At 43.4% G+C, this 143142-nt stretch overlaps 5 protein-coding genes across 8 annotated transcripts; 3 read left to right on the forward strand and 2 right to left on the reverse strand.

The window, feature by feature from the left end:
- Positions 1–6114: 6114 nt before the first annotated feature.
- Positions 6115–26319, forward strand: SCYL3 (SCY1 like pseudokinase 3). Of its 4 annotated transcripts, none has more exons than XM_033151336.1 (14): positions 6121–6158; positions 9352–9640; positions 11207–11392; positions 13056–13169; positions 15612–15668; positions 16326–16428; positions 18048–18159; positions 19358–19435; positions 20725–20864; positions 21962–22149; positions 22853–23024; positions 24305–24463; positions 24813–25516; positions 25833–26319. In XM_033151336.1, exons 2-14 carry the CDS (start codon positions 9476–9478, stop codon positions 25887–25889), a joined length of 2235 nt encoding a protein of 744 aa, XP_033007227.1. In that variant the 5' UTR covers positions 6121–6158; positions 9352–9475; the 3' UTR covers positions 25890–26319. The 4 variants fall into 4 exon arrangements, with proteins under 4 accessions (XP_033007229.1, XP_033007227.1, XP_033007228.1 ...); XM_033151337.1 differs by lacking the exon at positions 6121–6158 and adding an exon at positions 8855–8876; XM_033151338.1 differs by lacking the exon at positions 24305–24463 and having other exon boundaries at positions 6115–6158.
- C6H1orf112 (chromosome 6 C1orf112 homolog) lies at positions 26105–54076 on the reverse strand. The gene is made up of 24 exons (XM_033151340.1): positions 53948–54076; positions 52260–52299; positions 51354–51442; positions 50117–50221; positions 47973–48113; positions 45818–45980; positions 45432–45516; positions 44124–44262; positions 42819–42899; positions 40968–41032; positions 40255–40403; positions 38762–38891; positions 38131–38317; positions 37122–37204; positions 36743–36794; positions 35675–35764; positions 34362–34547; positions 33401–33523; positions 32370–32465; positions 31119–31232; positions 30202–30306; positions 29044–29124; positions 28456–28575; positions 26105–26830 (listed from the first exon to the last, which is right to left on the reverse strand). Exons 1-24 carry the CDS (start codon positions 54059–54061, stop codon positions 26645–26647), a joined length of 2724 nt encoding a protein of 907 aa, XP_033007231.1. The 5' UTR covers positions 54062–54076; the 3' UTR covers positions 26105–26644.
- A 1056-nt stretch (positions 54077–55132) lies between these two features.
- Positions 55133–58528, forward strand: METTL18 (methyltransferase like 18). The gene is made up of 2 exons (XM_033151341.1): positions 55133–55257; positions 57124–58528. Exon 2 carries the CDS (start codon positions 57292–57294, stop codon positions 58384–58386), a length of 1095 nt encoding a protein of 364 aa, XP_033007232.1. The 5' UTR covers positions 55133–55257; positions 57124–57291; the 3' UTR covers positions 58387–58528.
- Positions 58529–62618: 4090 nt separating this feature from the next.
- LOC117048026 (14 kDa phosphohistidine phosphatase-like) lies at positions 62619–66781 on the reverse strand. Its single transcript, XM_033151342.1, has 3 exons — positions 66450–66781; positions 63957–64081; positions 62619–62836 (listed from the first exon to the last, which is right to left on the reverse strand). Exons 1-3 carry the CDS (start codon positions 66715–66717, stop codon positions 62750–62752), a joined length of 480 nt encoding a protein of 159 aa, XP_033007233.1. The 5' UTR covers positions 66718–66781; the 3' UTR covers positions 62619–62749.
- Positions 66782–79476: 12695 nt separating this feature from the next.
- On the forward strand, positions 79477–92392 carry SELE (selectin E). Its single transcript, XM_033151077.1, has 11 exons — positions 79477–79577; positions 81080–81466; positions 82943–83050; positions 83177–83362; positions 84363–84548; positions 84679–84864; positions 86510–86695; positions 86810–86995; positions 87752–87937; positions 88336–88437; positions 92319–92392. Exons 1-11 carry the CDS (start codon positions 79541–79543, stop codon positions 92390–92392), a joined length of 1824 nt encoding a protein of 607 aa, XP_033006968.1. The 5' UTR covers positions 79477–79540.
- The last annotated feature ends 50750 nt before the right edge of the window (positions 92393–143142 follow it).

Here is a 143142-nt window from a genome sequence, read left to right on the forward strand (position 1 = left end):
AGGGAGTGGTGTCAAAATGGTGAAAACCAATACGGAAAAGGTACATACATCTGAATGCCAAATGTTGACTTCACTCTTCTTTGGGGCAACTGCGCTTAATTTACAGTACCTCTACGTACAAGGTGTGTTCCCTGAGGAACTTGTACTTACGTGTGTACAAGCATAGGTGGGGATCCAGACCATGGTGACATTCTTAATTAACTGCGATGTAAAGGTACAGTTCCACATTTCCCATATTCATATTCTAGAGCAGGCATGTCCAACAGGTAGATCGTGATCTACTGGTAGATCACTGGACGTCTGTGGTAGATCACTGGTAGATCATTGGCTCCCCCCAAAGAAGCTGAACAACTGTGGCTCCCCTAAAAAAAGCTCAACATTTCACCTCCTCCCTGAAAAAACTCCACAACTTTGACCCGAAACCCCCCAAAATGGAGTAGATCACTGCCAGTTTTTAACTCTGTGAGTAGATCGCAGTCTCTTGGGAGTTGGCCACCCCTGTTCTAGAGGAAAGCCGTTGCTGTAGACCAGAGCTTTCCAAACTTTTCAAGTTGGTGACACACTTTTTGGACATGCATCATTTTGCGACACGGTTATTCAGTTTTGCATCGTTTCACGACACAGTAATGCAGTTTTACTAGCAAACTGGAGGTTAAACTAACGCCTTCCAGCCCCAGGAGAGAGTTCGTGCGACACACCTACTCACTACAGCCGATACACTAACATGTCGCAACACACGGTTTGGAAAGCTCTGCTCTAGACAGAATGTGCCTTTCAAAGCACAAGTGTATCTTTCTGCTTAATTATATAGCAGTGTCACCCCAGGAGAACACTGTGTTGCAAGGAGCTGCTTTGCCAAGAAGCCCAGCCTATGGTGCATGGAATAATGGTGTGCGAATCAGGACTGACTACATACTGTAGTAGACATTAATGGAAAGATTCATCTTTGAAACACAGACCCTCCACCTTCATTTGTGCCAGGTCTCTCCTAACTATGCTGCACTTTGTATATCATTAATACTAATGCTGAACTATATTTTATAAACTGCAATGGACGTTTTGACTTCTCCTGTATTTAAGCTTCAAAATGACTTGGCAAACCACATCCTAATGTCTCCATATCGTATGGAGCAAGGATTTTACTTGGTGAAATGAAAAATGTGTGCTTAAAAAATACCCCAGACCTCCCACTCTGGTAATTTCTTTCCATGTTCATTTTGCTATCCAAAATACTCCCAGGAAATACCTCCCCAGAGTCTTTTTACTACATTTAATGGAGAACTATTTGTTTTAATGACTGTAGAAGCTGTCTGTTTGTGTTGCTTTTTTGTTAAAATGCCGAAGCAATTGAGTTGGGGGGCCTTAGACATACGCAGACCACCTGCCTTGAGTGTTTGGTTCTCACCTCAGTGGCTCACACTTCAGACCCCTTGAGCGGTTACTAGCAGGCTTCCCAGTGTGCATCGGGACTGAACACACAAATCCCACAGAAAGGAACTGTGGAAATAAATTTTAATAGCAGCTAGACTGGTTTAATCTGATCCTGGATTCAGTCCCATAATATATGAAGCAGGAGGGTTTATTAATTTCTGCAGTATTTTGACACTATATTAAAATACCCCGGCTCATGCTAGCTTTCTCCAGCCGCTGGTGGCGTTATTCATGTTACTGACCCTTACATGTTGCCCCACTACACAGAATACGTCCTTCACCTGGGCTTGTGTCTGATACTAAAAGGAAAGATTGTCCATAAATTTACTAAAATGCAATGCGACAAGCACACAGAATTTATGTGTGCAGAGTTAGGCCAGCATCTCCTAGAAACTAGGGGCTGGATTATGACTTTCAAATACTGGCTAGAAATTCATTTTAATACAGACATGGAAAGCTTACTAACTTCTTTATTGAGAGATGCACATAATTCTACGTGGTTTTCTGATATTACCCTCAAACTCAGCCAAATAGGGATTGCAATAGGTTCCCTTCTGTTGAATGACTCACAAATCTCTCTCATCAAGCAGAGGCTGCTAGGTCATGAAACCCAAAAACTATATGCCTCCCAGCCTTTTTATGTTCACCTGCTTATTTAGGATTGCAGCTCCACCATGGTGTAATGCCTAATTACTTTTATAATTTAGAAATCGCAGAGCTTTTAGGCTAGCTCGTCTAAATGCATTCCCCTCACCTGTATTTTTGGGAAGGTTTCAAAAAATCCCCTTCCAGAACAGATTATTTCCCTGTACTATAATAAGAAAACACCAGATACAATACATCACATAATTTTGGATTGCCCTCTTCTCTACATCCATCACAGAGATCTCCTAGTGCAGGCATCCCCAAGCTGCAGCCCTCCAGATGTCTTGGCCTACAACTCCCACGATCCCTAGCTAACAGGACCAGTGGTCAGGGATGATGGGAATTGTAGTTCAAAACATCTGAAGGGCCGAAGGTTGGGGATACCTGTCCTAGTGACTCCCTTACAGCTCAAAATTTTGTTTTGCAAAGAGTCTGTAATCCAATATTTCCTGAGAGATGATACTCCCGAAAGCAATATTGTTTCTGGGTACTTGGCCAATATCTTTAAAGCTAAATCTAAAGTTGCCTGATTTATTATCTGGTCTTCAATGGCTTCAAGTTGCAAGAAAGGAGATTCCGACTAAACATCAAGAAGAACTTTCTGACAGTAAGAGGTGTTTGGCAGTGGAACAGACTCCCACGAGAGGTGGTGGACTCTCCCTCCTTGGAGGTTTTTAAGCAGAGGTTGGGTGGCCATCTGCCATGGATGCTTTAGTTGAGATTCCTGCATTGCAGGGGGTTGGACTAGATGACCCTTGGGTCCCTTCCAACTCTAAGATTCTATGATTGTCCCTTTGGGAAAGAGAACTTGCAAGTCAGTACTTCCAAATATGTCTGGTAAGTTTACATTCTTCATAATACATTCCGTCTCCATTTTTCTTGACATAATTCAAATCCTACAGGTGACCTGCCATGAAGAGCTTTCTTGATCCCTGAAGGCATTCAGGAAATATATTGAATTCCTCTTACCTCTGTAAAGATGACAATATTTAAATCTTGCTCCCTTTAAAATTTGAATAACCCCTGAACGGATGCCATCAAGTTATTTGAAAATTGTTGTTACAGATAATTGTCAGAGAGGCAGGAGTTGTTCTTTTTATCTATTTATTAGTTATTTTCCTCTGTTCTTTTTTTTCTTTCTCTTTTTTATATAATTGCGTTTTGCAAGGATCATGAGGATTCCATTGTATATTTTCTTTCTCTTTATTCTGTTTGATAACATAGCTTTCTATTATCTTTTTAGAAATGAGTTTGGATTTCAGTGCTAAGTATCTTTAAAACCTTAAATAAAATTGTCAACAACAACAACAAAAACCCGCTGCAAAACAACTGCAAAATTTTGGCACTGGTATCCAGGGGATCCCAAATGTTGGGGGGTTCATAGTTGTTAAGTAGAAACCCCGTGTTTGATATATCAATTATCCCGTTTGTGGGGTGCTGCAAAACCTGGGATTTTCCGCTGTAAAAAAATGCAAAACTTTGGCAAAGGTTTCCACCCTTCTTCCTAAGAACCGTTGCTCCGAGCACCTGTTTCCCTCCCCTAAAGGGCACATTTTGCTTGTAGGACGGCATGCCTCATGTGACCTCCCTTTCCGAAGAAGAAGAAGAAGAAGAAGAAGAAGAAGAAGAAGAAGAAGAAGAAGAAGAAGAAGAGTTTGGATTTGATATCCCGCTTTTCACAATTCTTCTGCTAACATGCATCTGGGGAAGGAAAGGACAGCACCTGCATAGCCAATTGTTCTTTAATGGCCCTGCACTGAAGTTCTTTTCCTTGTGTCTTTAACTACATCACTATCAGCCACCTTCTGAACAGGAGAACTTGTCCAGCCTGGCACCTTCCCTTCAATACTCCAAATTGAACCGTTTATTCATTTGCAACATCCCCTTACTCTAGCAGTTATGGGTGCGCCCTTGCAACCCCTACCCCCCCCCAAAAAAAAACTTACTGCAGATCTGTAACAATCTAAATAATGGTAATAAAAATATAAACGGCCGTGGGGACAGAGATGCCCTCTTTGAGAACTGCAGAACATTCACGGAGAGTCATTTGGGGGCTGTCAGTAGATTGAGGACAGGCTACTTATATATTCATTTATAAGAATATTAATTCTTATATTCCTGCACCCACCCACCCCCGGACTGATGGGACTCGTGCTCACGGCAGGATTACAGATGGAAAACAAGGTGTATGTTGGAAGTGTAATGAAATGAGGCATTTTTATTCACGTGGCAGTCCTGTAAAATAATTAAGGAATATTGGGAAACTGTATATAATGAATTTAAAAAGATACTTTAAAAAATCATCCCAAAACACGTGAAATTTTCTTCTTGGGGATGGTAACAACAGAGGTCCCCCCCCCCCAAACAAAAGTGTTTACTACTGTACGCCACCGCTGCAGCTAGAACAGGCATCCCCAAACTGCAGCCCTCCAGATGTTTTGGCCTACAACACCCATGATCCCTAGCTAACGGGACCAGTGGTCAGGGATGATGGGAATTGTAGTCCAAAACATCTGGAGGAGGGCTGAAGGTTGGGGATGCCTGAGCTAGAATCTTATAGGCACAAAGGTGGAGAACAAGTCTAGTACCCACTAAGGAAGAATGGCAGTGTAAAATGTTCGAATATGCTGAACTGGCTGGTCTGAGGAACAGGATAAGAGAAAACGAAGATGAGGAACGTAAGGAGGAATGGATAATGTTCATTGAATATTTCAAGAACCAGCATAGAGAAAGACATAGCTTAGCAGGTCTCGAGTACATCCCGCAGAGTTGAAATAGATGAAGAGTATTTAATAGATAACAAATTGGATGATTAAAAAGATGTGGATTACGTGGAACAGTTGAAAAGCAAAAGGAACCAGGAAAAGGGTGGAAGGGAAGTCATATGGTATGGTATATGTATACATGCTGTATTTGGTATGAAATTGTAAGTGGGACAGTGGGAGGGGAGGGCGGTTCAAGATGCTCTCTGTTCCTGTTTTTGAAAATGCAAATAAAAATTAAAAGAAAACAAGAATCACGGAAAACACCCATGAAAAATCAAACATGAGTAGAATCAAAACCATCCACATATTAAACCTGTTTGAAACGGGGGTGTTATTGGGTTGTTGCTTTTATTGTTTATATATATAATATCAATATATATATATTGTGGTTTTTATGTTGATCTTGTTCTGCAGGACATGGGGGGCGCTGTGGGTTAAACCACAGAGCCTAGGGCTTGTCGATCAGAAGGTTGGTGGTTCGAATCCCGCGACGGGGTGAGCTCCCATTGCTCGGTCCCAGTTCCTGCCAACCTAACAGTTCGAAAGCACATCAAAGTGCAATTAGATAAATAGGTACCACTCCGGCGGGAAGGTAAACGGTGTTTCCATGCGCTGGCGCTGCTCTGGTTTGCCAGAAGCGGCTTAGTCATGCCAGCTCCCTCGGCCAATAAAGCGAGATGAGTGCCACAACCCCAGAGTCAGACACGACTGGACCTAATGGTCAGGGGTCCCTTTACCCTTTACTGTTCTGCAAACCGCCCTGAGACCTCTGGGTATAGGGCGATATAGAAACCCAATACTGTAAATAAGATAAAATAAAATAAAATAAAAAACAATAATAAAATAAAAATTAATAATAAAAACATGAAGATTATTGCAATGAAAAGAACACGGCACCAGTCTGTTCATTTACAGCCAGCCCAGTTCCTAAAAGCCCGCTCTCCTTTTTCTTTTAGGACAACGGGCAGACGGGTGAGGGGAAGGAAATAATAATTTAGTTATTTTTAAAGCAACGACCCGAAATTGTCCCGGGAAGGGGGTTGGGCGGAACCAATCAACCCGGGTCATGTGCCGCCGTGCCCTGTTGCTACCGTATCCCAAGACAGGAAGTACGTCACCTCCGCAACATGGCGGCCCCCTCCCTGGCCGCCAAGTGGGCGGACGCGGAAGCGCTTCTGCGCGGCTGCTGTGGTGTAGACTCTATGGCGCTCCTCGGGCCGGAAGTCCGCCTCCGAAGTTCGCCTTTGACGTGAGAAGCGGCGGTGCGGGAGCGGAGAAGGGAAGGGCGGCACGGGGGTCGCCCCCCGCCCTCGGCAGGTGAGCGGGGCGCATAGGGGGCGGGAAGGGGGCCGTCGCCCCTCCGGGCCTAGTCCGCCTTGGGCCCCGCTCCTTCCAGCTCCGCTCTGAGGGGGGAGGGGGGCTGGAATTGGGGACCCCCCCCAAAAAAACCCTTTCGGGGGATCTAGATCTGAGTCCATTGGAGGAGCTTGTGTTGCCTTTTATATTGCGCCCGTGTTTGCGCGCGAGAGAGAGTGGTGGGTTTTTTTCGGTAATTGCAAGGTTATAACAACAACAACAACAATTTATTATTTATACCCCGCCCATCTGGCTGGGCTTCCCCAGCCACTCTTGGCGTCTTCCAACAAAATATTAAAATACAATAATCCATCAAATATTAAAAGCTTCCCTAAACAGGGCTGCCTTCAGATGTCTTCTTGTTGTTTTTGTTTTGGTTATGTATTTTGTGGTTTTGGTTTTATTCAGTGGACCGCCGTGAGACCTCCGGGTAGAGGGCGGTATAGAAATTCAATAGATGATGATGATGATAAAAAGGTAAAGAAAAGGTAATAATGATGGATAGTGATAAAAAGGTAAAGAAAGGGTAATAAAAAGAAAAGGAAAATAAAAGTAGTAGTAATAATGGTAAAGAAAAGATGATGATGATGATGATGATGATGATGATACATGTCAGTTGATGGTGCTGCTTGTCAGTGACCTGTCAGGGCTCTCCTTAAGGCCTGGTGGAATGCAAATTAGATTTTCCCTTCAAACACATAGGTTCACATTCGTTTGCTCCAGGGAAGAGCTGTGACTGGACATTGCAGCAAAACACCAAAGTCTTGCAAGACGCCTTAAACACGGGGCAGCTTCATTATGGGAGAATCCCTTGCAGAACGGAGCCCAGTCAGACGCATAGTGCACCCTGAACTATATGTGCAAAAAAGGTGTGCGTACCACGTTGCTGTTGGTGGTGGGAGTTAAGAGTGGGACCCACAAGGCTGCAAAACGCAATAGGCAGCGGTAGGTCTGTTAACACAAAGATGCATCTCTTGTGTCCAAGAGCTGCTGTTGTCTTCATAGCAGCTGTGCACTTGCTGGCTTAGAACAGCCCTTCCTTCCTGCATCTGACAAATGTAGTTCTTGCCCTTTGAAACTTTTATTACAGAAGGCCTGTTGGTTTCTAAAGTGTCACAAGACTTGGGTGTGTGTGTGTGTGTGTGTTTGTGTGTTTGTATTTGTATGTGTGCCTGATAACTGAAGACTTTCCCTGATGACACAGTTTGGCCAGAGAACAAACGCCCTCGCATCAGATGCCAAGGAAATAAACAACTATCTGACTTTTAGAAGACATCTGAAGGCAGCCCTGTTAGGGAAGTTTTTAATGTTTGATTCTATTTTTAATATTCCGTTGGGAGCCGCCCAGAGTGGCTAGTGAAACCCAGCCAGATGGGCAGGGTATAACTAAATTATTATTACTACTACTACTACTACTACAAAGCAAAGAGTTGGGAAAATCAAGGTTTTTTTGTTGGGTAGGGTAAGCAAAATCACGCAAATGATGGTATAACCTTTGCTGTGTGTCGGCATGAGTGGCAGATTATCTTAGCTGGGTTTGACATAAAGCAACACGTAATTACTGGCGCTAAATTCCAGGTTCTCATCAAACTTTGTTTAAATAACACACACGAAAATATTAATGGTTTAACGTAATACTCTTCTGTCTGATTTTGTCCACACAAAAAACAGGTGGGGGTGGTGTTGTGTAACAAACACATTTTTCCGGAGTATTAAAAAAAGTCTCAGTTTTACCAGCTTAAGGCTGCAGAGGAAAACCAGAAAATACAGCCATGTTCCGCATCTGAAACCTGGTGCTGTAAAGGCAGTACTGTACAGAAGTAGTAAGCCACCAGCGGGACGTATGCAGTCTGGTCATTGATGTTGCCAGGACTTGAGAGCAGACAGAAAAGAAAGACTGCTTCATACCTAAAATACACAAAAGTGCTTAGAAGGCACGAGAAGTAGGCTGTTTCTGTATTCTTCAGAGCCAACGACCAAAGAAAAACTTGTGCAGCCTATAGGGATGGTTAGAGGTTTCAACATTAGACTCAAGGGGCAAATCCACAAGTGATTACATAGCCTGTTGCAGATGAACACAACTTAGTTCTTTATTTCTTAATACAGCGTGTAAACCGCTTTCTTATTGATTAACTTTTCTGGTTCTCTCCCTCTCTCATTGGCATAGGTTTTTGAAAGGATCCAATTCCAAAATTTAAAATTTTTTCAAGGTGTCTGGATAGCTCAGTCAGTAGAGCATGAGACTCTTAATTTCAGGGTCATGGATTCGAGTTCCACGTTGGGCAAAGGTTTCCAACGCTACAGTCTTATGCTCCTGTGAAATTCTTTGGATTGGTTTATAAACCCCAAATACACCATGTTCATGGAGAAGTTTAAAGTGGACTTCTCGCCTTTGCCGCTTTTGACTGAACAAAATGTGGGCTGGGAAGTGAGCACAGCTAATCCGCTGCTTCCAGAGAATGCAGATTCTGGTGCTTTCCTGTGTACATTCCTACTTCTGGCTTTATGTTTTAGCATTAACTGATAGAAATAGTGTGGCTGTTTCCTTAACACGAAGAACTGTTAAAAATTGATGATGTCTTTTGAACCTTGGAATCTCTATGCTTAACACACTGATTGGAATTCGAACCCTTTGCCCCAAGACTGATTCAAGGCAATCCTATGCATGTTTACTTGAAAGTAAGAGGGACCCAGGTGGCGCTGTGGGTTAAACCACAGAGTCTAGGACTTGCTGATCAGAAGGTCGGTGGTTCGAATCCCTGCCACGGGGTGAGCTCCCGTTGCTCAGTCCCAGCTCCTGCCCACCTAGCAGTTTGAAAGCACATCAAAGTGCAAGTAGATAAATAGGTACCGCTCCGGCAGGAAGGTAAACGGCGTTTCCGTGCGCTGCTCCGGTTCGCCAGAAGTAGCTTAGTCATGCTGGCCACATGACCCAGAAAAAACTGTCTGTGGACAAACGCCGGCTCCCTCGGCCTATGGAGTGAGATGAACACCGCAACCCCAGAGTCGGACATGACTGGACCTGATGGTCAGGCGTCCCTTTACCTTTACCTAAGTCTCATTTAGAATTGCAGCATTAAGCTAAAAAAAAAATTGTGAGGAAAAACCCAAACAATATCTAAAATTATTTATTGTGTCTTTCATCTTTGTGCAGAGAATGCTATGAGGAATTTACAGTAACATCTCTTGGGACTAATTTGTCTGGGATCGCTTCTCTTTAAAGTTGCTTTGACACTAGGAAAAACCCCCGCTGCAAAACGGCTTGAATTTACAAGGTAATGGGCTCAGAGAGCAGCGCTTTAAAGCGTGATGCGTTGCAAGAGCCTCCGTTTACTTTACCCTCTGGAGTCAATATTTACCCAGCGGTACTGCAGCGTGGCAAACTTGCGTCCGTCTTTGTGTACAAGAGAGAAAATGAAGACAACGTTAACAAAGCTGCCAAGGTATCGTATTGCATTTTGCATATTATTTATTTTTTAAAATTTTAAACTTGCTTCACCAGCAGTGCGTGGTTCATATTAAAAGACCTACCGACCTCAGAGACAATGATAACTCTTGGGTTGGGAATAGTACAATATCCTCCTTTTGTAGCAGGCTTTCTCTCTTCCCTACTCACCCAACTTAGAGCAGGAGCCAAACCAAACTAACAGGAATTCTAGCTATTGTACTTTTTGCTCCATAAGATGCACTTTTTTCCTCCTCAAAAGTAAGGGGAAATGTCTGTGTGTCTTATGGAGCGAATGCATGGTCCCTGGAGCTGAATTGCCTAGAGGCCAAAAGCAGATCGTGCTCCTTTTTTTACAAAGAGAGAAAGGGGTGTTGAAAGGAAGCCACTGAACAGCCATTCAGCAAGTGATCAGGAGAGAGATAAGGCTCCCTTTCCAGCCCCGCCCCCTTGCCCAGGCCTCCATTGTTGAATGCAGAGAGAGGCTGTTTGTTTCCCCAGCGACATGTGACTGGCTGATTAGATTATCTGTCTGGAAACTGTAAAAATGGCTGTAGGACTAGAAGCTGCAGAACTGTGAGTTGAACCCCATAAAAATGGGGCTTTTCCTCTTTGAAAAAGAAGCTGCACCACTTTCAACTGATCCTCAAAAAAAGCAGGGCTTTGCCCTTTGCAAAAAAAAGCTGCACCACTTTCAGCTGATCCTTAAAAAAGCAGGGCTTTCCCCCTTTCCTCTAAAAACTAGGTGCGTCTTGTGTTCAGGTGCGTCTTATGGGGCAAAAAAATACGGTAATTCACAGCACCTTGAGCTTATATGACTCAGCTTCTTTCTGATTTGGCTAACCAACACAGCTCAAACTCACCAGTGCAAAACATGAGCAGAAACTGGTGAAAACTAGAAATATGTTATAGAGCTGTCAGCACTGAACAAGGGTATACAGAGCAAGAAAAGAAAATGGCAAATGAAGGAAGAGCTGAGAGTTGAGAAACACCCTTTCCCCATCTTCTGGATCCCTGGGAAAACTCAGCCAACGTGCTGCACCTGGAACTGGGTGTGGAGAATGGGGCACAGCTGTAGGCAGCCTGAGCACCACCCACCTTGGGCCTTCATGAAAAGCAAATCTAGAGTGATAGACCTATGGTGATGCCTGCTGTTTCAAGAAATAATTCTCATTGTGAGGCGTTTGTGGGTGGGGAGTTTGTTTGAACCCGGGGTGAGAACCTGGAGGCCGAGAGGGAGGGTATGTCGAGGAAAATGAATTGATACCGATTTACATAAGTAACTTTGTATTAATGCAACTTTTTAATATGTAACTGTATTTTTGTAATGTTTTATTTAAGTTGACTACTGTTGCTTCCGTGTTTTGTTTTGTTTTTTGTACAGTGCTTGGATATATTTTAAATATATTAAGCAGCGTAGAAATTAAATAATCAAATTGTTAGCATGTGAAAATCATAGCTGTGCCAAAAAAGCAATGTAGGCTACTGTTCCTTTCCCCTGTTTGAATGTGTGACGTATAAGCTGATGCCCCATACTGAGTTGCTTTATCTTGCGTTTTGGAAGCACCTGAAAACTTTGCGCCACCCTTGCCTCCTGCGCTTCCTTTCTTGTACTGTGGAAACAGATGGAATCCACCTGGTTACAGAGCGTGTTCAGCCACTGGAGAAAGTACTGGAGGCCCTCTCTTCTCCAGAGATATGCGCTGGTATCTATGATGTTTTGCAGGCTCTCGTCTTCCTCCATGATAGGGTGAGTTTTTGGTTTGGTTTTCTCTCTTACTTCTAGGAATGGAGGTGAATGTTTAAGATATGAAAGCCTTGGTGCCCTCTAGGTAGCTTGACCACAGTTCTCATCAGCCCATGGTTAGGCATTATGAGAGTTGGAGTCCACAACATCTGGAGAGCACCACATTGATTGGCATGGCCTAAACCAGGGGTGTCCAACAGGTCGATCACGATCTACTGGTAGATCCTGTGCAGTTTTGATAGATCATGGTCAATCTCTGGCTCCCTTTCCTTAGCGTCGGTAAAACTGACTCCTGGCCTGCCCTCCATTGTTGTTTGACCTCTGGAAGGGAAGATGGAGCTTCCTCTGTGCTGCTGTTTTCATCCATAGTGATATTTTTGTGAGTTACTTTACCTCTTTCTCCCTTGCCTTCATCCCCCCCCCCCCAAAGTGGAAGTTTCCCCCCAAAAAACTTTTTTAAAACCCCCAAAACCCGGTGTTTTTTTGCTCCCTAAAAAAGCTCAACAACTTTGAGCTGAACCCCCCAAAAACTGGGGTAGTTTTTAATTCTGAAAGTAGATCTCAGTTTCTTGAGAGCCGGTCACCCCTGCCCTAAACCAGTTGTAGTGTGTGGAGGGAGCTTTGCTTGAGGAAGTGGACTTGGTCATTGCTACTTTGAATGCAAGATATTGGACATGTAAAATCATATGTCTTCAGTCTTGTCCCCCCCCCCCAAATGAGCAGTTTCAAAGCTAAATTAATTAACTTAATGCTAACTGAAAGCAAAGCTACTGGGCTGCTTTTAGATGGCAAGAAGGAGGCCTCATTCAGTCTTCCAGGTTAATATATTGATGATTGTCACTGTCTGGTTTTGAAACGGCATATATTAGGAAGACCCCTTGGATATGCATGTTGCGTAATATGTTCCAGAAGTAAAACAAATTCTTTATTGCAAGACCTCCTTTGAGCAAACTTTTTTTTTTTGCAGATATATTAAACTTATACTTTTGCATAATCTCGTTATTTATATGCTATGTTTTGAACTAGAAATCTGATTTTTAAAATAATGCATTGAATTTTGGCTGGTGTGGGAGAACAGCAAGAAGAGGAGGTTTATATGTATGTGACATGTGAAACTATGCTAGGTGAAATTAGTAGCATAAAGAATTGTGACCTTCCTATGCTCCTGGAGTTGGGAGTTGTGGGTTTTGCAGTTAAAGGAAATTCATTTCTGCTAGGCAGTTGGCAATATTACCATCATAGGGGTCGGAATAAAGGAAAATGCCTTTTGAAATGCACAACAGACCACGTGCCTTCTGCGGCTGGCTTTGTATTTTTCCAGTGTTTTACATGATTCATTGCAATGTCTCCCATCTGGTTTGTTCAGCGGTTGTTTTGTGCTTCTCCTGCAGATTTGAAGGGAGCACACCCTGAGGCAGTGAAAAATTCTCTCCTTGCCCAGATATGGTGTGTTGGGAGTAAACTGAGTTATGCTAGTTAAATTTGGCCTGGCATACAGCTCCTCTGCTTGCAAGAGCTCTCTGGTGGCATATAAACCTCCTCTGTGGTTTTGACCAGCTCTCCTCTGGAGTCTCGTGACACCCAATTAGTACTAACGAGCGTTTTATGCCTACAATTATTCCCAGTCTTATTGTATGTTTTCCCTTCCTTTCAAAATGTATTCTAGGGACACCTGACACACAACAACGTTTGCTTATCTTCTGTATTTGTGAGTGAAGATGGGCACTGGAAACTAGGAGGCATGGAAACTGTCTGCAAGCAGAATGAAGCAACAGCAGAGGTAGAGCCACATAGTCCACTCCTTTGCCATGCCCAAGGAGGGCACATCCTGGCTTCTGGGTGGTCTTTGCTATTGAACTCCCTGCGTCGGGTAATGTAAAGTTTGTTAGGCTGAAATGTGTGTGGGCTCATTAGCAAGCCTTGTTGCCTTGAAATAAAGGGTGAAGCAAGCTGGCAGATTCCCTAAACCAGGAGTAGCAAACATCGATCCCAAAGATGTCGTTGGATTGCATCTTCCAGCATCCCTGACTAGCTGGACTAGAACATTGTCTGGAGGGCCTTAAACGATGGCGTTTCAACAAGACTGGCAGCTAATTATCTTTTAGCCAAAAGTTCACTAGCTCCTGTAGGCTGCAATGAACAAGCAAGTTATTTACTTATTTGGGCAATTTATATCCTGCTTATATTTGAACAAAGCAAGTGGTTAACAACGTAGGTTGTACCAGGCATAGGCAAACTCAGCCCTCCAGATGTTTTGGGACTACAACTCCCATCATCCCTAGCTAAACAGGACCAGAGGTCAGGGATGGTGGGAATTGTACAGGTGAAACTCAAAAAATTAGAATATCGTGGAAAGGTTCATTTCTTTCAGTAATTCAGCTTAAAAGATGAAACTAATATATGAGATAGACTCATGACATGCAGAGCAAGATATGCCAAGCCTTAATTTGATATAATTGTGATGATTATGGCGTACAGCTGATGAGAACCCCAAATTAACATTTTCAACTTTGGGGTTCTCATCAGCTGTACGCCACAATCATCACAATTATAACAAAGGCTTGACATATCTCGCTTTGCATGTCATGAGTCTATCTCATATATTAAACTCCAGTAGCTAATGAAAATAATTGCTTACATAAAATGGACTTTTCCATGATATTCTAATTTTTCGAGTTTCACCTGTAGTCTCAAAACATCTGGGAGGCCAAGTTTGCCCACGCCTGGGTTATGCAAACAATACCAGGGAATTTATACATTCTGTAAAAGCACGACTAAATAGAGCATCTGCTTTAGTATCTACATCAACATTACACATAAAAACCAAGGACCAAAATACAGTGGTGCCCCGCTAGACGAAAATAATTCGTTCTGCAAAAATTTTCGTCTAGCGGGTTTTTTGTCTAGCGAAGCGGCAATGACAGCCGCACTTTCGCTAGACTGAAAAAAAAAGACGAAAAATTTTCGTCTTGCGAGGCAGCCCCATAGACTTTTTCGTCTAGCGAGTTTTTCGTCTTGCGAGGCATTCGTCTAGCGGGGCACCACTGTACAAGAAGTTGACAATAAACATAGTAAAGAAGTATACAAAATATTTCCTAAACGTGAAGTAAAATATCACAAATGAAATCAACTCAACCTTTTTTTTTAATAGCATGGCAGACCTGAGAATAATGCTATTGCCACTTGGGTTTTCTGGGTTTATTCTTGGCTGCAGCTCATGGTTATTGTTGGCAGAGCTTAATCAGTAATCCTAGTTCGGTCCACCCAATAACGCAAATGTTGGTTTAGCTCAGCACGGCACGAGAGCACAGAGAACTGTAGAGCAAAGCAGCTGTGAGCCGTAGTTTGGTTTACTGTGCCAGCTGATTCAGGCTATTCTTAGGTGCATTTTTCAAATAAGAATTTTAGAAGTGCCTATCATCAGCACCTCCTGTTCCTTTTGGCTGGCACAGTGCTATGCTTTTGTGTGGAGCAATTTTCCTCTATGATGGAGCCATAAAAGGAAACTTAGCTCCACGAAATACAGGTGAAACTCAAAAAATTAGAATATCGTGGAAAAGTCCATTTATGTAAGCAATTGTTTTCATTAGCTACTGGAGTTTACTGGTAATATATGATATAGACTCATGACATGCAAAGCGAGATATGTCAAGCCTTTGTTTGTTATAATTGTGATGGTTATGGCGTACAGCTGATGAAAACCCCAAATTTGGGGTTCTCATCAGCTGTATGCCATGATCATCACAATTATAACAAATAAAGGCTTGGCATATCTCGTTTTGCATGTCATGAGTCTATCTCATATATTAGTTTCACCTTTTTAAGTTGAATTACTGAAAGAAATGAACCTTTCCACGATATTCTGATTTTTTGAGTTTCACCTGTAGAGGCAGCCTGAGTGGTTTTACTCCCACTTTCATATATCCTGTTGAGGAGCCCATGCTTCTACAGAGCACAGATTGAAAAGCACTGTGTTGGGCAAGGCATTCTGGTTAGCCGCTACTTCGGGGGTGAAACAGAGAGGAAAGACACAGCTTCTTGAATATTTGATCAATGTATGGCCAAGATTATAAGGATGACAGCTAACATTTTCATAGCTTGTCGTGTCTCAGTCCCCCCGAGATCTACCGATGAAGGGTGGTTTGCAAATTTAATAAGTCATAGTGTTGCACAGTGCTAAAATCACCATTCATTGGCTCAAAGGCTTCTTCTCTCTTTATAGTTCCTGCATAGTATCAAGTCAATACGGGAGAAGACTGGCATTCCACCTGAAGAACTGGCAAGTTTTCTCCATTGTTTATGTGGGAGATCTGAAAAATAAGCTCAGAAAACTATCCACTTTTAATTTGATGGGTGGAGCCAATAAGCAGTTAATTTACCGTTATCTTCTGTGGGGAAGTTACTTTCTATTTTGGAATTGCGTGGGGGAAACCCTCAAGAACGTTGTCTCTGGATTTTCTGCCTGTAAACATTTTTAACCAGAGTCCAACTTTGGCACCACAAGAATCCCAAAAGAACCAAGGTCACGACTAACGTTATACCAAACACACAAAGATCGTAACCGGCTGCCGGTTACGATCTTTGTGTGTTTGGTACCACAAAAATCCCTGCTTGCCTTTTCAAGTCATATTTTAACATGTAAAGTGTATTTAAATTTCCGTACAGTATCCTGTTTTTCTTTTTCAATTTGTGACTAGACTTTTGAAGCTTTTGCGTTTTTTAGACTCCTTGCTACTATATGGTCTGTTGTTTTCCATTGTTTTTGTATTTTATTATGGTACTGTTCTTAATTTTTTGTAATTTGCGTTGAACACTTTAATGGAAAGGCAGGGATATCAAATAAATTTTGTACAAACTGTCTGGAGTCAGAGGTGGGAATTATTTTCAAAGGGACTAAGCCAGTTTCTGCTGTGTGATCCTCTTTCTATGACTCTAGTCTGAAGACTTCCAACTTCTTCCTGACGGCCGAGGGCATTCCCGCGATGCCTATTCATTTGGTGTAATGGTTGAAAACCTGCTGACTTTTTTAAATGAAGAGGGTAAGAGTTCTTGGAATTGAAATGGCATCATTGCAAATAAGTAATCCCAAGTTTCCTTTGTGACTAAATCTTCTAAGGAGCTGCTTTTGGTATGGAAAATACTTCCTTGCAGTTAAAATTGTTGCCTTAGCAGAACGTTCACTCCGGAGGAACCGAGTTGTTCCCCGATAGTTCAGGATTTGGTGGTGTTGTTGAACAAATGTTCTGGTTCCAGATATTCCCCATGTAGGAAATGACTTAAGTGTCGTGATGGTTTTGTTTGCAATTTCATGGACAACATGCTGTCTCTTAAAGATGGTAATGAATAATATCGAGGGATTTTAATATACAAGGTTCCTCCATGGGAGATTCTACTGTAATGAGTCTGAGCAACAGCTGTCCTAAATGCAAGCGCTGTGCAGCAGCTAACAGCGGTTTGCTATTTAAAATGGTTTCTCAGTTGCGCTCTAGAGCACATGCAGAGTGCAGACATAGCAGTGGCTTAATTGTCTCACCTGCATATATTAGCCCAGGGGCATAGCAAGGTAAATTGGCACCCGGGGGCAAAAAATTTTTTTGTCGCATGTGAAGGTCAGGTGGTACCCGGGAAAATTCTTGTCAACCCCCCCATTGATTTCCCCCCCCCCCCCCGGCAAAAATGGTTGTACGTTATTTCATATTTTCTTACAAAGGAATAATAACAACTAATAATAATAAAAAACTTTTATTTATATCCCGCCCTCCCCAACCGAAGTCGGGCTCAGGGTGGCTAACATCAGATACATAACATGGGTATAAAATCAACCAATAATTAAATTATCTCCTAAAAAAAAATCAAAATCAAATTAAAGTCTAATTAGATGGCTTTCCACAGGGTTAGGGTTGGGAACAGTAAGTGTTCTCTGAACTGAAATTTCAGCCTTCATGACATAGGAAAAAAGCCAAGGGTCAAGATATTAACCGATATGCATGAAATTTCATATATAGCTATATAATTCCTAGTATAGTAAGAAAAGACCTTCGGAGCAGGCATTTTTTAAAAAAATTCAGAAACTTTTTTCAAAAAAAATTGTTCCCTGATAATTTGGCACCCCCTCCATTATGGAACCTGGGTCAGCCCACCCACCCCCTTGCTACGCCCCTGTATTAGCCAAGGGATTAGATAAATAGCATGGTAATCTGTATTGAGGTCATTATGGCATATTCCTTTTATTTTATATTATTGGCCCACTTGGTGGAAGAGAATCTGCCCTAAATATTCCCAGGCATTGGTGCCACATACCTGCGGAAGCTCCACCAGCTAAATGGCAAGAGGAATGACTTCCTTAAGAGTACTTTCCCGTAATTTATGAAGTAGGACTAAGTCCTAAAGTGGAAGCTAATGTTATTTTTAAGGGTGTTCTCTCCTTGTGTTGGTGTGGAAGGATATTTCTTAGTACTTAGTGCTTGCATTGCCATCTGGCCCAACCTTGTTTTCTGCATTCTTAAACAACTGCAGGGGAAGTCATTCCTGTTGTTGAACGTGTTGCTGTTAAGCTTATGGTGCAGAAGAGCAAACCTTAACTACCCCTACTATCGCTTGAGTCTGTCTTTTTGTTCTGAGTTTCTAACATAGATTTGACTGCTAAACTGTCTTTTAGTTTCAGAGGATGTTATATCCAGCTTTCACCACACCTTACGGTCTACTTTGTTAAACCCAGATTTTATGGGCCGCTCTCCACTGTCCAGTTTATTGTTGCACGAATTCTTCAGGTGAGCATCCTCCTAGAATGTGTACTGATGCCTTAAAATCTTACCTGAGTATGAAATCCAGAGGTCATTATCAGAGGTTTCTTGAGTGTGGGCGAAAGGAGCCGTACAACTGGGGAATTGTAACAAGCATACTCCTTAAAATAATTTCATGACGGATTAGGAGCGGGGGGTTAAAGTGACCATCATATGCTACAAGGGCAAGCACTCCAATTTTAGTGGTGTGATAGGAAATGACGCTCTTCTAAGCGGCCTCGGTCCTGTATACCTGAAGGAGTGTCTCCACCCCCATCGTTCAGCCCAGACACTGAGGTCCATCACCGAGGGCCTTCTGGCGGTTCCCTCATTGCGAAAAGCGATGTTACAGGGAACCAGGCAGAGGGCCTTTTCGGTAGTGGCGCCCACCCTGTGGAACACCCTTCCATCAGATGTCAAGGAAATAAGCAGCTATCCTATTTTTAAGAGACATCTGAAGGCAGCCCTGTTTAGGGATGTTTTTAATATTTAATGCTGTATTGTTTTAACATTCGTTTGGGAGCTGCCCAGAGTGGCTGGGGAAGCTCAGCCAGATGGGTGGGGTACAAATAAATTATTATTATTATTATTATTATTATTATTATTATTATTATTATTAATCCAGATTTTCCAGGTTACATTTGCCGACATTTCTCATACCCAGTAGTCAAAATTTCCTAAATACTGGCCTCTGATAAACAAAATATACTTTCCAACCATAATTGCAAGAAGTTATGATTAAGAGAAATGTCACAGTATCTTATTATTAGAATTGTTGCGTAATTCAGTTCTGTCAGTTAATATACATTCTAAAGTTTTAAGTATTCATCTGAAGACTTAAGTAGGCTAAGGCCAGGTCCTCTAATTTCCTTCTAAAGATAAAAGAGTTGTATCCACTGTTGGTTGTACTTTCACTAGACCCAATTGAAGTTAATGGGCATGACCATAACCAGTGATCTCATACCACCGTGTAAAGAAGTACTTTTGTCTGTCCTGATTCTTCCAGCATTCAGCTTCATTAGATGGTCCCTTGATTTCCAGCAGCATGAAATGAGAGAAAAAAGCTCACCCTTCTTTCACTATCTCTACTTTACTTAAGCATTTCTGTTCCTTTGTGGATACTGAATTCCTTTTGCTTCTGCTTCTCAATTCTTGACGCATAGTGACTTTTTTTTTTAATTATCAGAAATGATTTCCTGGAAGTTGTGAGCTTTCTGAACAGTCTAACACTGAAAACGGAAGAGGAGAAAACTGAATTTTTCAAGTAAGTGAAAAATGTCAGTAGCTAATTGATTATTGGGTTAGCTTGCCAATATTTTAAAAAAGTCTTTCCCATAGTATTTTGATTAGTATTTTCTCTGGTAACTGTGGCGTCAACTGTGTGATTTGGTTTTAACTCCAAAAAAGCTGTGGTAACATTCTTGAAGAACGTTCTGTTTTGTGTCTGTCAGAGCAGTAGCACGTTGCAGAAAAATAACTTCCTTTTTGTAATGACTGCAAGGGACGTCTTGTCTAATTTCTAGTTCTCATGTACCTATAGGAGGGTGCAAATGAGAATCGCTGTCTCAGCTAGTTCATTTTAGGACCGTAACTTAGTGGCAACAGAGCCCCCACTTTAGACAGGTATTAGTACAGTTGTGAAGCATGCAGTGAACATTTCTCTCCTCCATGCCCATTCCATATTTCCAACATAAACAATAAGCACCATTTTGATGCAAAAAAGAGGATACTACATTTTAAAAGTAAAAATAACCAAAGCCGTGTACATAGGGTCGGGGAAGTTAGCTGGTTGAGCGCTGCTGGTCTGAATGGTGGTCTGATCCTGCAAATAATCGTGTAGTACTGAGCTACGATATGTAGGGCCGGATGAATTGCACTCTGTAGATGTTTAGAGACACTTGACGTTCCTCACTTCAAGCACGCCAGTACTCTTAATGAATAGGCTTACACTGCAGGGGCATAGAAATCTTTTGCTTTTGAGGGCTGCATTCCTTCTGGAGAAATCACTCGGGGCCAGCATGGGTGAGACTTAAGCAATCTTCAAGAATGCAGATAAATCAGAACATCTAGCAGCTTATATGTGTGGCCAAATAACGCTGTGATACAAGCTTCAGTGTAACAAAAAATGAAAATTATCTCTTCAAATGCCTTTATGGTGCAATCGAATGCATGTTTATTCATGAATAAATCTTTACTGCATTCAGTGGGACTTACTCCCAGGTAGTGTCTTGGATTGCATCCTTACTCCCTAGAAAATGTGATCAGGACTGAGAATAAATAAATGGCAAGTACAGGGTAACGGAAGGAAATTCCCCGAGATGGCAGAGGGCTGGAAATACCAGCAATAGATTTGCCGTTCCCAAATGGATCGTGTCCACTGCTCTGTTGCCATAGCCCTGGGCTCCCAAATCACTGGGCATTTATACAACTGATACACTCCCAGTGTTTGGGTTGTAAATGGGCGAGCAAGAAAGGAGAGGGAAGGAAATGGGTACGGCAATTGCATTGCGAGGCAATAATGGTGAAGGCTGAGCAATTTCTCTCTCAACACAGATTCCTGCTGGACAGAGTGGCTGGCTTGTCGGAAAAGTTGATCGCTTTGCGGTTGGTACCTCTGTTGCTCAATCAGCTTGTGTTTGCTGAGCCAGTAGCTGTCAAGAGTTTCCTTCCCCATCTCCTTGGTCCAAGAAAAGGTGAAGTTTTCATTATCTCTTCAGATTAAGCGCAACACATTTGAAGTGTGAGTGGATGCAGAATTTCAAGCTGTCCTGAAGGGGACAGCTGTACTGTTATACAGGTGAAACTCGAAAAATTAGAATATCGTGGGAAGGTTCATTTCTTTCAGTAATCCAACTTAAAAGGTGAAACTAATATATGAGATAGACCCATGACATGCAAAGCGAGATATGTCAAGCCTTTGTTTGTTATAATTGTGATGATTATGGCGTACAGCTGATGAGAACCCCAAATTAACAATTTCAGCTTTGGGGTTTTCATCAGCTGTACGCCATAACCATCACAATTATAGCAAACAAAGGCTTGACATATCTTGCTTTGCATGTCATGAGTCTATCTCATATATTAAACTCCAGTAGCTAATGAAAACAATTGCTTACATAAATGGACTTTTCCACGATAGTCTAATTTTTCGAGTTTCACCTGTATGACTACCCACAACACGGCCATTCTTTCCCGTTGCTGCCTCTCCTCCTTGCTTGATGCTCTTAACTCCCTTGTAGAGATTAGCTTGTCCTCTGGCCTAAATATACCAGGCAGAAGAAAGGTACTCTGTGTCTTACCCACTGATGCCGTTCCTTTTCCTGTAAGACTCCAGACTGCTTTTCCTATAGTGTCTGCCCACCTACAACCACGAGAAGAGCCATTAGGTCAATGCAGAAGACTTGCCGCTGCTTCGTCATTTATTTGTGTCCCATCTTTAGACAATTCTCAAGGTGGCTTGCTGTAACTCTCGCAGAGCCACACAACCCAGCAGCCCTTGGTGCCCTGGGCAGAATATGAGACCCGAGCATGCTTTCCTTCAGTTTTACAATCCCAGGCCAACTGGGAGTTTGGGGGCAGAGAAGCAGTCCCTGCAGCTGCTGCTTCTCTGGTTGACGGAAGCGCCAAGCTTCTGCTCCCAGCTGCAGCATCGCTAGAGAAAAGCTGCCACTCGTTACTGTAAGATTGAAGGTTTTGTGGTAGTAGAGGCATTTTCCTGTCTCTGCTGGCCGTTTCAAATCGCTAACTTCAGCAGGCACCCTGTTGACCCTTCCAACCCTTTTTGCTTTAGATAAAGTGGGCGAGAGCCAAATCAATGGCCTGCTGTCTCCAGCCGTGTTCCAGGCGCACGTCAGCCCCGTGCTGCTGAAATTGTTTGAGGTGCATGAAGAGCACGTTCGGATGGTGTTGCTGTCTCACCTGGATGCCTATGCGGAGCTGTTCACTCAGAAGGAGCTGAAAAATGTAATATTGCCACAGGTGAATATGACAAGGCAGGAATCTGGGACTAACGTATCAAGAAAGCACTTGTTTCTGCAGTGGGGTTCCCAACAAAATGAAGGCTGTCCAGCACTGGCACAAGTCAATCTTCTTGCCCATATCTGTAAATTATATCCACATGTCCTATCTCCCCCCCCCCCCCCCTTCCTCAGCTTTGCTACTGTGTCCGTGTGTGTGTAACCGCAGAAACAAATGTGCCCTTCTCCTGAAGCAGGGCCAGGAAACGTAGGCCTCTATCCCTGTTTATTGGCCATGCTGGGAACTGGATTCAAATCACACCTGAAGGGCTACAGATTTCCCACCCCTGTCGTATTGCCCATGCTGTGCAATCATAGCCCTATTTCCCGTTTAGATGACACATCCTGCTTACTGGCATGTTGACTCGCACTGAACCTCCTCCTCCAAACCCTTATGTCTGTGTTAAGGGTTAGAATCCACCATAAGCAGATGCTATCTAGTGTCTCGTTATTACTGGTTTTGTGAAGAAGCTGGGGTGTTGCAAGGGAAGTGGGGCTTGCTCACTTGCCCACATTGGTTTCATAAGGAAGTTGGCTAGAGGAATGAGGCATGCCACAGGGACTTTTCCCCAGATGGTTGGGCTGCCAAGAGAGGATTAAGAACCTGCAGCAAACGGTTCCCCAGTTTGAGTGGGCATGTGCTTGATAGCATGTCCTTATTCTAGGTTTTACTGGGGCTGCGAGATACCAGCGACTCTCTGGTGGCTGCAACGCTGCAAAGCTTAGGGGTGCTGGTTTCACTGCTCGGACCCGAAGTTGTTGTGGGAGGCGACAGGACAAAGATCTTCAAAAGCTCAGCACCAAGCTTCACTAAAACCACAGACCTTTCCCCAGAAGGTAAGTAAATAGCAGCAGGTTTCAAGCTCTCCTACAAACCAGTTGAGCTGCACATAGGCCTGCTCTTCTCCTCAAACCGGAGTAGAGATTGTAACTGGAGTAACAGATTAATTAGCGAACTATTTTCTAAAAGACATGGCATTGTTGCTCTAATGAGGAAAGCACCAGGGCTGATGGTTAGCTCTTAGCTGGGAATAGGTGCTGAACCCAGTGATTTTCTCCTCAGGGTTGGGATGTTTAGGCAACCAGTTCTAAACAGAAAATTTACTTATGGCATGCGAGTCAAAAGTGCACTGCGTGACTTAGTGGTTAGTAGAGGTCATTGTTCCCATTGATGGAACAAGCCTAATAAAAAATACAATGCGCTAATTGTAATAGGCTCAGCTGTTCATATTTTGTGTACATGCTGAGCAGCTGATCATTCTCTCATCCCCCCCAAAGCTCCTGAATCTGTCTATTTTGAATGGAACCTTTACTTAAAATTTAAGTATGTATGGGTAGAAACTCTCTTGGGTTGGGGAGAACAAACTCATTTAAAGTCTTCCAGAATCTTGAAATTGTCCCTGCAGATGATCCTCCTTTCTGGTGTTCAGTGAATAGTTTATGGAAAACGTTTGATGCCTACCTTCCTAAATGTATGTTTGTGTTGTCACAGTTTTTAATGGGTTTATGACAACACCACCGTGCCTAAAAGCCCAGCCTAGGTATCTTTCATTCCACCGAGGGCACGTGAACCTTTGGCAACAATGATGAACAGCTTTCATCCCTTTCCAGCTCTCACTTCTGTTGGTTTGGAGAATGTAAGCGACAGCAGGAGTCTCCCATGTTGTTATATATCTTCCCCCAAACTACAACACAAAGGAAATAAATCTGCTTTGCTCCTGCTCCCCCATGGGGCTAGGCTTGCAGTATTTGAAGTTCCTTAAAACACACACACACACCAAACTGCTGTTTCTTACTGTCTTCATAGCCTAACAAGTGAGAGAAATCCATGTCTTTCCCCAAAACCTGTTTGTAGGAAATCAGGGCAGAATGATCAAATGTGCTTGGTATGCTAAAAAGTGCAACTGACAAAAATAAATTCCAGTTAAGTGTGCAAATACTAAATGTATTCGGCTTGGTTGGCTTCATTAAAGCATGCCAGAATTCAAAATAAATTTAGCTGTACTTTAAACTGCTTAGAATTATATCTTTGCGTATGAATAAGTAGAAGTTTTGAAAAGCGAATATTGTTGATAGATGATTTTTTCCGTATTTTTTTGGTTTGTGTATCCTTGTAGACTCTCCTAATCATGTAGTAAGTTGCCAGAGAAGGCTGATTTATCAGCCCCTACAGAAGAATAACTCTATGTTTCTCAAGTGCCCCGGCTCTGGGAATCTTCCCTTCAGCAGCAGGAACCATGTGCCAAGGCAAGATTCTAATGTCGCCTTAAGGGAAGGTAATCCCGGCCTTTCTTTTTCATTGCCACAGTCCTTGCTTCTAAAAAGGTTCTCAAGATTCTGCAATGCCTTCTGCCTTATGGAAAAAATCTAGCATTTATAACTCTTAGCCACTTTAAACTGCAGACCTCTCATATCGTTGAACTTACTATTTTTAACAGGTTAGCTCAGGTTAATAGCTGCAAGGGATGTCAGGCTAGATTAATATGTTCTGATCTGACGGACTGTTCTTCAGCTTGGATTACCTTTTTATGTCTCTTCAGTGCAAGCAGTCATGTATGTTGGTGTGTTTAATTTTTTATAATGCATCCCTCCTCAAAACAGACATATGCTCTGTGTCTTTCACAGGAGAACAAGACTCTCTGCACTTAAGCAATGTTCCTGGTGGATTAAATATATTGAGGAATGGTGGAAATTATCAGCATGCAGTTGAGAAGATAGGAGAGGAATGGCCAGACTGGAGCGAGTGTGAAAAGCCAGAGGCTGAAAAATGCGTAGAGAGCCAAAGGAAAGAGTTTTGTGTCAACAGCAGTCCCTGTCTTTCTGGTCATGATGTAGATGGCAAATCTTGGGACGGTGCAGCTGATAGCCCTAACTTTAAACTCTCCTCAGGAAACAGCCTCACTGCTGTAGGGTTAAATGACATCGCAGAGCTGCAGCTGCCTTCAACTATGTTTGAGCTCAGAAAAGAATTCAGAACTCTCAAATGTAATCCACCTCCGGGACCCAGCATCAATAGTGGCAGCTACAGCCACGGGGACCACCAGCAAGACGAAATCGGTTTGCCCAAAGCGGCACTTTTAGAGAAGCCTCCCAAGTCGGAATGTGGTTTAGGGGAGGAATATATGATCCAGGTGAAGAGGAAAGAGTTGCATGACACAGAGCTGGACTGGTTTGCTGACATGGTCCCGGACATCAAACCTCCGTCAGCACTACTGATTCTGCCAGAGCTGGGGCCCCATCCTGTCATTCAGAACAACTTCAACACAGTCTCCGGCAGTGAATGCGACGCACAGTTCTCTTCTAAATTTGCAGCAGCTGAAATTACAGAGGTGAGAATTTGGAACTTGGATACCTCTGTTCAACATGTTGTGTCAGTTTAAAATAGGATACAGCCCTAAGTCTTTCTCAATGTAATGCTAGAAAAAAGGAATCATGAGGTTTGTGAGCAGCACTGCATTGGCCACCAGGACTGCCTGGCTTGGAGGAGAGGGATGGAGTCTCTGCCTTCAGCATCCCTTTTGTACTACTCTTCTGTGTAAAGTGTATAAACACTGATAGCCAGTAAAAAGCAATAGCAGCTTAGCTGTGCAACATTTGTTTATTAGAGCTTGTTGGTATAATTAATGCATTTTACCTTTATTCTAGGTGGATGTTGGCTGGGAGCAAGATGAGCTGAACTGGGAAGATGATGCCAACTGGTGACAGATAAAAGACCTTGAGCTATGTTTTGTTAGCTGCTTCTGCAGTGCCCTGGACAAGTTTTGCCCCTCCACAGGCACCAAGGCCTCACAGGTATCTTCAGTCCGTTCAGGTGCTTGCCTTTTTCACCTGCAGCATTTAGGCCACAATGACAACTCATGCATCCAGCCCTGTGTGCTTGGAAAGAGGGATAGGCTGTGTGGTCTGGTTTTTTCCCCCCACCAACCGTTACTGTTTATGGAAAACTAGGAAAAATAAATGGACAATTCACTGGTTAAATGTTTGCGTAATCTGTTTCTTATGAGAAATCTAGACTTTAAAAGTGCTTACATTGATTCAACAGGTAGAGGTGCAAGAGTTTCTAGGCTGTCTTTTTACAAAGCTATGTTTTTGTACAGTGTGAGAAGCTGTGAACTTAAATTAGGGGAGACTAGCATCACAGCAAAAATATTAGTTCTCACAGTTTAGTTTCCATTACATGTTTGTAATGCTCTTGGTAATCAAGAGGCAGGCTGAAGTCAAAGGAAATGGCATAGAAAAAATGTATTTTAATTCTGCGTTCAGTAACTTAAAGCTTCGCTCAGTATCTTCACTCTTCGAGCCAATAAGACCCTGTAAACCTTTACAAACAGACTATACAACATGCTTGCTCTAAAATTACCACCGGGCTGCACTTTGTTTCTTTGGCTTTGGGCTGTGAATCTCTGGTGGGACTGCAGAGCAGTACCGAAGTCACTCAAAAGGCTGCATTAAATCTATCAACTTATGCTGTTCTTCAAACTGTTCAGCGTCATCTGTAAAGTTTCCAGTTTCTTTGCGAACCAAATAGGGGGCGGGCCCTTTTGTAGTAGCGCTTTCAAAACCTCCAGTGTCCTTCCGGCAGCGTCCATTGCTGACTTATATTGCTCTTCACTGGCTGAGTAGCAAGTTCTTTTCGGGAAGGGCTGTAAATGGAAAACAGTAGTCTTATAATCCGACACTTCTGAACCCAGTCACTGCTCAACACACAAGATGGAATCTGATTTTCAAGATTTTGATTCCTAGCCATTAAGCATGCTAAGTAGTGCTGCTTAGTCAAAAATCAAAATGATCCAATTTCAAATTGTATGGAGACTATCGGGCATTATCTTCTCAGCCTGTAATTGCAAACTCCAAAGAAAAAGGTTGCAACACTAAGTCACTTCTCATGACAGTGCTTATTTTTAAAAGCAACTCTCAGACTGTTGTTACTTGTCACTCCAACAAACAAAAAGCCCCAGCATGGACTATTATATACATGCAGGTTGTGTTTACTGAATATAATGCATTCCTGGAAATCAATAATTACACAAGCTTTTGCATAACGTGTCAATGATTCCTATGAGGAAATTTATTATGCGTTCTCGAGCATGGAGGTTTGACCCCAAAATGACAGGAAAACCCTCTAAAAAAAACATTGCAAAAGGCAAGCAAGGAAACAAATCTCTCCCCCTCCCTCTCATCATGGTTTCCGGCAAAACGGCTATTGCAAACCAGCAAAATGCAACGTGTAAGGCTTGTTTAAGCCTGCTTATTTGTTTACTGTACCACACACAGGTCCAGATGTTTGACTGTCTGAATCTGTGGCATAGACAGCACGGTTTGGGCACTAATTCCTCATATTCAGATAAGTGAAGTTTTGTATAACAAGCATCTGTCTAGCAAGACTGTAAAAGCAGCTGTGGCCCCATCACTTACAAACTCAATCACAATAATATGATTGAAGTTCAATAGTCAAAAGAATGGGTCTTAAAACCTCTTGCCCTGCCTAAAAAAAGGCGCTGCCTAACATGGCCCTTTAAAGTCTGCAATCCAAGCTACACTGAACTCAGTGGCACTTATGTCAGAGTAGACCTGGCACAGTTAGGCATCTATTGTTAAGAGAAAAATTCTGAAGTTAATTATTTTATCCCTTCCCTGTTCTGGGAGGTAGGACAGACTGAGAGACCCTTTCTCCCCATGAATTGCAAGGCTTAGAAATGTTTAGTGTTGGTATCGAATAATAAAAAGTAGGGCTTGAAGGTAAGAATGTACTGCAATGCAGAACTATCCTCACTTCCTAATATCAGGATAAAGTGTCACTGCCTGAACTGGGAGCCCACATGTTCCAGACTGCCTTTCCTCAACAGATGAGAATGATTAGCAGGCGCTATCTTCCCTCCTTCAGCCAGGAGTCCCTTTCTTCCTTATAGCAAAAGCTACATACCGGGTTATAAAATGAGGAGTAATAGACCCCAAACTAGTATTTTTGTTTACCTGACTAGTGACTGCCTCTGAGTCAACATTCACGTGCAAACTGTATGAACTGGGAAAATACAGATAGGAAGCAGCAATTCCTATAAACTGCTGTGATCATGTGACATGACTATTGCCTCTATATAGTTCACACAATAAATATATTCTCATGAGCGCACAGACTTGCTCAGGTTAACAACAATTCTTTTTGTCCTAGCCCTAAATTTGCTGGCAGAAATTTAGCACCATCTTTGGAACTGTGTGAAAATGATAGCAGGAATCACTTAAGACACACATTCCCAATTCCGGAACATACCTCCAAGGTCAGGCACCTTTCTCTGTCTGTTGTGCTTTCTCGCGAGTGGCACTTAAGATGAACATTTTCCTCTTTCATTCGTTCTGCTCTTGCTTCCGCTGTCTCCTCTACAAGGCGGGTCTGAGAGAAAAGCCAGAGCAGAAATAACTTAACTATGCAGTTAAATTCATAGCTGCTGCTGCTACTACTGTCAAGAGTTTGGAAGAAAACTGTTTCTAACATTACAAGTTCAGTTTTCCCTTAGAGGTTATTGGCTGCCTTAAAGAAGGCCCGTTAGGCTGAAAGGTGTGATCTAAATATTTCAAATAAATAAGCACAGGTATGACTGCAGAGACTACAAACAAGTGATTTAGTGTCCTTACCTGTGTAAATAAACAAAAGTCCATCTTTTGGCACACACACAAGGTATGTGGTCTACATATCTTTGTTTCAGGTTATGCCTTTTGGTTCAATAAAGGCTCAGTTTAGTTGTAAACTCAATATAACTCTGTATTATCAATGTGCATGATTTGTTCAGGAAACATTAAATTTCAAAATGGAAAATCTGGCACCAGCGGTATACCATCCATTTTATATTTTAAGAAATACCTTTGATAGGAAGCCAACAACTTTGCTTTTAATTTCTTCAGAATTAAGGCACTGGGAAAGTATGGCTTCATGGCTCGTCTCCTTAATACAAAACAAAAACAAATGGGAAGAAGAGGGTTCATGCCCACCACAACCAGGTTATGCTAACACAAGAATCAAGCTGATTTGTGGAATTTCTGCTAAACAACTGGAAATGTTCAGCGCTATTGGAACTAACAACAAAAGAGCATGCAGTGTCTTATTCAAAGTTGGGTGCTCCTAAATCTTTCTGCCCTGTTTGTCATCCCTTATATCTTATTTAATGTTAATGTTATTTTAACAATTCTAAGCCCTGGTCTATCACTGTACCCAAGTATTTTATGAAAGCAGAGCTAAAATTACAACTAAAATACCAATCAGTAGAATTTACGCAATTCCATCAGCAATTCAGTTGCTTTTCTCTTCTCTTTAATAACACAAACATCTACAGATCCAGAAAAAAATAATCTGTAATATGTCATTGTGACTTAACACTACTTATATTATCCAGCCCAAGAGAAGCATCTTATCTAATCTAGCTAAGTACCACTGAATGTGATGGGAGTCAAGCAGTGGTCTGCAAACCCTAGCTTTGCTTACTTGGGGTGTTTTTCATTTGCCCTGGAACATGGAGAAAGCAAAGGGATAGATAGTGGAAGAGACTTGAGTTTCTTTTGGGGTGTTTTTTAAAACAACTTCACCAAACCTCAGGGGAACAAAATAAATCGCTGCATTTTCAAGTTGTCCTACTGTTTCTCATTTTCTCCAAACTCCAGAAGACACTGCATCTTCCTGAAACCATGTGGCAAGGTTTTGGAAGAGTGGTGGACTCTTCTCTCGCTACACTGCAGTTTGGACATGGTAGGAAAGAGTCAAGAGAGAGTTTTGCTGCTTCTCATTTCTCAAAACTGCAGTGCAAATGAGGACTTGGGAGGGAATGTGCTGCTGGCAGTTCTTTCCACCAGGGGGCTAGCACGCTTTCCTCTGGAATTTCTGGATGCCAGGAGCTCAGTTACTTGTAACCAAACTTAGCTGGATCAACACCAAGAGTGTTAAGAGTGAGCTGAAAACTGATTAATTTTAGCGGGATCATGTGCATTTCTCCCCCAAACTGGAAAGCACAGCTGGACTTCATCTTACCTGTGCAAATTGTGTGAATGCCTCTATGGCGTGCTGATGAATCAACCAGCTACTGTTGGCCAGCAAAGAAGAAAACAGGTAGGACAGCTTGGACAAAACCTGCTCCTAACAAGTGAATAATGCAGTTATCATTTGTATTTTAGGCATCCTCTCATAATTTCCTGGGAATCATAATTAAAGACAGCCCAGATACCTCACCAAGAGTGACAATAATGAAAAGCTCATGGCAGCCTTTACTGACAAAACATATCAAAGAATCTTGCAGCAATTTACAGACTGACAATTTTATTACAGCATATGTATCAGAAAGAAGACAGGCACTTAAGCCATAATACATGTGTCAGTCTCTTAAGATGCCAAAATGTTTTTTGTTAGTTTTGCTGCAACAAATATGACTATTCCTCTGGACTCTGCTGACAAATAGGCATGTCCAACCCTCCAATCAAACCAGCAAAAAGTCCCACAACATGCCAAGTCCAGTTGTCACACTGACCCACTGCCATTCAACAGAAAGAGTCAAGAAAGTGTCTTAAAAATGGAAACATTCTTGCCCCTGAGTTTATTTTAGCCTGGAAATGTATTTTTACTTGGAATTTTTCCTTTTTTAAGACACTTTCTTGACTCTTTCTGTTGAATGGCAGTGGGTCAGTGTGACAACTGGACTTGTAATAGTGATATATTTCTACCCCTAGGGGACTATCAAGGAGTCCCTGTACCTTTCATTACCCATGTAGGCTTTCTAAAAAGTAGTAAGAACTTGACATCCTCATGATTAATGTACTTTGGGCCTTAGCTACTCAGTGGCCACCACTGAAAAACAGTGACTCATTTTCTCGTACTACAGCCACTATTTTCACCCGTAAATGACACCTGCAGAAGGTTAATGAAAGAACAGAACCTTGTTCTAGTGAATTTACCTGGAAATCTGGTGGAATAATGGGAACCCCCACCGAAGAGAGAAAATCTAAGATTGCAGTGAGAACATGATCTGGGGGATTAAGTTGAAGGAGGGAAGTTTGCAGTGTAAGTATCTGCAGGAAGAGAAAACAACATTTGAAGATTATGATAAAAGCTCTTTTGGTTCGTTTCATCCAGTGCATGCAGATGCGGCTATATATACACATTGGTGGAGTAAGGTTTAGAGGGGTTTAAAACGCAAGACACGAAGTGACAATTCACATAACCTGGCCTGCATTCAAAAGAAGCAGAGCAACCTTTTATAACAGAAATAATAGATTAAACAATCAACATAGTAGTGGGACAGGAAAGCTTGTGATTTTGAGTATGATCAGGAAATTCTAGTTACAGGTAGGTAGCCGTGTTGGTCTGCCATAGTCAAAACAAAATTAAAAAAAAATCCTTCCAGTAACACCTTAGAGACCAACTAAGTTTGTTCTTGGTATGAGCTTTCGTGTGCATGCACACTTCTTCAGATACACTGAAACATCTGAAGAAGTGTGCATGCACACGAAAGCTCATACCAAGAACAAACTTAGTTGGTCTCTAAGGTGCTACTGGAAGGATTTAAAAAAAAAAAATTCCAGGAAATTCTATTCCACTGACCAACCCTGAAGGCTCCTGGCACTGTTTGCGTCTCCCGAATCCATCAACCCTCACCAGAGTAGCATTGCGTATGCAGTATGCAAATACACTTCAAATTCTGGTTGCTAGCAGTCATGACTAGCCTTGACAATGGACAGGCCAATAAAGGATGGAAGTGGGGGAAATTCGGGCCAGGGGTGTTGTGGCTGCATTGGGCCTGGGCAAGAGCTGTGCGCCTCCAAATATAATACACTGTTTGAAGGCCCTTAAAATCATGTAGGGGGCAAAACACACTTCCTCCCTCTCACCATACTGTGAACACCTGTGAGTGAAGATGCAGGTGGTTGTTTTGTGAATATGTTGCAAACCAGCTGTAACTTAATAATTACACCCTATGAAGCAAACTGTAGCTCTGCTTCTTGAGGGCTAGGGTTTCTAAATAGCCAGGAACTAGGATCATGACATTCATGTACTACTGTGGCTTATGCTTACCAGGATCATTCTCTGGTAGAAAAATGATGTGTGGGTACACCTGTCATAACTTGCAGCAATCAGCTTTGAAAAGTACCTTGCTAGACATCCATCTGTGTATGCAAGGCAAGGCTGCTCATCACACTATTTCTTACCTGAATTAGCAGTTGAGGGTCTAATATTTGGATGAAGAACTGCATGAGTCGAAGCACCAAGCTAAAGGTCTGCTGCAGACAAGGCAGACTGGAGACCTTCATTGGACAAAAAGAGCATATTATAGCCTCACAGTGTCCTCCATTTCTGGCTAGCTAAACTAGGCAAAGATTCACTGCAAAGTGAATGTTTAATGATTCTGCTATGCCCTGCCTCTGTCATGGTAGCATGAAAGGCTGTGTGGCTAAGGAAGTCAGTGTTGTTGATCTACTCAAACTCAAACTGACAGAATGTGCACTCCTCTCACAGATTGAAAGTGTGAAGTCAGCTTCACCTAAATATGAGCACTAATACAAACTACCACAAACTGCTGCCTCTTAGCCCAGTTCCCTTTTGGGGTCTTTGCCAGATGAGAGTAAAGCACAATGTTTGGTGATTGTAGGTATTAAAAGTCTCACACGATTAGCAAGTGTTAACTGAAGTATTATTAAATTCACCCTGTATATCAAAGCAGAAACACTTCTCTGCCTGTTTCTATGGCTATATGGTACAAGGCAAAAATAGAGCACCCCTCCCTCTTTTGGCACATAATGGAACTACCGTATTTTCCGGCGTATAAGACGACTGGGCGTATAAGACGACCCCCAACTTTTCCAGTTAAAATATAGTTTGAGATATACTCGACCGCAGATTCTCCACCCGACGTAGAAGACGACCCCCAACTTTTGAGAAGATTTTCCTGGATTAAAAAATAGTCTTATACGCCAGAATATACAGTTAGTACTATCACCCCCTTAAATACTGTCATTTGTATGGCAAGAAAGATGCAAATTGGGATGCAACTGCATGCTCCTGTAACAAAATAAGGTCGTCTTCTTTTCTCTCCCTCCTGGAATTCTGCTTTCTCCTCCTATAGCCCTCCCACAAGAGCAGGAAAACAGCAGCTATCTCTGTTCTGTTATATTACTGGACTTGCGGAGAAGGGAGAACTAGATGGAGCAGCAGGAAATGGGAAATGAGAGAATTTCCTCACCTGTGTGGCAGGTAGAACTACCAAGAACTGGCCAACAATTCCAACAAGTGCTGTTTGCTGTCCTACCTCTAGTGACTTCCCAGAAGTTTGGCACAAGGACAACAAGGCAGAGAGAGCAGTGTTCTAACGGAGAAGAAAGAGCTGTGAGGAGCTAGGAACACTTCTTGTTTTATCTCTGATCACTAGAAACTCCACCCAGATCTGCAAGCATTTAGGCTCAGGGATGACTAGCCTGTGTCTCTCCAGAAGTGGGACTCCGGCCAACCTCAGCTAACCAGTAGTTTGCGGTGGTGGGAGCTTCAGTCCAGCAACATCCAGAGGGCCACAGGTTAACCACCTTTGTTTTAACAGGAAAAAGTGTGTGCACTTTCAGGCTTCCGTCTGCAACTACAAAGGCAAGGGGGGAAATGCATTCTCTTTTTAAAGTGCAAGTCCTGAATCTCAGGAATCTGAAGCCCTGCATCCTTTGCACCAACACTTGATCCCAATCATGCAAACTATTGATAGACCCGGCACAAAAAGTTATATCCCTCTAAAAATCATACTATTAGCACAAAGATGCAAAAAGCTGGGCTTACTTGTGGGTATCCCCATAACCAGGGGTCAGCAAACTTTTTCAGCAGGGAGCCAGTCCATTATCCCTCAGACCTGGTGGGGGACCGGACTATAAGCCATCCCCCCCCCACACCGACTCTCCCATAGGCAGGGCAGGGAGAAGCCAGGAGGGAGGGAGGGAGGAGGCGCCACTGCCGTGTGAGGGAAAGAATGCACATGCTGGCGATCCACACGACGAATCCCGGACCGTGCGCGGGCCAGATCCAGAAGGCAATTGGGCCTGATCCAGCCCGCAGGCCTTAGTTTGCTGACCCATGCCCATAACAGAACAATAGAACCAAAGAGGACAATAAAATCCTCACCAGAGTTTTTCATCCACAAGTAATTCATTCAAGCCTTTCCTTACCACCTGTGGAAGTTCCTCCAGAGACCTTTTGCTGCTCAGCCACTCTTGACATTGGGCAAATCCTGCCACAAAGAGCTCATGAGCAACTTGCTGCCTGAGGAGAGGTATCAGGGCCTGGAGAGAAAGATGCTGCCACAATATCAGGTTCTCTGTTTCTCTGGAAGGAAATTGTTGGGTGAACCTCACCTGCAAGGAGGTGAAGGCAACATTAGAAAGAGCACAGGAGAGTTCAATAAACTGTTTCACAAATATAGGCAAGTAATAAACTAAACAGAATATCCTTTCTGTCTAATGACAGAGTAAGAGGGCAGGCTAGAGGAAAGTATTTCTCCCTCTCAAAGGCAAGGCTTAGACTCTGAAACCATCCCAGAAGCTTCTCCAGTCGCCAACCCAGAATGTGACTTCAGCCACTCTCTTTCCAAGACAGACAATTAATTATTATTATTATCATTATTATTATTTATTGAATTTTTATACCACCCTATACCCAAAGGTCTCTGGGCGGTTCACAGAAAACCTTACCAATACCCATAAAACATGTCTACACTTTAATAACAGAACAGACAGACAGTTAGTACTGAGGGAGATTCCTGAGAGATTTTATTGCAAAAAGCCTCCACACAATTCCTTTGGGCTAAATTCAGATAGTACGACTCTCACCTAGATGCAGCCAAAATGTTTTCACAGAACACCAGTGTCATACTCTGGCTGTTAAAGCCTGTAAGTCAGGGGTCAGCAAACTTCTTCAGCAGGGGGCTAGTCCACTGTCCTTCAGAACTTGGGGATGGATGGACGGATGGACTATATTTTGAAGGGGGAAAAATTAGCGAGTTCCTATGCCCCACAAATAACCCAGAGATGCATTTTAAATTAAAGGGCACGTTCTACTAGTGAAAAAACATGCTGATTCCTGGACCGTCTATGGGCCAGATCTAGAAGGCAATTGGGCCACATCCAGCCCCCAGGCCTTAGTTTGCCTACCCATGCTGTAAGCCTTTTACCATGAGGGAAAACTCTCAGTGCCTGGGCTTCACATTCAGTGCAGCAGTTGAAAGGGAGACTTTCTGGATGGTAAGACTAATCTAATCGCACGAAATGAGTGGAGGCCACTAGAAAGAAACATCTTTGACCACCTTCCTATGGTGAGTGTAATATTTGAATGAGTCCTAAAAAAATTGTTCTGGTTGTAACAAAGCAGGTTGAAACTTATGACTCTTCTCTCACCAAACAAAAAGTGCTTACCACCTTGAGTTGCTTGAAGGAAAGATGGGATACAGATGGAATCAATAAATAACATTTTTGGCAGTACTTGCCTGGTGATCAGCAGTCATCAGGAAGAGCAGGCGCCTTAGCAGGACTCCAAGCAGAGAAACTTGAAAATGCTCCGCAGGACAAGCTTTTATCTGAATAGGGTAAGAAATTATTAGCTCACAAAATTCTAACAATCTAGCAACATCTAAGCATGTTTGTTTGGTGTTTTTTTTTTTAAAGAAAACAGTTTTGATGCAGAACCTATAGCTACACATACACTGGGTTCTATTTTAGGTAACAGCAAGTCCAACGTTACTTACATATTCCTTTTTGACATTAATGATTCTCCACTTGACCACAGCCAGATGTCTGTATTAACCATATACCATTTGCACCCATCTGTGCGTCCCTCCTAAACTACTTCACAGAGTAGCCTGAACCACACAAATTATTCTGTTACAACAAGCCTAAAATTAGGAATTAATCAAAGCAGCTCCATGTTAGAGTGGCCTATCAAGGCCAGCATTTGTTTGTTAAAACTATTCAGATAGCTCAAACAAATGAGCCAAACCACATACTAAAGAGGAAGGTAAAAATAAATAACAAATTAATCCCCCGTCACTTGGTAATCAGACCTAGAGAAAAATGCTTATCAAAATGAAGCAAAGCTGAACAAACAAGCATCTCCAGAAAAAAGCAGGCTTGTTTACAATGACTGAATATGACATGATTCCCAGATTTTATTGTGCTATTGTTTATTTGTGCTATTGTTTATTTTAATAGTGTTGATTTTTGTATGCACATTTCCTTGGAATCCATGTTTGGCTGAAGACATGGGGTGGACATTTTTCAAAATATATAATGAGAGAATCAAGCTGGCGAAAGAAAGAAAGAAATTCAAACTAAATTTGACTAAATACGGCTATATTTTAAAACTAATATTGAGCCCTTATTATACAAACACATGAGGAAATCAAGGGGGGACTGAGCATTTCCCCTGTTTTGTACAACAGATTTTCCCAGTGTCTTCAAGAGGCCTGGGGTAATAATCTGCAGCTATGTAAACTTCATGTTACATTTTCTGCTCTGCTCAAATACCTCTGCTTATAAACAAACCACATTCTGCTTACCAAATGTGCTATTATAAATGCATGATGAGCACACAGGTCCGCTCTTCCATACCTGGGAGAAGAAAAAAGAGCAAGATGAACAAGTGAGGCAGCAGATCTCCCCTTGGGGTGCTAGTCTGTGTTGATCTTGAACTGGGAAGGCCTGGATTCAAATCCCTGTTTAGCCATGGCACCTATTAACACAGCTCTTGCAAGTCATACTCTCTCATCTTAAAAAGTTTACTGTGGGGAGAAAAAAATGCCCTGTATGACACTCTACCTTTCTTGAAGAAAAAGTGGTATCTGTATGTAACAAATTTATTTCTTGCCCTCCAGCAGAAGGAAAAACTTAGCAGTTTAGGTAACACCTGCCTGTGTTTCAGGATTTCTTTTTTCTTACCGGGCAAGGAAGCACCAAACATCCATAGCCAGGAGATCAGTGATTGTGTTAGAACCAAGTACAGCCTCCAGAAGGCAACATTCCTGAAAGAAAACAGATACATGTATACACAGGCAAAAAGTTGCTTAGAAAGAAGTTACAACTGCTGTTTATTGTCATCCCAACAACTAACAAGAAAAAAACAAAGCTGTCCATGGAGGCACTGGTCAGTTCTGTGTCCAGGGCAGCTGTCTACCAGCTCCATCTGGTATGCCTGTGCATTATCTTCTGTCACCAAGGCAACTATCTGTAAATAAACAATAAACATCCATAAAAATGGCAAAAAGTAGTTTCTTTCCAAAATAGGTTTTATCTTAAACAATTGCAAACGCAGTAAAAAAGAGTCCACTTGTGATATACCTGTGGTTCAGTGCTCGGATATCGTTCTAGTAAACAAGATGTTTTGTTGCTAAAGAGCTTAGTCATCGAGCTGTCAAAATCAATCGTAACGTTACTGTGCTTACAATTGTTTAAGATAAAACGTATTTTAGAAAGAAGGTACATTCGCCATTTTTATGCATGATTATTGATTGTTTACAGATAGTTGCCTTACAGATAGTTGCCTTTGCCTCTCGCCAACTCTCCTCCCCACTTCCTTTGCCCCTCAACAAACACCCTTCCCACTCCCTGTACAACCACCAACACACCCCTTTCCCACAGCTCGAAATTCCAGAAGTGGATAGGACAAACCCCTCACCCTCTTGTGGTGTGGAAGAACGAATGGACAAAGGGAGACTTTCTCCCTCACTCCATGGCAGTGGCAGCAAAGATGGAAAGGCAGGAGAGGACCACCCTGGATTGATCCTCTGTAGCTAGCCTGTGGCAGCTACACAAACCAAGGTCATCTTAAGATTTTATTATATGGTAAGATATGCAGTGGAGAATGACTTATATCGGAAAGCTTGGTTTTTAAATCCACCAGCTGCTCCAAGTCAGCGGATTGGGCTTGTCTTACAATACTTCTCCTTACCAGTAGATGGAAATGTGAAACCGAGAGGGATGTGATAAAGGCACACAAATGGACATAGACATAGTGGTAAAAGGTGACAAGATCCTCAGCTTGCCCTGTCCCCATTGCTGCTGGCAAACAAACAGGAAGAAAAAGCTCTCCAGGACACTGTTGAAGACTGAGGAAGAGGGCTGCAAACAAGGAGACTCTGCAGAGAAATGGAGAACATCAGGATTACTTCCTCCTACCTAAGGTTAACTCTTTGCAGCAATCCAACATGCATCACTAAAATGAATAATATAGAGACAGTGCAGCCCTAAATTGTGCTGGGTGGATTTTATGCTACTGACTGCTAGATTTCCTGATGCTGCAAAAGTCTACAATCAGTGATGTATGCCTAACAGAAATAAGCATCTTAAATCTAGCAAGAGCTATCCAGAATCTTTGTACAGTCAATTGACATTACTGAGGAAATTACGGTATATTTAGAATCAATCATGCTAACCTTCACTAAACCCTTCATTCAATACAACATATCTTTTTATAAAACATGTTCAAAACAACCTGGGGGTGCAGCTTGGCAACATCAAGTATGCTAATCACAAAAACGCTTACCTATTAATATAAATCTACTACAGCAGCAATGAATTACCTGGGAATCTCCTCTGGTAACTGACTTCCAGTGTTCCAAAGAGCCTGCACATCTTGGGGCTGGGATGGCAACTTGTCCATTACAAAAAGCAGAAGACGACACTGTGGAAAATGCAGCTCAGGAGAGAGATCTGTAGTCATTTTTTAAAAAAGAAAAAACTTTTTTTAGGTTAAAACTTTTAAAGCAAGCTTACATGTATATGGAGCTCTCAAGTCTGAATAAATTTAGAAATCTACAACCATGTACTTAAAACTCATTTGTCTTTGTATTTTTTATCTATTTTATTTAACGTTTATATATTGCTTATATACTGCTTGATTGTAACAAAACCTCAAAGCACTTTGCTAAAAGCATTAAACAATAACATCATCAGTAAAAATAGTTAAAAACAACTACAGTGGTACCTCGACTTACGAGCGACTCAACTTCCGACGTTTTTGACTTCCGAATCAGTTCCGGAAGTGAAAAAATGGCCGCCACTTCCGAAATTTTCGAGTTACGAAGGGGAAGCGGCGGCACGATACCTCGACTTACGAGGTTTTCAATGCGGTTTTTTCGACTTGCGAAGTTTTTTTTCCGTTCCAAGATGGCGCCTTCGGCTTACAAAGATTTCAGCTTACGAGGGCGCCTTCGGAACGGATTATCTTCCGAAGTCGAGGTACCGCTGTATTTAAAATGAATGAAAACCAACAATAAGCTAAAATGAATTATAACACATCGAACACTGCACATGTTGGAAAGGTTTGCCTAAACAAAAATGTCTTCAGAAGGTGCCAAAGAAGAATACAGTGGTACCTCGTGTTGCGTAAACTCCAGGTTATGGTATCTTCGGGTTACGGCCACGGCAAATCCGGAAGTGGGTTTGCCGCTCGCACGTGCACAGAAGCGGTACTCCAGTTACAAAATTTTTGGGATACGGCCGGGCCTCCGGAACGGATCCCGTTCGTAACCGGAGGTACCACTGTACAGTGAAGGCAGCTGCCTGGTGTTAATAGGCAGGGAGTTCCAAAGTGAGTGCTGCCACACTAAAAGATCAATCTCTTACAAGTGCCAAACAAGTATTATGGGTCACCTGCAAAAGGTTTATGGCTTGTAACTAAACAAATAAAAATGTTACTAAGAGAAATTAAGTCTTTAATAAGAATATAAAATGTTACACATTAAAAAGAAAGATTAGCTTTAAAAATTGGAATGGAAAGAATACTCTAAAGCTATGAAATGAATATAATAATAATAATAATAATAATAATAATAATAATAATAATAATGATGTTTATGACCTGAACAAAGCTGAGTTATTAGTAAGTAACTTTGGTCTGATTGTGCATTTTCAAAACAAATTGGCATATAGTATTGCTACTGTGTAATTTTATTATTCTTGCAGCCGACTAGTGGGAAGAAATGCCTGGCTTGCAGGGCCCATCAGAATTCTCCACCCAGTTCTCTGCTGCAAGAGAATGCAGTACTAACACCGTCAGGGCCTTTAAGCTTACCTGAAGTTTTACTTAACACCACTTCTAGGAAAGGCCTAAAAGAGAGCAGGTGGGGTAGGAAAGAGTCCAGAGTCACGAGGAATTCCCTCCCTATTTCATCCTGGTGAGACTTAGAAATCGCTGGAGCATAAAGACTTGGAGGAAATTTGCTGTCAAGAAAGAATACAGAATGCCTCATGTATCACTTATACTCTGAAGAGCACTAAACATGGATTCCTAACGTTCAAAAGAATACAGAAACTCTGTGGAGCTAAGACAAGACACACTTTAATTATGTTCATATAGTATTGGAGTGACATTCATTTAAGAGCTGTTCAACAGTGGGAACAGCATCCCTCTTAGGAGGTTGTGGACTCTCCTTCCTTGGAGGTTTTAAAGCAGAGGTTGGATTGCCATCTGTCATGGATGCTTTAGCTTAGATTCCTGAATTGCAGGGGGTTGGACTAGATGACCCTTGTGGTCCCTTCCAACACTATGATTCTATGACACTGTGTGGCACACACCCTGATACAGAAGGAAATGGGGCTACTGCAGGTACATGCTAGGACATCAGTCTTCAGTCATCATGATTCTGGAACCCACTATTTGCAAACTGCCATACCAGGAAGGCAGCTTTCAAATTACTTCCAAGCTCAGGCACAGGAAACACTAATGACATGCTGGTAATAATTATGCAAGAAAAAAAATCTAATTAATTATCGGGTACCACTTACCTGTATATTTGAAGGTATGTCTGATGTAGCTGACAGCAGGATTCCGCCAGGAAAGGAGCGAACTCCTGTAAAGCCAACAATTTAAAATACTTTTAAAATTTAAAATTCATTAATATATAATTATATCTCTACTGCCTTTTATTCCCTTGTATAAGCTGAAACTTCACATCATTCTGGATAAATGAGATAATAAATTATTACATTTAAGTAATTTTATCTGTACTGTATCTTTATTGTAGATTCAGACCTTTTGTGGAATTAATGTTGCAATTTTTTAAATATACTTTTTAGCCGCAATTTACATACAATTCTTGCAAGTAAGTAGAGCCTTTAAACAATCTAGAAGCATAATTCAATTTTTTTACCCCTGCAGCTTGTGCATATTTTATACTACTGTATAATGTTTTTTTTTGGGGGGGGGGGCTCTGTATGCACATGCAAGGATACTAAGCAAGACAACTTACTTGAAATAAAAGGCTACTATCTGAGACACACATTACTTTTGAGTATAGGAATGTGCTGTAATGCTACAATCCTGTCTATACACATCTGGAAGTCCCTCTAAGCAGAGTGGAACTTTGTTCAAAAGATAATACACAATAGTACAAGACTTACTGTACCATATAGGCTACAATTCTGTACTCACTTCTGGAGTGTAAACACTTTTGAATTCAATTGGATTTACTTCTGAATGGTCATTTATAGGATGCACTGTTGTGCTTAACCCCAGAAGTGATATACAGTGCCACTCATTTAGTTGTTTTTTTACCTGGAAAAGCAGCCTTTAATTCAGTCTCATAGATACCCATTGCTCAGCTTTAAGATACTAGTGTGGACTAATGCGTTTGTATGAAATTCAGATCTCCTTTTAAGTCAATACATTTTTAAAAGAGATGTTTGCTTTAATTAAAAAATCAAAATAAATTAAGAATTAAAAATCTGTTTTACATATTTTAAAATCAAATTTTATCCACTCTTCTAAGTAGGGTGGAACAGGTTAAACTTACTAAACAGGGCAAAACAGATAACCTTAAACAAAACAAAACATTTATTCAGGAAAAAAGGAAGCATAACATAGGATATAACACAAAAATACTATGCTGACTTAACTAAACTCTTCACAACTACAGATGGATAATGCAATCACAGCAAATACTTATGATTTAAGAACCAAATAAATTCCTAAAGCATTTCAGACTAATGTTAGAACTTTCTGCAAAACACCAAAAACAAACTGTTCTTCCAGCAGATGCCAGTAAGAAAGAAACACATCCTAAGGAAATTTGGTTCAGATATCATTAGTGAACCATTTTATTTGACTGTGGTACAAGGGCTGTTACAAAACATTGGAATAGTACAAGTACCTACAATAAAAAATGGGTAGCAAATCTAAATTCCCTCTGGGACAAACACCATTTGTGATTCTGTACGTCAAGTGATGTTCTTCTCAAAGCATTTGCAAATTGACACAAAGGATGTAGGGGTGAAAAAGGAAGATGATGTTCACTGACTTATTAGAAAGTGACTTCTATAACTGTAGACTTTTAGAGTTGTGCAATTTGTACAATACAAAGAGGACAGATATGACAAACTGGAAAGGTATCCTTATTTAGACACAGCTTCATGGCTAAGCAGAGTCTGTAGTTAACAATATCAAATGTAATATATAGACAGCACAATTTAAGCCCTACATGACAAGTAATGATTCTGATGAATACAGATGGAATATTGCCAATTGCTTTTTACATATGCTACCACATTTTCCAAGTTAGACAGAATATTTTATAGCAAAGCAATTAAGGCATATTCAAGTCAAACATATATTTTGCAAACCCAGTTTCTATCTCTCACCTTGGTGTAGTGCACCAGGGAATTGGCCAAGAATCTACACAGCTTGACTGTCCTTTGGAACAACTTGCGATCAATGCTTTCCTATTCGAAAAGGAAGAAATCAAAGCTCAAATGGACAGCATTCAACAGTGCTTTAGAAAACTTATACCAGAAATGCCTCACCCTCCTCCCCAGCACTGAAAGGCCAGACCAGTGAGGTAACGTTTTGCCTATTTTATTCCCTGGCCTGTGCACATAATGGAAGTTCAACATACTCAAGAGGGGGGCGGGGAACCAGTTTATACATAGAAGCGATGGTACAATTGCCAATAAATTTATTGTAAGGTAAAGGGTAAAGGGACCCCTGACAATTAAGTCCAGTCGCGAACGACTGTGGGGTTGCGGCGCTCATCTCGCTTTAAAGGCTGAGGGAGCCGATGTTTGTCCACTTCCACAGACAGTTTTTCCAGGTCATGTGGCCAGCATGACTAAGCCGCTTCTGGTGAAACCAGAGCAGCACATGGAAATGCCGTTTACCTTCCCGCCGGGTCGGTACCTATTTATCTACTTGCACTGTGTGCTTTTGAACTGCTAGGTTGGTAGGAGCTGGGACCGAACAACGGGAGCTCACCCCGTCGCGGGGATTCGAACCGCCGACCTTTCAATCGGCAAGCCCAAGTGGCACAGTGGTTTAACCCACAGCGCCACCCACGTCCCTTTTAAATTTATTGTAGCTGCATGCAAAATTTGAGACGTGTGCTTGGGAATTCTGAAGAACAGTTAATTTTGCTTTTTGATGTTTTACTCATCTTCCATCAACTACCATATTTTCAGGCATCTTACGGCCTGCACAACAGATCCTATACCAGTGCTTACTCAACATGATTGGCTTCCATCCACGAATCCGCCAGCTATTGTTGCATTGGGCTCTTTCATTGTGGCCCCTTTGGGCCACTGCTACACTATGACTTTATTAAATTTTCTCATCAAGCTCTAGATAAATTAGTGCACTGGAGAACAGCAACAAGCTGTGTGTAGCCCATTAAAGTGACAGTCTACATGATGCTCACCATTAGGGGAGCAAGTGTTCCTTAGCTCCTGAGATAGAGATGTCTGAAGGTTTTTGTCCATCCCTGCCATTCACTAAAAAGTGGTCAAAAGGAAACCTAGGATTCTATGGTTCTAAATAGTTTGTGTGCTGCCCAAACATAAACTACGCTTGTGGCCTGTCTAAAGCTCTCAGAAGTCATGTCTTTGCAACTTTAACCACAATACTATGGAAGTCAACTTCATCCCAAGGTCAATATGCCTAAAATTCATATTCACCTCTGTTCCAGACCGCTTCATTTGCTCAGCCAGCTGCAAACAAGACTGGAAAGAAAACAGGATATCCTCACAAAGGCCACTGAGTATATCGGAATGCTTCAAGCTGTTCTTTATCAGAGATTTGTGCTTGAGACTTTGCCTAAAAGGGACAAACTTGTGACAATTCTCAAACTGTCAACAGGCTATTAGAACCATCACACACACACCCAATCACTCTCATTAACTTAGATGGTGAGTACCAACTGAAACAGAGTCAACACAGGACCTCTGAGAAGCAAACGGGAGCACTCCCACCCCTATACCAGTAGCCAAGAATGTTGAGAATCTGTTGGGGAAAATTGGAGATTGAATATAAACTGGTCCCAAATTGGTAAAGGCTTTATATACTCAGCCCAGCAGCAAATCAGCAACCAGCGCATTAACCAGCGATTAAATTAAATTTAATTTCATTGTACACAGGTTGTACAATGACAATAAAGGTATTATTATTAATAATAATAATAATAATACCTCCGAGCCCAGGTGTTACATACTGACAGGTCTCATTCCTCTCAGCAATCATGCTGCAGTATTCCGTACTAACTGCAGCTTCCAGCTCAAGTGCAAGGGAAGCCCCACACCAGTACATTTTTGTAATCCAGCCTTGAAGCAACCAACACATGAACTACCATGGCAAGGCTTTACCAGTCCAAGAATGGCTGTAGCTGTCAAACCAATTGCAGTTGTTAAGAGGCACTTCTAGTGACTGAGGCTACCTGAGCCACCAGTGACAGAGCTAGATCCAGAAACACCCTGGCTGCAAACCTGCTCCATTGCAGGGGGAGTGCAACCCCATCCAGGGTAGGCAATTCACTAATTTCTCAGACATGAGAACTACTCGCCCACGGTGATTCCGCCTTGCCAAGATTCAAGCTTAGCTTGTTTTCCCTCACCCATCTCACTACTGCAGTCAAGCAATGCAATGGCTCAGTACTCTGTCATATTTTTTAATTAAGCATTTAAATATAAATGATTCATTCCTTCTCAGATTTTAGAGCCATGATCTCAGTGTAGACTGTAAAGGACTGTACCTTTTAACTAATTTGAAACTAAAAATTCATTTATTATAATATTGATCCATTCTGATCTATTGGTTCTATTTCCACAGAGCATTCTGCACAATGGAGGAGCTGGTGACAGTTCAAATCTGAGTCCATATTATGCGTAACAAGCTGAATTAGATAAAGAATTTTCAATATTACAGTTTGATGCAGAGCTCATATAATCTGTTTAGATTATCTAACAGATAACAATAGAATAAAAACATACCTGATTATGAATTTCCATGTGTTTGCATGAAGTGCATGATCTATGCTGGAAATAGCAGAACAGATCTCCAGCAAAGTATGAACAGCTGAAGAGCAAAGGACAAACCGTAAATGCAAGTTAAGTTCAGCATATAACATAGCGAACCATTCATACAATGAAGATCATTCAATACAACAAAGACCACCATTTTCCTATGTTCACAATAGTAGTTAAGTGATAGCTGCACATTTAATTTCTTTCATCTCACATTTAGCCCTGAATTTGAGAAGCAGATCATCCTGGACTGATGAGGAACACCAACTTTAACAGAAGGGAATAGGTATGTGGTAGGAGTTTATACATTTGGGAGAGTGGTCTTCTTTAAAGTGCATGGTTTGCGTACACACCTGATGCGATAATTGCTATACTGTCTTCAGCAGCACAGGAGTTCACAGACACCATCTCAAGCAGTTCCATAAACTGTTTTTGCAAAGCATAGGCCTCCTTAAACAGAGACTGGAGTAAATCCGAAAACAAGTGGAGACACTCACTGTACAACGACTCACTATTCTGTAGCAAAAAAAACAAAACAAAACAGAAAGAAAGTGAACACATTGCATAGATCAGTGGTTGAAGTAACTAATTCATGACCCAGATCATTTCTCTATTCATATTATCTGTAGCTGCTAAGCACTAAATACAAGATCTCACTACATGCTATGCAAGATGTACTCCAGAATTTATCCCAGATAAAACAACAAAGTTTCTTGTGACACCTTACAGACAAATAAATGTATTACTATGGCATAATATACATTTTAGGGGTTATTTTGCTGCAGCATACTAACACCTGAGGTCCTCACCTCTAGAAATTATCCTTAAAAAGTATTGGTGCATATTAGGATACTGTTTATTGAACAAAGCTGCATTCAGGCTTTCTCAGTATCAATTTCAATGGAAACAAACACTGGAAAATTGTTTGCACCAAGTTACTAATTCTCTAATAACCTTGTGATACCCTGTGAGAATACAGTTGGCAATTATCTAATTCTAAAGGGTTGTCTTCTATTGGCAGCACAAGGCTATCAGGTTGGGTTATGGCTCCTCCACCTGGTGGCAGAAGGCAGGGCAAACATTTTCGGAAGCAGGAAGCTCCCCAAATCTAGTTCAGACTTGCCAGGCTCAAACAGGTGACAGGAGTCAACTTCATACTTACAAAACAAGCAAAAGAGAAAAAGTAAGCATTGGAAAGGCCTATTTAAGAAGGTTCAGGTTTGCAGATACCGGTACGTACTAGAAACGGGAGTAAGGTAAAGGTAAAGGGACCTCTGACCATTAGGTCCAGTCACAGACGACTCTGGGGTTGCGGCGCTCATCTCACTTTATTGGCTGAGGGAGCCAGCGTACAGCTTCTGGGTCATGTGGCCGGCATGACTAAGCTGCTTCTGGCAAACCAGAGCAGCACATGGAAACACCATTTACCTTCCCACCGGAGCGGTACCTATTTATCTACTTGCACTTTGACGTGCTTTCGAACTGCTAGGTTGGCAGGAACAGGGACCAAGGAATGGGAGCTCACTCCATCGTGGGGATTTGAACCGCCGACCTTCTGACCGCCAAGCCCTAGGCTCTGTGGTTTAACCCACAGCGCCACCCGCATCCCTAGAAACAGGAGTATCAAGCTCTAATTTAGGCTTCACTTGTTCAGTCCCAATCTTGAAAGGACTCCAATTTATCTTTCCAAAACTGAAAATTACCTAGTTGTCCTTTCAAATTAAATCTTAGAGGCCAATTGTCAGGTTTTATGTGATAAAATCTGTTTGTATTGGTCTCATGTTTCCAAGCAAATATCTATTAACACAGTTGGTTATAGTGTGGTGCTGACAATGTCAAGGTTGCAGGTTCGATCCCCATATAGGACAGCTGCATATTCCTGCATTGCAGGGGGTTAAACTACATGATCCTCAGGGTCGTTTTCAACTCTACAATGCTATGATTCTATTATGTGAGACACTCCTTCATACACAATATTTCTGTCTCTTCCACTTACTGATAGTAGGCTTCTAATATCGGTTTTGACAAAATATCCCTGTGTTAGCCTGTTATAGCTCTCCTTTGGCTTGTCCCATTGCATTAACTATACTAATTGTGCTGCATCATCAAAATATTGACTTACGGTATTTAAGGAAAACCCAACCCCCTTCCTTTTTATCTACTTTCCCAACTTTTCTGGCTACTTTGGGTTTTTAGTCTTTCCATATAAACTTACCTTTTGCCACAATTTTTATAACTGAATTCAATCTAGAGGCAAGCAGGTTTTGCAATAGAAATAGGGTGCTGGGAAGGTATATTCATTTTTATGTTAATTCTTCCTAATAATGAATGAATTGCCTTTTCCCAATTTTTCAGATCTTTCTGAACCAAGTTTCGGCAGAGTGTGATAGTTAAATTACGCGTATTACAGACTTATTGAACTATTTACATTGTAAACCACCCTGTGATCTTCAGATGAAGGGCGGTATAGAAATTTAATTAATAGTAGTAACTAGGAAGTTCACCAACCTTGCAGTGTACAAATGTGTTCTTGATTACATGAAGAATGGAAGAGGGAAGACTGTAGACGTGTTCTAAGGGCACAACATCCTGTACAGTACAGATGTGGCGCACAGACCCTGTTAATGCTTCCAACACATGTACTAAAGTCTGTACGACAAAAATATTATTACTGTAAGCATCAATAGAGGTTATATAAACAATTCAACACAAATTAGAAGTGTTAGAGAAGCCAAAACTGGCTTCTCTCCCGCCATTGCAACCAACTTTTTAAACTGTTTGAAAAACTGGCCTGGCTTAAGCTCAGCAATGAAGTGGCTATGGCATTGCAGCCTGCCTTAATACTACTGCTGCCACAGGTCCAAAGAGAGGGAGGGGAGAGGAGGCGAGTTGCACTGTGTCCACCCCTGCTGGTTGGTTTAATTTCTCCATGGACACTCCTCTTCCTCTACATGGCAACAGTGACAACAGTAGAATGCTTTTAAATTTCTTCTGAAAGTCAATAATGAGGCAGAGGGGCAACAGTGAGGGCAATCCACAAACAGAACCACAACAAAGAAGGCTCTGCCAACGCCGGAGGCAGCCCCCTGCTATGGCACCACCAACAAGGTCTTACCTGCTGGTTGTAAGGTCCAAGATGGTTGATAATGGGGGAGGTATTCAGATCCCAAGCTACTCAGGGCTTTGTGTCTTAATACCCTGAAATGGGCCTAATAGCTCACAGGCAGCCTGCGCAGTACTTTTAGGAACTGTGGCACATGTTTCTATTAGGCTTGTTCCATTTAAAAGTCTAGCAGCCACATTCTGCACTAGCTGCAGCCTCCAGATCATCTTTAAGGGCAGCTCCATTACAGTAGTCGAGATGGGAGGTCATCAGGGCATGGATAACTGAAGTCAAGCTATCCTGGTTGAGACACAGTCATTGCTGACAAATCTGCCTAAGCTGGGCATAAGCACTTCCAGCCATAGAAGTCACTTGGAACCATACTATTTTATTCTAACAAGTTGGAATCCAAGGATATTCCAAAACTACAAACATATTCTTTCAGTGGAGTGCAACCCTTTCCAGAGCAGGTCTTACACCTAATTCCTGGACATGGGTACCACCACCCAAAGTACCTCTGTCTTATCAGAATTCAACCTCAGTATATTGCCCCCATCCAGTCCATCACTGCTTCCAGACACCAGTCCAACATCTTCACAGCTTCTCCCGATTCCGATGGAATGGGGAGAGAGAGCTATCTACCATCAGTATACTGATGGCATCAAGTTGCAAATCCCCAGATGACAGCTGCTAATAGTTTCATATAAACGTTAAATAGCATAGGAGGCAAAGCAGACGCTTAAGGGACCCCGCAGCCCCAAAGACATGGACCTCGCAACAGTCTCCTAGTACTGCTTTCTGATAGTGACTCTGCAGGTAGCAGCCGAATCAATGAAATACAGTACCTCCAACTCCTACCCTCTTGAATCACTCCAGGACATCATAGTCAATGGGGGCAAAAGTTATTGAGAGGTCAAGGAGAACCAACAGTGTTGCACTCCCCGTCTCTCTCCTGATAAAAGGTCAACAATCAGAGCAAGCAAGGATATTTCAGTGCCAAAATCAGGTCTGAAACCAGATTGCAATGGATCTAGATAATCTGCTTCCTCCAAGCATACTTGCAGGTGGCTGGCCACCACCCTCTCAATCCCAGGAAGGGAATATTGGGGACTGAAGGGTAGTTTTCTAAAGCCTCTGGATTCAGGAAGGATCCGCACTGCTAACTCCCTCTCATAGTGAGACATTAATCGCTCCCTGGACCCATCCAGCCAATCCCCTCCTATTGGATTTTACCAGACATGATGGGCAGGGATCAAGAGGGTTGGGAGTCTCACTGTTGCAGGTGCTGCTGACATCCTTGGGCCACAACAACTGGAACTGATCCCATAAACTGTAATTTGACCATGCTCTAGGGATCTCTGACAAAGCTGAACCAGTTGTAGCATCAAGTTCAACCTTTGTACAATAGAATCAAACATATGCTCACAAATCCTCAAATGATTTACCATGCATATGCTGATATACTCCCTCCCAAAATATTGCCAGCAATGTGGAAAATATATATAATAGGTATCATTCCTGTTGTTAGTTCTAATTCCAGTAGATTTACCTGCAGATGGTTTCTTAATGTCTCACGTAACTCTACATTCTGGCTTGTTACTCTTGTGGCTTGGTGGGATAATTCATATAGCAAAAGATCAAATAATTGTACTGTCTATTAGAAAAAAAAGCAGATTTCAATTAAAATTATATCAACAGAAAACCCAATATTGGTGTTCTATATATTAAATGCAACCAAACTGCACAGTATTGTCATATGTTGGGATGGTTATTATTAACTTTGATGGCTTTTATGAAGTACAAGAGAAAATCTGGGAATACAGTGTGATTAGCCATGGCAGTCAAATACAGAACCTCCATTTAAAGAGATAACAGACACCCCTGGAGAAATCCAAATTCACAATGCCTTGCAAATATTCTGAGATAATTGAGCATCTTTTCAATCTTCCTTAATTCTTTTTCTTCCATTATCTAACCACACAGAGAAGCATTCAAAAATCCATTATGTTTATAATGACACCATCCTATGAGTAGTGACTGAAGAAATCACCATAGAATGGAGGTTTTGTAATTATTTTGACATTTCGTTCAAACCAGAAGGGTAACAATTTCTGGATCTGGCAATCATACTCTTTTTCTTCATTGGTTAACAAAAACCCCAGATTCAGAAGTTTATTTTTATAGATAGCTAAGGTAATCTCAGAAGGCAGATTGAGGCCTTTTTGTTAACTTAAACAAGCCAATGCTAAACTGTTACCGAAGTGCCAAATCATTTATCAACCATTTTATATACCCATTTTCCCAACTAAAATGGGGGAAACAGTGGTAAAATCTAGTACAGTGGTACCTCTAGTTATGAACTTAATTCATTCTGGAGGTCCGTTCTTAACCTGAAACTGTTCTTAACTAGAGGCGTGCTTTCGCTAATGGGCCCTCTTGCTGCCACTGCGCTGTCAGCACACGATTCACGATTTCCGTTCTCATCCTGGGGCAAAGTTCTCAACTTGAGGTAACACTTCCAGGTTAGTGGAGCTTGTATCCTGAAGCGTTTGTAACCTGAGGCGTTTCTAACTCGAGGTACCACTGTATCTGTTAGCTCCGCTATTCAAAGCAAGCTGCTCACTAACACAAGCCAAGCTCCCATTTTAAAAAAATAAATAAAAATTGTATCTAAAAAAAAATGACATGCTTCTGGAAGACCAGCTCAAGCATATAAATAACAGTAGGCAAGTGTGACTACTTAGCAGTTCTTAACACACACTTGTTGCTTCAAAATAGTGTCATACCTTTGGTAGTATTTTAGAGAAAAATGCTTGCTCCAGCTCAGAAAGATTGATGTGGGGTAGAAATTGCTCTGTCAAGATCCTTAAAACACCTGGGAATGAAAAAATTTAAGAAAGTAAACCCATAATACTAACAGGGGGAAGTCATTATCTTTTCTTTCTTTTTTTTAAAAAGACACATTAAAAACACATTTATTTAATATTAAAACAGATCATTACATTTCCCACAAAATCAAGAGTTACACTACAGTTTTGTCAACTGCCATAATACCACAGAACAATCACTCCATTCTCATTATTCTGCGGCAACTGTTTGCACAAAGCCTTGTCTGTACATACTCAACATAGTGAGAACGGAAACTATAGCCATAGGTCTTTATAGCTTGTAAAAGGAGAGTAAGGTATCAAAGATGGACCCAAGGATCAAGCAGTTTCCGAACACCTACAAGCAATAACTGCTGGTTCCTGGTGCAGGATTGTGGTGGGAAACTAGGGAAAAAAGCTGTAGGTGTCACAGCATGACGTAACAAAACTGTGCCATGCAACATTAGTGGGGCTTCTTCCTTGGGGCAAAACTCCTAACTAGCCAAGAGGCACAATTTCAGTGCATTTGGCCAACCAAGGTGGGTGTGACTAGGTTGCATCCCATGTTCATGTCTGCAGGAGCCATTTCCTGTACAATCACCACCAAACAGGGAAGTAAATCCAATGTTTTTTTTCTAAAACAAATGTTTGGGGGTACTCTCATTTTGACTCAAGAAAATCACCATTTTATAGTGCAAATTCGGAAGAATAAATACAGTAAATGGACAAAAGTACAAAGATTCACAAAATGTTTAGGGGTATGTGTACCCCCAGAAAAAAAAGCACTGAGTAAATCTAACTGAAGTTTGCACGGCATTTACTTACCGATACGCTGGGTCCAGCTATCAGATGTCTGATACATAGAGTACAAATACTAAGGAAAAACCACATATTTATGCTGGCAGATAAAAGGCTGGCTCAAAACTATAGTCTTTTATCAACTTTCCCTCTGCTATGAACAAAGGTATGTGTTGAATTCGCACGGCACGCCAATAGCTTTGTTTCCTATTGCGTTTCAAATGTTTACAGAATGGTGCCATACTCTAAAGTTGTTGCTGTCATTAACTAAATTTATAGCTAGATTAGATATAGATATATAGTAGTGGTGGTAGTAGTAGTAGTAGTAGTAGTAGTAATTTATTATTTATACCCCACCCATCTGGCTATATAGATATGGTGAGAGAGATACTGCCCTTCATCCCGAAAAACACAGGGGGGGGGGGTTGTAGTATATTAAAAAAACATAAGGTAACAAAACACAGCTGCCCCAGGATGAGGTTGGGTCTGAAATGGCGTAGTAGTGACCTTGAGCATTTTACTTGGGGTCAGATTTTGGATTTTTTAAAATTATTATTTTTAAGCGATTGCCTTCCCCCCTCCCCCTTGACGTTTCCAAGCTGTTCTTATTTGTAACCTAAGTCTTAAAAGGGCGCAGTAGTGACCTTGAGCATTTTCCTTGGGGGTCATATTTTGGATATTTTTTTTAAGTGATTGCCTTCCAACCCCCCCCCCCCCTTTTATGTTTTCAAGCCATTTAGGGAAGCTTTTAATGTTTAACAGAATATTGTATATTAATATTTTGTTGGAAGCCGCCCAGATTGGCTGGGAAAACCCAGCCAGGTGGGCGGGGTATAAATAAATTATTATTATTATTATTTCTAAAATGAGTCGTGGGGAGGGGCCTGCGGGGTAGAAATACATTTTAAAAGGATGAGGAGGGTGCCCATGGGAGTCCTGGACCACGAGGAAGAATGGAAGGACAACACAGATTATGGTGGGTGGGATAAGGGGCGTTTATGGTCTTCATACTGTATGAACACAGGCCCTCACACCACAACTACCCATCCTTTTCTGCCAAGATCCTGTTCACACTGTATTTCCCATTTTCAGCTATTTTCCTGAACACCACATACACAGCCGCCACTCCCGAGGTGCAATACTCGGTTGCTAATACGGCAGTGTATTGTGGCTAGCACTGATCCCAGAGTTATGAGCATTTAAAACCCCAGCTCATATATAGGGACTTTTCAAAGGCAAATGAGTAACACAAGAGTACTCCACATACCCCCACTACTCCTTGAAGTAAGGATAGGAATAAATGGCCTTGGAGAGTATAGCAAAAATAACAGACTGCAGTGATGCATAGATATCCAGTATGACCATGGCAATGAGGCATGTATAGTACTGGATAGCACCCAAACATCACTGAATACAAAATAATAAAAAAATTCCTTCCAGCAGCACCTTAGAGACCAACTAAGTTTGTTATTGGTATGAGCTTCCGTGTGCATTCACACGAAAGCTCATACCAATAACAAACTTAGTTGGTCTCTAAGGTGCTACTGGAAGGAATTTGTTTGTTTGTTTCGACTATGGCAGACCAACACGGCTACCTACCTGTCACTGAATACAGTACATTTAAACAACACACAAGCCTGCCATGAGAGGCGTTTATGGTGGGGGGGGGGGGGTTTCTTTCATAAGCTCCCCGCTTCTTCCCCAAGAAAGGATATGATGAGTCGGGGCAAGGCCGTGGGGAGTTGGCCGAGGCCCAGCTCCTCGGCCCGGCCCTCCACCTCCGACAGCGGCGGCGGCAGCGGCAGCGTCTCGGGCTCCACCTGCGACATGATGGCGGCGGCAGCGGCGGCCTGGGATTCCCCTCAGGCGGCTGCGGCGGCGGCGGCTTCGAAGATTCCCCTCAGGCGGCGGCGGCGGCGGCGCCACTCGAATCCGGCGCCCTGGAAGCTGGAGGCCGCGCCCTCTCTCGGCATCCCGTCAGGCCTCGCGAGGAAAGAAAGAAGGAAGGAAGGAAGGAGGAGACGACCGAGAGGGCAGCGCGCGCGCGGACCTGAGGCGGCAGCGGAGCCAGGCAAGGCCGGGGAAAGAGGCGCCTGGCAGTGAAATTCCGGCGGGGCAGGCCTCGCCCCAAACCCCGCTTTCCCGGCGCTGCGAGTCTTCCTCTTCCAACCAGGGGGCTTTGCTGGGCCCAGGCTGTGAACAACGACTGGCAAGCCCACCAATTGCCAAAATTGTAAGGGTTTGGAAATGAACAAGCGCAAAACCTTGAAACGCCTCTGTTGCCTTTCGGTTGCTTTCTGTGCCCGCCCCAGAAAAAAAGGTTATTTCGGGAAGGTAACCCTCTCTTGTTTCTCTGCTCGCCCCCTCGCTTAGAGCTTTCCCTAGAAAAAAGCTCTCTAGGAAGAGGAATCTGCACTTTCTAAATAAGGTGCAGCTGTGGCTGTAACATCTATCTATATATAGATAGAATTTTTTATTTATGATTTTCAGTTATATGCATTTGCGCAATTTTACAGTCCTAACATTTCGACCCTCGACTTCCTTCTCTCTGCGGTTCCTTAAATTTATTTATTTTTACATTTCCGGTGTGTTCCAAATTATTCCTCTGCTTTAAATATACAGCATGCTCTTTGGAAACTGCAGGTCATTACGACGTGTGAGATATAAATGTTATATACATTTCAATAATGTTACAATCCTAACATTTTGACCATCAACTTCCTCTTTCTGCGGTTCATTAAATTTATTTATTTTTACATTTCCGCTGTGTTCCAAATTATTCCTCTGCTTTAAATCTATGCTCTTTGGAAACTGCAGGTCATTACGACGTGTGAGATATAAATGTTATACACATTTCAGTAATGTTACAATCCTAACATTTTGACCATCGACTTCCTCTTTCTGCGGTTCCTTAAATTTATTTATTTTTACATTTCCGGCGTATTCCAAATTAACTTGTTCATTGATTCCTCTGCTTTATTCCTCTTAGGAAACTGCAGGTCATTTCGACGTGTGAGATATAAATGTAAGTGTTTTCACATGCATGGCGTGTATCTACAGTCTATTTCATATTCACGAAATAATAATTATTCTAACATACAGATTTGCTTCAAAAATGGAAGCTCTTCAAAATATAGAAGATTGTGGATCCACCTTGCGTATTACTCTATATCTGAACTTTGGCAGCGGCTTTCCTGGATTTCAGACAGGGGCCTTTAACAGTCTTTGTCTGAGATTTGAACTTGAGACCTGTGCTAAAACCCCAGAGCTACACTCATCCCTCTAACCCCCCCCCCTCAAGTTCAAAGTCAAGAGGTGCTGTTTTAGCTGGCCCAAGTTTCGAACTCGCACTCCTCAGTTGGCAAGAAATAATAGCTTCATTAACTCCGAATCTCGAAATTTGGAAAAAGGATTTCCAGATAGGGATTCTAGGTTGACTCAGGCCCTGAAATGCAGGGTGGGGGCGTGCCTGGGAATTAAGAAGGTGGTACCTTGCAGATAAAGGATTTAGGAGCAGAGCCCTGCAGGAGAAGGCTTTGGTGACATGGTTTGAAGCTCCCTGGAGAGGGTGCAAAGAATTTGGCAGAACCTTGAAAGGTTTGGACAAAGTCTCGGTCAAAAAGTGAGTGAAGTTCTGTCACACAGACACATTCCTTCTCAGACTTGGAGTGTTAGGGGAACCAAGAGCTGCTCACAGTTCTTTTCCACCTCGCTGATGAAACAAACAAGTAGGACAAACAGGAGCCAGAAACGTTTGTGGGGTTTTGGGTTTTTTTTTTGCAATTGGGGTACAGTGGTGCCTCGCTAGACGAAAATAATTCGTTCTGCGAGTATTTTCGTCTAGCGATTTTTTCGTCTAGCGAAGCACCAATGTAAATCGTGGTTTTCGCTAGACGGGGGGAAAAAATTCGTCTTGCGATGCAGCCCCATTGACGAATTCATCTTGCGGGGCAGCCTTCCGCTAGACGAATGTCTTCGTCTAGCGAGTTTTTCGTCTAGCGAGGCATTCGTCTAGCGGGGCACCACTGTATATGTAGGAGTATTTTCACATAGTTTTAAAGATGCTGGTGAAGAATGTGGTCACAAACTGATGCCAAATGGGTTAACAGCATACTTACTATTGCTCTTTGCTGTCCCCATAAGCTGAAACGTAATACTTCTGAAAGCAAAGGCGGAAAATTGAAGTTGGTTTGGACCAGGGGTAGGCAACCTAAGGCCCATGGGCCGGATGCGGCCCAATCGCCTTCTCAATCCGGCCCACAGATGGTCTGGGAATCAGAATGTTTTTACATGAGTAGAGTGTGTCCTTTTATTTAAAATGCATTTCTGGGCTATTTGTGGGGCCTGCCTGGTGTTTTTACATGAGTAGAATGTGTGCTTTTATTTAAAATGCATCTCTGGGTTATTTGTGGGTCATAGGAATTCGTTCTTTTTTTCAAAATATAGTCCAGCCCACCACATGGTCTGACCGGCCCACGGCTGAAAAAGGTTGCTGACCCCTGGTTTGGACAAACCTGACCTCACAAAATAAAAGGACACATTCTGTCTATAATAGTTTGTTTACTTTGAACAGTGCTTCATAAAATTCCTCCCAGCTGGAGGGAGAGCAGCAAAGAGCAGTGTTGGGTACTTTGGGATACATTTTAACCATCCTCAGCTATCCCATCTCAACATTGTGAAAAACAGTACTGTAGTAGTATTTTTATATATATAGCAATTATTTATTAATTTAATTTAGACCTTGCCTTTTCGAAGGAGCCCAGTGCACCAAACAGGATACACAATATAAAAACAAAGCAAAAACATTCTAAAACTCTTACAATGTTTTTTTTTTAAAAAAATGCTATTATTTCTTTACTCTGTCAAATACATTTATTTTTTCTTTTTAAAGGAGGCTTTTATTCAAAGAAGTAGTGGAGTCTTCATAGAAGAGCTCACAGTGAAGACTAGACTGGATCGGAAAACTTCCTATAAGCACAGCACAGTCTACTTCCTTTGGAGTGTCTTTGCGCTTCATGCTTTGCATATAAACCATTAATTTTACCTGCTTTATAGGAAAATGGAATTTCAGTTCAACTTCTTTATTGACAGTGCGGCGGAAAACGGAATAGAGGCAGTTGGGAATGGAATGCAGGAATTGGCACAGGAGTCTTTAGTCTTTTTGGACAAGCAAGAGAACGCTATAGGAAAGAGTAAAGAGGTTTCCTCCGAAGAAACAATATTAAACCAGGAGCATTTATCAGAAATCCCTACTAATGTGGCAGGCAACAGAATTTTGAGCAAAAGCAACATTATGTCTAAAGAAGGCTTGTGCCTTAAATGTGCCAAAGAACATAATCTCCCTGAAGATTTCCAGAAATTGTTTAAAAACAAAGTCGTGGGGACCCTCCTTCCAGGTACACATTATGCAGATATTTCTGTGGTGGAGACAGCACCCCCTGAAAACACTGTTGGGGGAGACATCGTGTCACAAAGTGTTTCTTCTCATTCTGACCTAATCACAGGTGTCTACGAAGGAGGTCTGAAGATCTGGGAGTGCACCTTTGATCTCATGGATTATTTGTCAGAAGCTGAAATTCAGTTTGCACACAAGTTAGTTTTGGACCTCGGCTGTGGGGCCGGGTTGCTGGGAATAGTTGCATTAAAAAGAAATGCTGAACAGGTCCATTTTCAGGACTATAACAGCACTGTGATTGAAGAACTAACCATGCCTAATGTATTGGTCAACTGTGCTAATCAGGGGGATGATGCTGAAGAAAATACTGCGCTTTCTCTAAAACAATGCCTAAAGAAGGTCTTTACCCTAGACTTGTTTTCTAAATGCAAATTCTTTTCAGGGGAATGGTCAGAGTTTAGTAATCTTCTATTAAATGGCAGTAAGCCTTTAGCAAAATATGATCTCATACTCACCTCTGAGACTATTTATAATCCAGATTACTATGAGGCTTTGCATGAAACACTTTTAAAATTGCTGAGAATAAATGGGTGTGTTTATTTAGCTAGCAAAGCACATTACTTTGGATGTGGAGGTGGAGTCCACCTTTTTACAAAATTTATTGAGAAGAAAAATGTATTTAAGTCTAGAATTGTTAAAGTTATTGACAAAGGGCTAAAGCGTTTCATTATTGAGCTGGTCTTTAAGAAATCCTGTTAATGTGCTCAGTGTGTTAGTAAATACTTTTTTATTGTTTTGCTTTCATGCAGCTCTTTTTCTTGATTTATGGTTGTGAATTTGTTCCCTGATCCTATTGCTTCTGCATCTACAGAGTCTTTGCTAGAAATTCATGTTCTTTTTTTAAAAAAAAACCCACAACAAAACAGTTTTGAGATCATTTGTTCTGAATACACAATGCTATATTGATGTCTGCAAGATCTCTTGTTGATTGAACTTGGTCCAATATTTTGTTTGTTTGTTTGTTGATATCTCAATACATATACAAAATGTTTACATAACATTATATATTTGGTGGTACCTCTGGTTACGTACTTAATTCGTTCCAGAGGTTGGTTCTTAACCTGAAGAACCACTTTAGCAAATGGGACCTCTTGCTGCCACTGTGCCGCCAGAGCATGATTTCTGTTCTTATCCTGAAGCAAAGTTCTTAACCTGAAGTGTTATTTCTGGGTTAGCGGAGAATGTAACTTGAATCGTATGTAACCTGAAGCGTATGTAACCCGAGGTACCACTGTACAGTATACATGTAAATTCACATTTTTTATTTCATTATGTATCAACATTTAGTCATTTCTTACTTCTTGTCTTACCATATGTCTTCCCTCCACCCGTGCGTGAGTGACTTCCTAATTTCTATTTTATAACTTTATTATTGTGATTGTATTCTTGTATCTTAATAATTAAGCATACATTCTTGTATATCTATTTAAATTCACTTTGTGAGATCAGTCTATACATATCAATACATTTTTGTTGGAGCATCTTTTAATCATGTATTCGTCTACACACTTCCATTCCTGTTTGAGATTTTGGTTAGATTGCATTCTAATTGTTGCCGTCATTTTTAGTTATTGCTGCTAAATCTGGTTCTGCAACCTATTGAATCAAAGCATACAGTTTTTCATACATGGCGTCTCCATGTTGGCACATGGCATTTTGTCACAGTGTGACTGTGATTGCTATTATGTCCTCATATGTAAAACCACAGAATTCACGAGAGTGTGCTTTCTGTTTCCCTTGACTGTGGTTTTTACTTTGTACTGTGTGAAGAAGTACTTTGTTTGGTCTGTTCCAAATACAGTCAGTTTGCACTCTACATCTGGCTCAGAGATGCACATTTCTTGGAAGAAAGCCAGCCTGGTTTCATTTTATTTCCAGTAACCAAACAGGACACTAAAGAGGTATAAGCCTTGTTGGAAATTAGTACAGGAAGGAAGAGGGGCATAGTTCAAATTGGACAAGCATTTGCCCAGTTTAGTCACCTGGGCTGGGGAGTGTTAAGTGTTGATTTGCTGATGGCAGGAACTGAATCTAAATTTAGATTGAAGCAACCACTGAGGCAGTTTAACAGCTACTGTATATTCTGGTGTATAAGACTATTTTTTAATCCAGGAAAATCTTCTCAAAAGGAAGGGGTCGTCTTATACGCCGGGTGGAGAATCTGCGGTTGAGTATATCTCAAACTCTGTATTTTAACTGGAAAAGTTGGGGGTCGTCTTATATGCCCAGTCGTCTTATACGCCGGAAAATACGGTACTTTTACAGTTGTCCCTCATAAAGTACTGGAGCAAGACAATAGGTAGTTGGAAATGCTATTAGTGCTATTATCTTAACAAAAACTTTTTAGAATCCAGTTAATTATCAAATGAAGAATATATCCAGAATTCAGACGGTTGAAGGATTTTGCATTTACTGGTATATTTGTTTAAAATATTTGGATGCCAGTTTCTTGTTCCGTTGTTGATGTTTCTTTGAACTGCGCTTCAGATGTTGTGGGCCTTCTGGGCACTCTCAATTTGGCAATTGGGCAGAACAGTCCACAGTTTGCCAAACAGATATCAAGATATAACAAGCATCTCATAGAATATAAAACATGGAGAAGCCTATATTGTAACAGCCCCAATAAAATAGTATCTTCAAGCCCAATTCAGGGAGAAGAAATTGTTGAAGAAGCTAAACGAAAAGCACATTCAGACAGGAGACTTATGAGCTCTGAATCAAAAGAAGTGTTTCAGGAGAAAAGACAAATCCCGTTGTGCAAGAAGCAGTTTAGTCCTGCTGGCCACATGACCTGGAAAGCTGTCTGTGGACTAAGGCTGGCTCCCTCGGCCTGAAAGTGAGATGAACACTGCAACCCCAGTTGCCTGTGACTGGACTTAACTGTCCAGGGGTCCTTTACCAGTGTGGTGTAGTGGTTAAGAGCGATGGACTCGTAATCTGGGGAATCGGGTTCGCGTCCCCGCTCCTCCACATTGCACCTGCTGGGTGACCTTGGGCTAGTCACACTTCTCTGAAGCCTCTCAGCCTCACTCACCTCACAGAGTGTTTGTTGTGAGAGAGGAAGGGAAAAGAGAATGTTAGCCACTTTGAGACTCCTTAGGGGGTTATCAAATCCAAACTTCTTAAATTTAACCAATGGAGTCAATCAGTTCATGGTCAAAAACTATGGTCTGAAAAGCCTTATCAGCCGAAAAGTCTTATCAAAATAGACTGTGTTCTACTACACTGTGGGCTGTATGAACAAGGCAGGGATCAGTTAATTAAATCCTTATTGGTAAATTTACCTAGAAATTCTGATGCCTTGTCTATCTTCTCGAAGGTAAGTCAAATGATATTACACTGGCCGTGGCAAAATTTCTCTCGGAGGCAATAAGAAAAAGAAATCCACATGCTCTGGATAAAACACAGTGACTGCCTTAGAATATTTTCCCTGTATCTGCTGCATTTTGCTTTCAAAGCTGTTTTTTGTGGGGTTTTGGACCATAATACAGAATATGTGTGTGATATATGTCTTCTTCAGCAGCAGAAGGCAAAATTGACTAGGAAGTTCAGTAACAGTACCACCCCAAGGGGGGCCCTTTCCCTGTGCCCGACATAAGTCAAATTGGGGGGGGGGGCTTTCCCAAAGAGGTGTGCTTCAACAGAAATAAAGGAGGCTCTTCTCTGCCTCCACAGTAACTGTCAGGGGTCCTTTACCTTTTTTACCAGTTGCTGGAAACCACAGAAGGGGAGAGTGCTCTTGTGGTCAAATCTTGCTTGCTGGTTTCCCATGTGCAACTGGTCAGCTGCTGTGAGAACAGGATAGTCCTAGATGGGCCATTTGGCCTGATCCAGTAGGCTCTTCTTAGTTCAGTCCGTACTACAGAACAAAGGTACAGCTTTGGAAAACGCTTTTGTATGTAGCTGCTTTACATACGTCTGTGTAGATTGCTGCCAGGCTACTAAAGTCGTTGTACATTATTTTTGGAACGCATCCCCTTTTAGAGTGAATTTTGAAAAATATTTTCTGCAATCCATAAAGTGGCAAAGCGTTTGCTCAGAGCCATTTTTATTTACGTGGACTTTGAAATGCTTTATTTTAATAAATTATCTTTACTGCTACAAGGCTCTGCTATAAGAGGTTAATTCCACATTCTATCCCTACCCACACTAGTTTTGGTTCATGTTACTAGGGATTGAACCTATTTTAAGTTTTTTAAAAACTGTTTTAGACTTAATAATTATTGGGATGCTATCTGGACCTTTAAAAAGTATACTGTATTGGTAGCCTAAAGCCTAAACTAACTTAAGTGGTGGTAGCCTGTTGAGTTAGATGTGTTTTGTGTCCTTTTAAGATGGATTGGTGATTCCTGAATTTTAGGATGCATGCTTGCCTCAAGGCCTCTCCTCACCATCAATTTGCAAATCCATGAACAGAATTCTTAGGCTTTGACCTACTATGTCCCCCATGCCCACTGTAGTCCTTATGCCATTAGAAGTCAGAAACTGACCAAGCTTTGCTCCATGATCCTTCTCCTCTCTGTAAGAAACACAGGGTGAAGTTGGATTCTCGTTCTCTGTCCAAGAAGCATAAAGAATTGTTGATACTGCAGCCACTTAAGCCCCAACTTTCTCCCTATCTAATCAAGCAGATAAGGAAAAGTTGATCTCTGCTCTGTGATTTCCACCAACTGGAAAGGGCTTCCACAGGAAAGATGTAGACAGAACTCAAGAATCTATTTCACGCCATGAAAGTACTGTACTGTATTCCCATTCACTAAGAGCAGACTAAGCTCTACAGCACTGTACATTGTTTTTAGACTGATACCACCACTTTGGGTTAGATTGTGGGTAGAAATTGCCTCTTACAATATTTGAAATGCTTATAGTGGAATCTCACAACATCAGAAAAGTACTTTTAAAACCAGTTTTTTAAATCAAGCACCAACAAATTCACAGTCAAGCTTTTATTCAGCATTAAGCTAAATACATTTATTATACATTTTGGTGGAAGCTTAGAATTATGTTGAAAAGAACCAAGAACAAACCGACTTTAAATTTTAGACTGCAAAGCAACGGTTCACTAGTCATCTGAACAACTAATGTCATAATCCTTAAACGCTTTCTTCAGTATTGCCACAGTCATGGAATGATCAGCTTTACCATATGCCTGTAGGAAGGAAGAATGCACAAAATTATTGCTCCTAAAGAGGAAATGTGTGTGCTAAAGATTCTTGCTAGAATTTCTTCAAAGCAGACAACATATGATTATCAATCTCATTTTTCATTTGTTCGATAAGTACCTAAGTGCACCACATAGTTTGTATCAATTGGGATCTTTTATCTCTGTTCTCTACCCAAAAGGCCAGATTACTCCCCATGATAGTAAGACATGCTTGGGAAACGAAAAGGAAAATGAGGGCGGAAAATCTCTACTGTGCTTTCTCCCAAGAACAGTGGGGAAAACAAGGGCAGTAAGAATATATAACAGTTCCTACACCATCCTAAATCCATATTAGGCCAATCAAAATTTTACAAAAAGTTTGCAAGCTTTTAAGATCTCCAGAACTCTTCCTCATGCTAGATATTAGAGAAAGGTTTTTTTGAACCTCTAAGAATGGCTCTCCCTTGTGTGTGAGAAGTCTGGACCTCTTATTAGCAACCTTTAAATAGCCAACACAGTGGACACTTGGGTTGCAAACACGATCCGTATGGGAGGCGCATCCACAACCCGCAGCGCTGCATCCGCACACATTGCAATTTGGTGCTTCTGCGTTCCGGTACTTCCGGGTTCGGCACGGAGCGCAACCCAAAAACGCATAACCCGCAGCATTCGCAACATCAGGTATGACTGTAGTTGTAGATGATGGACTTCAGCAAACCAGTTTTGATTGATTCTGTGGCTCTTCTCACAGATCATTTTACTGGCTTGTTTCAGGATGCTGTCACCTGCCTTGAGCTTTTGTAGCAACTTAATTATAAAATTATATTTTCATAGGGATTTATTTTGAAGAATTCAGTATTTTATTCATAAAGCTTTAAAATAATACAAATAATTTCTTGTTTCCTGTAAAAGTATATTTCTTAGTGGATTATACAATGACTGACATTCACATACTGTACTAAACAAATATTCAAGTTCTGTCAGTATTATGTAATTCATAAAATTGTCTGCTCCTTCTCAGAGACCAATATGAAATACATTTTTGCGACATTATCATTAATTACTAGCATATACTGTATGTGAAGTGAATCATCATATTTAGAAACTGGATGTATACAACACTTACTTGGGAATTACCAGATACATGGATTTTTTTGTCCTTGCTATTGTGATCAATTTTTCCTCCTCCAAGACACTTGCACATACAGCCCATCTTTTCAATTTCAGCACATATCTTTTCATATAGCTGATCTGCAAAACAATAATAGTACTAAGAATACCTTATAAAAATAAAGGTGGAAATACTTGGAAGTACAAAAATAATTCTGCCTCATTTGAATGTTAGCATTTAATACGTTACCATCAAAATCCCAGTCTATATCTCCCTCCCTGCCCAATTTAGTCCAAATCTACCCTTTCTAGGTTCAGTACATTAAGATAAAACCTATTATTTATGACCCATTTGTGATATCTCGTCAACCCATTTTTACAGTATTACACCCCTGTCTAAAAGCACCTTTATGAGATCTTGTATTGAATATTCTACAAGATTGAAGTGTTCTCCTACTGGTTTCTCTGTCTTGTCATTCCTGATGTCATATTGGAATCACAAGACTGAGAAACCAGTAGAACACTTCAATCTCCCAGGACATTCAATACAAGATCACAGAGCAGCTGCCTTATTACAAAAGAATTTCAGAAATAGACTTCAAAGAGGTTGCTGAATTACAAGTTATTACCAAACTGACAACTATGGAGAGACCTGGTCTGAATAGAGATATTGGAATCTTGGTCTCATACACATGCTAAAGCTATTTTTGGTCATCTGCATACTATCCCTTACTTTTTCCTGTAGGACTAATTGCAGTCACTAACAGGTTTACCATACCCATTGAGTCAATCACCCATCTCCTACTACCCTTCTGAGAAATACCCCACCCCACCCTCCAACTATATATAAGGGTCTGGCGACTTCTGTTTCAGTGTATCTGAAGAAGTGTGCATGCACACGGAAGCTTATACCCAGAACAAACTTAGTTGGTCTCTAAGGTGCTACTGGACAATTTTTTAATTTTTTTCTACTGCTGTATGTAATACTCTGGGCAGCTAAACAGGCGTATTCAGGCTGGCTCAAAATAAGGGAAAATATCAGGGCGTTCAGATGGTTCCCCACCCCCTTAAAAAAAAGCGTTCTAGGAACATATAGGGGGTTTTGAAGGCATCTTAACACTTTCCTTTAGGGCAGGATTTTCAAACTTTAATAATAATAATAATTTACTATTTAAAGCCCACCCATCTGGCTGGGTTTTCCAAACTTTATACCTGCACTAGTTCATACTCTTGTATGTGAACCATACATATGGCCTACTATTTAAGTGTTCTAACTGGGACTACAAAGTGTGTATTTCAATTTATTTTGGGATCTCTCCCCCCCACCCTTAAAAAAAAACTTATCATACTTCCATTATCTAGTTTGTAGTACCCCGCTGGACTAGTGTATCAAATTTCATTTTTCTAGGTGTCGCAGAAGTCCTGAATTATCCCCAACCAAGCCGCTGGCAAGTGTATGTATGCAAATCTTCAAAAAGCAGAAAGAAGCATTCTTCCTTCTTCCCACAAGCAAGACAAAGCAACAGAAAAAAAATTCTGGTGGCAACCAGACACACGTTTGCATTCTTCTTCCAACAGGCTTTGGGAAACTAACAGACTTTTATTTAAAGGGTGGGTACCATGCAGTTTTATTGTAATTATGTTTTGAGGGGTGGGGCAAAAGAAAAGTTGTTGATCCTTTTGGGAGGAGCTGTCTCCAAAAAGCACTTAAGTTCTCGGGTTTAAGAAAAAAAGAGGACAACTACAGGGCACAGGCATAGCCAGGATTTTTGCTAGGTGGGGGCAGGCCTTTTATTGAGGGGCCCAAACCTGTTAGCTGTGTATTTTTATTGATATAAAAATCATTGGCTATGTCCATGTTACACCAGGGGGGGGACCCTCAGGCTTCTGCTGGGGCGGTGGTGCAGAACCTCAATTATTTTTTAGCACCCCAGTAATTTTTTTTGGGGGGGGGGCCTCTTGGCTATGGTATTAATGGATGTATCTGTGGTTTTTTGTTGTTTTTTAAAATGTCCCCACCTCCACCCCGACCAATGTTTATCTGTGGGGCTTTAACTGCCCCCCCCAAATGTTTCTAGCTGTTATAGGCAACCTTCGGCCCTCCAGATGTTTTGGCCTACAGCTCATGATCCCCAACAGCAGTGGTCAGGGATGGGAATTGTAGTCCAAAACATCTGGAGGGCTGAAGGTTGCCTATGCCTGTTTTAAATGATTGCCCCACCTCTCCCAATGTTTCTGTTATTTCTCTTCTCCCCTCCCCCAAATGTTTCTAGCTATTATTTTTACCTGTGGGTTTTTTTATATAATTTCCCCTCCCCCGACCCCCCAAGTGTTTCTAGGTGTTACTATTTTTATCTGTTAAAGAGTCCCTGTGGGGTATCTATCTGATAACAATTCGCAAAGTGGTAGATTGAGCGAGACGCTTATGTCTTATTTTCCAATCTGTGAGCCACCGGGGGGGAGGGGTGCGTAGGCCTCGTGTAACATCTCCCCTCCTCCGATCTCTCACTGTGCAACTCGGCGGACGCGGATCCCCTCACGATGTCTCTGCACTCGCCGCCACGGCTTGGGCTGCCGCCGCCGCCACGGCTTGGACTGCCGCAGCCGCGGCTTGGGCTGGCAATGCGGGCTGGACTGCCGCCTTGGCCACCGCTTTGGCCGCTGCCTCCGCTCTGCATTCGCACCAGGATGTACTTGAAACAGCCGTCGGAGTCGATCTCCACCTCGGCCAACTCGCCCGCAAAGCAGCCTGATTTAGGCGACGACGACGACGCCATGGCCCAGCTCTGCCCTAAGGGAGAGTAGCGCAGGATACGTCTAGCCCCCCTAGCCCCGCTTGCGCGCAGAGAGAAAATAGAGAGCGAGGCGAAAACGGTGCCACCCTTTCTCTCACTCCCCTCAGGAATAGCCTCGCTCGGAAAGGAGACAAACGGCCGTCGCAGAACAGCGAGCGCTCATTGGCTCACGCCTTACCGCGCGCGAGGCCCTGGTTGGACAGAGAGCGCGCGAAAGGCGGGCAGAAAGACCCGAATAACGGTCGGTGGCTCTGTGACGGTTTTTTTTTTGGCGCGCGCGCGTGTCGTTGCCGTTTGCGCAAGAAATTCTCTATTAAAAATATATATATATTATTTAGTTTTTACAGATTTTGAAAGTTTACAAACAATTATCAAACAACCAAACTAAAAAGAGAATCCCGAAGAATTTCCTGAACTTCCCTCCTGCCCTTTGTGGGTCTTTATGTTAACCTTTCCCTCATGCATCTTGTCTGTTCATCCAAATCCTTTAAAAGTCCATACGCAAAAAATCAACATTAAACTACAAGTGTCATTCCAATCCTACTAATAATTTCAAGAATCAGAAGAGGAAAGATTTTTCTCACTCTTCTTCAACATTACACTACAAGTGTCATTCCATTCCTACTAATAATTTCAATTGTTTGCAATGGTTTTTAAGGTAAAATATGTATTTTACCCATTCCTTATTGAAATTTTGGCCTTTAAAATTATACTTTTCAAATTACACAGTTCACTAATTTTACAATCGTTTTGACATTTCAGAACTTGACTTCCTTCCCCCTCTTTCTGTGGTTCCTTAAAGTTATTTTTAATATCTTCTGCATATCCAAATTAACTTAAATTTGCTCATTTGTCTTCTTTAAATATATACTCTTAGGAAACTGCAGGTTATTAAAATAATCCTGCCAATGTTTTTATCTGTTTACAATTTATCTGTAAATATTCAATAAACCATTTCCATTTTATTAAAAAAAATTATCTTGACTTCTTATTTTCCCAGTAAGTTCCACCATTTCTGCATATTCCATAGGTTTTTGTATCCATTCTTCCTTTGCTGGGACTTCTTTCCATTTTTGGTCTTCCTAGTTTCTGATCCTACTGGTCATTTTTTGCCAAATTGGGATAGTCCATCAACTTTGAATTTGCCGTTCTTCTCTGAAGAAGAATGGTTTTGTTTTGCTTAGTTTTTGGTTTTTTTTTTTTTTTTTTGGTTTTTGACACTGCAAGCTGCCTTGTGGTCTTCAGGTGAAGGGTGGCGTATAAGATAAATAAATAAATGCATAAATGAATGAATAAGCAAGCTCACAGAACAGGTTACCTATTCAGGTATCCTATGCAGTGTGGCACATTTATTTACCTCAGAGTAAATAGTGTTTAGGGCTTAAAATAAATAAATGAAGAAATGGCTTCTTTCACCAAAATTTTGAAAGTTTTGCACCATTATGTTACAGTGACCATAAATACCATTCAAACAAACAAACAAACAAAAACACAAATGACCTGAGCTGGTTTGATGAAATTCTGAAGTTGGTTCCTAGTTTGCAGATCCTTCTCAGTGAAAAAATCCTGAATATCAAACTGAAGTTTCCACACTTTTGCTCCCCAAAACAGACCCTCGAAGTGTCCCTATTTGGATTTAGAGAAGCCGTCCCAGCTTCTGATTTGACCCCGGAATGTCTCACCTTTCCTTAGGACGTCTTTATTTTCATCGAATAAATGTGATGGTGTTATCTGCCTCCTGAGCCATCTGAAGGCAATCCTGTATTGAGAAGGTGTTTTTAAAAAAAAAGTTCAATGTTTTATTATGTTTTTATATATGTTGGAAGCTGCCCAGAGTGGCTGGGGCAACCCAGTAAGATGTGTGGGGGTATAAACAGTAAAATTATCATGATGGAATGGGATGTCCCTATTTTCAACAGAGAAATGTTGGAGGGTATGCCAAGAAAACTTTGAAGACATCCCAAATCATACATCCATACCATCAGAAAAACTCTCCTTTGAAATGCCCAGATCATTTTGTCAAGCCCTTGTGGTAGGTTGAAAGCGGAACCCTTTTTCTATGAAGGGTTAGAAACCCATAGGGAAAGTCACCCAAGGGCCAGAGTCATGGTGGGTGGAATTGCAGTGAGAGAAAGAGGTGGGAGATCCTGAGAAGAGAACAAGGGTGGAAGGTGGTGAGCCTGAGAAAAGGAGGTAAAGTTCACTCATAAACAGTACTGGTCTGGTCATTAATGCTCATAGAGCACAATCTTATATGGGCCAGTGTGTTTATGGTTTTGGGTGGCCCAAGACTGATGTGCAAGGCTTCAGTTTTCGTTTTATTAGTGTTTGACATAGGTGCCTTACATCCAAGGATGATGGAACATAAAAACAAAACATTGAACCAGGCACCATGCTACAGCACCTGGAAAATAGTCTTTCAGAAGGAGGGGTATAGGATTTGGGTGGTTCAAAATTTATGGTTTAGTATAGTAATGTGTAGGGACGTGGGTGGCGCTGTGGTGTAAACCACTGAGCCTTGGGCTTGCTGATCAGAAGGTCGGCGGTTTGAATCCCCACGACGGGGTGAGCTCCCGTTGTTCAGTCCCAGCTCCTGCCAACCTAGCATTTTGAAAGCACGTCAAACAGCAAGTAGATAAATAGGTACCGCTCTGGTGGGAAGGTGAATGGCGTTCCCATGCGCTGCTCTGGTTTCGCCAGAAACGGCTTAGTCAAGCTGGCCACATGACCCAGAAAACTCCGGCTCCCTCGGCAAGTAAAGTGAGATGAGCGCTGCAACCCCAGAGTCATTCGCGACTGGACTTAACTGTCAGGGGTCCTTTAACTTTTTATAGTAATGTGTAAACAGTTCCTTCCTTGCCTAGGTTGCTTCTAAACCTGTGGGTTGATGGATAGTCTCATAACCTATGACAAAGTGGATAGATGGAGGCATTTCAAATGATAGCTGGCTTTGACCCAAGGAATAATTCCGCTCTTCAGGGAAAATCATGAGCAGACCATTTGTGGGCTATTTTATATCTCTGCCCTGTTGCCCAAGTACCGGTAGTCTGAAATATATGCGGATATGGGTATGGGAAGTACATCTGGTCCCAGAAAGATAAGATGGTTTTAGAAATCAGCATTCCAAGCATGCAAACTGACTATAGATAGTTAATATTTAGTCACTGGTTTGCATTTCTAGAGGCATTGTTCTTTTGTTCATTATGCCCAAGAGACTTGTTATTTGCTTAACAGGACATCTAATGGAACGTTTCTTCAAAGAAAAGGAAGCGCTAATGGCTCATATACGGGACAGCACTTCAGCTGATTGTTCAGTGACTAAGAGCCAATCTACAGAGAAATTTCTCAAAGGTGCCCACATGGCTCACAAGACTTGTACACACAGAGACAGAGAGGAGTTGTAAAATTGAATTTCTACTTTTAGTTATTTCATTGCCTAAGTGAAATGTGCATTTAAACAGCACATTTGAAGAATGTGTGTATCTGAAGAAGTGTGCATGCACACGAAAGCTCATACCAAGAACAAACTTACCGGTAGTTGGTCTCTAAGGTGCTACTGGAAGGAATTTTTTATTTTGTTTTGACTATGGCAGACCAACACGGCTACCTACCTGTAACTTAAACAGCATTGGTTTTCTTTGCTCTGGGGTCTGAGTGCTTTTTCTGTTGAACCGGGTCAGTAGTGTTCCACATGGTGGGCAGGGTGGGAAACATCAAAATGATAATACAATACATAGCAGCAGAAGGCCAGCCATTCTCTGACATCTATTTTTCAATGTGAAAAAGATTTGCTTTGTATGACGGAAATCTCTCCTTGGTGTGCTCTTTTTACTCACAATAAACAATCCTCACTTGAGCCCAAGTATGGTGTGGCAAAGGGAGAGGTACTTCTGAGGAATCTGGTCACTGCTGCCACCAACAAGATCTCCCTGGCTTTTAAGTCTCAAGAAGCTTCGTTCAGAGCTACATGGCTGCATTGCACTTTTCAAGCCTGTCAGTCGCCACCAGCTTTTTTTTTTTAAAGACTCCAGACAAATGCATAGAAAAATGTTAAGTTACATTAAAAAGAAAAAAGATAACCAAGGAAACTTAAGTAAACCTTGATCTAGATTAGGGGTAGGCAACCTAAGGCCCGTGGGCCTGATGCGGCCCAATCGCCTTCTCAATCCGGCCCGCAGATGGTCCGGGAATCATTTAAAATACATCTCTGGGTTATTTGTGGGGCATAGGAATTTGTTCACCCCCCCACACACACACAAACACAAAAATATAGTCCAGCCCACCACATGGTCTGAGGGGTGGTGGACCAGCCCACAGCCGAAAAAGGTTGCTGACCCCTGATCTAGATTCTAAAGTTGGTTTCAGAAACTCACATACCAGCAAAACATCCTTCTTTACGCCAAGACAGGGAGATATTGCACTTTACCCAGGCAGTAAACACAGAGAAATAAGTATGTTCAAAACTAGCTACTTTCATGTTTTATCTTGGGGTGGGAAGAGCTGGCATGGGGGAAAGTCAGTCATATAGGATTCTGAACTTCTCTAGTTTTGCACAAATGCGGGAGATGGATGTATTTTGGGCTTTGTATGCTAATAATAGTAGCGCTTTTAACTCGGACCGGTAGCAAACTGGCAACCAGTGGGAGTCTTTGAGTAGCGGTGTTACATACTGAACAAGGTCTCATTCCTGCCAATAATCGTGCCACAGCCTTCTGCGTTACCTGCAGTTTTCAGATCAAGCACAAACAAAATAAAAATGGCCCCCATTGGTCAAGGGAGAGGGGCAGTCACACTGGTTTGTTAGTTTGAAAAAGGTACATTGCGAACACATGAGCATAATGGGGGGGGGGGTGCTCATCCTCATCTTATTGGCTTGGGGGAGAGGCAGGGGCCACTAACATAACTAAACACCATGGGAAGTTTTAAATGTGTAGACCATTGACAACAGTTAAAAAATTATAATCGGGTATTTTTATTTTCAAGCTCTTCTCCACAGTGGAAAAATCAGTGCCTGGGGGGCAAGTCGTGGTTTGATCCAGTCTGACCAAAACAATACCACATTAGTGCTAAATATATATTTATATATAAATCTGACGTACAATTTAAACTTTAAAAATGGTGCCTTTGCTGGAATCTGCCACAGAAGCAGAGTAAGACTGCTGGCTCAGCATTTACAGTCATAAACGAAGCACAACTACTGTAAATACCCTTTCAAGTGTTTACTGGACCTTTTGCAACACTTACCAATAACTTTGAAGAACTGGGATTCAGACAATGGATTTGTGGCCTTGCGTTTATCTTGAAATGTCATTAAACACATTTTAGACATGCGAATGTAAACTTTGTAAGGAAGTGCAGCATTACACCATTGTCTGCAGCAGTGCAAGTTATAGCCCTGGTAGCAAACGATTTCCACTGGTGCCGTTTTCATTGTCTTTGTTGAGAGTGATGGCCCACTTTTTATAGTGCAGTTGTGTACTGTAGGGTAGAGGTATGAAATACTGTTCCAATTTAAAAAAAAAAAAAAAAAACTACGGTGTGCAACTTTTGGACCACCCTTTGGAAGTAACATTATTCTGTTTGCAATTGGTGATGAGTCCAGATGTTTGTCCTGAGCCCTGGCTTTCCTCCCTCTGTATTTGACACTCTCATTTATTCCTTCCTTTACAGTTCCATTCAGATATTCAATACTCATTGGTACTGAAAATGTGAAAAAACCTGTGGTAAGATGTGCTTTGATGCCACCCTGCATCAAAATACCATTTATGATTTGGCTTTACAACACCTGCAGTCCAGTCCTATACATGTCTGCTCAAAGTTGCATCAAGTTCAATGTGGCTTGCTTACTCCCATTTAGGAAGGGACAGAATGACAGCTTTACGATTAAACAAAATAAAAAATTCCTTCCAGTAGCACCTTAGAGACCAACTTAGTTTGTTCTTGGTATGAGCTTTCGTGTGCATGCACACTTCTTCAGATACACTGAAACAGAAGTCACCAGACCCTTATATATAGTGAGAGAGTGAGGAGGGGTATTACTCAGAAGGGTGGTGGGAATGGGTAATTTTATGATTACTTTACGATTGTAATTGTTTTTTTCTGTTGAAAAGTAAAATTCTGTCTTGTTGCCCCAAGTTTAGAGTTCTCTTGCATCCGTATTTAAACAAAAGGAATTAAAGAGAGATAGCTGCTCGTGATGTGTGAACACATTTCTTCCACTTGTCTCATGTAAACACATTTTGTATTGTTTCAAACCTATTTGAGCAGAGGCAACAGAGAGACTCAGAAGAAAGTGTGTAGATACAGCACAGGAAGTGACACTTCTTTCAAATCAGTGTGTCTCCAGCCATATCAAAAAACATTGTTCTTTCCCTTGAACTGAATGAGGCAGCCTGTATGATTCAAGCACAGAATTCCAAGTTGTGACAATAGAGAGTGCCAGACAGATTGGAGACTTGAGTCAAAGAAACAAAATTTCCCAGCCTCTTGGGGCTGGCAGGATCCACGGCTTCCTCACTTTCCACTAAACGTAAAAACTGGGCAAGAACAAAAAGATGTTTCAGCATCTTCTTATTTCCATACACAAAGGACTTTTTCCAAGTAGAAATGTCGTGCCAGACATAGATTTCAATTCTTCTTTTCTACACACAAAGGAGTCATTTAACTTAATACCAAAAGATTAAAGCAAATCTCTCATAAAAGCGCCACAAAACAGGAAACATGTTGGCTGCTGCCACCTCTTCCCACTTTTCTATTGCTAATCATTTCTGCCTTGAAACGGTAAACATTTCTATTTTATTTTTCCATGTTTCTGAGCTTTGTTCAGATCAGGAAAAGTTTTGTTTCTGGGTCTTCAGGATATATGTTGGAGCCCATACCTAAATCATAACAAAGAATGACATACTTTTCAGAAAAGTAGTTTTTTCTCCCTACCAAAGTGACTTCAATAGTCATTTTAGGAAAAAATGGTGTAAATCAAGTCCTAGTAGATCCTTTGGTCTGTGCATACCCCCCCACCAAACCTGCCCTTTGATGGTCTCCCTTCTAGGGTTGCCATATCTTGAAGATCACAAAAGAGGACATCACAAGCTGCTGCCAACCCAGAAGGGCATGTTGGCCCCCAAAAGGAGGACATGTCTTGGTTTTCCTGGACATATGACAACCCTGCCCCCTTCTCTCCAAAAGAACTCACATGTAGGGCTTATATTGTTATGTTATGTTTTATGTTAATATGCATGTGTGCCAAGTTTTGTCCTCACTCACAGCACCATATTACCCAAGTCCACCTCTGCTAATCTATCTCTCTCTCTCTCTCTCTCTCTCTCTCTCTCTCTCTCTCTCTCTCTCTCTCTCTCTCTCTATATATATATATATATATATATATATATATATATATATATATACATGTTCCCATTTCGTGCGCGGGTGTTGCTACACGACCAAACGTCAAGAGACAGGAGAGAAGCCGGGCTTTGAGGCCAGGCGGCTTTGCGAGGCCAGGCTGCTGTGGTTGTTGTTGTTCAGTTGTTCAGTCGTGACCGACTCTTCGTGACCTCATGGACCAGAGCACGCCAAGCACGCCTATCCTTCACTGCCTCTCGCAGTTTGGCCAAACTCATGGTAGTAGCTTCGAGAACACTGTCCAACCATCTCATCCTCTGTCGTCCCCTTCTCCTTGTGCCCTCCATCTTTCCCAACATCAGGGTCTTTTCTAGGGAGTCTTCTCTTCTCATGAGGTGGCCAAAGTACTGGAGCCTCAACTTCAGGATCTGTCCTTCTAGTGAGCACTCAGGGCTGATTTCTTTGAGAATGGATAGGTTTGATCTTCTTGCAGTCCATGGGACTCTCAAGAGTCTCCTCCAGCACCATAATTCAAAAGCATCAATTCTTCGGCGATCAGCCTTCTTGATGGTCCAGCTCTCACTTCTGTACATTACTACTGGGAAAACCATAGCTTTAACTATACGGACCTTTGTCGGCAAGGTGATGTCTTTGCTTTTTAAGATGCTGTCTAGGTTTGTCATTGCTTTCCTCCCAAGAAGCAGGCATCTTCTAATTTCGTGACTGCTGTCACCATCTGCAGTGACCATAGAACCCAAGAAAGTGAAATATCTCACTGCCTCCATTTCTTCCCCTTCTATTTGCCAGGAGGTGATGGGACCAGTGGTAACGCGGGGCAAAAATAGAGGCCACCAACCCCATGAAAAAGCCGTGTGCGTGCGCGCCTTCCAAGGCCACAGCAATCGACAGCCGCTTTCCAGCACGCGAGCTCTATTTGCAATTATACAGCAGTAAGCAACAGAGTTTCGGGGTGACCAGGGAAAGTGCAGGGGAGGGGAAGGTAGCAGGCAGAAACGGGGGGAAAGATGAAGAGGAGGCAGGCGGAAATTCAACGGGAGAAGCTGTGGAGGGAGGAAGAAACGGGGGAAGACAGAGAGGAGGCAGACAGAAATTCAACAGGAGAAGCTGTGGGCATGGGCAGTTTACAGATAGATAGATAGATAGATAGATAGATAGATAGATAGATAGATAGATATCTTCCTTTTCCATTTCACAAAAAAGCCACCACAACGCGTGGCCGGGCCAGCTAATACTAAATAAAACAATTTCTGCAAATGCTATTTTTTTTTTTTGTAGAAATATACGTACTATATTTTAAAACAATCACATAGCAATGCTCCTCTAACACTCCTCCCTCAACATGCCCCTACCAAAAACTGGTAGCGACTATCAAAGAAATATCAGTGGAAAGTCGCTGCATACAATCTAAAATACACAACACAAAAAGAAAAAGGAATGAAAGAGAGAAGGAAAATATCATAGGGGAGAAAAAGGGTTTAATGGAAAGGATCAGATCTGAACAATAAGATTATTGCTAATAATCTTAATTACCCACTTTCCAGTGAAGCTGGGTAAGCAGCCAAAACAAGCAACTTGGTGGAAGTTTTACAGTGACCTTTTTCCTGATTATCAGCAGATGAAAAGTCTTGTTTGGACACTGGACAGGAAAGGTATTTCATAACCAACAAGCTTACAACCTGGTGGAGTTTCCTTCCTTTCTGGAACTCTACTAATGATGTATTATTCCAGTAAAGTTCCAACATGGCATGTTAAAACCTTCAGTCAATAAAAAGTAGGTTTCAATGTCAGTGATGCCTAGTAGGAAGCTCATAACATCATAAAATCCACTAAGGGGAAAATATCAAATCATAATAAAGTGTACATTTCAAATCACAAATGAATTTTCAAATTGAAGAAGTGTGCATGCACACGAAAGCTCATACCAAGAACAAACTTAGTTGGTCTCTAAGGTGCTACTGGAAGGATTTTTTAATTTTTTATTTTGTTTTGACTATGGCAGACCAACACGGCTACCTACCTGTAACTACAAATGGAAAGTTATATTGGTATTCCTATAGAAATGATGCCTATATCACAGGAACAAACTCCTAGGGGTCAAGGTCCCTTTGACCCCCCCCCCCCCACCAATAAAATATTTGAGGGGGCTGAGCCCCTCCAAAGTTGATGGAGATTGTCATTCAAATGGTGTGTGTGTATGTGTGCCACATCTTGTGATTGATGGGGTGGGGTGGGGTTTACCCGGGCCCCTCTAATACTTTATTCAAGTTGGCACCCTGATGCCTGCATTCAGTATATATAGGGCCCCTTTTCAGGGCCAACCTAAACAGCGTATGCAAACATGTACATAGGACGATGGTATCTTACGTGCAGTTAACTTGCACGATTTTAACTGCTCACAGTTGAAATTGCGTAAGTTAAGTCCAAGCAAGGTGGATTGCTTAGAAGCTCTTTACACACTGGTACAGAAATATATATTTCAAGATCGCCTCCTTCCTTGCTGGCCAAGGCTCGCTTGGCACATGCGTACCCTCCAAGTGCCCCAATTTTCAAGGGACAGTCCTGGAATTACAAAAAGCCACCCTGGCCTCTGATTTGATCCCAGAATGTCCCTATTTCCTCCAGCAGCGCTGCCGCCACTGAACTCGGAGAGGAGATGCTTGTCCCGAGCAACGACGGCTGTGAGGCAGCATCCCATTGCTTCTCCGTGGCTGCCTCCGCTGGCCTCCTCCGTTGGGCAGCTCGTAGCGGCTGCTGGGGGGCAGGCAAGGAGGAGGAGCGAGGGACAGGGAGAGGGCAGGGCAGGAACAAATGGGGAGTGGAGCAAAGCACAAGGTGTCTCAATTTTAAAAAAAGAAATGCTTTGTGCGTCCGTGTAATCCTGCCCCTTTCTAAAATCGATTTATTGCTGTGTGCTTTTCTTTTTGTAACTCTGCCAAAAAAAATAATTAAAAATCCGGATTAAGGGGTTTTCTCCATGGCTAGGAAAGGAGCAGCAAGGGGCTCGCTTCTGAACATGTAAAAACATTGACAGTTGCTGAAGTCCTGGGTGTGCTTACGGTTTATCAGGCATTGCCTTGTCAATGTAGATCATCGTAGTGGAGGGGGAGGGGGGTTTGGCAGGGCTGTGGCCCCGGGCATATTTTTTTCAGGGGGCACGCAAGCAGGTGCCCCTACGACAGGTTTCCTCGTCGAGGCCGGCCCCAATTCAACTCCAGAGTCAGGCTTGACCCCGGGGCGGAAGCAGTGGAGAGGGGGCAGCAGCAGCATTGGGCGTGCGAGTGTGCCCTCCCTCCCTGTGCCACTTCCCAAGGCTGGAATTGGAACATCCAACTGTAACCATGTGTTGATTTACATTTTCCTCTCTTACAATTTTATAATTGTAAACTGCTTAGAAGCCATTTGGGCATGTAAGGGGTATACAAATGCAACAACAACAACCCAGGCCAAACCTGAGCAACCTACACAAACCCTTTCCCCCATAGCCTCTGAACTGAAACCTATTTAATAAGCTTGAAAATTTGGATTTGGAAGAAAATAACACAAAGAACAAAAATAAATTATTTGTAAATTTGATTCACTGAAATAGCAGATTTTGATTCCACCATGTGAGTTTCCTTAGTTTAGAATACAGAACTTGCTTACGAAACAAACACAATTCCATTTGCAGCTACAGCAGCAAAGAAACTTGAATGCCTTTTTTAAAAAAAACTGTTAGGACTGATTTCTATGTCCAGGAATGTAAAAAATAGCACAGATGCTCGCCAGTGTTTTGAGAAGGAAGAGGCAGGGAAGCTGTCTGACTAATTTAGAAACGGGGATATTCCGGGCAAATCATTTTTTTTCCTACCTAGGGAAATTCTCACCCCCCCCCCTCCTCCTCAGTCACATTTTGCTGGACACAGTATAAAAGACACAGGGCTCATGGCTCACAGTTAAATATCAGCAAGTGAAAGCTGTAAGACGGGTCCTCAGCCAAAACCTAGAATACTGACCTCACCCAAGGACACAGGCTCTACATCAAGGCAGCTACACCAGCATACTTCTGAGAATCAGGATTCTGCAGCTATTGTTGGTAAGTAAACAAGGCTCTGCGTGCATGTTTATGTATTTTTATTGCATATTAATGAACAGATAGTAAGCCATGTATTTATTGTACAATTACTGAAATGCAAAAATGCATAAGGTGTCGAACTCAAAATGATGCCCATAACGAAACAATACCACTTGGAAAAGAATTCCATGTGTGTGATTTGTCCATTTCTTTTAAGAACCTAGATTCAGGTAGGTAGCCATGTTGGTCTGACACAGTCAAAATAAAATAAATAAAAAATTGTCCAGTAGCACCTTATAGACCAACTAAGTTTGTTCTGGTGTAAGCACACACACAAAAGCTTATACCAGAACAAACTTAGTTGGTCTATAAGGTGCTACTGAACAATTTATTTATTTATTTTATTTTTATTTCTATTGCCTTCAATAGAGACAATTTATGCTACCCGAGTTAGGAAGAGAGCAGAGAGAATTGTAGCAGATCCTTTACATCCCGGTCATCATCTGCTTGATTTACTTCCATCTGGACGTCGCTACAGGACTTCATATACAAAATCGGCCAGGCACAAGAATAGTTTTTTCCCTTGTGCCATTAAATTGTTCAATTCGTAGTTGTATAGCTGAAGGGGAGGTAAATTATGGGTGGGGTTTCTTTGCTTCTTTGTATTGTGAGAGGAACAGTGTCTGTATGTTTACATTGCAATGTAGCAGAAACAAATTCCAAGTATGTTGCAAAATGTACTTGGCCAATAATAAATTATTCCTATTCCTTTTTCTAAGAACCTGCTACTGTGTTCATGTGTGCCTATTTCCAAGACCTATTCTCTAATAGTTGGGATTGCCATTTTTCCAGTTTTGAGCATGTGCTATCCTAACTGCTAAGAAGAGATTAACTCTCAAGTGTTCACCTTCATTGTTAAATACATTCATTATGTTATTTGCGGTGTAATTCTCCTATGCCCATCTCCTCTGGACTTAGCCATATTTCCTCTTGTCCTGCTGCTCTCAGGATTGTCATCTACTCCAATTTAAAGCTAAAAAGCAGGTTTTCCCTGGGAAAGGAGTGGGGCAAGGGGAAACCCACTCAGGTCCGTGTTTTCTAGGCACAGGTCAAGCTGAAGTGTGGGCGAGCCCTCAGTCAGAAGTAAATCCTATTTAATTCAATTACTACCAAGTAATTATGGATACATAGGATTGTAGTCTCAGAAAAGTGCATCAAACCACACAGCCTTAAACCATGTCCCAGTGTTCAACCTCAATATATTTTCCCTCTACTTTAAAACCCATTCCTTACCATAAATGTGTTGCACTTCCTTTTTTCTTTATACAGCAAATTCTACAAAGTCAACTCAAGGGAGGGAGGAAAAAAGCTTTATAGTCAGTTCCTGCCATAATGAATGCCCTTTGGTTCCTGTCTGCTCTCACCTATGGTAAGTAATGTCTTTCAGAATGGGAAATCCTTTAGAAAAGGGATGGGTGGAGTTCAGCTTTCTGGGAACTCCTTTGGTTTTTAGTAGAGCCCCAAACAGAATTGTTTGCAGCCTACAATTATTGGGTGAATTATCTAGCTCACTCTTATTTGGCTGCCTTATTTGCCCAGGCATAATGTGGCCCATGAGAGCAGCAGAATAACCAGACCGTACAATGCTGATGGGTTGAAATCAGGCCAAATCTTTATTGACAGCAGCAGGCAGGGCAAGCGTTGGCATGGCATTGGGTCCCAGGATCAGTTCATCCTTCCCCCATGTTGATGGGATGGATTTGCCAGGTTTGGACCTCTCCAAACCTGTCCCATGGGAGTTAGCCTGTGTTGAACCTTGTCGTGGTGTAAGCCAAGCAAGCAAGGTCTCACTGGGTGACCAGGCTGCAGATTCCAACCAGCCAACCCAAGCTTGGGTTTGCTGTGGTAAATCCTCCCCTTAGCCCCGCCCCCTCCTATGTTGATCCTGCCCAATGCCATTTCCGCCTTCATATAAACAACGTTCTTCTGCCTAACAAAGGAGGGCCACCCACAATTTCACTGAGGGAAAGGTGAAAAAAACCAACCAAGTGCCAGTCAGGTTGAGAGAGGAAAATTCCTTTCTGGCCCTGTCAACCAGTGACCCAAAATTGCTCAGTGAAGGCTCTAACCCTTGCCCAGTATTTTGCTTCAATCTATGGGCCACAGCACCACCAAGCAAAGACGTCCCACGCTCATAGGGCACGGAACGGGGCTTAGATAGGAAAAGCCATTTTGCTGCTGCTTGTGTTAGAAAGCTTGCCAATTTAATGAACCAGAGAGCTATTTCCATTTACCTTTTACCCAATCCTGCTCTAGAATAATTCAGGAATCAACATTCCTTGTTTGGTTTTCCTTTAATCTGTAAGTGGCAGCCTTATTCTGCAGACATTTAAAAAAAGTATACTGAAAAGTCAGAAATGGACAGAAGTCATATTTTGATTAAAAAATGAATACAGAGTGTAGCCTCTCCTTCTTGACTGCGCTGACCAGTTGTCCAAAGGCATGTTATTTCTTCTCTTTGTCTTCCACCTAGCCTAGAGAGTTCAGGAGACCTTTCCTCCTTGACTGCTCACTGTTTTTTGGGCACTTATAGACCAGTCTCCAAGCTCATTTGCTTTCCTCCACCGCCCATCTTCATAGCTATGAAATTTCCCTTGTTTACAAGTAGACTCTTTACTCCCAAAGGGCCTCAAGCTTCTATTCCTGCATCTCAGGTCCATCACTGGGAATGACATGGTTATTCACCACTTGTAGAGCCAGGATGCTGCTCCTTCCACTGTTTACCACTTGATTTGGCCGTCTGTCTATTTTGTCTTCTTACTCCAACATAAACCCTGTTTCTGAACCTTCAAGGCTTGGAGAGCTCCTTGAGCAACATTTTCTAAATAAATAGACATACATAGCAACTTGATGATGTGTTCTTTTTTCCAGGACTTTTGTTGCTTAAGGAGAGCACCTGCTGGACATACCATTATTCACTTGAAACCATGAATTATACAGAAGCTGAGAAGTGGTGTAAAACCCACTTTACCCACCTGGTTGCGATTCAAAATAAGGAGGAAAACGAGTACTTAAACAAAGAGATCCCTTATAATGGATCGTACTACTGGATTGGGATCAGAAAAATTGGCAATGTGTGGAGGTGGGTGGGAACGAACAAGGCATTGACTGAAGAAGCTAAAAACTGGGCTAAAGGTGAACCAAACAACAGAGGGAAAAACCAGGACTGCGTGGAAATCTACATCAACCGAATACAAGATGCAGGAAAGTGGAACGATGAACGTTGCAGCAATAAGAAAAGGGCTTTGTGCTATACAGGTATGGGATAGGATCCATTTGACTAATATATTTGCCACTAAAACAGCTAGAAACTTATTTGGCAGATCCTTCTGGCTTCGTGTAAGAGAGCATCTTACACTTTTAAAAATTTACTTTACTTCACTTGTTCCATGCCCTGATTGCATGGGTCTGAGTGGTTTCCTGCTTGTCTCGTTCTTTCTAGGCACGGGCCCAAGAGGTTTTCCCGTTTGCATCACTGCTTTCCCCAGGAAAACCCACTTTACCACTGAATTTGAGTAAACGCTGGGAAACCCAACTGATATTTGCTCTGATTCAACGGTAAAGAGGGATGAACCCTAAATAGTTGCAAGCTTGCACGGCACCACAGTTCCACTGTTCTCTGTTCAATCTGTTCACTCTTCAATATCAGCACTATAATAATAATAATAATAATAATAATAATACCTGCCTATGGGGTGTAAATGTAATATGGTTTAGGGAAATAATGTCAGTAAACACCTTCTGATTATCAGCGGAGTCTTTCAGTTTGTTTGTTTATCAGTAAACTAATAAACCAATAAAGTAATAAAAAATAATAGTATGTTTCTTGCTCAAACTGTTGCTGGTGCCTGTAAGCCTGAGATTGCTTCAAGAGGGCCAGTTAGTTAAGCTGTCCATTTTACTCACTTGCACAAAGTTTGCAAGGGGGTTGTGCAAAGTCAGCTGTTCCTTGTTCTGATTTGTTCACAAGGATGAACAATGTATTTTAATATCTGTTGGAGGCCGCCCAGAGTGGCTGGGGGGACCCAGCCAGATGGGCGGGGTACAAATAATAAATTATTATTATTATTATTATTATTATTATTATTATTATTATTAGGTCTTAATAGCTGTTAATCCCACACAGTTGTTAATTCCCTTATCACAAAATGTATGTTTATTTTTATCTTGGGTGGTGGGAGCAGGTTTGCTGCACAAGAGCACATACATCCACCTCAGTTTTGGATATATCCATCTGATTTTGCCGGTGTGTGATTGAATCCCATCTGCAAAATAGCAACAGCATGGAAGTGGCCTAAGCCAGGAAAATAAGCACAGGACAACTATGCTGATGACACCTTGTGATAGCCAAGTGATATGCAGTGGTGCAGTGCTCTATAGGGAAACCATATCAAAGACTGGTGAAAATAAAGCTTTTTGCATAAAAGGAAGAGAATGGAGAATCCTCCAGTAACTCCAAATTGTGGATTTTTGTGTTGTTTGCTGCTTTGTGGAACATGTTCCCCCTTGGATCCACAGAGCAGAAAAAGATGGGCAGCACCCAAAGGGCATGAGGCCAAGAAAGAGGACGTGAAGCCTGAAGATGTGACCTACATATGATGTGATATTAAACTCAAAGTGGTTTAATGCATCAACGTCTTCAGGGCCAAGAGCCTGTTCCACTCACTTGTAATAGTTCATTTAAAGCATGTTATATATGATGGGATGATTTATAATCTGTTAATTGTCTTGCAGCCTCCTGTAATCTACATTCCTGCAGCGGCCATGGCAAATGTGTGGAGACTATTAATAATTACACCTGCCAGTGTGATACAGGATTCTACGGGCGCAATTGTGAACATGGTAAGATTAATCGTATAGTTTTTTTTTCAAACCGGGCAATTCATCTCTAACCCTGTAGTTTTAATGCACATTGCTGGAAACAGCAGCCTTGCCTAACTCCTTGCTTGTTGTGTTCCTTCTCTATAGTAATTACTTGTGACACACTGACAAAACCAGATCATGGTACCTTAGAATGCAGTCACCCAGTGAAGGATTTTAGCTACAACTCGTCTTGTCACGTTCAGTGCACCGAAGGCTACAAATCTGCTGGTCTGGAACCAGTATTGTGCACCGATTCTGGAAACTGGTCTGCACCCACCCCTTTGTGTAAAGGTCAGTGAACTGAGCGAGTCCTAAATGAATGAAAACTAATGCAGAACCCCTTAGCTGAACCCTAGAAGTGACAAGGGAAGTGAGTCTTCCATTAGCCATGGAGCATCAGAATCTTTGCTAAGTTGGCAAAGGACATTGTTTTCTGCTAGATTTTGTGGGAGTTATAACAATACAGTCATACCTTGGATCCCGAACACCTTGTTACTCAGACGTTTTGGCTCCTGAATGCTGCAAACCCAGAAGTGAGTGTTCCGGTTTGCGAACGTTCTTTGGAACCCGAATGTGACGAGGCTTCCGCAGCTTTCAATTGGCTACAGGAGCTTCCTGCAGCCAATCAGAAGGCGTGCTTTGGTTTCCGAACATTTTGGAAGTCGAACAGACTTCCGGAACGGATTCCATTTGACTTCCAAGGTACGACTGTAGAACCCAATAGGATAGCCTGAACCACCTTCAAATCCCAAGTACAAATAGCATACTAGCATACTCTTTCGCCCCCAGGGGAGGGGGGAGGTGTTCCCCGAGACAGCCAAAATGGCACCACCCATGCTTAAGAGGGGAGGGACCAGGCAGGCTTGGGAGAGCCCTAAGGTTTGCAGCAGTACAAACAAAAGAAAACAACCCACATTTTTAAAAAATTAAGGGAATACACTTCCCCAAAACCGGCCCAGGGTATGTTCAAAACCCCAGAATGATGACTGACTGTAGGAAGGGAAGAAATGCAAGCAGTGAAGATGAAATGGAGTATCTGAAAACTCTGTGTGTGTGTGTAATCGAGTAATCTAGAAAAGTGCTTGGCCAGCTGGAACCCTGAACAGGAGCACTCCACACGGCAACAATTTGTTTCAAGTCCCACTTTTAATTTTGTAATAGTCATCAAACTGGAAAAAATTGTCACGCCTTTTAGTAGTTAGGTGAGGAATCCATGTTCGGCTTCAGGTACCATGTATCTTATGGATTGGAGAACAAAGACAAACCTAAAGCATTTTGATTGCATTTCTAGTTGCGGAATGCCATGCGCTCCAGACACCTGCTCACGGGTTCCTCAACTGCTCCCACCCCTCTGGGAATTTTGCCTGGAATTCGTCATGTGAGTTTGGCTGTAAAGATGGCTTTGCCTTGAGTGGCTCCAGCAGGCTGCAGTGTCGGGCATCTGGAGAGTGGGATGGACAACAGCCAGCCTGTGAAGGTACTGGTTTTGTTTCATTGCCTTGCTTGCCTTCACAGAGCTCATTATATTTCTCTGTGCACACACACACCCCGGCACTCTCCTGTAATGTATCTGGATTAACCAAGGTCACGATCTGTGTCTGTTTCAGCGGTGAAATGTGAAGCGGTACCATGGCCTGAAAATGGCTCCGTGAGTTGCTCCCCTGTGGACGCAGAACTGACCTACAACTCAACCTGTGATTTCGTGTGTGAGCAGGGCTACACCTTAAGAGGATCGCCTCAAATTCAGTGCTCATCCGAGGGACGCTGGTCACAACCAATCCCTGCATGTGAAGGTAAGATTTCCTATCCATGGGAAAGAAAATGTTCTGAAAAAAATCTGCAGTTATGATTTGTATTCCATTGGTGTAAATTGAGCCGAATCCCACTCATCTCTCTAACCTGTTAATCTGTTAAAATCATTTGTAATGAATGCTTTCAACACTTATCTCTGGAAATAGTTGTTTTGAAAGAGCTGGAAACAGGCTGGCTGGCCTGCTTCTGTTCCTGCTAACTGATTCTGGCCCCTGGTGTTTTCAAAAACCAAATCAGAAAAAGAAAGAAAGCATTGCCACCATTCCTTTACGCTTTTTTCAAATAGCAGTCATGGGAGGGGCAATCCAGATCAGAACCACAAAGTGAGGCTTTTTCACCCTTTTGTCAGTGGGTAAAGGCCCCTTCCTCCCCAAAGCTGCTATTTGTCCCAGGTCAAAAGTCCCACTTACACATCTAAAGGCTTATCAAGACTTTCTACTGCTACATTTCAGCTCTAACTATTATAAAAACAGGTACTGCCTTTCACATGGCAAGATATATTCATGCATGTCAGTGTTAATGTGTAGTTCAGCCCAACGAAACATGGGAATATATTTTCCCATAACATGTAGCCCTTCACACTCCCTGCCCATAGTAGTGACAACTGACCTTTCATTAATGCAACCTTACAATTATGAGCTCCCCGCCCAACTGAAGTTCAGAGTGAGGGAATCTTTTTTTATATAAATATCATTTTTATTGTTTTTATATAAATACATTGAGAAAAACTTTCACATTTATCTTTCCATTCATTTAACATTTTGGCCTTTTAGGGCCGTGACTTCCCTCAAACCCTCCACATGATTTTCTAATATCTATTACTTTATACTATACTTCTTAACTCAATCATTGCTTTAAATCATCATATCCAACTTAATCACCATAATTTCATATTTACAACAACATTTATTCGATAATCTACAAAGCTTCTTGCAGTCCTATCAATGTATTTGATTGAATACCATAGTCTTTTAAATAATTCGTAAATTTAGTCCAGTTTTTGATGAATTTCTGGTCCTGCTGTTCTCAGATTCTTCCCGTCATTTTGTCCAATTCCGCATACTCCAGTAATTTCACTGTCCATTCTTCCTTTGTCGGTGTTTCTTCTTGTTTCCATTTTTGTGCTATTAAGATTCTTGCCGCAGTCACTGCGTATTGGAAAAGTTTAAAGTCTTGCTTTTTAATGTCTGTACTAGTAATGCCCAGTAAGAAGGCTTCTGTTTTTTTTAGCAAATGTATATTTCAACATTTTCTTCATTTCATTATAAATCATATCCCAGAAGCCTTTCACCTTCTTGCATTCCCACCACGTATGATAAAAGGTATCTTCCTTTTCCTTACATTTCCAACACTTATTTTCAACCTTATACATTTTCGCTAATTTGACCGGTGTAATGTACCATCTATACATCATCTTCAAAAGAGAGTGAGGGAATCTTGCTGCTCTCTAGCATCTTGCCTCTAACAGTAGAGTCTAACGCTTTTAAACCTTCAAGTCTCCCAGTCCATTCACCTGCAGCTCCCTTTCCCATCCTCAAAAAGCCTAAGCCCATCTTGTCGCCAGGTGTATTTTTTCTTGTTAACCTCCAAGACAGAACTAATGCAGATGAATATGTCATTTAACAGCTGTGGAGTGTAGTGAACTGAAACCTCCGGCTCATGGCTTCTTGAACTGCTCTCACGCTTCTGGGAATTTTTCCTGGAATTCAACCTGCAAGTTTGCTTGTGCAGAAGGGTTTGCTCTGAGAGGGTCCAGTGAGCTCCAGTGTGGTGCCTATGGCGAATGGGATGGACAGCAACCAGAGTGTGAAGGTACTATCTCATTTGGGCCATTGCCTTTGTCTGCATTACAGGATTATGTTTCTCTTATTTCCGGTGTCCCAGCGACATGCAAACTTAACTGTAAGTTTCAACCATCTCTTACAGCAGTGAAATGCGAGTTGCTACGTCAGCCCGAAAGGAGCTTTGTGAACTGCTCAAACCTGGATACAGATCCAAGGTACAATTCAGTCTGCGAATTTAGTTGTGAGGAGGGCTACACCTTGAGAGGATCACCCAAAATTCAATGCACATCCAAGGGACGCTGGTCAGAGCCAATTCCTTTTTGTGAAGGTGAGATTTAAGCCCATCACACCACATTTCCAAATCAGTTTGCAGATACTTTTAAATAAAAAGCCCGCAGGGAAATTCATCAGCATTGTAGTATGCATTTCTCCTAACGTACACATTTTTGTGTACAATTTTGCACAATATATACAAGAACTAATATACGCAAAGACCAATAAATGCACACATATTTTCACTAATAAATGTTTTAATCAATTTTTTTTGATAGGAGAATTGAATCACAAAATATAGAGGAGGGGAAATTTTGAAGGATAGCTTTGTTTCAGTTTGTGCCTTGTTTGGGGAAATGCAAATGATGTAGGATTGCATTTAAATCAGAACCAAACCAAATTTCTTCCCTGTCTATAGTAGAGTTGTATCTCAGGCCTATTATTTATTTCGCTATATTTATAGTATGCTCTTTAACTATATTCCAAGTGGCTAGTTCATACAAGTAGCAAGATGAGCAGGCGATCCTCTTTCTAGACTACGCTACTTTAGTTTGCTGTTACATGAAAAATAGATCAATGTTCATAGAAATTTGCAGTTTACTAAACTTGGGTGGAATCTGCAAACATATTTAAAAACGCTGTGAAAATGCTTTTTATAAAAACATTTTGGAAAATGTATTGAATTTGCCATAGCTCGCTGTCACCATCTAGTGACACATTTGTATATTGCACTTTAAAACCCACTTAAAACCTTTTATTTGCAGCTGTATCGCTGAGTCCTTAGGTTAATATCTGCATCATTGTATTTCAGCAATACAGTGTGAAATACTGACACCCCCTGAGAACGGCTTCTTGAATTGTTCGGATCCTGATAGGCATTTTGTCTACGGCACAATTTGCGAGGTCAGCTGTGCAGAGGGATGGGCGCTGAATGGTCCCCACAGGCTCCATTGCCTTTCTGCAGGAAACTGGACGTCAAGTCTTCCCGCATGTGGAGGTATCCACTCATCTCATTGCTATCCTTTCTAGTAGTGCCAGCAGTGTAGAAGAGACGTTTGAGTGATCTTGAAAATCAGGGTGGGAGAAGGAAGCATTTTTATAAACACATAATGGAGGGTCTCTTCCGATGCTGCTCTCTGAAGGGGAAACACTTATATGAAATATGGGAGATAAGGAACCAGTCGTAAACAGGAGTTTATCCATGAGGGGGAATACTGGTAACATGGTCCCAGGGAAAGCGCTACTCCAGAGGAACCAAGGAGAGACTACAGAGGAACAGAAGTGCTGATTTGAGGCCTCCTGTGCTATAAGCTCTGACAGCTATAAAGTATTATAATAACAGTGATTTACTGCTCATTTCATTCAAACTCCTTTTTCCAACTTCATCTCCTTCAGCATCTTCAAGAAACGTGACAATTGCAGCCACAGTCACTTCAGCCTCGTTGCTTTCAATAGGATCGTTCCTTATTTGGCTCATGAAGCGTTTTCGGAGGAAAGGTGAGATATTTCCCTCATCTGTTTGTTACCAGGCTACACCTAGGACTCTGGTACAGTGGTACCTCGCAAGACGAATGCCTCGCAAGACGAAAAACCCGCTAGACGAAAGAGTTTTGCGATTTTTTAGGTGACTCGCAAAACGAATTTTTTAATGGCCATGACTCACAAAACGAAGCATTCGTCTTGCGCGGTACCACTGTAAGAAAAAGCCGGAACCTGCTGCTGCAAGGAGAGCGGCAGCGGCGGCGGGAACCGGAAGCAGCAGCTCGGCTCCCCGCAAACCCCAGAACACTCACCGCTCCGGGAGGCAGGTAGCCTCGGCTTCTCCCTTACTGCGGCCCCTGCTCCCCACACCCAGCTTTCTCCTGCTGCCGCCAGCTCACTCGCCGCTCTCGCCGCCCTTCTTGGCTGTGGCTTGGGGAGAGCGAGTGGCGAGCGAGGGAAGACACAACTGCCTCTCCTTCTCCGTCGCCGCTGCCTCCTTCGTTTCCCACCATGGCTGAGGCTCCTCAGCCCGTGGAGGCTCCGGCCAGGGCCGCTTCTCCGCCCTGCTGCGGGCGGGTGGCCGTGGCCCTTTGCCCCTCGTCGCCTGGAGGAGTCCTGCTCAGCCTGCTGGAGGCTGGCGGCGGCGGAGAGGGCTTCGAGGCCCTCCCCACTCCTCTCCCTGCTTGCCGATCGCTCTCCTCGCATGCAAACCATGCTTACCGATCGCCCTTCGTCCTCTCCACTCATCTCCCCGCTTGCCGCTCGCCCTCTGCGCTTGCTATCCATGCTTACCGATCGCCCTTCGTCCTCCCCACTCCTCTCCCTGCTTGCCGATCGCCCTCCTCGCATGCAAACCATGCTTAGCGATCGCCCTTCGTCCTCCCCACTCCTCTCCCTGCTTGCCGATCGCCCTCCTCGCATGCAAACCATGCTTACCGATCGCCCTTCGTCCTCTCCACTCCTCTCCCTGCTTGCCGCTCGCCCTCCTCGCATGCAAACCATGCTTAGCGATCGCCCTTCGTCCTCTCCACTCATCTCCCCGCTTGCCGCTCGCCCTCTGCGCTTGATATCCATGCTTACCGATCGCCCTTCGTCCTCCCCACTCCTCTCCCTGCTTGCCGATCGCCCTCCTCGCATGCAAACCATGCTTACCGATCGCCCTTCGTCCTCTCCACTCCTCTCCCTGCTTGCCGATCGCCCTCCTCGCATGCAAACCATGCTTAGCGATCGCCCTTCGTCCTCCCCACTCCTCTCCCTGCTTGCCGATCGCCCTCCTCGCATGCAAACCATGCTTAGCGATCGCCCTTCGTCCTCCCCACTCCTCTCCCTGCTTGCCGATCGCCCTCCTCGCATGCAAACCATGCTTAGCGATCGCCCTTCGTCCTCCCCACTCCTCTCCCTGCTTGCCGATCGCCCTCCTCGCATGCAAACCATGCTTACCGATCGCCCTTCGTCCTCTCCACTCCTCTCCCTGCTTGCCGATCGCCCTCCTCGCATGCAAACCATGCTTAGCGATCGCCCTTCGTCCTCCCCACTCCTCTCCCTGCTTGCCGATCGCCCTCCTCGCATGCAAACCATGCTTACCGATCGCCCTTCGTCCTCTCCACTCCTCTCCCTGCTTGCCGATCGCCCTCCTCGCATGCAAACCATGCTTAGCGATCGCCCTTCGTCCTCTCCACTCCTCTCCCTGCTTGCCGCTCGCCCTCCTCGCATGCAAACCATGCTTACCGATCGCCCTTCGTCCTCTCCACTCATCTCCCCGCTTGCCGCTCGCCCTCTGCGCTTGATATCCATGCTTACCGATCGCCCTTCGTCCTCCCCACTCCTCTCCCTGCTTGCCAATCGCCCTCCTCGCATGCAAACCATGCTTAGCGATCGCCCTTCGTCCTCCCCACTCCTCTCCCTGCTTGCCGATCGCCCTCCTCGCATGCAAACCATGCTTAGCGATCGCCCTTCGTCCTCCCCACTCCTCTCCCTGCTTGCCGATCGCCCTCCTCGCATGCAAACCATGCTTAGCGATCGCCCTTCGTCCTCTCCACTCCTCTCCCTGCTTGCCGATCGCCCTCCTCGCATGCAAACCATGCTTAGCGATCGCCCTTCGTCCTCCCCACTCCTCTCCCTGCTTGCCGATCGCCCTCCTCGCATGCAAACCATGCTTAGCGATCGCCCTTCGTCCTCTCCACTCATCTCCCCGCTTGCCGCTCGCCCTCTGCGCTTGCTATCCATGCTTACCGATCGCCCTTCGTCCTCTCCACTCCTCTCCCTGCTTGCCGATCGCCCTCCTCGCATGCAAACCATGCTTAGCGATCGCCCTTCGTCCTCTCCACTCATCTCCTCGCTTGCCGCTCGCCCTCCGCGCTTGCTATCCATGCTTACCGATCGCCGTTCGTCCTCCCCACTCCTCTCCCCGCTTGCCGCTCGCCCTCCTGGCTTGCTCTCCTCGCTCGCTGGCAGGAGGTTCTGGCTGGGCCCAGCCAGGCCCAACCCCTCCCTACTGCTGCCGGCAACAAGCCCGGACTTTTTCCCCATAGGAACGCATTGATTAAATTTCAATGCATTCCTATGGGAAACCGTGCCTCGCAAGACGAAAGTTCCGCAAGACGAAAAGACTTGCAGAACGAATTAATTTCGTCTTGCGAGGTACCACTGTACACAGTTTTAAATGCGTAGCAAAGTGCAATATACAAATGTGGCACCAGATGGCGACAGTGAGCTACGCCAAATTCAATATCGTTTTCACCCATGGAAGGTCTCAATAAATATCTCCTCAATTGCTCTTTCTGCTCAGTACTTGTTTGCATTCACTTAGGCATCCTTGTATTAAACACTCTTCCTTAAACTTGCCCACATTTCATGGGATGCCAAGAGTGGACACCCCATAGCTGTCAAGTTTCGGATTTGAAAATAAGGGATCAGCAGTCTCACCTATCCCGGGGACAGTCACATGTCAGTGGTGGGCGGAGCCAGAAGCAAAAGTGGGCGGAGCAGCAATGTAAACTCCAAGCGGGCTCGGGCTCGGAGCGGAGCAAAGAGGAGGGCAGCCAGCAAAGAGGAGGGCAGCCATGTGCTCCGCGCAATGGAGCCCCATCGTCTTCTTGTCTGATCCCATCAAAACAGGACAGGAAGCAGCAGCTGCTCAAAGGCAGCCAGGCTCCGCCCGCCAGCTAACCCTATTGGCCGGCTGAGGGGCTCGGCGGCAACAGATAGGGGCTGATGCAGGGGGAGGAATACACCCCCCTGTAAGCACTGGAAATGGCTCCCACTTGCTTTGAGGGCTGAGGCTTTTCTCTCCAAGTAGGCGAGGTCTTCCCACCCAGTCCCTGGACAGCAGGGGAGGAGCTGCTTCCATTAAAAACGCGAAATTTAAGGGAAATAAAAAATAAGGGAGAGGAGCAGGAAACTGCTTAAAATAAGGGAGAATCCCGGGGGAAACGGGATACTTGACAGCACTGGGACACCCTCTGTTCTATTCTGCACAGAGGAGAGGTGCAAAAAGTGTGATGTAAGCAATGTGATAGCAGATGTAGGGACCAGTTTTCCCCATTGATTGGGGGGGGGCTGGTGGTGGGGCAGGCCTGCATAATATTGTCTTCCTCTCCGTTTCTGTGACTGGTGCCTTACAGCACTTTCTCATAATTCCACATATGTTCACTGACCCAAAAAGTCTGGCAACCCCTGATTCACACAGAATTCCACATATAGCACTAGTGTGTAAAAGAGTGCAAGAGGCCAGGTCGAATGTGTCCATTCTTAGTGCAGCTAAGAAAGTGGAATATTAGCAAAATTTACGTGGAGCCAGCTCCTGGGAATCTGGAACCTTTTCCCTAGGTACTTGTGCATGGAATTGCAGCCTTGGTATCCAAATACTAATATCTCTTCTTCTTCTTCTTTTGCAGTGAAGAAATTTTCTCCTGCCAGGTATGTTGCATTTAAAAACTTACATGGAAAATTCAAAGTAATATTTCGTTGACATCGCACTGTTTTATGGCGGAGTGATTTATTAATACATGCATTTTTTAATTTGTGTTTCGCAGCAGCTGCTACAGCGTGAATTCCGAAGCTACTTTTGGTCATTTGATTTAACTCACTCAGGTAAGACATGAGAAAGTTCATTTGGAAAAGACATATAAAGCTGAGAGTATAGGTATAGGGTAAAGGGACCCCTGGCCATTAGGTCCAGTCGTGTCCAACTCTGGGGTTGCGGCTCTCATCTCGCGTTACTGGCCAAGGGAGCCGGCGTACAGCTTCCGGGTCATGTTGTCAGCATGACTAAGCCGCTTCTGGCGAACCAGAGCAGCGCACGGAAACGCCGTTTACCTTCCCGCCGGAGCGGTACCTATTTATCTACTTGCACTTTGACGTGCTTTTGAACTGCTAGGTTGGCAGGGGTCGTTTATTTTAAATCTTTTTTTAAATTGATTTTTAAGTTTTTAGAGATTGGTCACTGATTTAAGCAAATTACATTAAATTAAGACAAATTTAACATTTTTCCAAATCTGACTTCTCGCACACCTTCCTAAGATGTGTCAACGGTTCTCCTTAATGCTGCATCATATTCTCCAATTAATTCTAGTTTAACTTCAAACACTGCAGATAACCTTACACTACACTGTTTTTGACTTACCAGTAATTCCTTTTCATCCAACTATCCATCAATCAATTCTTGCACGTATATTATATTATATTAACATTTCCAGTTTCAACAAGTGAGGCCACTTATCAGATTGTCAATCCCTGCTAAATCATTGATTAATATTAATGAACGTAGAATAAAACTTCCTCTCCATCCATCTGTGTGTCTAGAAACATAGCAGTCTTCATAGCAGCTCAGCTCCTTTGTCCCACATCGGATGTAGTCTGTGTTCTTTCTCTCTCTCTCTCTCTCTCTCTCTCTCTCTCTCTCTCTCTCTCTCTCTCTCACACACACACACACACACACACACACACAGATAGGAACTCCAAGGTCGAGCGTCTCATTCAGTATATTATCCCAACAGTAACATAATAGCAACAAGCCCATGATATCCAGGGGTGCTAACCACATTCTCCTAGATATTTCAAGTTTTTGTTTCAGCCTCTTCCCCTGATCCGAGCCACTTGGCCACAGATGTATTTGTAATAAGAATTTGTGGTTGCGATCCTTATCCACACTTACTTGGGAGCAAGCGGCACTGAATTTCAGTGGGATGGAAAGGTGTAAATATGCATAGGATTGTACGGTGTACAAGGTTTTCTCCTGAATGCACCTCTTTTAAATTGCAAACATTGTTATTTCCGTAGGATTTCAAGCTGTCTCCTCTGGAGTACGTGAGGAAGGAGAATGAAGAATGGCCATAAGTCAGGCATCAGAAGTTCTTACGTTTCATCAATAAGAACAGCCTGAGCTAAACACTTGCTTTCTGCAAGAGAATATGGCAGTGCCAGTGTCCATCAGGCTTCTCAGAGCATGGACAAAGATCAAACATGGTGCCTCTGGCGAAGAGATCTGTCATCCTGGGACTGAAGAGAAGGTACCACAGTAACCTGAGAAAAATCTTCCTGCTACACCAAAGCCATCCGCCACCTACTGTGCATCTCTATTGATGAGGCTGCATCAGATGAGGAAGGGCACTGAGTAGCCAGTGTGGAAGATGTTTTTTGTTTGTTTAAAGTGAAACCTAATGGTCTTGGACACAATCCACCAGGCTCTTCCCATGTCCCATTCCATGAACAGCTAGTTCCCTTTCATTTCAATGAGTCTAGCAGGGAGAATTTTCTAGTGGGTAATTACCCACATTTCATGGGATAAATTAATTGTTTAATGCTTAAGAGTTCAAATGCAGTAGTGGAAAAATTCACATTCCGATTCTTAACTTTTAAATGCATATGTTGAAATTTCACCCAGAATTTTGCATTTTGATTGCCATACAAAATAGTTGATCTATGCCAAAATCCATATATACATATACACACACGACTATGAAAATGTGCTGTTTTGATTTTAGATTCTGTTTGCAGATGGGTTTTAGATTTGCACCTTTGAATAGGAAACATTTTGTTTCATATCCTAAAAGTGTTTTTTGAAACCCAGACTTAAAGTACTTATATTTAAATGTGGATGAGTTTCACCTATTCCTCCTGGTGTGGAAGATATTCTTTTGTTTTCAATGAACTCTGTTTGTTTGTTTGTTTATTTATTTATATTTATTAATCTTATTAGTTGCTTGTAACCTGAAGATCTCCAAGTGACTTACAGCAATATTTATATTATCTAGCTAGCACTGAAATTAATTTTAGGATAGTAGCATCTATTTAATTTCTTAAATGCTGACTTTGAAACATTTATCAAAGCTATCATAACCTTAATTCAGTTATAACAATGTAGATTTCCCCCCTTTTTAGCTGCTATGTTTTACAGAGCATTCTAGAGTCTTCTTTGTGAAAGCAAAAGTGTAATTACATCTAAGGCGTTAGAAATTTTTCATCCCTATGGGATTTAGTACTGTAATTTCGATTATATTGATTATATTTATTGCTTGGGCACTTTCATTTCAGGACAAAAAAAATTATCTACAGAAAAAAGTAGTAGAATTAATTATATTTACTGAAAATCCTCCTAATAAATAGCAAAGCTAAAAACCGTTGAAACAGATGGAAGCATATTTTGCTTATTGTGGCTTATATGCACAGTCTTGGAATACTGTACCTCAATTTTACTTAATTTGTTCCAATTCAATATTGTTTAAATAGTTTATATTCTTGTATATCAGGCCAACAGCACAAAGGGTGCAGATGGTTACATCCGTCCCCATTAATTCGGTCACTTCTTAATTCTGAATTTTCCTTTGAAGAGTTAAGTTACATATTTTTAAATTAGGGTTTTTTTGTGGGGGGTGTTTCAGTACTCTCAAACACAGTTAAAAGGCACTGCTAATTTCTGAAAATGATGCCCATGTCCTGTCCCGGGCTTGCCTGATCTTATTTTTCTCTATAAACATTCCATTATATTCAGTCGTTCAGGATGAATATATCAGTCTCATCTAAGGAGTACTTTGAACTACCTTATAACTGCACCTGCACAAAGCTCTCTACTAGAAATGATACCCTGTTACATATGAAGTACAAAAATATGCAAAAGCTATTCTGAGTACCTGAAATGTAGAGACTGAAAATTTAACAGACATTTGGGGTATAATTTCAGTAGCATGTTGATGGGTAGCTTCCAGTAAGATCCTGGCAGTAACCCTAAGCATGTTTCCCTTAAAATCAGTGACACAATGTACTGTATTTCCTAGTAAACATGGTTAAATCTAGCTTCCTGGGCATCCAAATCTTTTAAATCCTGATCTAAATATAGACCATGAATGAGTGAGATTGTCTACCAAGCAATGTGTTTCAGATCAGGGTTTTAGTTTTTACCCCATCAAACAGTGGCATGGGGTTTCCTTATATTTCAAATCCCCCCTAGTAGATGCACACAAAAAGTTTAAATATAAAACATAATAAAATATGGTATGTATTTAATTTATTCAAAGTTATGTATTTAATTTGGCCATTGCCAGAAGTTTATTGTGCTTTTTTGTTTACGTGCATTCCCAATAAAAGAGTTCTGAATTCAAAGCATGTTGAAACTTTGCATTATTAAGTCTGAACTGCCAGAGTCCGAACTCACAACTTTCGGCGGCAGCAGCTACTTGGATTATAATCTTGTTTTGCTCATATGCCACAAGGGCGCAGTTCACAGAAGGAGTGCTCTCCTCCCGCCACAGAGGTTCCATGTGGAATCAAATTCTTGCAGAGATTATTCCCTTGACATATTAAGAGTGAGAAAACACAGTGACCGGCAGATGGTGCCATTTGCACAAGACATGGATGGAGAGGGTGCTTCAGTCATGGTAGAGCTAAACATCCCAAATTCTCAAACAAGAGCAACAAGGGGCCAGGGCCGCTGAATCCTCCCTAAGTGGGGCCTGCCCCATTTCCAGGAGGGGCTTGAAAGAAGCAGATTCCTTATAGAAACCCTGTTGCTTCTGCATACGTTTTTAGCATTTATGAATTGTTAGCCTCCAGAAATTATTTTAAAATATGTCTATGCTCCTTGGGGTTTACAAGGATTGAAATATCACACACACACAAAAACACACACACACAAAAACACACACACACACCATAGCTGTCAAGTTTCGGATTTGAAAATAAGGGATCAGCACCCTCACATGTCCCGGGGACAGTCTACGGTTCTCAGGGACAGTCCACGCCGCGGTAATCCCCCCAGGCTACAACTTAATTTAACCCAGGAAAGAGCTCCCAGGAAAGAGAAATCAGGGCAGAGAAAAGAAAACACTTATTCACGCAGCACACTGTTAACCTCTGGAACTCCCTGCCACAGGGAGCAGCGATGGCCACCAACTTGGATGACTTTAGAACAGGATTAGGCAAATTCATGCAGGAGGAGAGGACCACTGATGGCTTCTGTCCAGGTTGGCTCTGCTCTGCCTCCAGTTAGGGGCAGCAATGCTTAATGTGAGCCCCTGTTGCTGAGAAACCTTCGTTTATTTTATCTTCTTTATATATATATCTGTCTGTCTGTCTGTCTGTTATTAGGTATTCATATTCCACCTTTTTCTCCAAGGAGCTCCCTGGTGTCCTAGTCCTCATTTAATCCCCACAACAGTCCTGTGAGGTAGGTAGGCAGGCAGGCAGGGCTGAGAAAGGCAGGGACCCAAGGAGTCCGCGGACTCCAACTCTCTTTCCTGGAAATAAGGGAAATTTAAGGGATATCAACAATAAGGGATAGCAGCGAGAAACAATAAGGGATAGCAGCAAGAACCGCAAAAAAGGGAGACTTGACAGCTATGACACACACCAACAATAGCAACAGCTCAGCAATTGAAACAACAGAACATAGATGCTGAATAAGAATAATAATCTTTTATGTTCAGAAGTATTAACATACAGCCTCCTTAAATAAATCATAGTTTTTTCAATCCTACACCCACTTCAAAGCACCTCACCATGCTCACAGTCCTAGGAGTGATATGGGGGGGGGGGGTTCCTTGCCTTTTTTTGGCTCAAGAGCTGCCTTCACTTTTTGGGGGGGGTGTTAAATAATTTGTATTAATTTTCAATTCCAAAAATCCAATATGTGCTATATTATATCAACACCAAATAGCGATTACAATTCAAATACAAATCAATTACATAGCCAACTATAACTTTTGTGTGGCTTCCCACGTGCTGTAATTCAAGGTCTTATTCCCTTTCATTCTGCCTCCAGACTATTGCTCAAACCAAATACAATCCATTCTTGATTTTTTTTTAAAAAAAAAAAACCTTATAACACAGCTACAATAATTAACTTCAATTCACATTAACACATACAGGTGAAACGCAAAAAAATAGAATATCGTGGAAAGGTTCGTTTCTTTCAGTAATTCAACTTAAGAGGTAAAACTAATATATGAGATAGACTCATGACATGCAAAGCAAGATATGTCAAGCCTTTATTTGTTATAATTGTGGTGATTATGGCGTACAGCTGATGAGAACCCCAAATTAAGAATTTCAGCTTTGGGGTTTTCATCAGCTGTACGCCATAATCATCACAATTATAACAAGCAAAGGCTTGACATATCTCGCTTTGCATGTAATGAGCCCATCTCATATATTAAACTCCAGTAGCTAATGAAAACAATTGCTTACATAAATGGACTTTTCCACGATATTCTAATTTTTCGAGTTTCACCTGTATAGTAATATGTAAATTCGCAAGTGAAGTTCTCCTTTCTTCCTGCGTGGGGTTTTAATTTCCATCAATTGTTCCTTTAATTCTTTATCAAATATTATGTCCATATTAGTTATTCCTGATCCCTTTGTGCCTTGAGGCTTTGTTGACTTGAAGTTACCGGTACTCTGGAGAGATCTCTCTCTTTGTTCTCAACTCTTCTGATTGCAGCTGTAAAATTCCACCTTTGCTCTTGACCGTGCACCAAAGTCTCTCACACACAGGCTGGCAGCCCCTTCCTCAGTTGATCCACACACTGTCAGGTATGTCATTGTCATCTCTGATCATCAAATGACATACCTGATGGCCAGGGAGGGAAGTTCATAGCAGAGCATTGCCAAAATTGGCAGGGTCTTAAGAGGGAGTAGGACGGGGGGCAAATGCTTGGGTGGTTGGATCAGGCTCCCAAAGTAGGGATTCACCACCCCTGAGGCAGAAGCAAGTCCCCCCCCCCCAAAAAAAAATGGCTTAAGCACGACAACATTGGTAAAGGTCTTGGAAAAAATGCACTTTGAACCATGGGGAGCCTTCTTTGAGAGGATACCACCCGCCGAACGGAAAGCCCCGTATTGTTTAAATGGAAGCTATCATGCTACAAATGGAAATGCCTGGTTGTTGCTTTTAAAACGGCGGTGGCGGCAGCAAAAACAAGCTCCCCCCCCCCCCCCACCTTTTGCAGAATTAGTGCTTCAGATAGGGAAGGAATACCCTGGATGCACCCCTTCTAGCTTCCTGCCTTTGTGAAACATCTGCAATTGAAACAGTGCAGGGGACTGTGGGCCTAGGGCAAGAGGTTATGTGCTAGAAAGTCACTTAGCTGAAGGGCCGGCCCACCCGTGAGGCAAGGTGAGGCAACTGCCTCAGGTGACAGGATCCACGGAGCTGCAGATCCATATTGCCCGACCTGTTCCTGCTGCAGATCATCACTCACCCCTTCTTCCCTGGCCGGGAGGAGAGATGGCCTTTTGTGGTTTGCCTCAGGTGGCCAAATATCTTGGGCTGGACCTGCTTAGCTGATATTTACATTATAAGAATTTTAAGGTCTTGGATATATAATAATTTTTCATAAACGTACCAAGCAAACATGTACATAAATATATAAACCACATGTCTGAAGCAGCACAGGAAGACAGTCCTGAAACCATTTTAACTCCCAAACTGACCAAATGTTTCTCTGCAAGGAAGGAGGAAATGAAAAAAAAACAAAAACCTTCCCATTGTCTCAGGATTTACCGGTAAGTAATTAACCATCTCAAAGGAATGGCCAGACTACCAGAAAAGGCAATCGTATAAGGCATTATCAGATAACCTGGCAGACAGGAAAAACAACAACATTCCAATTTCTGTTGTAGACCGCCTTTTCTGTGATGTAGGTATGATGTTTGTTGGGGGTGGTCTTGGGCTACACCCCTTTTGTGATGTATGTATGATGTATGGACGGGTGGTCTGGAGCTCCAGGGCAGGGCATTTCAAAATGGATATATAAGGCCTTGCGTGCCATTGTTCAAGGTCCTCCTCCTCTCTCCTGCATGTGGGGGGAGCACCCTGTTGCAACAGTTTAATAAAGATCCGGCTTACTAGCTGCTTTGCTTCTCAATATTCTCTGGTTGGCCTCTGTTATTTTCTCCTACCGATGGAGAACCTACAAAGGACTCTTGTGTACCCCATAAGGGAAGAAGGGCAGATTTTGTTTACAACACTTAGCACTCCTTGAATTCCTGCCTATACAAAGCTAGAGGACTCCAAAAATCCTTTGTAATAAGTTGCAGATTTTATTTATTTAATTTTATATCGATGTTTGTTGTTTTTTTTTTTTTAAATGTTATATCTTGCCTTTCCTTCCAAAGGAGCCCTAAGTGGCAAACAAGAAGAGATAGAAAAGGTATAGGCAAACTCGGCCCTCCAGATGTTTCGGGACTACAATTCCCATCATCCCTGACCACTGGTCCTGTTAGCTAGGGATCATGGGAGTTGTAGTCCCAAAACATCTGGAGGGTCGAGTTTGCCTATGCCTGAGATAGAACAATAAAAACATTAGAAACAGCTTTAAAAAATATTCTTAGAAATAATTCTAATACAGATGGGGACAGGGGAAGATCTCATCTTAACCAGCTTGTCCCAAGAACATGATTAAACGCAAGCATGGAAAACAACACCTGGCTCCACACAAAATGGTTGTCTGCCTCTACGCCTCCTTAAAGGTCCACGAAATAAACCGCTTTGTAAACACTGTGAAACCTCAAGGTATTATTGGTGTGCTATTCCACCCTGATGGGGCTTTCTGCTTAAAATAGGGAGGCAGACAGGATGGTCACAGCATGTCTAATGGGAGCACCACAACAAGGAATGACCTCTGGGACAGAGATCTAAGTAGGTAATGCTTATGACTTAGTGATTATCAACTAAAGAGTAAGCAATAAATTGCCATTCCCCACCACCCCACCCTCAAGCAGGATGGAGCCCCCAGAGGATGATCAGATGGAACATGTTAATCCCACCGGTTCCCTGAGGTGCCCTGCAGATTAGCCCCACGTGCCCGATGAAAAATCCCCACTGAATCTGTTCTCAAGACTAAAGTCCCTCCAGAGCTTACAGTTGCTGTCTCTTCATCGATTTTACGCATTATTCGGATACGGAAAGCTCCATGGACAATAAGGAGGAAATAACATGATCCGTGGGAGTCTGTCCATTTTCGCGTTTGAAGGCAGAATCCAAACTTTCGGTGCATCAAAAGGATGCGAAGAGAGACTTCTGGAGACGGCAAAGAGCAATGCCAAACGTGGTTCAAAGCAACAGGTAAATTGTTTTGCACCAGCAAAATTCATGGTTGTAATTTCATTTGCCCCACACACTCTGAAAACTGAGGTTTTGCTGTATATTAAAATGTTTGGCTAGGCGAGGAGAATCTTGCCATTATATGCTTTACTAGTCCATTTTCCAACTCTGTATTTAATAGTTAAGATAATTAAAACAGCGTGACTGAGTGCCCAAGATTGTATGGTGGTGTAATAATCCACTGGAGCTATCAATGTCTAGACTGTCTGCTATAGCTTGCCAGATTAAAAGGTGGCAACCCTACATGAGCTACCCAGCAGCTTTGCTGCCAGTGCTGCTACTTTTATTTCTCCACAGCTGTAGAAACATCTGGTGAAGAAGAAGAAGAAGAAGGAGAAGAAGAAGAGGAGGAGGAGGAGGAGGAAGAGGAGGAGGAGGAGTTTGGATTTGATATCCCGCTTTTCACTACCCGAAGGAGCCTCAAAGCGGCTAACCTTCTCCTTTCCCTTACTCCCCCACAACAAACACTCTGTGAGGTGAGTGGAGCTGAGAGACGTCAGAGAAGTGTGACTAGCCCAAGGTCACCCAGCAGCTGCATGTGGAGGAGCGGGGACGCGAACCCGGTTCACCAGATTATGAGTCTACTGCTCTTAACCACTACACCACACAATACAAAAGCTTGATGCTGCACTGCTGAGAAGAATGACCTCACTGACATGTCTCTGTGTATGAGATCAGTCGTGCCATTTTAACAAACCTTGCATGCGCAGGCGCCAAGTTTTCTGATCATGCAATGATTTCACAAACGTCTGAATATAAGCAGGGCCTGTGCGCCCATTTAGGTGAACTAGGCAATTGCCTAGGGTGCCAAAATGGAGGGGGCGCTGGCCAGGCTTGGGCGGGGGTGCGGGACAGGCTAGCAGCAGCTTCTCCGCTGTAGCGGAGAGGTGCTGCTTGCCCCCTACACCACCCCCCGGCTCCCGCTACAGCAGGCTTTGGCAGGGGGCAGGGGGCGGGACGGGCGAGCAGCGGCTTCTCTGCTACAGCGCAGAAACTGCTGCTTGCCTCTCCACCACCCCCCACCTCCCGCTAAAGCAGGCTTTGGCGGGGGGGGGGGGTGCCAGAAGATTGGTCTCACCTAGGGCGCCAGAAGCCCTAGCACCGGTCCTGAATATAAGAGTGGTTATTTCCTGTAAATAGTTATAGCCGAACTTTCTTCTGTGTAGATATTAGGGTGGCGTACAATGCAAAAGAGGGCTGGGCTCAGGCAGCGTTTTAACAGTTGTCCAGAAGAGGGACTTTCCGTTGGCACAGCTTTCTGCAAATTATACCTGCTAAAAAAATTCCTCTTCTGCAAGGTATGGGAATCAGCCCGACTAGAAAAACTGACATATAAACTGAGAGCCTCTGGAGGTCAAAAAAGTAAGGACAAATTTCTTTCTGTCTGTATTGTTTAGATTAATAATAGATAGAGAACAGAACAGTGTCTCTCCCTGCCCAAAAGATGGCTGGGGATGATGCAACAAATAGGAATAATTTTTTTCTATATATTTTTGCAGAAGGCCTTCTTGGTAGTGGCGCCCGCCCTGTGGAACGCCCTCCCATCAGATGTCAAGGAAATAAACAACTACCTGACTTTTAGAAGACATCTGAAGGCAACCCTGTATCAGGAAATTTTTAATGTCTAATGTTTGACAAATTTTTTATGTGCTGTAAGCTGCCCAGAGTGGCTGGGGAAACCCAGCCAGATTTTTTTTGGGGGGGGGGGGAGAGATAGTATAAATAATAAAAGTGTTATTGCTATTGTTCTAGTTCTTGTTCTTGCTCTTGTTATTAGAGCTTTACAAACTAAGGTTCACTGGAAATGCAGCTCACCCCACTGGAAAATAAGAGATATCCAAGCTAATTGTGTTTTTATTTTGTGATTTTATCATCACATGGAGGCCCGGCTTTTGTGATTTCCACATCCCCTATTTGGAGGGAGAGAGATCATTCCAACCAGGCCTTGGTGTGATCAGCTTCCAGTCATTCCAGGTTTAGCGGCCAACGTGCCCTCTGGTGAGACCCTTCCTCTATCAGTGGGCTTACTTGGTTGCAGTGGTAGTGCTCTAAGAGGGGATGCGGGTGGTGCTGTGGTCTAAACCACTGAGCCTCTTGGGCTTGCCGATCCGAAGGTCGGCCGTTCGAATCCCCATGGCGGAGTGAGCTCCCGTTGCTCAGTCCCAGCTCATGCCAATCTAGCAGTTTGAAAGCACACCAGTGCAAGTAGATCAATAGGTACCGCTGCATTGGGAAGGTAAATGGCGTTTCCGTGCACTCTGGTTTCCGTCAAGGTGTCCTGTTGTGCCAGAAGCGGTTTAGTCATGATGGTCAGATGACCCGGAAAGCTGTCTGTGGACAAACACTGGCTCCCTTGGCCTGAAAGTGAGAAGAGCGCCGCAACCCCATAGTTGTCTTTGACTGGACTTAATCGTCCAGGGGTCCTTTACCTTGACCCTTTTTTGTGCTCTAAGTGGGGGCTGGGTGTAGCCTTATTTTGGTCCACAATGTCTCAGAGTGATGCTAATTGAGGGGATCGTGGGAAATTTAAAGGGTGGCCATAGGCAGTTGCCTTGTGTTGCTTGGAATGGTGCACCAGGAAAACATGTGGGGTGGGCCTTGCTGCCCCCCAAAGGGTACCTGGTACTGGTGCCAGCTCATGCCAGGAATTTTGTTCATACCTGAGGTGAGCTGCATGGTAAAGAGCAGAGGTTTGCCCCATTCCACCCTGCTATCCTCCCCTTCTTCTGCTCCAGCCGAATGTGTGAGCCAGGCCCAGCTTTCCACCCTCCCAATATTTTTTTGGCATGGTGTAGAGAAGAGCCAGTGATCTTTGACGGGTGTCGCACGGCGTGCTTGAGAGGTGAGCATGCAGTGCTTGATGCTCTGACCTCTGCAAGCCGTGAGTGACATTAACTGGGAGGCATGTTTGCCCTTTCACACAGCCAGTCACCTGGAAGCAGAAGATGAGATTTCTGCAATGCTTTCTCACATAGCCCAGAACGGGGGTCTGCAACCTGCGGCTCCGGAGCCGCATGCGGCTCTTCTACACCTTTGCCACGGCTCCGGGGCGGATACGCCTGTCCACTTCTCCAGCTGGCCAGCGGCCCGCCCTCCGGAGGCTGAGGGTGCTGCTGCTGTGCTGCTCTGCTCATGCGTCGTGCCTCGTTTCTGCCAGCGCAGGCGCAGCAGCAGACAGCAGCAGTTTCCCTCCAGAGGTGTGCATCGAGGCGACGAGGTAGGCAGCTGTGGGCTGGGCCAGGGGCGGCGGGTGGTGGGCGAGGGTGAGGGGGGAAGCCCTCCTTTTAAAAATGGTCGAGGAAGCTGTGCCTGTCTCCCTGCCGCTGCCTCCTTCACTCCTGGTTCCGCTCGCAGCCTCAGACCGCGCTCTCGCGGGCGCGCGTCTCTCTCCGCCCCGTAGCAAGGCCGGGACTCACCCTTGCCTGGGACCCGCGTCTCAGGAGCCAATGGGTGCATGTGTCGCGAGGGGGCTTGGAGGCTCCTAGGAGCCCGAGCACGCACAGCAGGGACATGGCTGCTTAAAAAGGCTGCATGGAGGAAAAGGCAGTTGTGCGTTCTTCCGTAGCAGCGTCAAGCGGAGCCGCCGCCGGACCTCACCAGGCAAGGTTAGTCACGTCGCCCCCGCCTTCCAGGGCGCAAAGCTGGGCTGGCTGGGAGGAAACCACCGTCGAGCTCTCTGCCTGCCGTGGGCGGGGGGCTTTGCAACCCCCCAACGAGTCCCTTGGGGTGGGGGACTGGGACTGGGGAGGGGGAGTCCAAGTTGGCCGCCTGCACCGCGCCCTCCGGCTGTGGCCTCTCCGGCTGTGGCCTCTCCAAATGCGCGGCGCAAAGAGCGGCGCCTTGGCTTTGCCCCGGTTTGGTTGGGCAGCCTGTGGCTGGAGGAGATCCGGGGGATTCCTCCTCGGCGGCTGAAAGAGGGGCTTGTTCTCCCGCGCTTTCTTTTCTCCCAGTTCTAGGTCACTCGACCCACAATAGCACTTCTTTAGTCTCCTAAAGACAGCCCACCAAAAAGAAAACTTGTGAAAATGCTTCCTTCGCGAGGGCAAGGAGTAATAGGGGTGGAGATGGGCCGAAAGTCCAAAGGAAATGATTTATTGAAGGGGGAGGATGTACTACGGGAGGCAGAATAAAGGGCTGGTTCTCACAGAGACATGGGTAGGAGAATGACGCCCCAAAAGGTTGCAGTTTTTCCTCTGTCCTGAGTGTGTGTTAGGGGAGCCTTGACAAAGCACTTGTTGGCGTGGAAGAGAGGAGTCCTAACTTGGATCTGTGTTCATGTGCAAAATCTATTGCCATTGTCATTAAGGGGGCAGGGAACTCCCCTAAAAAGGTTTGAACACTATGAACTACTACAGCCACCTGTATGCAAGTCAGCACAAACATCACAGGCTTCTCTGGTGCAATTCTGTGCTTTATTTAGCAAGAGAGGAGGTTGGAAGAGGTGAGCATAGCCTCTGGTCTGGAATATTAAGGGTAAAAGACACTAAGATTATTGTAAAAGCCAGCAGTCTTCAATTAGACATGGGACAAACATTCACAAGTGTGCAGTTGAGGACTCATTTTTTTTAAAAAAACCAACAACAAATCAAATATTTGTATGCTGTTGCAACCCACCTTGGATCAGGCTGTGACCTGGTAGTGGTCCCCAGGGTGGATAAAAATGATTTAAAAAAATAAAAAATAAAAAATGGAATTTTTTTATTTAAATCAGATTTTTTTTATTTAGATCGGATTTTTAAAATTTAAATCGGATTTTTTAAAATAAAATGCAGTGTTATATTTGTTTTAAATGTCGCAGTGGTTCTGCGGCTCCCAGTTTCTTTTTTTTCCTTCAGAAACGGGTCCAAGTGGCTCTTTTTGTCTTAAAGGTTGCAGACCCCTGGCCCAGAATGTATTTTGTTTATTGTGACCTAGTAAGCAATTTGCCTTTCTCCTTTTTGATGTCCCTACAGTGGGAATTCTCATTGGATCTGGGATACTCCTGTATGCCAATCGGAGTGCGGATTCACTTCCACCTGGAGCTGGATTGGGTGGCTCCTGCGGACCAATCAGACTGCTGCAATCTCAATCCTATTGTTCTGGGACCAATCAGACTGCTGCAATCTCAATCCTATTGTTCTGGGACCAGTCAGACTGCTGCAATCTCAATCCTATTGTTCTAGGACCAATCAGACTTCTGCAGTTTGGATCCTATTCAACTCAGTACATAACACCGTAGATATAGCAGCACGTCCACAGCGAACTCTGCTCAGCGGACATATCAACACCAATGGTGCCAGACTGTGGATCATTTCACTTAAAAAGAGGCACCTTTTGGGAATGGATTCAGTACTGACTGAAACAAAGGACAGTGACCAAACCCTCTCTGGAAGGGCAGGAAACTCTGGACATCTCTTTGTTCTCTGGAATGTGTGTATGGGAGGGGGGAGGGGAGGAACAAGACAGGTGTCAAGATACTCAGGTTATTGCCTCAAACCCTCCCTTTTTGTGATGTATCAATGATGTAGTTATGATGTAGTGATGATATAGTTTTTAGGGGTGTAGCTTGGGGAAAGGTCCGTATAGTTAAAGCTATGGTTTTCCCAGTAGTAATGTATGGAAGTGAGAGCTGGACCATAAAGAAGACTGATCGCTGAAGAATTGATGCTTTTGAATTATGGTGCTGGAGGAGACTCTTGAGAGTCCCATGGACTGCAAAAAGATCAAATTTATCCATCCTTAAAGAAATCAGCCCTGAGTGCTCACTGGAAGGGCAGATCCTGAAGTTGAGGCTCCAGTACTTTGGCCACCTCGTGAAAAGAGAAGACTCCTTGGAAAAGACCCTGACGTGGGAAAGATGGAGGGCACAAGGAGAAGGGGACGACAGAGGATGAGATGGTTGGACAGTGTTCTCGAAGCGACTGGCATGAGTTTGGCCAAACTGCAGGAGGCAGTGGAGGATAGGGGTGCCTGGCGTGCTCTGGTCCATGGGGTCACGAAGAGTCGGACACGACTGAATGACCGAACAACAACAACAAGCTTGGGGATTAGGAACTAATAAAAGTTGGGGGGTCTCCTTTTGTCCGGGGCTTCCATCTTGTTCCACCTGGTGGCAGGTGGGAGTCGTGTCGCGACAGACTTCAATAAAGACCAAGCCTACCAGCTGCTGTTTTGCTCTGGTATTCCTGTCTGGTGTCATTTTTTTGTCCAAGGGAGCCCTCAGATTTCTCCGTTCTTACAAGAAGGAAATAGAGAAGCCTGAAGAAAGGGTCAGCTGGAGATATATATAGAAAACAAATTGCCCAAGAGTAGCTGTGCTACAGATTCCACTTGTTAAAAGATTCATGCATCTTGCTGGCCACATTACCTGCGGGAAGAGGGTGAATGCAGGAACCTTGGTTGGTGCCCATAGCCACCATCTCCAGACCAGGAGGGCTTAGTCATCCTATAGTATTTCCAAACAATGGGTGGAATAGCAGTGGTCTCTTCTTAGAAACAAAACCACTGCCCACTGTTTTCACCAGCTCTTGGCTGCGTTTTCCCGGAGCAGGATTTTGCGTTTTGGTGAGAAGTTACTGGATGTTCAAGTCCTTTGGTTCCCATGGAAACCAATTTCCTCCCTGCTCCTCCACCCTCCACCCTGCAGAATTGACCTTTTGGAATGCGCTGCTTTCAAACTCTCCCATCTCAGATGAAAACATCGGGGTTTTTTCCCCTCTGAAACCAGAGCTACTTGACATATGAATGCTTTTAACAGTGCAGCTCCAATTGCCGCTCCGTAGAAGAGAAACTATTAGAGAGTGGCTGCAAGGATGAAGCAAAACCACCCGAGGCTTGGCTAGGAAATGATGTTTACTAAGAATGGACGGAGCTTGTTATTGCTGGGGGGTCTCTGGTTTCATAACAAAGTTCTCAACCAGGTAGGTTTCTGCTGCCCAAAGGATGCTCAGTCTATATTGCTCATTCATTCACAGACTAATATATAAGCTCCAACCAACGTTGCCATCTCATCCAGAACAAGGTTGTTTCTGTTTTGTAACATAAGGAAATGAAGCAAACGGTGGAGTTTGGTCACCAGCAGCCATAACTTCTCCAACAGCATTTGCACAAGATATTAGACTTGGTTTTTCCAGTTTAGTGGCTCTCTGAAAAATCCAGTGGCTATTTATTTCAGAGGTAGAAGCAGGGGAGGCCTGCCCCGTCTTACCACTTGGAGTGAAAGGGAATTGCCGCCTCCTGCCCCCCCCCCCCCGCTACTGATCTCAGTCTCCGCTCCTCTCAGTCTCCTCCTATTTAGTATGTCAGTACATGCACTTTGGAACTCACTGCCGATTGAGATCAAGCACTGTAATCTTTCGGTGCCTGCTAAAAAACATTATTATTTAGACAAGCCTACTCAGGTGCTTGGAAACTTGAAGTAATTTTAATCTGTTTTAGTATTTTAACTTAAAATAGTAAAAATAAAAAATAACTATAATTTTTTTTAAAAAAAACCCAACCAAGGAAATGAAACATAATTTTAAGGAATATCATAGAGGCTAAATCTCCACATGTATAAAAAGGTATTAAAATGTGTTTTTTTTAAAAAAAGTTTAAAAATATATATGGAATTTACCAGTAGCTCAGCAGCGCCATCTAGTGTCACATTTGTATGATGCACTTAAAACGCTATATTTGTAGCTCGAAACAAAATAGAAAATTCTTTCCAGTAGCACCTTAGAGACTCTAAGGTGCTACTGGAAAGAATTTTCTATTTTGTTTCGACTATGGCAGACCAACACGGCTACCCACCTATATTTGTAGCTGTATAGGTGAGTCCAGAGATTCTAATTAACTCTTTGCCAAAATAATAATATGCTTTACATAGGAGACACTATGTTTGTCAGACGCTGTCTTTCTTGTGTTAGCATAGAGAGAGGGAGAGAGAAAGAAAGAAAGAAAGAAAGAAAGAAAGAAAGACCCCAAAGCAGGTATATCCACAAACTATTCCAGGCAGGTCAAGGTCTGAAAGATAACTTTGTAACTTGGATGAGACCGCTGGGATGTGTAAACATGCCATCATACTCTTTGCCCTTCCATCAGCGTTGTCTGTCAGAGTTGTTTTGGTCCGACACAACTCTAAAGAAGAAGGAGATTGAAGATGGAGACACAGCAGAAATACGCCTGGAGGAGCCACTCCACGAGGTTTGATCGGTTTCCTTGTTTTTGTAAGTTCTTCTCGCAGTCTTTCAGTTTATGAAAGGTTATGATTAATTCCCCTTTCTGCTGAAGTTTTTGGCAGAGAGAGATGCATTTGCAAGGTGACTCAGGGAAAAGGTAGCTGCTTATGAAAGCAGCCAGAATTAATTCATGGGGAGAATTTCTTTCTTTCTTTCTTTTTATTGAATTTTGCTTCTTACATACATCCATGAGAAAAAAAAAACAGCCCAATATTCGAACCACAAACAAAGATAACCAAAAACATAAAAACACGTATTAACTAAATATTTTTTCCTCCGCCAATTGCCAATAATTGATATTCTAAATTATCAATCATTAACGTTCTATTCTTTTGAGTTGACTTCTGTCTAATTTGAGTCATACTTTTCCATACTTTAGATGTTTCTCATTTCTTGGTACTATATGATTTAATTATAGCAACTGTTTTGTATTTAGCAAAAATTAGTCAAAGTGTAATAAAGGTTTTACTTGTGAACAATGTTTTATGAAGTAGATTTTATAACACTCCCATTCCTTACTGAACTTTTGGTTTCTTCGATTCCTAATTAATTCTGTTATGTTAGCAAGCTCAATGTATTCAAATAATTTTATCTGCCACTCTTCCTTTGTTGGAATCCCATTTTCTGGCAATAAGTTTTCTTGCCACTGTTGTGGCATATCTGGTGTTAGAAAACCCAAGAGAAATGCTTCCAGCTTTTTACCAAATGTTTGTTTAAACATTCCCCCCCCCCCCCAATTCTTCATAGATACGATCCCAAAAGTTTCTGATTTTCTTACATTCCCACCACATATGCAACATAGTCATGGGGGGAATTTCAATCAAAAGTTCCCAGTTTGAATTGGTTTGCAAAAAAAATTCTAATCCTCCTAATTTGATTTCGTACCGACTGTTTGTTGGATTTAGTAATAGCAGGCGGAAAATAGGATATAGAGGAACCAAGTTTGGCAATCTGATCTGTACAAATTTTGCTTTAGGGTAAGTCATCAACTAGAACGGAAAGTTATGGTTTCAAAAAATTATCTCTCAAAACGTAAACGGAAAAGTGTCAATTTTTTCCAAAACTGAAGTACTTTAATTTTGCAGGATCTCAATCAAAAGCTTTGCAGATTTAAGGTGAATTGCTATATTATTGTGGGATGGTCATCAGGGAAACATCTAGAAAAATATGGTAGGTGATATGCAGGGGCGTAGCTAGCCGCTGGGCTGCCGGGGCGGCAAATCAAGCGGCACCCCTGGGGTCATGACGCATGCGCATGGAGCGACGCCTCCGCCTGGGCCAGCTGCCCCGCCTCTCTCCTTTCCCCGCGGGCTCCGCTCAGGGTGCGCAGTGGGTTTTTCTGCTGCCGTGCTCCCTGAACGGAGCTGTCCCGGGGCATAGAGAGGGGTTGGGCCAGTGAGGGGGGTGACACCCCTCCTCGCTGGCCCACCCCTCTCCATTTCCCGCCGCCTCAGGGAGCGGAGCGGCAAAAAAAGCTGCTGAAAGGGGGAAAGCCCCCTCTTTCAGCAGCTTTTTTCACCGCTGGCTGGAGACGGGGATTGCGGGGGGTGGGGCCCTGCCCCAAGTGTCACCCCACAGGGCGCTACCAGCCCCCCCGCCCCCTTGCTACGCCCTTGGTTATATGTATCGGCAGTTCTCTGCTCATTTAGCCAGGGAAATTCAAAATTCCAAGCCTACACACCCCAAATTCAAAACAGGCACAGGAAGGCTGGAGTGAGACTTCTGTTTTTATTCCTTATTATCAGTATTATGTTAGTATCTAGTCCAACCTTTTATGAAGGAGCCCAAGGCAGCACCACGAGTCTCCTGTCCCCCATGTTATCCTCCTAACCACCTGGATGAGGTAGGTTAGAGAGATGGATACATAATAATAATAATAATAATAATAATAATAATAATAATAATAATATTTATTTATGCCCTGCCCATCTGGCTGGGTTTTCCCAACCACCCTGGGCAGCTTCAAGCAGTAATTCATCAAATATTAAAAGCTTCCCTAAACAGGGCTGCCTTCAGATGTCTTCTAAAAGTCAGATAGTTGTTTATTTCCTTGACATCTGGTGGGAGGGCATTCCACAGGGTGGGCGCCATTACCGAGAAGGCCCTCTGCCTGGTTCCCTGTAACTTGGCTTCTTGCAGCGAGGGAACCGCCAGAAGGCCCTCAGAGCTGGACCTCAGTGTCCGGGCAGAATGATGGGGGTGGAGACACTCCTTCAGGTATACTGGGCCGAGGCCATTTAGGGCTTTAAAGGTCAGCACCAACACTTTGAATTGTGCTCGGAAACGTACTGGGAGAAAATGTAGGTCTTCCAGGACCGGTGTTATGTGGTCTTGGTGGCCTCCCCCAGTCACCAGTCTATTCTGGATTAGTTGCAGTTTCCGGGTCACCTTCAAAGGTAGCCCCACGTAGAGCGCATTGCAGTAGTCCAAGACCCATACTGATGGGTCCAAGGTGGCAAAGTGAGCTTCAACCCAAGTTTACAGGGGGGAAAGCATGAAGACTGGTGCTGTTTGAGGGTAAAGGTAAAGGTAATGGGACCCCTGACCATTAGGTCCAGTCTTGGATGACTCTGGGGTTGTGGCGCTCATCTTGCTTTACTGGCCGAGGGAGCCGGCGTACAGCTTCCGGGTCATGTGGCCAGCATGACTAAGCTGCTTCTGGCGAATCAGAGCAGTGCACAGAAACGCCGTTTATCTACTTGCACTTTGACGTGCTTTCAAACTACTAGGTTGGCAGGAGCTGGGACCAAGCAACGGGAGCTCACCCCGTCGTGGGGATTTGAACTGCCGACCTTCTGATCGGCAAGCCCTAGGCTCAGTGGTTTAGACAAATGAAGTTTAAATGGGAACGCCAACAACTGCAGAAACACAATATGCTCCAGTGTGGCTAAGCTCCATAGCACTGGGTATCTGTGTAGATGAAAAACCAGTCAGCTTGAACATTTTTATATGCTGGTCCAAACAGTTGCTAAGTGTGAGACCACCCCACCCTGTTATGTTGTCCTGCCACGACCAGATTCTCACACTGTGTTTATGGAGCACGTTGTTGTTCTTTAAGCTGCTGTTTGGGCAAAGCCTAAAAAAACACTACATAGCCGTTACCCCAAACGAACAACTGAGAGCTAACCTGACATTTAGATCTGCAGCACAAATCCCCCTTTGTCAATAAAACCGTGTCTTTTCAAGACTGACTTTTATCAGATAACCTTTCCCCATAATTTTAAGTTGTGCTCACCTCGCCATCTGCAGGTCTAAAGATTTGTTTAATACATGGGTAGGCAAACTAAGGCCCAGGGGCTGGATCTGGCCCAATCGCCTTCTAAATCCAGTCCAGGGATGGTCCAGGAATCAGCGTGTTTTTACATGAGTAGAATGTGACCTTTTATTTAAAATGCACCTCTGGGTTATTTGTGGGAATTCGTTCACATTTTTTTTCAAAATATAGTCTGGCCCCCCACAAGGGCTGAGGGACAATGGACTGGCCCCCTGCTGAAAAAGTTTGCTGATCCCTGGTTTAACTGGTATATATTTATTTTTGTTTCTGTGGGTTTGTTGTTGTTGTTGTTGTTGTTGTTGTTGTTGTTGTTGTTGTTTTACTACTGAAGATGGAGTGGAATTGGATATGCCCTGTTGAGACTGACAGATATGCTTGTCTATTGCCCAAGAGCCCAGTCATGTTTAAAAACACTCCAAGGAGAAAACCAAACTAAGTGGCTTAACCAAGAGATAAGAAGGAACATAGATCAGACGCACTCCTGAGGAAATGGAGCATTTGAGGTTCTTTACAGGTGTGCAGGTGGCGCTGTGGTCTAAACCACTGAGCCTAGGGCTTGCCGATCAGAAGGTCGGTGGTTCGAATCCCCACGACGGGGTGAGCTCCAGTTGCTCGGTCCCAGCTCCTGCCAACCTAGCAGTTCGAAAGCACGTCAAAGTGCAAATAGATAAATAGGTACCACTCCGGCGGGAAGGTAAACGGCATTTCCATGAGCTGCTCTGGTTTGCCAGAAGCAGCTTAGCCATGCTGGCCACATGACCCGGAAGCTCTCTGCGGACAAACGCTGACTCCCTCAGCCTATAGAGCAAGTTGAGTGCCGCAACCCCAGAGTTGTTCGCGACTGGACCTAATGGCCAGGGGTACCTTTACCTTTACCTCTACAGGTGTGCTAAAGGAGGAAATAAAGACTGCAGAGATGGTGAATGAAGTCTTTGTAACTGGATCACTGGAAGTAGGCTGTGTGTGAGGGACACAGAACAGAGGGGATCCATCTGCTCAGGCAAGGCATGTTCTGGAGGAGGTTGTTATAGAGGACCAGGTTCGTAGTTTGGAGGTGCTCATTGATCTTTGTTGCTCAGGGCTCATATAATCTCTGTGGTGTGGAACATCTTCTATCAGCTTTTCAGTTGTTTGTTATCTTACTGGCTCCCAGTCCATTTCCGTGCCCAATTCAAAGTACTGGTTCTGACCTTTGAAGCCCTTTACAACTTGGGTCCTCTGGTGTGTCTGAAGGAACACATTTTCTTTCGTGTACCTCCCTGACCCTTGAGGCTGTCATCTGACAATCTTCTCTGAGTGCCCCTGCCAAGTGGGCTACAAATCATGAGAGAAAGGGTCTTTTCAGTAGTGGCCCCTCCATTGTTGAATGTTCTACTATGAAAGACCCATCTGACACCATGGGGAAAGATGCTGGCAAGTTCAACTTGGAAGGAAGGAAGGAAGGAAGGAAGGAAGGGGCTAAGATGGCAGAAATTTCAATCAATCAGTCCCCGGAAATGTTGGCTTCAAACCATTCCAGAGATAATTATTAATGATATCATGTATCCCCCAATTACTATGACTCTAATAGCAGCCACACAGGGATCGTGAAAGGGTAAATGATAAAAAGAAAATATTATTATCTCCCCAATTATACAACTATATTTTAATCAAAAATTTCAAGACGGCTATTTTGCCTGCAGCTTGATGTTCTCTCTGTAAACGATGCATCTCCAGCAGCAGCAAAATAGTTAAATCCAGATTCAAATGGCCAGATAGATCGATATGACTGTCATGCAAAAATTAATTAACACAGAGACAATTGTGTAAATTCCTTCCAGTAATAAACTGTTAAATAAATGAAGCTATTTCCGAATCTAGATTAACTAGATTAACTCTCCCACCACCATCCATGATTTTATCATCCAGGAAAATTGCCCACAAAGGAAACTGTAGTGAATAAATCTTTGCTTAGGTAGGAAGCAACTAAGGGGATGAGTGGGTGCAAAGGTCCCAATGCTGATTGAAATAGCTCTTAAATGCAGCTCTTTCTTAGTAGTTGTTCTCTGCTGTGCTTGGCATTTAACTTTCTTTCTGAACGACAACTGGGTGCATGGCTGATTTAGCTCTGTCCTGCCACTTCTCTTCTTTCTGATTATCCATTCATCGTTCACTTCTAATTACAGTATACTGCTGCATTTGTTCCTCCTCCTTTTGTTGCTCCTGTTAGTTTAGCTGGGCAATGTAGTTCAGCAAATTGTTAAACCCATCCATGAGGCCACAGTGAAGGGCATATGCACAGAAGCTGGTGAGCTGCGGACACACTGGCTGAAATCATTCAGACCATAGTGTTCGAAGCTGTGTGGCACAGTACAGCCATTGTGGCTTTGGTGGGTACAACTCTGTTGTTGTTGTTGTTGTTGTTGTTGTTGTTGTTGTTGTTGTTGTTGTTGTTGTTGTCCCCTCACTCATCAGGCAGGTTTATGCAATCCTCCCAAAGCCTGTGGAGTGCTGTTTGGTCCAATTCAGTGCTACAGAGAGGGGTTTCTGCAAGAAAAGTGCCAAGGTGAAAGAAAGAAAAAAAGAAAGAAAGAAGGAAGGAAGGAAGGAAGGAAGGAAGGAAGGAAAGAAAGAAAGAAAGAAAGAAAGAAAGAAAGAAAGAAAGAAAAGTTAGGAAGGAAGGAAGGAAGGAAGGAAGGAAAGAGAGAGAGAGAGAGAGAGAGAGAGAGAGAGAGAGAGAGAGAGAAAGAAAGAAAGAAAGAAAGAAAGAAAGAAAGAAAGAAAGAAAGAAAGAAGTTAGGAAGGAAGGAAGGAAAGAAGGGAGGAAGGAAGGAAGGAAGGAAGGAAGGAAGGGAGGGAGGGAGGGAGGGAGGAAGGAAAGAAAGAAAGAAAGAAAGAAAGAAAGAAAGAAAGAAAGAAAGAAGTTAGGAAGGAAGGAAGGAAGGAAGGAAGGGAAGAAAGAAGGAAGGAAGGAAGGAAGGAAGGAAGGAAGGAAGGAAAGAAAGAAAGAAAGAAAGAAAGAAAGAAAGAAAGAAAGAAAGAAAGAAAGAAGTTAGGAAGGAAGGGAAGGAAGGAAGGAAAGGAAGGAAGGAAGGAAGGAAGGAAGGAAGGAAGGAAGGAAGGAAGGAAGGAAGGAAAGAAAGAAAGAAAGAAAGAAAGAAAGAAAGAAAGAAAGAAAGAAAGAAAGAAAGAAAGAAGTTAGGTAGGAAGGAAGGAAGGAAGGAAAGGAAGGAAGGAAGGAAGGAAGGAAAGAAAGAAAGAAAGAAAGAAAGAAAGAAAGAAAGAAAGAAAGAAAGAAAGAAAGAAAGAAAGATGCTCACTCAGACATGAACCTGGAAAGGCTGAACCTGTACCGAGAAATGTGGAGGGAAGGCAAGTGTGAATGAGCGCTCCAAGCAGGTTCAAAGTCTTTGCTCTGCCTTGTTTCCTGCTGTGGAAGGTCATCATATTTCAGCTAGCATTTTGTGAACGTTGTCTCTTAGATTTGTGCCTTGCTGAAAGCACCTGTAGCAAATCCAACTGGAGCCTACATAAGAGACACCAGAGTTCACATGAGGTTTCGCTGTCTTTCTTTGGTGACCTTTCTCGGTGACATTCTGAGTTGTTCTTGGAGCCCAGGCAGGATGACCGAGTGCTGCTTCTGCAGCAAGAGAGGCCAGCTTCCTTTCCTTTGCGTAACAGGGGATGATATGATGGCAGTGTCATTTCTGCCAATAACCATCTCCACAGATGTCTCTAATGCTGGCCACTTCCTTACCTGTGTGTCTTCATTTAGTCACGGTCCAACTCACAGCCACTTGCATATTGATCGCAGCAATTGACCTTTCCTTCCTTATTGCTCCCCGCAGAAATTGGAAGAACGGGCACTCAAAAGAAATACCTCTCCATTATTTTCTATTGGGAGAAGAGTATAAAAATTATCTGGAATCACTGGCCCCGTTAAGATATAACAGCAAACAATGGTTCTCTGACAGGTGAATGAGCTGCAGCAAGCCTTGCAGGACCAGGCACCGGGTTCCCCTACCCCAACCCATGCAAATAAGAGACCAATGAGACCTGTTTTGGGTCAAAACAGGCCAGAACTTTATTGAATACAGATGAAAGAGGTTTGGCTTGGGCATGGGGCAATCGAAATAGTTCTGGCCCACTCACCGGAAGTGATAACGTGGCCAATCCAGGCAAGGGTTCCTAAGACTTACATCTAACAACAACAACAACAACAATAACAATAACAATAACAACAACAATTTATTATTTGTACCCCGCCCATCTGGCTGAGCTTCCCCAGCCACTCTGGGCGGCTCCCAAACGAATGTTAAAACAATACAGCGTTAGATATTTAAAACGTCCCTAAACAGGGCTGCCTTCAGATGTCTCCTAAAAATAGGATAGCTGCTTATTTCCTTGACATCTGATGGAAGGGTGTTCCACAGGGTGGGAGCCACTACCGAAAAGGCCCTCTGTCTGGTTCCCTGTAACCTCACCTCTCGCAATGAGGGAACCGCCAGAAGGCCCTCGGCGCTGGATCTCAGTGTCCGGGCTGAATGATGGGGGTGGAGACGCTCCTTCAGGTATACAGGACCGAGGCCATTTAGGGCTTTAAAGGTCAACACCAACACTTTGAATTGTGCTCGGAAACATACGGGGTGCCAATGTAGATCTCTCAGGACCGGTGTTATGTGTTCCCGGCGGCCACTCCCAGTCATCAGTCTAGCTGCCGCATTCTGGATTAGTTGTAGTTTCCGGGTCACCTTCAAAGGTAGCCCCACATAGAGCGCATTGCAGTAATCCAAGCGGGAGATAACCAGAGCATGCACCACTCTGGCAAGACAGTCCGCGGGCAGATGGGGTCTCAGCCTGCGTACCAGATGGAGCTGGTAGTCAGCCGCCCTGGACACAGAATTAACCTGCGCCTCCATGGACAGCTGTGAATCCAAAATGACTCCCAGGCTGCACACCTGCTCCTTTAGGGGCACAGTTACCCCATTCAGGACCAGGGAGTCCCCTACACCCACCCACCCCCTGTCTCCCAAAAACAGTACTTCTGTCTTGTCAGGATTTAACCTCAATCTGTTAGCCGCCAATAATAGGGTGACCCCTGCAGAGACCACCATCTGGGGGAGTGCCTTCGGCCCTGGCCCCCCCAGGGCATGCGGACATGGCCACTCTCCCCAGATCCCTTTAACAGGATGCCCCAGAGTTTGGAGGGGCAGGCGTAGACTGCAATCTCCCCTCCGTCCAAGACAAAGGATTGCCCCAGTGCCCAATCAGTTGTGACGATTGCTATGAGGTAGGCAAAACCACCGGTGGGCACCGTAGCCACAGCAAAGTCATTTGGCTATCAGCTTAAACCGAGCGTGGGTGGGCAGGGGAAAAAACTCACAACTCTAGTTCTCCTTTACACCTTCAGGTGAGGCAGTGGATGAGCTGCACCATTGTCTTGATTGAGTAATGGACTGGATGAGAGCCAAAAAACTGAAGCTCAATCCAGTTAAGACTGAGGCGCTGTTAGTGGTTGGATGGATAAGAGGTTGCCTGCTCTCCCCAAACATCACTGTCTTGACACCTCCCTCCAAGTAGGACTGGAACCAGTGCAAAGGGGTGCCCATGCCCACACCAAACTTGGACTGCTTCTTCTGAAGGATACTGTTATAAGAATTTTAAGGTCTCAGCTACAGAATAAATATTCATAAATGCACACATAAAAAAGGTAAAGGGACCCCTGACCATTAGGTCCAGACTCTGGGGTTGCAGCACTCATCTCACTTTATTGGCCGAGGGAGACGGCTTACAGCTTCCAGGTCGTGTGGCCAGCATGACTAAGCCGCTTCTGGCAAACTGGAGCAGCGCACGGAAACGGCGTTTACCTTCCCGCCAGAGTGGTATCTATTTATCTACTTGCACTTTGACGTGCTTTCAAACTGCTAGGTTGGCAGGAGCAGGGACTGAGCAACAGGAGCTCACCCCGTTGCGGGGATTTGAACCGCCGACCTTCTGATCAGCAAAACCTAGGCTCTGTGGTTTAACCCACAGCACCACCTGTGTCCCTTTTTAATGTACACATATCTAAATATGTATACCGTGTGTCTGAAATCGTACGGAAGAGCAAACCTGAAGCCATTTTGACTCTCCCAATGACCTCAAATATTCCTCTGCAGTGAGGGAGGCAAATGGGGAAACCCATCACATTGTCTTTTTGCTTACAAATCCTGTCTTAAGGGCGTATTTCTGTATGAATAGGGTGAGCCTGTGACCTGGATTCAGGAACTAAAGTATTAACCTTCACCAAAGAATGGCCAGGCTGCCCATGTAATGCAATCAGTGACCATTATCAGGTATCCTGGCAGACAGGATTTCTGCTGTAGACCCGCCTCCTATGCTGTATGTATGATGATTTTGGGGTGGTCTTTGGCTAAGGGGGTTGGGCAATGTCTAAAGTCTTTTAAAGTTCCTGCACACTTTTGTTCAGGGTCTCTCCCTCCTTGGAAGGAGGGGAGGGAACTCTGTTGCAACAGAAAAATAAATATCTGCCTTGCTTTCCATTGGATCCTGCCTCCATCCATTCTTCTGTGACCGAACATGGACTTAGGGGACACAGAGCACCATGGGGAGTTGGGCAGCAAAAGCCAAACCCCAATTTTTACATCGATACCATGGTTGGTGGTATCAAAAGCCACTGAGAGGTCAAGGAGAATGAGAAGGGACACATTTCCCCTGCCTCTCTGTGCCGCTGTTTAGAACAGTTTATGGCGGTTCCATGGTTGAACATTGTCCAAAACTTTGCTCTGGCCTTGATACTTATCTGGCGAAAGGAAATATTACGCCTGGGTTGTGATATTTCCCATGCCCATGCCTGGACGAGGTTCACCCAGCCCATGACCCCCTCCGAAAGCCAGGAAGTGGGGGCCTTCCCCCCCCCCCCAGAGATCTCACTTAGCTATTTTCTCCTCTTCTTCCACCCCCCCCTCCCAGGGAAAGTTTGCCACACGCTTTTCCATTACATGCCTGTTCATGACCTTTCCGCTCCAACAAGAAAGAGTTAGCGAAGCACATAGGCTCCGATTCTTCTGCTAGCACAAAAGATGGGATTGTTGGCAGCCCTGTGGCACAGAAAACATCTAATTGACTCAACTTTCCCTGCTTGGGCTCTGAATGTGCTTTCTGCCCGAGGGTATATCTCAGCATTATAGTGGCCCTCTATGAGGAAGGGAAATGCCTTGTTCTGTCACAGGCTAGGACTATGTCAATGTGCCGGGCAGTCTCTGGAATAGCTCGGATCATTTTCGGAACAAGCGCCCCTCACACGGGGCTGGAGAGCAAAAGAGTGAGCGGGCTAAGGGAATAACAAGCCTGGCACGAAGGACTGTTTGATGAATCAGAGAAAACCAAGATGGCCGCTACCTTTCCTCAGTGCATGAGCCAAAAGAACGGAAAGGGTGGCACACCAGTCTCCAGAAAGAGCTTTCAGATGTCAAGGAGATAACGAATTACACAACTTTTAGAAGACATCTGAAGGCAGCCCTGTATCGGGAAGTTTTTATTGCTTGATTTAAAAAAAAAATGTTTTTAGATGCAATGTGGACCCTGCAGGATGGCTGGGGAGACCTGGCCGGATGGGCAGGGTATAAATGGTAGAACTATTATCATTGTTGTTGTTGTTGTTGTTGTTGTTGTTGTTACTCATAATCTGGTGAACCGGGTTCGCGTCTCCGCTCCTCCACATGCAGTTGCTGGGTGACCTTGGGCTAGTCACACTTCTCTGAAGTCTCTCAGCCCCACTCACCTCACAGAGTGTTTGTTGTGGGAGAGGAAGGGACAGGAGAATGTTAGCCGCTTTGAGACTCCTTCGGGTAGTGATAAAGCGGGATATCAAATCCAAACTCCTCCTCCTCCTCCTCCGCCTCCTCCACCACCTCCTCCTCTTCTTCCTCTTCTTCTTCTTCTTCCAGATAAATTTGGGGTGAATGATGAAAAGGGGGACCCAGACTACCTATCCATTCATCTCACATTGCTACCTGCATTTTGTGACAATGACAGCAATGTCCCTCTAGACCAGGGATTTCCACATGCAGAATGTAGGCACCCTATATATAGAAATGAGCAAACCAGTGATATTTTAGGGAGCAGGCTAGCAGGCGGGGCCCATTACTTACACCATAGGAGCCTACATAACACAAAACACTGTTGATGTATGTAGGTTTTATTTTATTTGTTTTTTTATCTTATGTTTTCGAAATGTACATCCAGTTGTTGTTTTTTTCCTTTAAATTTTTTGGGGGCCCTCAAAAGAGTGGGGCCCTAAGCTATAGCTTGTTTAGCTTATGTGTAAATCCGGCACTGGATATACTGGTCTCCCAAACCATTTAAGGCTTTACAGGTAGCAAACAACAAATTTCCAAGCAAACTGGTAACCAATGCAGATTGAACAATATTAAAATCTAGATTTTAAATTTAGTATTTAAAGGCAACGCCTTACCATCTTTTGCATGTCTCTGTGTGTAGATTTTTCAGTAAAGATTTTCTTTAGTTACAAAAGTAAGTGCATTGTCTCTTTTTTCGATGTCTCTTTTTGATATGCTTAGCAGGCTGCCAGCATGACAGGACCATTGGATTGCTCTACCTGTTGACTTGTGCTGTCCGTGTACAATAGAAAGAATAAAAATCACATACACTCGGTTGTCAAACGCTTCGGAAGCCAAACAATTCGGAAACTGAACTGCAACAACCCGGAAGAAAATGCTTCTGTTTTTGAATGTACCTCAGAAGTTGAACAGCTTCCGAGATGCATTTCTCCATTTTTAAAAAGGATTTTGCCGACCAGTATTTGCACCTCGGTCTCGCCAGAGTGCTGCATGCTCTGGTTATCTCCCGCTTGAATTACTGCAGTGTGGGGCTACCTCTATGTGGGGCTACCTTTGAAGGTGACCTGGAAACTACAGCTAATCCAGAATGCGGCAGCTAGACTGGTGACTGGGAGCGGCCGCTGAGACCACATAACACCGGTCTTGAAAGACCTACATTGGCTACCAGTACGTTTTCGAGCACAATTCAAAGTGTTGGTGCTGACCTTTAAAGCCCTAAATGGCCTCAGTCCAGTATACCTGAAGGAGCGTTTCCACTCCCATCGTTCAGCCTGGACACTGAGGTCCAGCACCGAGGGCCTTCTGGCGGTTCCCTCGCTGCGAGAAGCAAAGTTACAGGGAACCAGGCAGAGGGCCTTCTCGGTAGTGGCACCCGCCCTGTGGAACGCCCTCCCACCAGATGTCAAAGAGAACAACAACTACCAGACTTTTAGAAGACATCTGAAGGCAGCCCTGTTTAGGGAAGCTTTTCATGTTTGATGGACTGTCTTTTAACATTTTGTTGCAAGCTGCCCAGAGTGGCTGGGAAAGCCCAGCTAGATGGGCGGGTTATAAATAATAAATTGTTGTTGTTGTTGTTGTTGTTGTTGTTGTTGTTGAACCTTTCGGAAGTCAAACAGTCTTCTGGAACAGATTACATTCGACAACCGAGGTTCCACTGTATGTATTATCTGTATTCTGTGTTATCAGGTTTTGTAGTAACTATAATAGTAAGATAACTATAAGGACAGCAGGGAGACTGTAGACTACAATTAAAAAAAAATTATGAAAGAAAAAGGCATCTTTTCTAGTTGTTTCAAATACTTGTGGAGCTTCAAGTAAAAAGTTTGCTAGCACAGATAAACCTCACAACCGTGGCTTCCGAGTCAGTGTACGAAATAGCCTTATATCACCACCTGTGTCATTTATCATGGAGATAATTTGCCGGGAATAATAGGCAGCTGCACACACAATGGGGCAAATCTGCTGGAGGTTCTTAGGCAGGTATAAGACGACTCAGTGACACAACTCATTAGCGCCCTGGGGATTCATTAGGGAGTTAGTATTCTAACCAAAGGTCCCCTAAGGTTTAAAGAACCTCTGAATTATCCCGCTGTCTTTCTTGACGGAATGGGTGCATTTTGCAAGGTAGGAATTTCCCTACGTCTTTCGTGGAATCTTGCTTTGTTGCATGTGCTTATAGAAAGGAAGGGACTTGGCTCTGAACAGTGGTGGGGAGTAAAGCAGATACTGTATTTATCTTCTGAAAGCAGGATGTGCTTTAGCAGATGGGGGCTCTGGGAGAAGCGGACTCCTCCATTTACAGGTATTCTCAGATTGTCCTTGGTTTAACATGGCAGCGCTTGGTAATTGAATTAGCTCCCGGGGTTTCTGGTGCTAATTTCATTAATGTGTTTCGAGCAGGTATCTCTTTAACACCCATGTCCTAAACACATTCAATAGAAAGAAGTAGGCTTCCTTGAAATCAAACTTGGAGGCACAAATAAACGCCAGACCCTGCTTGCTACTGCTTGCTAAGCATATGGGCATCTAGAATATCTCTGCTCTTTTCTGTAGGTTCCAGGATATATTTATTTAATGCACACACACACACACACACACACACACACCCTGCGCATACCTAGGACTCAGAATGAGTGATATAGGGTGTGTACTGTATTATCGGCTTTAAACGCAGCTAGGTCGTTCTTTTCCTCAGTTCTGATGGAAGCTGTTTTGGGGGGAAATGTATCAGAATACAGTACAGGCAGCAAACGATTTGCATGGGGGGTTACGTTCCGGACCCCTGCACGCGTTGGCGGGGAGCATGTAAGGCCCTTTTCCGCTCCCTTTCCGCCCTCACTCTTGCCCGATTCCACCCCTTTTGTGACATTTTTGGGTGACGTTTTCAGGTCACGTCTGGGTTCCACGTGATGCTTGTGTGGGCGGTTCTGCACATATCAGATGTGCCTTATACGGTCTATGCCTGCATTTCGTAAAAAATGACAGGATAGAAATAGGAAAGCTATGGATTGTGGCTAACCATATAACACCAGTCCTGAAAGACCTACATTGGCTCCCAGTATGTTTCTGAGCACAATTCAAAGTGTTGGTGCTGACCTTTAAAGCCCTAAATGGCCTCGGCCCAGTATACCTGAAGGAGCGTCTCAATTCCCATCGTTCAGCCCAGACACTGAGGTCCAGCTCCAAGGGCCTTCTGGCGGTTCCCTCACTGCAAGAAGTGAGGTTACAGGGAACCAGGCAGAGGGCCTTCTCAGTAGTGGCGCCCACCCTGTGGAACGCCCTCCCATCAGATGTCAAGGAAATAAACAACCATCTGACTTTTAGAAGACATCTGAAGGCAGCCCTGTTTAGGGAGGTTTTTAATGTTTGATGTTTTATTGAGCTTTTAATATTCTGTTGGGAGCCGCCCAGAGTGGGCGGGGTGTAAACAACAACAACAACAACAACAACAACAACAACAACACATCCCAAACAGTGGTTGGACATGGATGTGGAGTAAATGGGAATGTGGGGGGTTGGAGCCATACTCTACAACCCCAAATAACATCTGTCATTGTTTAGTCGTTTAGTCGTGTCCGACTCTTCGTGACCCCATGGACCAGAGCACGCCAGGTGTGAGGAAAACTGAGTCACTAATACTCCGACAGTGGTTCCCACTGTTCTTTCAGCAAAAACAGACGTAAACCTCCAGTTTCACAAAAGAAGACCTGGCTCTAGGTTACCTCAGGGCACTTTATCTAAAGCCCCTTACCACCAGTGGGGGTCTCCCTCTCATGGATCCCTACTGCTCCAGTTAGCCTCTCCCTCAGGCAACTTTGTGGCTTTCTTGGATTCACTGACTAGCCCTTTGTATCTCAGAAGTATTTTTGAACTAGCTTCCATTCCTGTCCCCAGGGAAGCTTGGTTCTCTTCCTAGACACACAATTGGAAGAATTGACACACTGCTGGAGCCAATTAACGTGTTAGCACATTAAACTTTATTTATTAACCTGAGAACATGGATTTCACCGGTATCTTAAAGCGCATTAATTTCTTTACGAGACAGAGACTTGATAACGGATTCCATCCCTCCTAACCTAACCTCCCACTTCTCCACTAACTCCCTCTCCACCTTCCCAACTGTCTTCTTCCCCCCCCCCAACTGACACCTCCTAACGGTTGTTCCCCCTTCCCCCCCCAACACAGTCTAGTTCCGCCTCCCAAAGAACACCTGCCAATCATTGGAGGGATATTTTTAACCCCCAATGTACCGAAATCCTCAGCAGACACTAATCCACCACACCAGGCACTCCTGTCTTCCGCTGCCTCCCGCTGTTTCATCAAATTCATGTTCAAGAACACTGTCCAACCATCTCGTCCTCTGTCGTCCCCTTCTCCTTTTGCCCTCCATCTTTCCCAACATCAGGGTCTTTTCCAGGGAGTCTTCTTTTCTCATGAGGTGGCCAAAGTATTGGAGCACCAGCTTCAGGATCTGTCCTTCCAGTGAGCACTCAGGGCTGATTTCCTTCAGAATGATAGGTTTGATCTTCTTGCAGTCCATGGGGCTCTCAAGAGTCTCCTCCAGCACCATAATTCAAAAGCATCAATTCTTCGGCGATCAGCCTTCTTTATGGTCCAGCTCTCACTTCCATACATCACTACTGGGAAAACCATAGCTTTAACTATACGGACCTTTGTTGGCAAGGTGATGTCTCTGTTTTTTAAGATGCTGTCTAGGTTTGTCATTGCTTTTCTCCCAAGAAGCAGGCGACTTCTAATTTCGTGACTGCTGTCACCATCTGCAGTGATCATGGAACCCATTTCTTGACCCATTTTCCTCACTGGGCCCTTACGCTGCATAGTAGATTTGAAGTCTGTGTTCCACACAGCACTCTCCTCTAGATCCCTTACTCCTCACTGGGAGACCTCTTGGGCTTCATTATGTGCACCAAGCTGCCTCTATTACTTTGAGTTAACGCCGGTTCCTAGCTGCTACGCATTTATGCTCAGTTACTGAAAAGCAGTGTGAGGGCAGGACAGTTGTCCAAGGTAGCAGATCAAATGGTGGCGATGGAAGAAGTAGCCTCTGAAAGCTGTAGTTTTGATAGCTCGGTAGAACATAGCTGTCAACTTTCCCTTTTTTGCGGGAAATTCCCTTATTCCAGCGCCATTTCCCATTGCAAAAAAAGGGAAAGTTGACAGCTATGGCCTTTTCCCAATGCAAAAAAAAAAAAAAAGGAAGAAGAAGAAGAAGAGTTTGGATTTGATATCCCGCTTTTCACTACCCGAAGGAGTCTCAAAGCGGCTAACATTCTCCTTTCCCTTCCTCCCCCACAACAAACACTCTGTGAGGTGAGTGGGGCTGAGAGACTTCAGAGAAGTGTGACTAGCCCAAGGTCACCCAGCAGCTGCATGTGGAGGAGTGGAGATGCGAACCCGGTTCCCCAGATAACGAGTCTACCGCTCTTAACCACTACACCACACAGAGGTTGACAGCTCTGCTGTAGAAGTTATTTATGAATTTCTAATCATTTTAGAATATGGTCAAGGAACACATCTGAAATGTAAAGAGCCTGATGCCATGGACTGGCTGGTGGGAGGCACCAGCTGGGGAACCCCCAAAGGAAGAAGGGAAGACTGACCCAACCCCCCAAGTGCTCACTAATGGTTTCTCATCCTCCTGGAAAAAAGTGAGAAGTGGGGTGCCACACAGGGTTCTGTCCTGGGTCCGTTGTTGTTCAACATCTTTATAAACAACTTGGATGAAGGAACTGAGGGGGATGCTCATCAAATTTGCAGATGATGCCGAACTGGGAGCTGTAGCCAATGTTGCAGAAGACAGAATCAGGACTCAAGATGACCTTAATGGATTGAAGAACTGGGCCAAAACTAACAAAATGAATTTCAGTAGGGACTGTTGTAAGGTTCTGCACTTAGGCAGGAAGAACCAGATGCACAAATATAAGATGGGGGACACGTGGCTTACTAGCAGTACACGTGAAAAGGGTATTTGGATCTTAGTGAACCAGAAGCTTAACAGCAAAAAAAGTACCGTAATACTATCCTAGGCTGCCTCAGCAGAAGGATAGTGCCCAACCAACGTAAGGAATAGTACCTTGGTCAGACCATATCTGGAACTGATTCAGTTCTGGGTGCCACAGTTTAAGTAGGATATTGATAAACTGGAACATGTGCAGAGGAGGGCAAACAAAATGAGCAAAGGTCTGGAAACTAAGCCTGATGAGGAACAGTTGAAGGAGTTGGGCATATTTAGCCTGAGAGGAGATCTGATAGCCATCTTCAAATATCTTAAGGGCTGTCCCATGGAAGATGGAGCAAGCTTGTTTTCTCCTGCTCTGGACCTGAACCAATGGTTTCAAGTTACAAGAAAGGAGTTTTCAAGTAAACGTCAGGAAGAACTTTCAGCCAGTAAGAGCTGTTGGATAGTGGAATGGTCTCCCTCGGAAAGTGGTGGACTCCCCTTCCTTGGAGGTTTTTAAGCAGAGGTTGGATGGCCATCTGTCATGGATGCTTTAGTTGAGAGTCCTGCATTGCAGGGGGTTGGACTAGATGACCCTCAGAGTCCCTTCCAACCCTACAGCTCTATGATTCTATTCTATGAGATAATGTACAAAAGGCGTCATATTTGTTAAAATGTGAATATTGGGCAATATTGCATACAGAGGTGTGTAAGCACTAAAATGCTGATTGATTTTCAGGCTGACCACAAAGAGCAAACTGAGGCAGAAATTGGGGGAAACGGAATGGAAAAGTGAGAAATGGAGAGAAACCAAAAGCGACAGATTTATCCATCCCAGTGGAGAGATAGGGAGAGGCAGAGGCGTAGGAAGGTCAGGTGGTACCCAGTGCGGAAAATTTCTTGTCCCCCCCCATTGATTCCCCCCCCCTGTGAAAATGGTTTTACGTTATTTCATATTTTCTTACAAAGGAATAATAACAAGTAATAATAATAATAATAAACTTTTATTTATATCCCGCCCTCCCCGGCCGAAGTCGGGCTCAGGGTGGCTAACATCAGATACATAACATTGGTATAAAATCAAACAATAATTAAATTACCTCCTTAAAACATCTCCAAATCAAATTAAAGTCTAATTAGATGGCTTCCCACAGGGTTAGGGTTGGGAACAGTAAGTGCTCCACTGAACTGAAATTTCAGCCTTCACGACACAGGAAAACAGCCCAGTAAACAGCTATTTTGGTGGAGGAGAGTCAAGATATTAACCAATATGCATGAAATTTCATATATAGCTATATAATCCCTAGTATAGTAAGATAAGACCTTTGGAGCAGGCATTTCTTTTTTAAAAAAGTTTTTTTTTATGAACCACCCTAGTAGGGCAGTTATTGTTCCTTCATAATTTGTCACCCCCTCCACATGGGGCAGACCGCCCCCTTGCTACGCCCCTAGAGGGAGGGAGGGAGAGGGAAAGAGGAGGGGGGAGAGAATTCATAGAAATAGATTCTGCATTGGACATAGAAGCCCGCAAATTGTGGATCTAGTTCATTTAGGTGACCGGTTATTAGACACGTGAATAAAAGTGAATGGTTTTGACTTGAAATGTATTGTAATAAGTGCCTGATTTCTGCAGCATTTGTGATGTCATGGAGTCAGAATAACTTAATAGAGAGCAGGGTGTTGAATAATTATCAACCATATTTGATCTGGTGCAGCCAGCCTTTCTGGATGGAGGGCAAATCCCAGCGCCTTAAAGAGGCTGATGTGTCAAGGAAGTAAGTGGATTACACTGGGCTGCTTTTTTTTTGGTTAATGAATCTAGGTTAGCATCTGCTTAGTGCCCTGCACGCTCACACACACCACAAACTGGACATTGTTGATATAGGTTGGCCTGCCCAATTTATATAAGCTCTATGCAGCTGAATCTCCCCCCCCCCAATAAATTCAGCAAACAAGTGATCAGGAAGTAGGAAGATGCCTGCTTCCCACACCAGCTGCAGTTGTGCATTTGGTGCTCGGGCATAGGCAAACTCGGACCTCCAGATGTTTTGGGACTGCCATACCCATCGCCCCCGACCACTGGTCCTGTTATGCTAGGGATGATGGGAGTTGTAGTCCCAAAACATCTGGAGGGCCGAGTTTGCCTATGCCTGCTATACATGCATGCAGAGTTCTTGCATGTGAAGAAGGACCCTGGTTGGATACTCTACACACCGTATTTTTTACCCCATAAGACGTATTTTTCCCCTCCTAAAAAGGAAGGGGAAGTGTTGGTGCGTCTTATGGAGCGAAGGCTTCGCTCCCCGCTGCCTCCCCACACCCCTCGCCGCGTTCGGTGGGAGGTGGAGGAAAGCAGCGGAGATGTTGCTGGATCCTCCCCGCACCTCCGTTCACAGAAACAGGCTTGTTTTCGTGAACGGAGGCTGCGGGGTGGATCCAGCAACATCAGCTTCGCTCCCCGCTGCCTCACCCCACCCCTCGCTGCGTTCGGCGGGAGGCGGCAGCGGAGATGTTGCTGGATCCTCCCCGCACCTCCGTTCACAGAAACAGGCTTGTTTTCATGAACGGAGGCTGCGGGGAGGATCCAAAAGTTCCTCCTCCGCACAGCCCATGGGGTGGTGGAGGAAGTGGCAGCATCCCAGCTGCTTCCTCCACCACTCCGCGCCCCACTTTTGGGATCGGCGGGAGAAAGCAGCGTTCACCCCTCATCCTCAGCTCCCTTTAAAGCAAGCGGGGATGAGCCGCTCTGAAGGGGGCTCATCACCGCTTGCTTTAAAGGGAGCTGGGGACGAGGGGTGAACGCTCACCCCTTCTCCCTAGCTCTCTTTAAAACAAGCAGGGATGTGCCGCATGGCCCTTCAGAGCGGCTCATCCCCACTTGCTTTAAAGGGAGCTGGGGACGAAGGGTGAACCGGAGCGTTCACCCCTTCTCCCCAGCTGTCTTTGAAATGAAATAAATTTTATTACGGTCGAAGACCAGCTCTTAAAATAAAATAAAATATAACTACAAAAAGAATACAACGGATCCCTTTGACGGAACAATTTCTGGGAACGAAATTTAAATCTTTAAATCTTTAAACCTCCCCGACACCAGCGAAGTGGGGGGGGAACAGGAAGCCCTACAGCATCACTACTAGGTTTCCCCTTTCTCTGCCCCATTTTTGCCGGTGTTGGCAGGGCAGGGGACACAGGGGAGGCCTGTAGCATGTGCCTCTCCCAGTCCTTCTGCCGCTGCTGCCTCCTCCACTCCCCCTCCCGGCCTTTTAGAGGAGGAAAACCAGAAAAAAAAATTTCCCCTGGTTTCCCCCCCTTTAAAAAATAGGTGCGTCTTATGGTCCGGTGCATCTTATGGACCAAAAAATACGGTATTTAAAGTCCGCAGGTCAAGGAATAAAATCTCTTGTCAGCAAGAGGCAAGCTGTTTTTCTTGAGAGCCCATCCCCTTTGCAGCATCACACTTCCAAAGAGGTGAACTGAAAGAGCATTCGAATCACGCAATAGTGTTGGGCTTCGGCTTGTGCTCTTGGTTCCACCTCCTCCGGGCTCTGTGCCTGTCTAAATTGTACCCACTCACTGCCTGGCCAAACACTATCCCTCAGGTCCTGCACTAAAGTCCTTGTCTAATGGTCTTAACACCAGGAAACCCAATTGGATGAACACGGGTCACATGCTGCAGAGCACTTGCTCAGTTAAATTAGGGGTGAAATGTTAAAAAGTCCAAATTCTCACCAGGCTTCCTTTAAAAAAATAATAGTCATAAGAAACAATATGAAGCAATGTCTTACTGATGCCGAAATGATTTTTGGGAGTCTATATGCTTACAGATCAAAAGAACGGTTTCAACCATTTTCCCTCTCGATTTCCTACTCTCTCTCTCTCTCTCTCTCTAGGACTATTGTAAGATATAGCATAAAGGTAAAGGGACCCCTGACCATTAGGTTCAGTCACGGACAACTCTGGGGTTGCGGCGCTCATCTCGCATTACTGGCCGAGGGAGCCGGCGTACAGCTTCCGGGTCATGTGGGCAGCATGACTAAGCCGCTTCTGGTGAACCAGAGCAGCGCACGGAAACGCCGTTTAAAAAAGATATAGCATAGTTTATGCCAATTTACAACTGGCAGTCAAGGAAGATGTGATGCCTTTGCCAGGTTTATGAGATTATAATGAATAATTTGTTTTGACACAAACAAGTGAATGGGAAGACGACGACCATAGGAAGGTGATGTTCACTGATCCATCTAGTTCAGAAGTGGCTATGCTCACTGGGTGGAGCTGTGGTCTAAAACCACTGAGCCTCTTGGGCTTGCCAGTCAGAAGGTTGGCGGTTCGAATCCCCACGACGGGGTGAGCTCCCGTTGCTCTGTCCCAGCTCCTGACAACCTCGCAGTTGGAAAGCACACAAGTTCAAGTAGATAAATAGGTACTGCTGTGGCGGGAAGGTAAATGGTGTTTCCATGAGCTCTGGTTTCCGTCACGGTGTTCCATTGCACCAGAAGCAGTTTAGTGCTGCTGGCCACATTACCTGGAAATCTGTCTGTGGACAAACGCCGGCTCCCTCAGCCTGAAAGCAAGATGAGCACCGCAGCCCCATAGTCACCGCCCATAAATCCTTTACCTTTTACCTTAAATGAGAGACTTTAACAGGGATTGAACCTGCAACCCTTCACTTGCAAAGCCTTTGCACTACCTGTGCCTGCCATCATTTTAAAGAAAAAGGGCTCTTAGCTCCAACAATTGAGGCTGGAAGCGACATATGAACGCAGGTAGCAATGGGAGACAGGCATTTCCCTAATTTTGATCCTATATGAAAATTGTGAGACACACCATATTTTTAAAGCACCATCTGCTCCCATAAAGAATCTCGGGAACTGTAGTTTATCCTTCACAGAGCTACAATTCCCAGCACCCATAACAAACTACAGTTTCCAGGGTTCTTGGGTATGGGTGGGTGTGCTTTAAATGTGTAGCGTATATGCAGACTTTAGTTGGAAAAATATTTCTTTGATTTGGGATATAATCTTTGGAGGATATGAATGATAATGGCAACTTTTACGTTTTGGCGGACGGGATTCTTTCTCATATCAGGATTACATTACTTGCAAGTTTTTCTAATATTATTTGCTTATTTCAACAATTTATTCAACGCTTAACTTAGTTTCTAAGTGGCTTAAAATGAGGTTACAAAAGAGATAGAAAAGATAAAATCAGTTAAAGATGTAAGTTTAATATGCATAAAGTGCTATGCTTGAATGCACTGTATTTAAAAACAAGAGATTTGCTTTGTCACTGGAATCCTGAAGGATCTCTCACAGCAGGAATGTGAAACCTGAGAACTATCTGAAGAAGTGTGCATGCACACGAAAGCTCATACCAAGAACAAACACAGTTGGTCTCTAAGGTGCTACTGAAAAGAATTTTCTATTTTGTTTCGACTATGGCAGACCAACACGGCTTGTTGCTGTTGTTGTTCAGTCGTTCAGTCGTGTCCGACTCTTCGTGACCCCATGGACCAGAGCACGCCAGGCACCCCTATCCTCCACTGCCTCTTGCAGTTTGGCCAAACTCATGTTAGTAGCTTCAAGAACACTGTCCAACCATCTCATCCTCTGTCGTCCCCTTCTCCTTGTGCCCTCCATCTTTCCCAACATCAGGGTCTTTTCTAGGGAGTCTTCTCTTCTCATGAGGTGGCCAAAGTACTGGAGCCTCAACTTCAGGATCTGTCCTTCTAGTGAGCACTCAGGGCTGATTTCTTTGAGAATGGATAGGTTTGATCTTCTTGCAGTCCATGGGACTCTCAAGAGTCTCCTCCAGCACCATAATTCAAAAGCATCAATTCTTTGGCGATCAGCCTTCTTTATGGTCCAGCTCTCACTTCCGTACATTACTACTGGGAAAACCAGAGCTTTAACTATACGGACCTTTGTCGGCAAGGTGATGTCTTTGCTTTTTAAGATGCTGTCTAGGTTTGTCATTGCTTTTCTCCCAAGAAGCAGGCGACTTCTAATTTCGTGACTGCTGCCACCATCTGCAGTGATCATGGAACCCAAGAAAGTGAAATCTCTCACTGCCTCCATTTCTCCCCCTTCTATTTGCCAGGAGGTGATGGGACCAGTGGCCATGATCTTAGTTTTTTTGATGTTGAGCTTCAGACCATATTTTGCGCTCTCCTCTTTCACCCACCTGTAACTGGAACCTGAGAACTTTGTCAGTCAATGGAGCTCAGCTCAGTGCTTTAACAAGCAAGTTGCTTAGGATCTCTGTCTGGTACCAGAGAGAGAAAACAACATTGAACTGTATTAAGGACTAAAAAGAAGCCTGGACTGCATTGGTTGCTTGTTTAAGAGCAATGTGTTACTTTGTATTTTGGAGCATTTATTTGTAACTATTTTAAGACTTTTTTCCAATTAAGCTTTGAAACTCATTCTTGTGGTGGGGAGGAAATTCATTTCTGCTTTGCACAAGGTCCAGATCAGGGACTCCACCTGCAGCAACTGTAACAACCTGCAATCCTTTGGTATCCTACACCAAAGTTGTTAAGGGACTAGTACATCAATCCAAGAACTTTGAACTTGGCCTGGTGGCAGTAGGGTCCTGCTGATAACAAAATGTGGACTGCACAGTTTTGGGGACTCCATCAGCACCTACTGTTGCAGGACATTTCGAAGCTACTTCTCCCAGTTTCAATTTTTATAAATTTCTGATAGGTGGTAGCATGAAACCTCTAGGGAAGAATATAGAGGTTTGGAATAAGGACTTTAATAAGGTCATTCATCCTAATCAATGGAGGTAAATATTACTGCTGCTGAAGAAAGTCTTGATATAAGACTGCAATGAATATAGTTTGAAATTATTCACAGAGTTTATTGGAGGCCTCAGAAATGCACACAGTTGAAATTGCTACAGTTGAAATCAGAAGTATATATTTGGATTATTAGACCATTTCTTAGTTATTTTGGCAAAGAAGTGCCGCCCCCCCCCCCCTTTTAGACTTTTCCATTCATGTCATTATTATTTATTTTATGTTTGTTATGGTGTATCATTAATAAAAAAAATTCTTTGTAACGTGTATAGGTGTTTGTTTGTTTGTTTTTTTTAAAAAATAGTTTTTATCTCAATAGGGTTTTTGTGTGGGAGGGATTGAAATCGAGTATATTGGCATAAATTGCCTAGATGTTAGCCAGAATATATTGCTTGATATATACTGTATTTTTCGCTCCATAAGACACACTTTTTTCCTCCTAAAAAGTAAGGGGAAATGTCTGTGCGTCTTATGGAGCGAATGGTGGTCCCTGGAGCTTAATTGCCCAGGGGCCAAAAGAGGATCATGCTTTTTATTTTACAAAGAGAAAAAGGGGTGTTGAAAGGACCCCGCTCAGCAGCTGATCAGCAAGAGATCTGGAGAGAGATAAGAGTCCCGGCTCACTTTCAGCCCCGCCCTGCATTGTTGCATGGGCAGCAGAGGGAGGTTGTTTGTTTCCCCAGCAACATGTGACTGGCTGATTAGATTATCTGTCTGGAAACTGTAGAAAAGGCTCCCTTTCCTTTAGAAGCTGCAGAAATGTGAGTTGAACCGCATAAAAACGGGGCTTTTCCCCCTTTGCAAAAGGAGCTTTGCTTTTCCCCCTTTGCAAAAAAAGCTGCAAAACTTTTAGCTGATCCTCAAAAAACCAGGGCTTTTCCCTTTGCAAAAAAGGTTGCTAAACTTTTAGCTGATCCTCAAAAAAACAGGGCTTTTAGAGGAGGAAAACCAGAAAAATATCTTTTTTTCTTGTTACCTCCTCTAAAAACAAGGTGCGCCCTATGGAGCGAAAAATACGGTAAGCATTTGAAAGTTATTTGTTCTGTACACTGCAACTCTCCAGCTGTTTGACTTCACCCATGAAGGCGTTCCTCTTCCGTGGTCTCCCAAAACAGATGGATGTCAACCAACCAGACAATAGCATTGTTAATAGAAAAAAAAAAGTTAGGAGGAAGATAAGGAAAGGAGGCAATGGAAGAGCTTGCCAGGAGTTGCAGCGGTTATGTTCTGTGCTTTCACCTGGGACATTTGCAAGGAATAAGCATGTGATCGCCCTGGTCTTCAGCAGCAGTCAGGTCAACTGACTCAGAAGAGGAGGGACCACAGAGTGCTGGTGGTTTCCCTTGTCCTGTAGGATAAGAGGGCAGCTTAGTCCTTTTTTTCACAGCATGAGAGATGACATCATTTGTTGAAGTGATATCTGTTTGCTGTTGTAACCTTTAGATGATGGAGGACAAGTTTGGCATGACAAATGATCTTTGTGTTATGCTTTTGAAGCAACAGGTAAAGGGTATGGCACCTGTATTTTTCGACCCATTATTTCATCAGTTCCATATCCCCCCTTTCCTCTACTGCCTCCCATGGGGCAAAACCATAGCCCTAGAGCAGGGGTCAGCAAACTTTTTCAGCAGGGGGCTTGTCCACTGTCCCACAGACCTGGGGGGGGGGGCTGGACTATATTTTGAAGGGGAAAAAATGAATGAATTCCTATGCCCCACAAATAACCCAGAGATGCATTTTAAATAAAAGCAGACATTCTACTCATGTAAAAACACCAGGCAGGTCCCACAAATAACCCAGAGATGCATTTTAAATAAAAGCAGACATTCTATTCACACCAGACAGGCCCCACAAATAACCCAGAGATGCATTTTAAATAAAAGCAGACATTCTACTCATGTAAAAACATGCTGATTTCTGGACTGTCCGTGGGCCGGATTTAGAAGGCGATTGGGCCGGATCCGGCCCCTGGGCCTTAGTTTGCCTACCCATGCCCTAGAGCAGTGGTGTCCAAACTTTTTTCAAAGAGGGCCAGATTTGATGATGGGAAGGGCCGTGAGGGCCGATCAAAGGGCCAACCAAAGTTGTTTGGGGTTGAAGGCCCCCGGAACCAGCTTTGGACATGCCTGCACTAGAGGATGAGCCAGATAATCAAAGAACAACCATCACATTCTGCCCTGGTGCCTGAGATGTTTAAAGCATAGGTACCGGTAGATATCTTGTGGTTGAGAACTTACCGACATCTCTGCCACATGGGGGAAGGTAACTTTCTAAATGCAAGTGTTTTTAAATCGCTTCAAGCATAGATCATTAATACTACAAATACTTACAATGCACCAGCCAGCAGGCTTACTGATTTCTAAATATTAGCAGCTAATATTGTACTCTTTCTTTAGATGAAAATGAGCTGCATTTCCATTTTGCCCAATTCAAAACTGTAACATAAATACATGACCAGCTGGCCAATAAAATCTATTTTCCTTGTTTGCAGTCTACCAAATTTTACATTTCTGTTTAACACTTTTTATGTAAATGCAGAGTCACTTTAATCCCCACTTTTTTTAAAATCTGGACAGGATTCCTGCACTTTTAACACCTGAACAGTATATTAACACCTCCAACAGGTCTGCCTTTCCCTAAATAATGGAGATGGCACAGAAGAGGCTTCTCTTGTTTAAATTTGTGCCTTCTCTTGTTTAAATTTGTGCCTTGTGTTAAGGACATGGAAATCATGCCAAAATAAAGCCAGCAGCCCCAACGTAGGTGGAACTCACACAATGCATTACATCAAGAAAAGTTTGGTTTAATCATAACTGATAAATATTGCCAATTTTGTATGACAGTTGTTCTCTGACATCAACACAGAAACAGCTGCCTGTAAGTGTAGCCATATGTCACCCCCTCAATTAATTACTCCACACAGCATTGATTTTTTTTTATTAGTACATACTTCAAATAATACCCTCACCCTCCCCTTCCCCATTTAATTCCCCCAGCTTTTGATTTGTGACCTATACCAGTGCTGTGATGCATTGATTGGTCTTGTCGCTGATGGATTAAGCTACCAATATAACATACTGCAAGTTTGCAGAGAACACACACACACACACACACACACACACAGAGAGAGAGAGAGAGAGAGAGAGAGAGAGAGAGAGAGAGAGAGAGAAAAGCCCTGCCCATAACAGAATGGGAAAGGAGGAGCAGCTGAAAACCGCCTGATTCTTCCAGCCACTGTCTTCGGGGTAAGCAGAGCTTCTCTACACAATTTCTTCTCCACTTGAAGTGGCAGCTAGCCTGGAATCGCTGGAGAGAGTTTCAGGTTTGCTAAGCAAAACGGAAGACTTTTAAGGACCTTGGAGGGGCACCCCCTGCGATTGCAACGAAGAGATGAACTGAAGATTAAACATGTACGGGAATTATCCACACTTCATTAAGTTTCCCACAGGCTTTGGGAGTAAGTATTTCATGAAGGGTTTCAGATTTCTGGTTTTTGATGCAAATAGCAATTGAACAACCTAGGCACAGGGGGGGGGGGATTCAGAAGTGTGTGTGTGTGTGGGGGAAAGCACTTGCCAGATGTCTAACCTTGCTGATGAGAAGAGAATTAAATTTATGCATTGTTAAATCAGATGCTGCTTTCTAACTGGGGAAAGCACTGCATTCCTGGAGCTTTGTCTGTGGGATTTCTTTAAAGTTTGAGGAGGGCTTTTGAGTTTGTTATTCAAATAGTCAGTGTGATAGAATGATGATGCAGCATCTAAGAGCGATTTTACCAGAAACAGGTGAATGAAAGCCATCTCTTAGCTTCTTCCGTGCTAAACAATTTCAGACTGTGTGGTGGTGGGGGGCAGCCTTTCCTCCAACCCCAAGGACCACAATCGCCTCGTGGAAATGGCGAACCAGTGTGCCGCCTCAGATTGTATACGGGAGCCCTCGAAAACTTACCTTGACAAAGAAAACTAGCATGTAGCAAGAGAAGGGCAAAAAGCCTAGTTTTCCATGTACAGAGTTGCTGTTATTGTTAAACGGAGGAGCCCGTAATCTTGCGAGCAAATCTGCAGCCTGAAGTACTAAGTACACATTTACCCACTTCTTGAGGACTAGACCTGAGACTTTGGGCAAAGCAAGAGAGCATACCATGGATTTGTTGCATTTAGATTTAGCGAGGTAAGTAAAGGTGCTATATTTGTATGTGACCTACTTGCCACAGGAAGTACATAGTGGAGCACTAAAGTATTTCTGGACTGAGACATCCAAGTCCTGTGTTTGGGTGGTGTAGTGGTTAAGAGCGGTAGTCTCGTAATCTGAGGAACCGGGTTCGCGTCTCCGCTCCTCCACATGCAGCTGCTTGGGTTAGTCACACTTCTCTGAAGTCTCTCAGCCCCACTCACCTCACAGAGTGTTTGTTGTGGGGGAGGAAGGGAAAGGAGAATGTTAGCCGCTTTGAGACTCCTTCAGGTAGTGATAAAGCGGGATATCAAATCCAAACTACTACTCCTCCTCCTCTTCTTCTTCTTCTTCTTCTTCTTCTTCCTATGGGCTTACACAGACAGTAGGAAAGATGTGGGCTTGCTTCTTCACCATGTGTCTCTGCCTCTCTTTCCTCACAAAATGCGATCAAACTTACTAGGCAGGGGCGTAGCAAGGTAAATTGGTACCCGGGGGCAAAAAAATTATTGTCACACCCCCCCCCCCCAGGCATGGGAAGGTCAGGTGGTACCCGGTGTGGAAAATTTATTGTCAACCCCCCCCATTGATTCCCCCCCCCGCAAAAATGGTTTTACGTTATTTCATATTTTCTTACAAAGGAATAATAACAATAATAAACTTTTATTTATATCCCACCCTCCCCGGCCAAAGTCGGGCTCAGGGTGGCTAACATCAGATACATACGGTAACATTGGTATAAAATCAAACAATAATTAAATTACCTCCTAAAAACATCTCCAAATCAAGTTAAAGTCTAATTAGATGGCTTTCCACAGGGTTAGGGTTGGGAACAGTAAGTGCTCCACTGAACTGAAATTTCAGCCTTCACGACATAGGAAAACAGCCAAGTGAACAGCTATTTTGGTGGAGGAGGGTCAAGATATTAACCGATATGCATGAAATTTCATATATAGCTATATAATCCCTAGTATAGTAAGATAAGACCTTCGGGGGAGGCATTTTCAACAAAAAAAATTCGAAAAAAAATTCAGAATTTTTTTTTCAAAAAAAATTGTTCCTTGATAATTTGTCACCCCCTCCATTATGGAACACGGGGCGGCCCGCCCCCCTCGCCCCCTTGCTACGCCCCTGTTACTAGGTGATCTCCAGCTACCACGTTCTGTCACGCATAGGGTTGTATACGATCCGTTCTGTCTGTGCAAGGATTCCTGCATGAGCAACAGAACTTCTTTCTCACCTCTCACATCCCTGTGCACTCCCAAAATAATGCTCCAGAGGGTTGAAGGAAACCCCAGAACAGATTTAGGTGGTGCAGGGAGAGGGAAAAGGGAGTGTGTTACTTAGCGCTACCTTGGATACAGCCCAACAAATGGCATGGCATCATTGCACGCTGTGTTTTCCCCAGCCAACAACGAGGCGACAATGCACAGTGATGTCACATGCCGCTCATTGCATTTACATTTGGGTTTTTGGGGGACCAGGGGGCAGAGAGACCTGGAACAGTGGCAGGAGTGCCTTTCAAGGGATCCTTAAGCAGCTTAGTAAGGTGACTTTTGGCTCATCTCTACCTGTCCTGGGGCCCTGATGATGTCTCCATTGAGAATGCTAATGACCTGCCTCAGGTGGCTGTTTGGAAGAGCATGTGCTTCATAAAATGTTAGATAGTGATTTTCTTCTCGTAAAAAAACTGTGCTGGCACTGCACAGTTCCTGCTTGGCAGGGGGTTGGACTGGGTGGCCCTTGTGGTCTCTTCCAACTCTATGATTCTATATATACCAGGCAGAGGGCCTTCTCGGTGGTGGCGCCCGCCCTGTGGAATGTCCTCCCACCAGATGTCAAGGAAATAAACAACTATCTGACTTTAAGAAGACATCTGAAGGCAGCCCTGTTTAGGGAAGTTTTTAATGTTTGATGTTTTATTGTGTTTTTAATATCCTGTTGGGAGCCACCCAGAGTGGCTGGGGAGGGCCGGCCAGATGGGCTGGGTATACTGTAAGTAATTAATAATAATAATAATAATAATAATAATAATAATAATAATAACCACCTTTGAGTACCTCCAGGGGGAAAGACTCTGTAAGATACTCATTAAATGGATGTTCTCAGTTAACAAGAGTTGGGGATATTGTGCAAGGCACAGAGAAGGCACAGTTATTGGAATCAGTACTGCAGGTGATGGCAGAGTCAGGCAAGAGATTTCAGCAGAAGTCTTCTATCCTGAAGTTCACCCATATTATTGGTTCTGGGGTAATAATGGGGTGATTAATCTGATCACGGGGTGGCTAAAAGGTAAAAAAAAGGTAGACTAATACAGGACCCGCAACTGTTCAGTAGTAATTCCGTGCCCCCACACCACTCAAAAAATTCATTTGTGTATCCAGTGATAGATAACATTGGTCTAATAGAGTTGCCAACTTTTCCTCCTTGTCGGGGTTTCCTGTAATGTTAGCCGTTATAGGAGATTTGGCGTGTAAAGCTCCTCTTGGCATGTAAAGACAGTGACATGGGGAAGCTTCCTTTGCTAAATTCCTGCTTCTCGTTCTTTTTTTTTTTTTTAAATGCATGGGTGCCCTGCTTGAAAGAGAGTGGGTAAGTTGCATGCAGCGTTTGGTTCCGGCTGGGTGAAACCCACCTGCCACTATGTCTTCGGAAATGAAATTAAAATATGGGTCATTTGACACTCAAGTGTTCTGGTGACTGGGAGTTTTGGAAATAAATGTCTGGTAGTTTCAGATCGTTGCTAGCTGTTTGACCGTAATAAACATTCATTCATTCATTCATTCATTCATTCAGGTAGTTATATTGGCATGGAGGCAGGTAGTATGCTGAGCTATACCTCCTGCCCTGTCCCTCCTCTTTTCATCACCTTCCTCCAAGTTGGACCCTCAGCTGGTGGGAGCTACAGCCATTGTGCCCTGTCCCTCTGGGTACAGTCAATGCAAGTTCCCTAGTTTGAGAACTAGCCCCCCCTTTTTTACACATGTAGGCATGTTTGTTAGAGGCACAGAAGCAGGGGCGTAGCAAGGGGGGCATAGGGGGCGGTCCGACCCACGTTCCATAATAGAGGGGGTGACAAATTATCAAGGAACGATTACTGCCCTACAAGGGCAGTTCATAAAAAACTTTTCTTAAAATGCCTGCTCCGAAGGTGTTATCTTACTATACAAGGGTTTATATAGCTATATATGAAATTTCATGCATATCGGTTAATATCTTGACCCTCCTCCACCAAAATAGCTGTTCATTTGGCTGTTTTCCTATGTCGTGAAGGCTGAAATTTCAGTTCAGTGGAGCACTTACTGTTCCCAACCCTAACCCTGTGGAAAGCCATCTAATTAGACTTTAATTTGATTTTGAGATGTTTTTAGGAGGTAATTTAATTATTGTTTGATTTTATACCAATATTATGTATCTGATGTTAGCCACCCTGAGCCCGACTTTGGCCGGGGAGGGCGGGGTATAAATAAAAGTTTATTATTGTTATTATTCCTTTGTAAGAAAATATGAAATAACGTAAAACCATTTTTGCAGGGGGGGGGTCAATGGGGTGGTGGTGGCAAGAAATTTTCTGCACCGGGTACCAACTGACCTTCCTATGCCTCTGGGTGGGGGTGACAAATTTTTTTTTGCCTCCGGGTACCAATTTACCTTGTTACGCCCCTGCACAGAAGTACTGGATGGAGCATTCTGCTATTTGCTTAAATACAAATAAAATATTTTGTGAGGCTGCTTGCTCCCCATGTTACTCTGGGACATGCATTGTGATTGACAAAGGGCCACGCTCCCTGTTGTTCAGCTCATGCAATGCTTCAGGATTTCACCGAGCTCTTCCCTTGGCTGCAAAAACTTGCTGCCTTTGGCCCTGGGAAATAAGTCCCATCGCTTCCGTCATGTCTTTGTACTGTTCCTGTACTCTTATCAGCAGACCGGCATGCGCAGAGATTCAACAGGTAAAGCTTTTCTGTGCCTAAAAAGGCAGGAAAAGCTACGCTTGCTGAATTTCCATGTGTCAGGTTTCCGTTCAAGGCACAAGAACAGGACCAGTACATAGAAGTTGCCGGCCCTAAAACTGGGTAGGTTGTATCCATTGCTGTTGTTGAACACGCAGAATAGGTTCCTGCTTACGGAACAGGACTTCTCCTTTCTCTCTCAGGCAATGTTTGATTCTGCCCTATGTGTTTTTGCACGGTGATGACCTGTTTAGTGTTTTCCTTTAAGGCCTTTTCTCCTCCTGTTTGAACGTGACCTTACTTAGCAGCTAGATCATAGAATTGTAGAGTTGGAAGGGATCCCGAGGGTCATCTAGTCCAACCCCCTGAAATGCGGGAATCTTTTGCCCAATGTGGTTGTGGATATGCTTGAAAAGGTATCTCTCTGGTTGCCTTTTTCAAAAACAGAACAAAACATTCCTACGCCAGCGCGGCTACTTTACTTTATTAGATATATTCATTATAGAAGGAGTAATTATCACCCTCTCTAATAGCAAACTCCAGCGCCTATCAGCTTAGAGGCCAAATGGAATATGAAAAAAGGCAACACGTAGACCAATGTATAGGGCAAAATGTTTCTCATAATGTCAAATAATATACAGCAAACTTTTATAATGTCAAATAATATGCAACGAAGACAGCATTCTGGGTAAGTACACTGTTTCGGTGTGTCTTCTTCAGTTCATAACTTGATAAACAAACTTCTTACGCGGAGTAGTGGTTACATATTCTGCTTGAGACTTGCAACACAGGGGAACCTTTTTTTGCATTTACTTGTAGAGGCCAAATGGGGCCAATAACAAAACAGTGTTTTCTTCATTCTTAGGGGGAGTCCTTAGACAAGAGAAGTCTTTCTGTTTGCAAATTAATTAAAAAACAAATGAACCCCAGGTGGTGTGACAAGTGTCTGCTTCTATTGACTTGCCAGATTAATGGAACGCTGGGGGTGTCCATTGTGGGGATGGGGAGGACAGTTGGGGGTACTGCCATTCTTGAGCCCCTAACAGCTTATAGTGTTTTGGTGGGAGTGTGGCCCCCATGTGGCTGTATACTCTTCCCCATGCTATATAGCACAGGGCTATTTCAGGAGGAGTGGGTAGGAAGGGAAATTTCCCCTTTCTCATCCCACACCCCCCCCCCGCAAGTATAACAGGAAATCGTTCAGGTCTAGGGTTACTATATCTTGACGAGCAAAAAAGAGGACAGCCCAAGAAGCTGCCAGCCCGTGCCTGTGCGCCTCGTTCCCTGGCTCGGACTGGCAGTGGCTACGCTGTGCATAACAGCCCGAGCCCATGCCACTTGTACCCAAGCCAACCCCCCCCAAACAAACAAACAAACAAACAACTTCCCCAAAACCTAAGCATTTCTCTTAAAATGTAATAATCCCCCTGGATGGGGATGTTGTCTCACAAAAAGAGGACATGGTCCAGGATTTCCTGGACATATGGCAATCCAGTTCATGTCTGATACCGGCACAGGCGTATTTTGGGCAGCGCAACAGCTCCCCCCCCCCCACTTGGGTGCTGAGCCAAGTGGGGCACCACAGGCCATTGCTATTATGACATAGTGCATGGGTAGAACAGAAGGCGGTGGGGGGAGCACTGAATTTTGGCTTTGCACAGGGTGCCCTTGAATCCAAGGCTGCAGTTATGGGAGAAGCATGACCTTCTTGGGGTGTTAATACTGTGAGCCCCTCCATTGTAGACTCAGGTTGTAGTTATGGGCAAATAAACCATGAGAGCCAGTGTGGTGTAGTGGTTAAGAGGGGTAGATTCGTAATCTGCTGAACCGGGTTCGATTCCCCGCTCCTCCACATGCAGCTGCTGGGTGACCTTGGGCTAGTCACACTTCTCTGAAGTCTCTCAGCCCCACTCACCTCACAGAGT

This window comes from Lacerta agilis, chromosome 6 (genome assembly GCF_009819535.1).
Source record: "Lacerta agilis isolate rLacAgi1 chromosome 6, rLacAgi1.pri, whole genome shotgun sequence".
In the NCBI taxonomy this organism is placed as follows: domain Eukaryota; kingdom Metazoa; phylum Chordata; class Lepidosauria; order Squamata; family Lacertidae; genus Lacerta; species Lacerta agilis.

Coding starts and splice junctions, on each gene's coding strand:
- SCYL3 (XM_033151336.1), top strand. CDS start 9,476: ATGGGCTCAGAGAGCAGCGCTTTAAAGCGTGATGCGTTGCAAGAGCCT. Junction 23,025..24,304: donor CACAGACCTTTCCCCAGAAG/GTAAGTAAATAG, acceptor GTATCCTTGTAG/ACTCTCCTAATCATGTAGTA. Junction 25,517..25,832: donor CAGCAGCTGAAATTACAGAG/GTGAGAATTTGG, acceptor CCTTTATTCTAG/GTGGATGTTGGCTGGGAGCA.
- C6H1orf112 (XM_033151340.1), bottom strand. CDS start 54,061: ATGTCGCAGGTGGAGCCCGAGACGCTGCCGCTGCCGCCGCCGCTGTCG. Junction 40,404..40,967: donor ACATACCTTCAAATATACAG/GTAAGTGGTACC, acceptor CTTTCTTGACAG/CAAATTTCCTCCAAGTCTTT. Junction 32,466..33,400: donor TAGTTCTACCTGCCACACAG/GTGAGGAAATTC, acceptor TGTCCAATGAAG/GTCTCCAGTCTGCCTTGTCT.
- METTL18 (XM_033151341.1), top strand. CDS start 57,292: ATGGAATTTCAGTTCAACTTCTTTATTGACAGTGCGGCGGAAAACGGA.
- LOC117048026 (XM_033151342.1), bottom strand. CDS start 66,717: ATGGCGTCGTCGTCGTCGCCTAAATCAGGCTGCTTTGCGGGCGAGTTG. Junction 64,082..66,449: donor CGCGTCCGCCGAGTTGCACA/GTGAGAGATCGG, acceptor ATTGTTTTGCAG/ATCAGCTATATGAAAAGATA. Junction 62,837..63,956: donor ATGTATCTGGTAATTCCCAA/GTAAGTGTTGTA, acceptor TCCTTCCTACAG/GCATATGGTAAAGCTGATCA.
- SELE (XM_033151077.1), top strand. CDS start 79,541: ATGAATGCCCTTTGGTTCCTGTCTGCTCTCACCTATG. Junction 86,996..87,751: donor GCCAATTCCTTTTTGTGAAG/GTGAGATTTAAG, acceptor ATTGTATTTCAG/CAATACAGTGTGAAATACTG. Junction 87,938..88,335: donor AAGTCTTCCCGCATGTGGAG/GTATCCACTCAT, acceptor CATCTCCTTCAG/CATCTTCAAGAAACGTGACA.